This window comes from Spermophilus citellus (assembly GCF_964194105.1).
Source record: "Spermophilus citellus genome assembly, chromosome: 3".
Taxonomy (NCBI): Eukaryota; Metazoa; Chordata; class Mammalia; order Rodentia; family Sciuridae; genus Spermophilus; species Spermophilus citellus.
In genome coordinates this window covers 98891472-99035337 of record NC_138184.1, presented here as the reverse complement: position 1 = coordinate 99035337, position 143866 = coordinate 98891472, and the positions used below count along the sequence as shown (strand labels likewise).

The 143866-nt window shown below is 47.9% G+C and overlaps 1 pseudogene across 1 annotated transcript; it reads left to right on the top strand.

The window, feature by feature from the left end:
- Positions 1 to 38244: 38244 nt before the first annotated feature.
- LOC308645556 (transmembrane protein 132B-like) lies at positions 38245 to 91653 on the top strand (annotated as a pseudogene). Its single transcript has 5 exons — positions 38245 to 38306; positions 82029 to 82234; positions 87347 to 87620; positions 89399 to 89590; positions 90502 to 91653. The product of its transcript is annotated as a transmembrane protein 132B-like (transcript).
- The last annotated feature ends 52213 nt before the right edge of the window (positions 91654 to 143866 follow it).

Sequence of the window (143866 nt, the reverse complement as noted above, 5' to 3'; positions counted from 1 at the left end):
CTTCCCTGTTCTCCTCGGTGAGAGTCTGGGGCCTCGCTTTCAAGAATCTGATGGAAGAGGAACAGGACTGATCCAGGGTTTCTTTCCCTCTAAAGCAAGCAACCACCGTAGCGGAGGCCCTGCCCCGTGTGGTCTCACTGTGTGTCTAGAGGACCTCTCCTCCTCAGCAACTGAGCAGGCCTCCTGTCGGAACCAGCAGGAGCCTCCCAGGGTCACCCAAACCGTCCTCTCTCTCCTCTGTCAGGCTGGGTGTGCTAAACAGGAAACAAATGGTCCCCCAATTCCAGTGCTTTTCAGCAAAAGTGACTTATTTCTTGTTCTGCAGAATCCAAAGGGGGTATGGGGAAGGTTCTGCTCCAGGTGGCAATTCAGGGGTCTATTGTCACCTCATTATGCACCCTCCATGGTACGTGCCATACCACATCCCACTCCCTGGAACAGGCAGAGGGACTGGAGCACCCGCCCAGCGCCCAGCACAACTCTCAGGGTCCTTTAGCCAGAACCCTGGACAGCGCCTACTCCCCAGGGAGGCTGGGTAACCTGGGCCTGGCCATGTGGCCAAGAGGAATGTGAAGGGACTGGCCAAGGTGTTGCTTCTGCCATACCCCAGACCACAGCTTGAGCTGGCTGCGCCTCCTCTCTAGCCAGTGGTCATGAGGCCCCTTCCCAGTTCCAGGTCTTCAGAACTCCCTCCTGGCAAAGGTCCCCAGAGACAGCAGCCCGTCTCACCTGGAGGCAGAGGGAGGTTTTGTCTGTTGGCTGCATGCTCCCCAAGACCTCCCTCCATCAGACCCTGGCACCCCTTAACAGTGGGCTGCAGCGAGCATGGGACCAGGTCCAGGAACGAATGGCAAAGGCCGATGACGGGGAGCTGGGTCCTGCCTTCAGCTTTAGGCCTCTCGAAAATCACTGTCCAAAACGCAGTAACCGTCTCAGAACAGAAAAGTCCATCTCGCCTGTGACCTCATCTGGAAGAGAACCACCTCCAGTTGACACTCCTGCTGGGCATTCATCACCCGCAGGTGACAGACACGCAGGAGAAGGTAGCTACCTCTAGGTCACAGGTGCCTGTAGCTTAGGCAGCCTCCTTTGAGCTGGACCATCCGGAGGGCTGGTGTTCTGAGTCTTTCACCATCGGCAGTAGGAAAGCTGTCCCCAAATCCCTGGGTGACAAGTGCAAATTAGACCCATGCATCTGGGAAGTGGCTGTCACCTTGCTCATCCTGTCCTAAAGCCAGGTATCAAAGAGCCCAGGTAAGGGCCTTTGGCTGGTCATGGGTAGTACATTTTAGTTATTAAAAGAAATTAAAGTTTGTTACTCTAATAACATTATCTGAACACCCTTGACCCCAGATCTCCTTGCGACTTGCTCTCTTTAAACCCAGGAACACACCCAGAAAGCTTCCTACAGCTCCTCCACTCTGCCAGTCCCCAGGGCTATCCCTCCCTGAGCTGTCCCACCCACACAGTGCGCTGGCCCCAATTTCTCAGTTCCCCGAGGGCTGACATCTTAGGGTGTCTTCCCAACAGAAAGGACTCCATGTGGTGACTTGTTTTCTATTGTTCTTTTTAATACCCCAACGTTTTAAAATAAACATTGCCCAAACTGCGTTCTTACCAATGACTTCAAGTTCAACTGAAAAATCGTAATACTCTATTCATAAATCTATTATTTTAATGCAATTTTCAGAGGAAGTTTTAATAAGTTAGTGAATTATATTCTTTTAAATATTTCAAAATATGTTCATAAATTTAACATATCCCGGTCCTTTTAAGGCAATGTATATTCCTAATTAACTTGGAAAGTGTTCTCAAATGTTTAAGGAACCCTAGTAAATCTCACAAGCGAAATTTACCATAACCCGCAAGTTCCCCTCAACATTCCAATCTTGTTGAAACTTAGGTAAATTCTCTTAAACTTTTCAACTTAAAATCGCAAGTCTAAAATGAATGTCTCACTACCCTGGTTTAGGTGAAATCACAAGGCTTATTGACAACCTAATAGGGTCGATTATCTTAAATACTATAGATACTTTACAGACATGACATTGTCCAATAAATACTATGCTTACCACACACAAAAAAAATAAGAAACGGACCTGATTTATTTTTATTATAACTGTTTCTATTTATTACTCTTTATGGATTCTAGACTCATTAAGGAAAAAAAAATTAGTCTTTCCAGAAAATGCACGTTACACTCTAGCAAATTGGGACCTTGATCATTGAGCTTCTCTCCTCAGTGGGCTGGCGGCTGGACGACCAAACACAGCACCTCAATGGCGCTCACCCTCCTCAGTCTGACAGCCTCCTTAGGGCTTGCTCAAGAGCCTCCGGTAGCAAGCTCTGCATCCTCTGAGAGTTCTCCTGAACCCTCCTGCCATGGGCCTGAGTCTCATCTCTGATATTCCAACTTGTGGCACCCTGCTTCACCCTGACCCCTTGCACTGCCCCACTCTGGACCTCCTACGTCCCCCCCTTCAGCTAGTGCCGGCCAGGCTGTGTGGACTCCTCTACCCTCTTCTCTCCAGCTTGCTCCCCAAGCATCTCAGTCAATCCCAAGGGCACCTGCTTGTAGGCCTCTCCCAAGGCCTCCAGGGCCTGAGGGCCTCTTATGGCAGTCACCCGGGCCTTCTTGTTGAAAGTCAAGGACACACATTTCAGCTGGTGGACTGGCCATAGCTCCCTGCTCAAAACCGGCCTCCAGTTGTGCCAATCTGTCTTTGCTCTCCGGACATTTCTGATCACTCCTCACTGTGGCTTTAGTTCAACTGTATTTACTCCTCTTTATGTTCAAACGGGGATTTGAGAAGACGTACTTCCACAGGGTACAGAGAGTTGTACTTGCTTAGGCCCTTAAATAATCATGTAGAGTGTCCACTAATGTCCTAAAACACTGAAAGTTAATTTTTAAAATTTATTATGGCTGGTTGTTTTTTTAATCCTACTAGATATTAAATAATATAATTATTTTAAAAATAATTATATTGATGGACACGGTGGTGTAGACCTGCAATCCCAGATACTCCAGAGGCTGAGGCAAGAGGATCCTAGGTTTGAGGCCAGGCCAATTTAGCAAGTCCCTCTCTCAAAATAAAGGGGGTGTGGTGTTTGGGGATGTTACTGAGTGCTAGAGTACCCCAGGGTCTTAAAAAAGACGGTCTTATTTCTCCCTATGGTGAGCAGTCATCCCAATTTTCCAGAAACCAGGGGAAGCAAGCAATTCAGGAAAGAGGACTTTGAGTGCTGAATCCAGAAGCATCCCAGACAGAGTCCCCTGCTTCTCCACAAGCCCAGGCTTACTGCAGAGCCTCAATCCAGTGAATGGACTCATCTCATCAGACATCCAGAGTACTTTCCATAAAGTATGTATTGATAGAAGAAATAAAATATCCATATAGAAACACTCACTGTTTTGAAAAATATCACCATTGTTATTCAAGATTGTCACTGGAGCAATCACTGGTGCCCTGAGCTGCCCAGTAGAAGGACCAGTTTGTCTGAGACAGCCATATTGTGAGGAATTCCAAGCTGCAAGGGCAGGCCTAGCTGAGGTCCCAGCAGGAGGTTAATTTCAATCACCTGACCTGGGAGTGATTCTGTATCTTCAATTCCAGTCTCCTGCTATTGACTCTCACCAGTAAAGTCCCTCCTGGGGCCTTTGCCTGCTGAACTACTGACCTGTACAAACCATGGGTCCAGTAAAATGATTGTTTGCACCACTAAATTTGGGGGCAGCTTTACCCCAAGACTTAGAATCAGTCACCCCCCAGGACCCTCTAGGCTCCTGGAGCTGAGTGTTAGGATCAGCACACAGGCACTAGGGTGTGTTTCCTCAGTGTCTGGCAGAGGGGCAGCTGCTAATCTGGGGGCATTTTTGGAGGTGAAGCATGTTCACTTTTCGTATTTCACATTTAAAACCTAAGCTGCAGGTCCCACACCACACAGCCAGGGCCTCCTGAACCATGTGACCCCAGTTCCCCTCCCAGCCCACCCTGTTTCTCTGGCAGGTCCCCTCAGCCCACCATGTATGTGTTGGGTTTTCTTGACATTTCCCCCTCCATTTACTTTTCTCTACAGTTTCTTTACTGTCTTTGGGCAATCTCACTCATTCCTAAGATTTTAGCCATGGCTGTTGCTAAAATGTGCTGTAATTATATGATTTTTTTTTCAGTTTTGGAGTGATTACGATTTACAGGATTGTCTGCCATGGCAGAGAAGTCACTTGTGGCCTCTGCCAGTGGCTCCCCATGGTCCGTCCTGCATGTCTATAATACTATCTCAAAGCAGGAGGTTGACAAGCACCACAGACTGTACTTGTTCAGTGTTGTGTTAAATCTCACATCCTTGGAATACAGTTCATAGTCCTCCCTCTGGGGAAGTGTCAATCTTTGTGACTTGTTCTGTCCCCTCTCCCTGGAATTCCCACCGGCCCCATTGTCAGTCCCTGGCACCATCTCCTTACTGCACCTGGCTCTGCAGGCTCCTAGATGAGGCTCTGCCAACCCTTGTGAGACTGGGTCTTCCCCAGGCTTCTGTGACACCCTGACCACTTCACCCCCCTGTTCCATCTTCACCTATCTTGTGTCCCTGTGACATGGGGGCTTTGCAAGGGACAGCTGCTTGAGTCCTACCCTGATTCCCAGTCTCCTTCCAATCCAATGCCTGCCATGGAATCAGCTTCTGTTTCTAATTTGTTTTGAACAAATACATCTAGGGTCTTAGAGGAAACCATGCAAATCACAATGTTCTCCTTAACAGAGACAGAGAGTTCTCATTATCCAGAGGGGGAACGTGGGAGGGAAAGAACAGAACACCCCACAACAACCAGACTGTAGTCAGCTAATGTGATGGTGTCAAGGAAGACACCCCAAACACAAAGCAATGCTATGTCTACCAGAGAGGAAAGAGGGGGTGGGGAGGGAGGAAGGAGAGAGGGAGGAAGGAGGGAGGGAGGGAGGAAGGAGGGAGGGAGAAAGGAGGGAAGGGAGGAAGAAGGGAGGAGGGAGGGAGGAAGGAGGGAGGAGGGAGGGAGGAAGGAGGGAGGGAGGCAAGGGAGGAAGGAGGAGGGAGGGAGGGAGGGAAGGGAGGAAGGAGGAGGGAGGGAGGGAGGAGGGAGGGAGGGAGGAAGGAGGGAGAGAGGGAGAAAGGAGGGAGGGAGGAAGAGGAGGGAGGGAAGAAGGAGGGAGGGAGGAAGAGGAGGTAAGGAGGAAGGGGAGCGAGGGAGGGAGGGAGGAGGGAGGGAGGAAGAGGAGGGAGGGAGGGAGGGAGGAGGGAGGGAGGAAAGAGGGAGGAAGGAGGGAGGGAGGAAGAGGAGGGAGGGAGGAGGGAGGGAGGAAGGAGGGAAGGAGGAAGAGGAGGGAGGGAAGAAGGAGGGAGGGAGGGAAGAAGGAGGGAGGAAGGAAGAGGAGGGAGGGAGGAAGGGGAGCGATCCAGGGAGGGAAGGGAGGGAAGGAAGGAAGGGAGGGAGTGAGGGGGGAGGAGGGAGGGAGGGGAAATGAGTCCAAGCAGAGCCTTTCCGAATTCGAGATTGATTCTGCAAACCAGAAGGCCTCTCTTTCAAGAGGTGATTAGTTATTCACAGCAAGCGACATTTATTTTCTAGCCACCTGGATATTTAACATAAGATTTGACAACTAGGAAAAATATGTTCTGTGCTTTACTTGAAATGCCTACTTTCAAGTAAAGCACAGAACGTATTTTTCCTAGTTGTCAAATCTTATGTTAAATGTAAATCAATGGAAGTGTAACTGATGTGATTCTGCAATCTGTATACGGGGTAAAAATGGGAGTTCATAACCCACTTGAATCAAACTGTGAAATATGATATATCAAGAACTATGTAATGTTTTGAACGACCAACAATAAAAAAAATAAAATAAAATAAAAAAAAGAAAGTAGGCAAAACAGCTCCTCAAGGACTGTTTGTTTGCAGAACTCCAAGGGGCGGGCAAGAGGAGAGGTGGGAAGCAGGGACCTCAGCTGGCCCCGGGAGCCCCTGTTCCTTGGCTGCGGGAGCAAAGTGATGAGGAAAGTGCCTTTAGAGAAGAGGGAGGAGGAGGAGGGCAGGGAGGAGAAGGGAAAGCTCTGTGGATGAGGTGTCAAGGGAACATTGAGTGCCTTTGACAGGGAACAAAGGAGAAACCCAAGGATGATTTTCCCCTGAGTATAATATTTATATGAAACCCATTGTCTTTAAAGCCTGTGCCACTAAAATTAGAAGTAGACTCAGAAGGAGTTTAGATGGACAATTGTCAGGGAATTTAAATTACTTTAAATTAAATTACTCCAGAGGTGTTTCATAAAAGCTCATTTAGCACTCGGTGTCAAGGGGATGGTGCTGGAAACTCTGTGGTCGCCTCCCTTGGGGTGGCTGCTCGGCTCTGCCCCCCACACTCCCTGGGACACCCGGAACCTCAGAAAGGACCCTGGTTGGAGATCAGGACGCCCTTGTTGCTGGTGGTTAACAGGAGGTCATTCTGGGAGGGGGTGACCCCTAATCCACTGTGACTGGTGTCCTCATAAGAAGAGAGACACACAGAGACCCCAACCACAGGGAAGAGGCAAGTGAAGATGGAGGTGGCACTGGGTGCCACAGCCATGGCCCAGGGAGGCAGGGGAGGAAGAGGCCAGGGAGCACGTCTCCGAAGTCTTCAGAGGGAGGCCCTGCTGACCCTTGGATTCCCAGCTCCACAGCTGGTGTTTGTTTTAAGCCACTGCTGAGGATGGGATTATGTCCCTCCCAAAAATTTAAGTCATGTCCTGACCCCAGCGTGGTGTGTGGGAGATGGGGCCTCCTGGAGGTGACTGAGGGTTGAGGAGGCCCAGGATTGGGGCCTTACAGGAGGAGCAGGGCCTCTCTCCACCTCTCACCCAAGCGAGGACACACACACGGTGGGAAGGTGCCACATGAAGTCAGGAGGGGCCTCTGATCTTGGACGCCAGGCCTTTCTGTTGTTTAAGCCCTGGGGCCTGCGGCGCCTTGTTATAACAGCCCCAGGTGACTGACAACCAGCCCGGCTGTGGCCACTGGTCACCGCAGCCATGGGAAGCTGGTATAATCAGGTAGCAGAAGGTTCTGGAGAGCCGAAGTCATGACCTGGACGTCCACCGTCCAGATGTTACATTCCAGTGTCTACGGGCCCCGATATTCATCCATGGACATAGGTCAGGAGAAGAAGCCCTCTCTCCAAGCCCTCCAGCAGCCTTGGAGTGCTGCCTGCCCTGGGTCCCCCTGTCCCCACAGGGTCTGCCTCAGACAGGCCACAGTGTCTTCCAGGCTGCCCTTTCTGGGGCTGTGCTTCCCTGGGCACTGGACCCCATGCTTTCTTCTTCTTTCCAGGCTTTGACAGAAGGTGACCCCCAGCCCAGAGCAACCCCATCCTCCCCACTCAACCTCGCCAAGGAGACCTACCAGATGTGGTCCTCTCTAGAGGAGGGCAGTAAAACAAGCCAGTCAGTTTGTCCTGCATTTTTAGTTATTCCTTAGCCTTTCCAGCAGGGTCTGCTTGTCCTCTGAACAGCAATGATAGGGAGAAGAGGAGGAAGAGGCTTAGTAGCCAAGCCCCCAGGGCCCGGGCAGGGCAATGGCCAGCAGATGCAGGCTCTGTGCACAGCACACTCATTTTGGCCACCTGGGTGTTTCTGTGTATCCACTAACACCTTTGAAGTGTAAGAGTATGGGACAACACAGACCCTGGATTTTAGAGCTGTAACAGTTAATCGGTTGCTGGGGTGTAGCTTGGTGGCAAGTGCTTACCTAGCATGCAGGAGACCCTGAGTTTAGTCCCCCAAACAACAACAACAACAACCAAAAAAAAAAAAAAACAAGACTTCTTCTGCAGAGGCTTGAAGATGCCCCAGGAGAAAAGATGGGCTTCATCGTGTCCACCCAGGAGAGGGGCGCATCCCTGCTTGTCCTTTTGGCTAGGTCAGTTTGGGTGGGAGGATCAAGATACCCCTGTGTCTCTGTGTGCTGGATGCACATGGGACGTGTTGCCAGTACCAAGCACAGCCCAGAAGCTGGCCAGTGGCTGATGTCTGGGCACGTGGTCCTGAGACAACTTCTCAGAACTTTCCAGAACATGGTGGGGCATCAGCTGGCCCAGGCAGGCACCTGAGTGGCTTGGACAGTCCCATGGAGCTTTCCTAATGATGCTAACTTCCAAGCATTCAAGAACAAAACCAAAGGTACAAGAGAGTCACTCAACCTGAGGTGTCACTCACCAGTGACACAGCAACCAAAGGCATGAAGGGACAGACTCTCAGAGCAGGTTGTGATAGACAGGCGGAGACAGAGGACATGCACACACCTCCTACCACTATGTGAATATCTGAGAACTAAGATGCAACCTCATGTTTATAGAAAGTATAGTCCAGCCTACATTGACCAAGGTTTAGTTTTCCTGCCCCCCTAGAGAAGAGGAGCTTAAAACACCTGCTGAATGGCCTGAAAATAAGGAAGGCTGCCTGCCTCTGTGGGTGGAGTTAACGAAGATTCAGGACCCCAGGGGCAGCCTCCTGCTGGCAGAGTGGGCAGCTCCACCTCCTCCTGCTGGTGGGAAAAGACGGTTTTAAACTGTGTCACCTCCCTATTCTATACCGTAACAGCATGATGACATTCGTTAACACCGTGTCAATGAAGCTCACCCAGCGGCCATGGGCTCCACACGCAGCCACCACCTCAGCTGACCCTGGGAGGCTATGGAATGGCCACCTTGCTCTGTTCATGGAAATGTCATTTAATATTTTTTCTGCTCCAAGATTCAAGCTCTGGGCAAAGCATCAAAGCTGTGGTTGTGTTTATACAAGGAATGTAAATATTAATAAGCCCGAGAGAGAAGGTGGCCAGTGGCAGGTGGGAGGGAGCCCTGGTGCACAGGAAAGAGCAGGGATGTCGGCACCTTGTGGTCACCAGCGGGCGAGAGTGTTGTAGGACAAGAGGTGGCTGGAAGCCTGGCATTTTAGGAGGACAGGAAAGGCCCAGTAGAAGGGTCAGTGGAGGTGATCTTGCCCCCAGCGCCCTTGTAGAGCTGGGTGGAAATTGGAGATACCCCAGAGAGGGACAACCTTATCTTTCACAGGAGAGTGGGTGGACATCTTAGGACGTCCACAAACGTGGAAGTGGCATCCTTAGCTCATCATTCCACCCGGAGGAGAGCCCCGGGAAACTGAGAGCTTCTGAGTTTCAACAGCCATGCTCCAGAAGCAGGAGGTGGATCCGCAGAAGCACGGACTGGAGCCTGATTTCCCCTGGGCCTCAAGGAGTTACCGTGAGCACTGGACCAACTCAGATGTGTTCGTCCTAAGTGGGGGGGGGGGGGGGCGGGGGGGCAGTCCTGCTCAGCTTGACAGGGATCGGCATTCTTGGAAGCCAAATATGCGTTATTTTTAAAAATACAAAATATTTTAACATTTCTAAACCATGAAATACCATAAACATTACAAGACTGTTGCCAGCTCTCTGTTTCTACCTCTCCTGTCTGTCGTGCGTGTATTTATTTTGGGTGCTATGGACCCGCACCCCAAATGTACTCACTTTCCATGGAGGAAAAGCTAATCTTCCATGGTATTTTTCTTTCTTATACTACAGTGTAAAGTTTAGAGTCTGATTTGAAATGATCGTCTCCTTCCTGGATGGTGACATTTGGTGCTCTGAGCAGGCCCCCCCCAGCACGTATCCCTCAGGTCTGTGCTCAGGGCAACCTGGAGTGACAAGACAGACTTCCAGGCCCCGAGTGTAACTTAGGTCTCTGCTGGTTCCTAGTTTTGCTATGAACGTTGGGCGAGATTCCTCCCTAAGCACTGTGCACTCTTAGATCCCATGAAGAGAGGTGTTTTGATGCACACAGTCTTCCATGCTCATTGCTGGGGCGTAGGAGCTCCTGGTTTAACCTGTCCCCTGGCACACTGTGCCCTGGGGTTGGCATTTGTGTGTTGTGTATGGGGCAAGTACCACCATGGTCTCGCCTGTGTCTCCCTGGCCTGGTGAGTGAGCACCGCTCCTCTTCCTGCTTGTCCACCCGCCATCTTCTTGGTGAAGTGTCTGCTCAAGCTTTTTCTCATCATTTTCTTTTGCTTCTGCATGATGAGTGTTTTCAATCTATTTGATTTTTTCGTGTCAGTGTGTTTGAAAACAATTATATATTATGATTAATGTAAGTAATAGTTTTTGTGATACACACGGCCACTTGACTGCGTCCTCTGTCTCTGGGCCTATAGAGGTGGACAGGGCAGATGCAGTGGACACAGTGGTACAGGGCTACAGGTGGCATGTGGCTTCATTTTGTAATATCCTTGCACCCTCTTCCTAAAGAACTCGGTAAGGTGCCAGCAGCCCCAACTCAGTGCAAAGCACTTTGATGATTTTCTCATGTACCATCCCTTCACCTGTTGTGACACTGGACTTCTCCTCATTGATTTACAAGTGTGTGCTGTGTACAAGGAACATCAGCCCTTTGTCTCGTCATTCTGGGGAGTGTCCCCTGGGGACTCAGGACTGGGCTCTGTCTTTGGGGTCTGCTTGCCTGGATGTTCCTTAACGAACACAGTGCACCTCAGGTGGGGCCTGAAGCCCACATCGAATCCGAGATGTCAACCTGGCCGCTCCTACACTGGTGGGTCCCCGATAGCTGTGTTTCCCTGGTGACAATAATAACCTCATCCAACAGCAGAAATGGAAATGCAAGTGAACAGAACTTCATGGGGCTCTTTACATAATAGAAAACACCAGAGACCCAAATGAAGAAAGTACAGATCCCCTGGGTCTAGGCTGCTGTCCCTCATTGAAGTGTGTGCATAAATATCAGAGAAGGAAGCGCAAAGTTCGACATGGAAATAGATATCGAGCATAAAGTAGTCCTCTATCCAGGCTGCTGAACAATCTAAACATTTCTGCATAATATTATCAAACGTTGGCAGGAGGGAGCAAGAGGGTCTCGCCACCTCTTCCTGCCAGCCCAGGCCTCTGTGCCCGCCACCTGCATCCAAGAGCTCCAAGTACAGGAGTGGCTGTCTGAGGGGGCCTGCAGACCCCGAGGTCGGGGGGCCAGCCCGGGCCGAAGATAATCCTGGCACATGTGGCTGAAGGGGCGGGCCCAGGATGTGTCCTTCACACATATGGGCCCAGGCAATCCTACTGCAGTGGGCTCCAGGCCGGCCGGGCCTTCTCTGAACCTGACTGTGAAGCTGGGGAGGATGCCGGCAGAGGTAGAGCGTCCCTCGTCTGAAATGCTTGGGACCAGAAGTGTTTCTCTTTGGATCTTGGAGGATTTGGGGATTGTTGGGATAGTTACAAAGACTTTACGGCTGAGCATCCCTAATCCACAGATCCACAATTAGAAATGCTCATGGCATCTACCCCAGAAGGGTAACCAGAGGATGATGGAAGGGGATCCCAGGATGGGGAAGAATGAGGGAGAGACAGGAAAAGCCTGTGTCACCTGGATGTAATTGACAACAGGTCCTTGCTGGTCCTTGCAATGATGAATGCTTTGCACCAATGGGTGACATTAACAATGGTTCAACTAAATGGGGGTGCATGGAACTTTCTAGTGTTCTCACAACTTTTCTATAAATAACGTTATAAAATTATTATGAAATAAAGTTTATTTAAATTTTAAGTCATGTAAGTAACCCCAGGAGGCTTTTTTTATGTTGTTTTTAAGACTTTAATCACATTATTGGCTCATGATTTTTTGTAATGGTTTTAATAATGCACAAATTTAAGCCTGGGTATTATCCTCTGAAGACCTTCTTGGAAACACACCCCACACATTTGGTAGAAGTTGTTATCATTTGTGTTATATTATAAAGAGTGCATGGTGGAAAACACTGATAGTTAAACAGGAGGTGCTCAGCTCAGGCATTCACTGAAAAAAATTAAAACCAGCACAGAAAATTAGCAACATGGAAATGTGAAACAGCAAGAAAGCTTTATCTTATCCCCACAGCTACTTGAAATTGGGAGAACCAGTCTTTCTGCAATCTTTGACACCTCTGCTTCCAGCACACAGGATGCATGTCCCTAAATGTAAATGTCACCTGCTGCCTGGCTGGGTGATGTGGAGGCCCTAGGGGGAGGGGAGGAGGCCAGCTCCTCCCTGCAGGGGGCAGGCGTAGAGACAGTCCAGGTGCCTGTAGATCCCTGGACCACACTGCAAACGCTAAGTAGGCACCTGCCACCTCTAGGCACCAGGTGAGAGGCTGAGAGAAAGCAAAAGTGAGCGGCCAACACCCTGCTCTCCTTGCACAATAACAGGGACAGATCATAGAAAATTGGTACTTCTAGCAAACATAAAGGTGCAGAAGAGACGCTGTGCCCGGGCACCGCTGTTTCTGCCCAGCACCTGGTTCCTGGATGTTCATTCTCCTGCTCTTTGGGGACCCACACCTCCCCACACTTCATTCTTGTGGCCTTAGCAGGCTTGTGACAGAGGTTTTCTAACCCTGTGGCCACAGTGATTGGATTCAGAGACGGGACTGTGACTCCAGATGGCCAGGAAGCTCCATTTCTGGATTTTGTCTGCAGTTATGCAGAAATAGGATGTTCTTTCTGCTTGGTTTGCAAAGTCAGCGGGAGATAACCCTGACCAGCCTGGAATTGTCAGAAGCCAGAATTTGGAGAGAAATTGGAAATAAACCAACAGAGAGACAAGCAGGTCCCAGAGATGGAGCAGGTGAGAGAGACAGAGAGAGGGAGAGAGAGAGAGAGAGAGAGAGAGAGCGTAACCTGTTTTCATTTGAGCTTCTGGACCCAGCCATTCCTGCAACCAACTAGGACTTTATAAAGCCAGCAGCATCAGCTTGCAAATGCTGGTGTGACCGGCAAGCACAATCTCACAGCTTAAAACCACACGGAGGTGGCTTGAGATTCTGGAGGCCAGAAGTCAGGTTAGTTTGGGGCTCAAGTCTGGACAGCGCAGGCTGCTTCCCCTCAGAAGCCAAAGGGGAGCATCCGTGTCCTGGCCCTTCTCCTGCTACCAAAGGCCACCTGTCCTTGGCTGTGGCCCCTCCCCCAACTTCAGAGCACTTCAATCTGGCCTCAGCTTGCACCCTGGCCTCTCCTTTCCTTTGTATTTTGAGTGGACACTCCTGTCTCCTCCCATCAGGACCCTGTGGTTGCACTGGGTCCACCCAGATCTTCCAAGCCAGCTTCCCCTGCCGAGTGATTTAACTTGATCCTATCTGCACAGTCTTCCTGGCATCCTCTCAGATCCCAGGAAGTGGGCTGTGGACATGTTTGGGCAGCCTTGACTCTGAGTGTCCCACTATTCATGCCCCCCCTTTTTTCCTTCTGGTATGAAGCTGGTTGAGTTTAGTTTCCTTGTGCACAACCAAAAAAATAGTGACACATGTTTTAGAGAAAGAAATCACTGAAACTGCACTGAGCCAGGGAGGTCCTTATAGAAGAGCTGACCCTGAGCTGAATGAAGATGTGGCAAAGGAGGAGAGTGGACACGTGAGTGAGGATGTGGCAGTGGAAGCTCCACTTAGGTAGGACCTACACCTACCCCTGGGTTCACCTGGCTTCACGCCTCCTTGAAGCCTATGTGTGGATGGTGCTCATCTTCCTCTCACGTCTACCCTGCTCCAAACACTAATTTAAGCCAGCACTCTTTGCTTGGGGGCGTCTGAAAGAGCCCTATTCCTTACTCCCTCATTCCCAGGCGTTCTGACTACACAGCTTGGCTTCCGGCTATCGGTCCTTCAAAGCCTCTGACTCCTCCGTGCTGGAATCCTCCAGAGCCATCCTCCAGGTGGCCAGGAGTGAGCAGGGTGATGCACAGCTGAACCTGTCTTGCTGTCAACACCAGCATGAGGGAGAAGGTTGAGGATGGAGGGGAGGACTCGGGCCTCTGGGGACAAATAGCTATCAATAAATGTCAGGGATCTAAACTCAATCCCAGGGCACACATCAGAATGGGCTGCTTAACATTCCGAAAGAGCCGCCCATTCAGGAGGTTCTGGGAAAAACCTTCTCTTACAAATGCATAATCATCACAGGCCCCCTCAAAGCAAGGATGGAAGAGACTCATCCACTGATGGACAGTATTGTACCAGACAGCAATGAGCCCCAAACAGAGCGCATCACAGAGACCAGGGTCAGCATTGGGGGGCATCTGGTGCTCTAAACTAGGTCTTTGCTCACCTTGAGTTTGTGCGTGTGTGCATGCGTGTGTGCACGCATGTGTAGACTCATGCTCACTCATTTGACACCACCTGTGTGTGCCTGTCATTCCATGCTGATGTCATTTTCTTCTGCAGGAAATACAGGATAAATTGACAAGGAACACTTCCTACTTGAAAGACAGAGCTTGTCTCAGGCTTTAGTGTCTCCTGGGTATTTCCAGAAAGTGTGTTCTTAACACAAAATGCTCTTGAAGAGACACAGTCTGTCACTTGCTGAAGTTACATTCTTCTTGCCTTGGGTCCCTTCCAGGGGTTCAGAAACAAAGCTGGATTTCCCACAGGAATCTGCTCCTACCTTACCTAAAATTCCAATGCCTCCCTTGGAGGGGGGTTCACAAGATGTGTACCTGGCCAATCAGCAGGAGCCATGCCGTTGGCCACAGTGACTGGCTGGAACGCTCATGCAACCTGGTCACGTGCCCCAGTGCTAAGTTCTTCCAAGGGGGCTTTATGCACAGGAGATGCCGTGTGTCCCTTGCTGCAGCCTGCGCAGGCTTGTTGACGAGCTTGCCCCCTCCCACACAGGACTTCCCAGAGCCTCCAGGTGCACAGAGGAGGCACCCAAAGTGACCATGTGCACATCTGAAGTGGGTATGCTGGGCTCCTGGGATGGTGGGAGCTGGACTGGGCCAGATGGGCAGGGAGCACCAACGCGATGGCATTTCTGCCACATCCTCTAAGGATCCTGTGCACTCCACTCCTGCCTCAGGCCTTGAGTGTCCCATCGAGTTACAGCTCTGACTTGGCCATTTCCCACAAGCAGACCTGGCCTGCGAGGCATGCTCACAAGGTAGTGTCACTGTGTGGGCAGTCACCCACTGGCAGTGCTGGCCCAGACACACAGCCACCTGAGCTACTCAATCTGCTGGAGATTGGGAGTCATAAAGGCTCACAGACTAAATTAAGATGCTCAGATTGTGTGTCTTGTTAAAAACCTGTAGCAGGAGGTGAGGAGAGCATCACAGGGTCACTCGAATGTCCCCACAGCCATGCTCAACTCAGGAGCAGACACCCAGGTGCCCATCACCTCAAGAACCAGGACTCAAGGATGATTGTGTCCATGTGACAGAGTGACGTTCAGCAGTCCAGGAAGGCAGCACTGGCAAGCTCCCGCAGGGGTGAGCTACATGTCTCCAAGGTGTGACAGAAGCCACGCAGAGTGACCAACTGAGAGGAGATGCTCAGAGCAGCCAGATCCATAAATATAGAAGATAGAACAGAAGTGTCCAGGCCAGAAGGATTGTGGGACATGAGAGTGACTCACGCAGGGAGTGACCAATGTACCTTAGTCACATGATGGTGCTGCTCGCTGTTCTGTGAACGTGCCAAATCCCTGGATCCTGCACGGCCAGCGGCCACTACTGTGGAACCAGAGGGTATATCCACAAGGATGCCCTTATAAGAAAGCAAGAAAGAGAGAAGGTTGACATGCTGGTGACAGGATGCAAGGGAGGGCCTGCCTGCCTTGGTGTTGAGCAAGGGGCACAGCAGAGGAAAGGGTTCAGGTGAGGGGACACGTGAGCTGGTGCATGGCCGTGTCCTCCCGTGTCCTAGGAGTTTCATAGATGGACATGTTTTTTCTCGGGTATTCGGCAGTGTGCATTTTGGTTGTGTATTCAGAGTGTCACAAATGCCGGCATCCGTTGTATCCTTGAGGGTTCAGCCTCTGCTCTCCACCACCGTCCATCCTATGTAAGTGGTGGTCACCCATGCTGCCTGTGGGACACGCCTACCCCACTTCCCTCCCTCCTCCTCATCTGTTCCCCTCTCATTTTCCACATCAGAGTTGAAAAGTCTCACACAGCACAGCCAACACAAGATGCCACTGCTCCTTCCTGAGCCGCAGGTGGGTCTTCAGTGTCTCTCTGATGGAGGGACATTCTGTCATCTGGAAGAGAAGGTGACCCTTGCCCCTGTCCCTTCTGTTGAAGAAGCCTCAATATCCTTCATCCCTCTCTGTTGATTCTCCCTAAAACTGGAGAGTGGCCAGTGGCCTGAGGGAAACCATGTCCTTCAAATGACACCTGCCAAATGTGACTTCTTCACTGAAGGAAGCCCCACAGATTTCAAAGAGCTTCCTACGAGATCAGGGTCCGGCCACGTGGGCATCTTCTGGCTGGTTCTCTGACCTTGCTGGGTGTCCCTTAGCTTCCGACATGAGACACCAGGCTCTGAGGTGACTGAGGGTCCAATTCACAGGGTAGGCTTTAATGGAGCTGGGTTAGCTGAAAAGTGTTGAGCCCGCCCTGGGTCCAAGAGGGCCATCGTGACACTCAGAGGAATGGCCTTCTGAAGTCCTGACCAGGGAAGAGGCCTGGGACTCCCACCTCTGCTCACTTCCCTGGGAACCAGCACAGACCAGGAAGACTCACAATGGAAAGGAGCCCACCACGGATGCCTCACGGTGACACCAGTTAAGGAGGTGGCATAAGTGACAACTAAACTTGGTCACCATGGGGTGGCCATGGAAGGCAGGGTTGTCCAGTGAGCCAAGAACTGCATTGTCCAACCACAGGCCACTCAGCAACCTCTGCTGAGGGTCGCTTTCCTACACTGTGGAGGGCATCTGGGATGTTGGCTTGTCCATAAGAACTAGAAATAAGGCTCAGTCTGTGGTCTTCCCGTGGTGGAGACTGTGGAGGAGCGTGGAGGACAGGCACAGTGTGGCCCTCTAGGGCCATGGAGTGTGTGGACAGACCATCTGTGACCCCTCCCCACTATCCTGCTGACCTACCCTCATCCCCTGGTCTCACCTGGGTCCATGCAGGGAGGGGCTCCAGCAGGAAACAGAGAGCAGGAGGCTCATCCCTCTGGAGCCACCCCAAAGGCGTTCCTATCCCCTGGGCATGAGTGATGGGGACTTCCTGACCACGCCAAGTCTGGGTGCAGTAATGTTCCTGCTCCCAACATCTTGACACTCAGATTCCTTTGAGAAAGAATCGCACACTCCCCTCTGTTCCTACAAGGACCCTGCCTGACAGAGACCAGAGGAGAGGGGGGTAACCAGGACTGCAGCCTCATGAGGCATCTAGATCATTGCTAAGAAGATTTCTTTTCTTGAATTTCCTTGCTGATCCATTTTATTTTTTATTGCAGTGAAATTCATATGACATAAAATTACCCAACATAAAAATCGACCACTCGATGGCATTTAGTGTCAGCATGACGTCCTAAAAACCACCCCTGGTCTCTAGTTGCAGAACACTTTCATCCCCCTGAGTAACTCTGTACCCAGGAAGCCATGACTGCCCAAGCCTTGACAGCCACCTGCTTGATTCCTGTCCCTGGGGCTGTCCCTCTCCTGGAGGCTTCCTCTGAATGGCACCCATGGCATTTGACCTCTGTGCGTGCCTTCTCTCCCTGAGCATGACATTCCAGGGTGCACCCTGTCCTTCCTTTCAGTGGCTGAATGGATATCCCACGGTGCTTGTCCACTCGCCCACTGGTGGAGGTCTGGGCACCTGGGACTCGCACTACCATGAGCAGCCTACCCAGGTCTCCAGGGCGACACTGTTGCCCCGGAGTGGAGTTCTCAAACCCCAGGGCGCCTCTTTTCCCTGGTGGGCAGGAGCCTTTCTGAACGGGAGGGGGTCTAACAGAAGAATCTCCCTGTGGGAGGGGTGCTCCCTTGAGCTGGACACCCCTCCCCTGTCACCAGTGATTAGTGTTACCCTGCCTAGAGGTTGCCTGTTTCTCATGGCTGGTCTTTGTGGTCACTATGTGACCTCAAGTCCTGGGGCAGCTGCTTCCCAAGGGTCATAGAGGGGAGACTGGGTTGGCTTGAATGTCTCGGGCCTCCAGAGCTCTGCTCCACACGTGAACACACATTCACGCACACGCAGGTGGGCACACTGTAGGCACGGCCTCAACACCCTGCCAAGGTCAGGCTGAAGCTGAAATTTAGGTGACCCTGGCTTCTTTACCACACCGTGGAAGAAGCCCCCTGCCTTTCCGCCAAATATCTGCAAGTGCCTAGAGAGAGAAATTCAGTCTTAATATTTAACAGCTCATTCATTCATCTGTCCATCAGATAGCTACAAGTTCAGCTTCTCTGAGCCACACTGCTCTGAAGGCTGGGGACAGGGAGAGGGAGACAGCAGGTCAGACCTCCTGGGACTGCACCTTCCAGCAGCTGTCCCTGCGGGCCCCATGCAGCCCTTGCTCCTGGACACCCAGATGACAGCACAATTAGCGGTGAGCTCAGGTGTTGACTGAACGGTCCAGATTCAAATTTCTTGGCGCCACACCCTCAGTTCAAAGAGAAATGGAAGTGCTATTAATTCTCAAATCCTGCTCACTTGGGTTAGAATTTTTTTTTTCAAGCTGCTTATCATTCTACAGGTAGTCAGAGAAATAATAGTTTTTACTGCATGCATGAGTGCAACTGGGATTCTTTATTTCTGCCCTGTATGTTTTTATTGATTTTTACTGAAATACTGATCTGACTGCACATACTTGGCAAGTTGGGTGGGAATTCAGTCAAGTGCGGGGGGATTTTTGTTGTTATTATTGTTGCCTGATTTGCTTTGCCTGTAAATTGAGTAAAGGAACTGATTCTAACTTCATTTATTTCCTACTGCAGCCGGCTCTTTAGTCCCCAATACTATCTGCACTACAGAAAGGGCACTCGCTCTGACAATAAAACATCAAGTCCCAGATCCATTTACCAGACCATCTGTGATATTTCTTCTCCGGGTGCCACAGTTTGTGGTTGCTAACGTATTTCTTTGGCTATATAATTTTATAATTTACTTCCAAGGTTGAAGGGCTATTATTTTATATCCCAAACTGTTCCCGATAACATCCCAATACAGAGTATGTTTGATTTACGGGACTAAAAATCTATATGTTTCCTTGCGACTCACTTTAAAATCACTTCCAATGACTGTATGATGAAAAATATTTAGATTTTTCAATTTCTCTGTGAAAGTGAACATGCTTCATGCTCAGGCATATTTTCTACGTTAGCAAAAAGGGCCTCGGGCCTCATCAGCATGGAACTGAGGCTCTGAGACCGATTACTGGTCATCTTTGTTTTGGTTTTATGTGGACGCATTGGTGACATCCTGCAGAGCAGGTGTGTAGTCGCTCTCCTTGGATATGGCTGACCTGAACCCTCTGGACCGAGGCTCACTGCCTTCTGAGCATTCACGGGCTTCTCCACACACATGAACTTGTACTGGAAAACCTAGACCTTCCCATCATTCCCCACGTTCAGGATGGAATTCCCTCCAGGTCAGTCCCACCAAGGGACATCAGCCCAGGTCTCAGCCGGTCACCTCAGTCTGTTCCCCAGCCATTACCAGGGTTCTTCTGAGATTTTGACTTTCAGTCTTGACTCCAAGATTCGAACCTCAGTCGGCTGGAGCTGCAGCCATGCCGGCAGCCCTTGCAGGGCTGGGGAGTCAAGTGGACGTTTCTTTCCTTAGTCTTTCTTTATTGCCCTCAATCCCAGTGATATTGGGGGGAGAAAGTCCATTTTACAGAATAGTGGGGTGAGGGCTTAAAATTCCAAAATGGAGATTTAGGGGCTTAAATTGTAAAATTAGGCCATCATTTTTTTTTTTCTGATTACACCTGAGAACTATAACAGAGTATAGAGTTAGCTTCGCTTCATAGGCGCTAAAATGCTTGGCTTAGAAGTTGGATTCACGGGGAGTTTTTGGTGGCCACTGTGTGTGATCTTGGCCCTCAGCTCTTAACTGTCTCCATCCGTGAGGTGGACTTTAAAGTGTGGATTATGCAGGGTGTAGACAGGGCTGGAGGCTTTGCAGGACTCGAGGTTTTGCAGGGCTTGGTCACAGAACCAGAGTGGGAAGAGCTGAGCTTACAGGGCGGAGGTGGTCCCGGTCCAAGAGCTCTTGGAGGCCTGGTCATGTCTTCCCTGGGGCAGGCCTGTATTTATACCTGACGTCCTTCCAAAAAGAAGCCCAATTTATGTCACCAGTAAATCTTTGTTCCATTAACATATATTTGTCAGAACAGTTTTCTTTCCTCTTCTAACCACCAAGGCTAAATTGTAACTCTACCTTTCTCATGTCTGCCCAGCACTGCCTTTTAAATGCAACCAACCTAAATGTAATGAATAAACCTTGGGCCAGACTTTCAGAGCTCCTGACCTATAAGCAACAATACAGCTGTTCATTAGAAGAGATGACATTTAAAGAAAGGGAAAAATCTTGCTCAAATGCGACCGGCCAGCACAGAATGTATTAATTTTCCAAGTGCAGGACTCGTAATCTTCTGACACCCAGGTTTGGCTGATATGTGATTCTTTGCCTGGCAGACAGACTGGCCTTAAGCTGGACCCATGTCCAAGGCCCCAGGTAATTACTGTTGGAAGCTGGATGCTGAGTGGCTTGCCAAGAGGTGCTGAATCCAATGTGGGAAGGCACACCCAGTGCCTTTCTCAGTTGACAACAGGAGTTTCCTGAAAAAATAAAAATAAAAAAATAATAATAATAAAATAAAACTGGTGGTGACGTGGAATCTGAGTCTCGCACTTGTGAGAAACGTCTGAAGATTTCCAGCCAGGCTGCTCTCCCCTCTCCTGCTGGTTCCATTATTAGAGGTGTCTCTCTAATTGATCGTGGCTGAAGGACCACAATCCCCTAGGGACACACACAGCCAATTTTCAGTGATCTTATTAAATCTCCTTCCCATTTAAAGATCTGAAGATAAAAAACGTTTTATGGCCAAGCAGTGGTTTGTCACAGTCTCCTGAGTTAGTGTCTGTTTTCTAAAACCCCAGGTGGCTCCTCTGGAAAAAACAGCAGGTGGAGGCGGAGGCTGAGGCTGCTGTAGCTAAGACAGGCTTTACTCCACCAGGAATCAAACCCTCTAGCTCATGGGGCTCCAGTAAGAGCAGGGAGGGAACACCTCTGTTTCGGAAACCCTTACGGTGTTTCTGAGCATCTGTCAAAGGATACTTTCAAATGCTCTGGATAAACACTCTCTTGTAAAAGATGGAGCTGAAAACGTGGAAGCGCTTGTGGCTGCTCCCCAGCCTCATTCTACCTGGTGGACTCGTGAGGAATTTGATTCTCAGGTGCTCATGGGGGCCACCAGCCATCCGCCAGCTGCAGATGCTCCTGGTGCCTGAACCTGAGCCTAGGGAGCCCCCAAATCCTAACAGCAAAGGAGGGGCTGGTCGTGGGGATGACCTCCAAACACCTGCCCTGCACCCACTCTTTCAAACGTCTCGTTCCCACATGTGGCAGAGGATGCTGACCACCCAAAAGGTCCACCCCAGCCCTAAGAGCAAAGGAGCCCATCCTTCCCCAACTCCCAGGAAATCCAGATTAGCTCAACCCAACCAGTCCCTTTCTCTGTTGTGATTGGCTTAGGGCTAAGCACGTGACCCACTGCCAACCAATAAGATGTGAGAGAAAATGAGCTGAGCGGTCCCTGAAATAGGCGACCCTAGTGCTGGAAAGGAGACCCGCAGTGCTGTTGGACCTAGGGACCCCCTGGAGCCAAAGCAGCCATCCTCCTAGGGCCAGGGACCCAGCTGATGGGCTGAGGCTGAAGAAGCAGAAAGGGGGAGGGGAAACTTATTTACAGCTGCACAGTAACCTTTGCCGAGGTCCCCACACCTGAAGACATTCGGGTACGTGAGATGCTGAGGTTTCCTTCTCATTGGGCTGTTTGGGTGGGTTCTTCTGTTATCTGCCACTTGAAGGACATTTAGTAAGGCTCTGCATTCTCTTTAATTAGAAAGACTCCTGGGTGACCACAAGAGGCCCTTCTTTGTCCCCCAGTGCTAAGCTCTTTCTGAGTCAATGCAGAGGGAGGAAGTCTATCAGTTGACAAACCACCAGCCCCATCCTTCTCTGAGCAGACACTTTCCCGAGGAATCTGCCCTCTTAGGATCCCGCTGAGCAGTTGTCCATGCTACGGTCAGCCACCAGGCATGGTCCAACAGCTGCAGGAATCTTCTGTGGCACTGGAGTTGAGGAGCCAGAGTATGGGGCATTGCCAGGGGATGAAAGTGGAAGGCTGATCCTACTTCAGGAACCCACAGAAAGGCATGGAAGTTTCTGGGATGTGAGAACCTCAGAATATCCATGCACTCTTCCTGCCTGCAGGAACTCTGCAGGATCTGCAAGGGATGCTTGAGGGACACTGCATCCTGGCCAGAACTCCATGCCCCACCATCCCTGCTGGCCCTTTCTGGGATTCCAAGACTGCCTCCCCATCAAACCTTGACTCTGACTTTGCAGAGACCCTCATGGGAAGAATCAGCATTCTTCTTTCCTTTGGAAGCCCAGGCACGACTCTCCCAGTTGGAACGCTTGCTGGTCCCTCCCAGTGAACAGGGCTGGGGGACATTTAGGCTGATGGTAACTTTCCAGTAGATTCTAAAGACTGGGATTTTCCCAGTGGGTCCTGGGGTAAGGGTGATAGCAGGTTGACATTTAGGTCTGGCCTTCTGATTTGGACTTCTGAGCTCAGAGAATTTAGTTCATACACCAAGGAAAAGCCACAAAGTCTTAGGAATTGTAAGGAAAGGGAAGGCGACAGGAGACAAAGGGAGGAAGAGGAGGAAGAGGAGAATAAGGAAGGAAAAGAGGAAGGGAAGGCCTTTGATGGGACTGCAGTGTTTTCCTCCTGGATTCCTTGTCCTCTGCTCCTGTCAGCCTCTTTCCCTTCTCTCCCTTCTCAGAACCTCGTGGACTGTGAGCAGGACACTCTGGGCCCAGCTAGCAGACTGTGTCAGCTGTGACACAGGGTCCATGGCTCTGTCTGTGGATGGTGGAAAAGCTGATTCTGGGACTATAAATAATTTTTTTTTTTTTTTGTACCTGGGATTGAACCCAGGAGGACTTCACCATTGAGCCCCATGGGTAGCACCTTTTATTTTTTACTTGGAGACAGGGTGTCACTAAGTTGCCTAGGGCCTCAGTAAATTTCTGAGGCTAGCTTTGAACTTGAGATCCTCCTGCCTCAGGACCCATTTTGGTTTGGTCCTTTGTAGGTCCAGCCTCTCCCCTTCAAAGGAAGCTTGTGAGAGCCCTGAGCTTGTACGGCTTTTGTCCTTACATGAAAGGACTCCTGACCTCCAGAACCAAAAGATAATTAAGTTGTGTTGGTTTAAGACACCAGGAGCGTGGCAGTCTGCTACAAATAATAACAGGAGTTGAGCCGCACAGCACCTCAATGACTTGCCTAAAGCCACTCCATGGAGCAACCCCAGGACCGGGTGGAAAGCCCTACTCCAGAGGCCTCCCTCTGCACCCCGCCCTCTCTGTTCCCACTTGCTACCTGCAGACTTCCCGTGCTAGAGCCAAGCACCCGGTATAAGGAGCCCCTGGCTGGCTGGCATCCACCTATCCTGCCTTTGCACTCCCTGACAGGACCACCTACACTTGCCAGTTGTGAACTGACCTTCCCATGCCCACCAGCTGCCCCAGTGCTGAAACCTTCAGCGCTTGCTTCGCCTCTGCTTAGGGGGGAATCTCGATCACCAGGCTGTAGCTATGTCGAGCACCCAGAGATTTTCTCAATCCAAGTTTGACGTCTTAAGCTGATAGTGGTCAACATGAAGTGCCTCGTAGCTTCATTTTAAGTCTAAAGCATGGCGTCTCTAACATCCAAGTAGGACATTAGCCAAGTTCCTGATGCAGTTGTTCAAATATGTGGGATTGGTTAAATTTACAGTGGCCTTGAAGGAGCTCTGGTGGTTGAGGGGTAAGGGAGTGGCCATCTCAGGATGGACAGATCACAGCAGGGCTTGACATACATTGTTCAATAAATGCCTGCAGACACACATCTGCAGACATTTATTGAACAATGTCATGGCAAAACTTCACGACAGCTTGCACGTTCTGGGTTTCTTTGGGGTGAGTAGGGGAGGGTGAAGGGGCTTCCCATCACCCACCTATGTTTTTGGTGGACAATGAATTAAATTGACATAAGGCAGGGTTGAAGCTTTATGATATCCTGAGCTACAGAAAGGAATAGGGATCTGGGCTTCTGGAGGGGGTGAAGACAAGTTCTCGAGGGTGAGAGAAGTGTATGGTGAATACAGTTTGCCCTGTTGTGCAGATAAGACCTCTCAGGTGACAAGCTTTCTCAGGGAAGCCCCTGCCTGACACAGATACTTGGGCTAATATAGATTTCCTTCCTAGAAATAATTTTTTTCTTTACCAAAAGGCAAAATTCTCAGTTACTCCTATGTCTTTAGTTTCTCAAACGAATTATCTCAAAATAAGCAAAGACGCTCCTATGTGGCAGCATGTCCTGTCTGCAGCTATGTCAGGCGGTGCGTCCTGCCTTCCACCTTGAGTAAGGAGGAAGCTCTGGAACCAGGCAGTGGTCATGGTCACACCACACTGACCCTGTCCTTTATGCCTTTGATTTGCTCACTTTAAAATGGTTAAATCAGGAAATTTTACATCATGTGTATTTTACCACGATCAAAATAAACCCAAGAAACCTCAGGTTCTAAACAGAGCGGCAGCCTCTTTTGACCAAGACGATAGGTCTTTCTCCCATCCTGGGTCCCTCACTGTGCTCCTGCTACAGGCCAGCCAGTTAGAGACATCTGGGGTACAGAGCAGGGCAGGTCTCTGTTGGGGAGTCCTTCACACCCCAGTGGAGGAGAGAGACCATGTCTAGTGGCCACAGAAATGGAGACTTGAGAGAGCCAGTGTTGGAATGACCATAAAACCAGGTGCATGAGGTAAGTGTGAGACGGACAGCGAGGCTTTAAGGCAAAAGGAGAGTGATGGTCCTCCTGGAGACACAGGCATATGGCCCCTCCCAGCCACTGCCCCAGCCTGGGGAAGCTGCAGGTGGGGAGCTGAATTCTCCCTGGAGCCCTAAGAAAGAAGGACTTCAGGTCCGGAAGTAGGGAGAAGGCCAGGGTGGCGGGGTGATGTGGAACGGAGCTGGAGAGTGGCTGGTTAGGGGAGTCCTGTCCAGGGGTGTTCCCTCTTTCCCTCTGAACGAGGTCTGTCTGCTTGAGCCCCTTTGGATAATGCACTTAACCCCAATGAGTGAGTCTCCTCCAGGGAACTTGAGGCTCAGTAACACCCAGTAAAGGGGAGGCTGGGAGGGGAGTGCAGATGTCCCCAAACAAGAGTCATTCATTGGTGACACCAGCAACTATGGAAAGAAGGGCTCCTTGTCCTGGGTTGATGTAGGTCCAGGTGTCAAGAAGTGGCAGTCCGAACTGGCTTGTGGGTCAGCCATTCCCCGGTTGCAGGCCTTGAGAGGGAGCAGAATCCAGCAGCGCTCTCTGGGTGCGTGTGTGTGGGAGCTCATGACTTTGCCCCGCCCTGCCTTCTGAGGCACCAGATGTCTGTCCGCAGTGCTCCCTGCAGTGTGCATCAGGCTCTAGGGGACCCCATCAGGCCTCAGAAGCTCTCATCCTCTCCACTTCACTGCGGGCGACACAGGCTCAGGGAAACCCAGTCGCTTGCAAAGTCCAGGCAGCAGCCCAGGCCTTGAGGCCTTGTTCCCAGGCAGGGTGGCCGAGGAGCCCATAGTCTGGGTCTCTGGGTGGTGCAACACCCTCCTGGCCACTCCCCGGACTCTCTGGAACGCAGGCCGGATGCCAGGGACAGGGTGGTGTCTCCATCTGAGCTGCTTCGACAAAGTTCCATGGACTGGGCAGTGCATGAACCACAGAAAGTCAGTGCTTCGGGTTCTGGAGGCTGGAAGTCCAAAGCAGTGGCATCTCCAGATTCAGGGACCAGAGAGGCCCGATTCCCAGTTCACAGGCCCGCCCTCTCGCTGTGTCCTCGTTGGTGGAGGGCCAGGGAGCTCCAGGGGCCCCTTTTATAAGGACACTAATTCCATCATGAGTGCTCTGCCCTTATGACCCCGTCACCCCATGAAGGCCTCACCTCCACATGTCCTCATGCTGGGAGCTGGGCCTCCACAGGTGGACTTCAGGGGGCACAGACCTTCAGGGCTCAGCAGGTGGGCCCCTAGATCCCCAGACTTAGGTGCTTCCCAGTGGGATTGAGGGGACCTAACAAAAGTCACATTTCTTGCTCGCTGACTAGGAATGAGACACCTTCATGTTTCCAAATGCGAATCACTGGGAAGCCGGGAAGAGGATCAGCGGCCAAGAACCTGGCCAGGACACCTTCCTGCTGGACTCCTCCTCCTACTGTCCTTCCTCTCCACTCCTCCCTCCACCCAGTGGTGGCCATTGGTCTAATGACCACTCAGGGACTCTCCCAGAGTCTGTGAATCCTCTGCACAGGGATGAGGGCAGAATTCTCACCTCCTCCATTCCAGAGGCGATCACTGAGGGCGAGAGTCGAGCGGAACCTGCCCACCTCTTCCAAGGTCAGTCAATGGCCACGGAGGCCCTCAGCCCCCACTGGTCTCCCTTTTCCCCCACTCTGAACAATTCTGGATATTCTTGTTTTATCATAAGGAGAGATGAGGATTGGTTAGGGAAAGAAAAGGCGGCTATAAGGAGAAGGAAGGCGAAAATCACTCCTCGTTAGCTGATTACAGTCCTTCTGGATGTCCTGCAGCTGTGCTTCTGTACACAGGCCGCTCCAGATTGCACAAGGTGAGAGGAAAGTTTAACAATCATCATAGAAAATCTATTTATTCCTGGCTGTCAGAGCGGACACCACCCGCCCTCCTCATATCTGCTTAACGGCAGGTACTGGGAGGATAGAGCTGCTCTCGACAGAGGCTCGGAGGCTGTGACCCAGCTGTCCTGCTCCAGGGGTTGCCTGGTGTCTCTCAGGGTCCCCATCCCACTTTGGAGAAGCTGACGCTGGGATGGGAAATGCACTGTTGGAGATGACTCTTGCCTCTCAGGATGTGGCAGACACCTGCTGGTTTTGTCCCTCTGCCATTTTCCTTGAGAACGACCCCCTCTGCTATGGTCAGTCCACAAGGGCCAGGAGGCTGACCCAGCATAGCTCCAGGGAAGGAGAAGATCCAGGACCCACAGCCCCAGCAGGGAAATGGATTCAGCAGCAGCAAACACTCAAAGGAGGCCCTTTGTCCTCCAGCTGCCCGGCTGCCAGGCCATCGGGCTGTGAGCCCATGGGTGAGATTTGTATCCTTCACTGAGAGTCTGCTCCCACAGGCCCAGCAGCTAAGCAGGCGTGGGCAGGTTGTGGCTAAGGCCATCGTTTCTCCATGGTGGGCCATCGTTTCTCCATGGTGGCACCTACAATTCGTCCTTTTGCCTTCTGTGTAAAAGCCAAGCCTCCTGCAAAGTCCTGTCCTCTTGGACAGCTGTCCCTCAAACCCCTTCTCTTTCTTTTTTTTTAAGAGAGAGAGAGAGAGAGAAAATTTTTTAATATTTATTTTTTTAGTTTTTGTCGGATACAACATCTTTGTTTGTATGTGGTGCTGAGGATGGAACCCGGGCCGCACGCATGACAGGCGAGCATGCTATCACTTGAGCTACATCCCCAGCCCCTCTTTCTTTTTTTTTTTTTTTTTTATTAATCTGTTTTCCCCTCCCTGAGAGCAGCCGGGGGTGCGGTGAACCCAGCAGTGCACAGGTGGAAGTGAGGTGCTCTTCAGGCAGCTCACCCCCGACTCTCACCCCACTCAGTGAGCGTCTGGTGCCAATGCCCAGGTGAGCTTGGGTCTACATGTGCAAATGGCAGAGGCTCCATCAGCCTGGGTCCCTGAGTAACTGCCTGGAGTGGAGTCCCTGTCCTCCACCCCACACCCCTACACCAACCAGACTTGACCAAAAAAAATATAGATGTTGGGGAGACAACTGAAAGGACATTTCAAATGCTACACCCCAGGGGTTGTAAAGAGCCAGGGAGTGTGTTCAGCTCTGTCATGACCGTCTGTGATAACTGCTGAACTCTGCCATTACAGGAAAACCACACAGGCAAAGCACAAACAAACGGGCATGGCTGTGTTCCATAAAACTTTATTTACAGAGTCAGGCCAAGGGCCGCATTTTGCCCAGGAGAGCTGCTTGCCCATCCTTGCACATGATCCTCTGCTTTTGCCTCAACAGGGAGGTGCTCACTCTTCCCAGGTCCTGTTCCTGCATGGGGATGGGGGCTTCCCTCTCAGCCCACACAGCCAGTGAACAGGGCAGGCAGCTGCCTCCTGACCTCTGTGCCTCCTGCCTGGGGAGGAGGAATCTATCTGGTAGGTGCAATTGCCATTCAGAGCACCACCTCATCCCACCTCCTGCCTCCCCTCTGCTCTCCTCTGAGCCCTGTAAGGAGAGCTGATATCTGAACAGGGGTTTCTTCCAGAGGGGATGAGAGTCCCTAATTTGCCCACAGATAGGGCCATGCCCTCTGGTCCAGCTTATCTCATGAGAAAGCAAATGGCCTTTCGTCGCACTGATGGGCTCCTGTATCCATCTCTCACTTGGTGCCCACGTGGGAGGCAGGGCAGGGGGCTTCTGCTCTCCTTGCTCCAGCTGGGTTTGGCTAACCAGAGGCACCAGTGGGAACAGGGTGTGAGAAGAGGGTAGGCTGGGCTTTATGCCTTGTGCCAGCGTTTGCCCACCAAAGGACACAACCCCTCCCTGATGGCTCTGTCCTAGTGACCACTTGTCCCTGTTCCAAGAGCTCCCATTGTCCTCCGCACTGTTGCTTTATTTCCTTAAACCCTGACCCCACCTGTGTAAGTGTCCCTTTATAACTGCCTCTAGGGTACCCAGCCACTGTGCATTTCTTGTCTACCGAGAGGGGAAAGGGGACAGAGCATCCTCTCTAATGCCTGCCTTAGTACTGCCTCTGGATCCTGTGGTGGGTTGAACGGTGGTCTCCAAAGGGTGTGTCCACCAGAACTTCAGAGTGTTGCTTTATATGGAAAGAGGGTCTTTTTTGCAAGTGCGATTCAGGGAGGAATGGAGATGAGGTGTCCTGGGTTAGGAGAGGCCCTTCAGCCAGCGAGTGTCTATGTGAGGAACTAAAAGGCACACAGATCCGGGGACAGGCTGTGTGAAGACAGATACCGAGGTGGAAGCGTGCAGTCACAGGCCAGGCACACATGGGGCCACCAGCAGCTAGAAGGGGCAGGACAGGCCCCTTCTTGAGACTTTGGAGGGAGCTCAGCCCTTCAGGACCCTGGCTACAGAGCTGTGAGGGGGTGCATTGTGTTTTAAGCCACCTGATTTGTGGAAGCTTGTTGTAGGAGTCCCCAAAACAGCACAGCTCCCAGCCGACTGGGGTCACCCGGTATCTCTGGGCCGAGTCTGGGTTTCTCACCTAAGGATGGCAGTGTCTTATCCATAGGTGACACTGATGAAGAGGGTTCCTTTTCTTCAGGATACTTGAGTGTTGTGCTCCTAGGAAAGACTTCTGTCCCCCTGCGTAGTTCTGAAGAGCACCTCAGCGGGAGGACTTAGAAATGGACATTCATCACCTGTGAATGCACTTTCCTCTCTTTTTCAGTGTGATCTTCAAGACAATCGTGGGAAATAGCCACCTCTGCAGCTTTTGGGCAGGTAACATCTTGCCCAGGAGTTAGAGTGACAGTGAGGCGTGCCCCCCTCCCCGCCCCCCACCCCCCGGCCAGTGTCAGGCAGAATCCCCACCATGGCCAGGAGGTGTGGTTTCCTCTTCTCATCCCCAAACCTCCAGAGCTGTGCCAGCTCTTTTCCTCTCCTCCTGGCCCTTGTCTGTTCGGAGACCACAGGGTGGGAGACACCTACGGGTGCCCGAGCCTTGGCACAGAGAGGCCACCCAAGCTGGATTCTGCAGTGAGTCTTTCCACACCCTCAGCTGGCTGGAGGACGTGTCCTGGAGCCCTGCCCAGCACTCCCCTTGTCCTTTCGGTTCTTGTCCAGTCTCTGGGCTCACAAAGGCACTCCCCAGCAGACTTCGGGAATGTTCTCTCACACTCTGGGCTATGTCTTCTCTGAGCTTTTACATCCGCTTTGAAATTGACTAGAAGACGTTCCCCTGGAGAACACAATTTTGAGAGCCCACAGGAAAGGAAATACTCTTAAGATACACTTTAAAACTCAGAGGTCTAACCTGCTGCACGCACAGAACCCCGAGGGGTACAGTAGGTGTGCTTCTCAGAGGTGGGGACTCCATCAGGTGGCCCAATGCTGGGAGACCAGGGCTGAGGATAACAGAGACCAAGGAAGCTCCCTAAGGTGAGGGAGGAGGAAACAGGAAATGAGGAAGATTCCCTCTGGGTTGTGACCAGGGAGACCACCCAACCTCCTCTGCCATTTATCTCTGTGCCAAAAAAATGACCACCAAGTGACCTCCTGGCTGCAAGTCACTCACTCAGGAGTCAAAGTCCCTCATAGCAGCCAAAAATGGCCCTACTGTCCACAACTGGTGGATCAACAAGACACGGTCACCTGTAGCAGGGCGTTCCTCAGCCATGAAGAGAAAGAAGTGGGGCACGGAGGGTCACATGCCAGATGATTCTTTTCATGTGAAAGTCCAGAAGAGGACAGTCCTTACAGATGCAAAGTAAATTAGTCCCCACCAGGGCCCAGGGCACTGGGGAGAATCGAGGAGTGACTGGGGGTGGATATCCCTGGATTTCCTTGGAGACATTAGGAATTTTCTGAAATCAGGTGGTGGCGAGGGTACACACAGCTTTGAGAATCAACCCATAACCACAGAATCAAGCACTTAGAAAGGGTGAGTTTGGTGGGTATGCAAATTATATCTCAACTTAAGAACAAATTCCAAGCCCCAGGGTTGTGGGTTTGGGGTCCAACCCAGGTCACCTGCTGACCTGTGGCTCAGGGAGGAGTAGAGAGGGGATGCCTCCTCCCTCACAGGCTTCCTGGAGATGCATTCTGGGAGCTGGAGTCTGGGGTTGCACTCACCCCAGGAACCACATACCTCCAGGCAAGGCCCCTTCCCCAGGTGCCATGAGGGAGGAGGGTAGTGGTTGCAGACAGAGACCTGGAGGACAGGAGGGAAGGGTGTTCACGGCCTTCTCTGTGTGTTTCCGGAGACTTTGATTTTTAAAGTAACAAACAGGCAATGCTTAAAAAAAATAAACTTAAAAAAATAAAAATAAAACTATGTAGCCAGCCAGAGAAGGGTTCCACTTCCAAAGGGCTCGTGTGGTCACCCTGGACCACCCCGTACCCTGCTTCTGGATAAGCACGAAGCCACCGACTGGCAACCTAAGTCCATCTGCAATGCTTCATCGGCCAGGGACCTGGTGGAGTCGTGGGCAGATGTCTCAGCACACTGAGGACACCTGAGGTGAGGACAGGAGCCCTGGGCAGACTATGGAAGAGTTTTTGAGGAGAGTTAAAAGCAATGTGGGCCTGACTGTGAAGCTCCTGTAGTCACCTGGCTTCTCTGCACCTGAGAAATGTGGTTGACCACTGCTAGTCCTGGGTAAGTTACAAGTGTCCCCTCCTCTGGGAATCTGCAGGATCTCTGATGAATCCTAAGTGACTCCACTGGTTTTGGATGCTGGTCACTGTTCAGAGCAACATGGACAAGTTACATTGTAACAGTGCTATGTTGCGTCTTAGTGGTGGGTGAGTTTGAATTGAATTATTTCCTATTAAATATTCAAAATTTAGGTCTTATGAGCAATGACTGTAAAATTAAGAAAAAATGAAATCAAAGTCTTGGGGTAGAGAGGGCCAGCTTTGTAGGATGGCTGAATCTCCTGAAGCTCAAGACAAAGATGTTGAAGTTGGTCTCAGAGGACCGTTTCTTTGGCTGGTGGCCATGAGGACCAACTGGGAGTAACTGTTACTACTCCCATTAGACACTGCCTTGTGGCTATCTGTCTTTTCTGCCACAGAGACCCATCTCTCTTAGCTCTCCCATGTTTTCACTGTGGATCTCACTCCCCAGAAGCCTGTGGTCAGACACCACTTCTTCAAAGGGATCACGGAGAATTTATCCAGCCTTGCTTTTCTGGATGCAGGAAAATTATTTTGTAGGGAGCAATAAATGTGGATGCTTGGGCATTTCTGTGAGGATGGGTTACACCGTGGTACAGTAACAAGCAAGTCTGAAATCCCATTGGCTTAAAACGTGTGCTCATTGACTCGCTCGAGAACCCCAGGTGACAAAGGAGCCACCACCTTGACTAAGGCCAGCCACCGCCCACCCTCTCCAAATATGGGGTTCACTGAGAGGCACATCTTAAATAGCCAGTGTTAACTATCTGCATGAGACACCCTGGTCTCATGTTCTGAAAGGATGGAGCTGAGTGCTCACAACTGCTTCCTCCTGAGAAGCAGGGAATGGCCTTGGGTAAGATGTTCAGATAATGGTAGTTTGGAGAATATGATGATGTATAAGTAGCAGAACAGGGCAGTGGGTTAGGGGGCCATTACTCCAGGAATGATCACTGACCACAGCAGCAAAGTGCTCTTGGAAGCTTCTGGAAAGTGCAGGCAAAGGCCCCACCCCATCTATGAGTCAGAATCAGTGTTTTATCAAGCTCCCTAGGGAGTAGGTACACACTGTAAGGTCTGAGGATTGTGCAGCCAGAGTATGTGAGCGTGAACCCCAGCTCTGCTGATTTCCAGCTCTGTGACCTTGGGCCACTGAGCTAAATTCTGAATCAATTATATGATCTTAAATGGGCTTAATGACAGCAGCAGTGCCACAGGATTGTGGTGAGGGTGAAATGAGTCATCACCTGGCCTTCTAAACAGTGTCACAGGGTAGGGTTCTGCAAGTGTGAGATAGTGGTGGTGAGGAGGAGAAGGAGGAGGGGGTGGTGGTGGTAGTGATGGCGCTACTGCTGCTGCTGATGATGACAATGGTGGTGATGATGAGGGTGATGGGCAGAGCACTCCTCTGCTCCCTACCCAGGCCCATCACAGTGATGGTGTTGATGATGGTGAAGCTGGGGGAGATGATGTTGGTGAGATTATGACAATGGTGGCAGTGGTGTTGGTGGAGAGGATGGTGGTGTGACTATGATCATGGCGATGATATGACAATGGTGATGGCTGTGGTTATGGTGATGATGGTGATGATGATGGTGTTGGTGGTGATGGTGTGATTATGATGATGGCGGTGATAGGACAATGGTGGTGGCGATGATGGTGCTGATGCAGCAAATACAGTTAAGGCACTGTGAGTCGCAAGGCATAGGAAGGTGCCCTCTGCCAACCTTGAACCCTAATGGAAGAATGAAATCTATTTTGTGGGTCTTAACCATAACGATGAGAGGAGTTGGGCATCCACCATTATTGCACAGGAAGTGGAATAAGGGCCAACGGTGCAAGGTGGTCAGTGCAGGCCCACGCAGAGCCCGGGAATCTCTTCTGCTGCAGCAGCGGGCAATGCTGGGCCTGGCCTTGGGGCAGTGCTCTGGACACTGTCCCCAACACCCCTCCCCTGGGCTCCCAGAGCCATCCCAACACCAGGGCAGCTCTGAGTCTCTCAGGGTAGCTCTCTTTGTCCAGTTCTGCATCTTTCTTGCATCTTTCTTGCTCAGCTGGTCGCTGTGGCTTCACTGTGGTTTGTTTCCTGCTGCTCCCCCACCGTCCCAGACGCTGTAGAAATGTGGATGCTACCCCACCCACTTGGGCACATGGAGAATCACTAGCAAATGTTTGAGGCACCAGGGATTCTTGCATTCACAAAATAAAGGGACTTTAAGGACGCTTTACCCCCTTCAAGACATGCACACGCGCACACACGCCCATACACAAAGCTAACAGCTTCTGGTTTTATCATAAAGTTGCTGCTTAGTGATGATTTCAAGAACAAATAAACAAAATAGCAAAAACAAAAACCTCACAATGTAACAAAGAAACAAAACCCAGAAGTCTCATGCCCTGTAAACTGTGATCAGCACTGCCAATGGGGTTTTGTTTCCACTGGAAACAGTGAGGTTGTGTTTGAGGCACTGTGAACAGCTTTCCCCCTCCTTGCGTGATAGAAATGTTCTTGGAAGGTACACCAAATTTAGTCTTTTAGTCCTGAGTCCTTTAGTTGAAAATGCCAAAAGAACCTACCTTAAGCAAACCATATCAAAGCCAAAATGAAAAACAAAATGTTTTAGCATGGCGTAACTGAGACATCCATGTGGGCTTCAGGCATAGTTGGATCCAGGAATCATGCAGTGTCACTGGATGATGTTCCTCTCTTCTCTCAGCTTCTCTGTCCTCTGTGCTGGCTTTATTTTGAGGTCTTCATCAGTATTACCAGCAGCTGGCCCACTCTTACATTCTTTCCATGCTCCCCTCCTGGAGTCCCCGCCCTGGGCGAGGGCAGTGCCCAGAGTGATGGGAGCCTGTCGGGCAGCTCGCTGCCTATGTCACTCAGGACACACTCGAGGGAAGCTCCATGGTTTGCAGTGCAGACTCTCTGATGCCTCCTGCAGTGAACAGGGCTTGAAGAGGGCAGCGAGTCAGGAGGGACAGCTTGCCCGCATCCCACCAGGAACACACCAGGGTGGCCCTCCTTGGGCATGGCCTGCTCAGCAGGGATTCTCTTCCTTGGCCTGGCTGTCCTTTGGGAAGCACCTGTCCTGAGACATCAACAGGAGGTGTCTTGGTGCCTGTGACATCCTGAGGAGCACCTGGAGCCAGATGCGTGGTGATGACCAGGTTGCGGAATGTGCTGGAAGTCTAGATGGTGCGTCAGCTTTTGTCTTTGCTACTGTGAAGTGAAGCCCTCTCCAGGGAAGCCAACCGTGATGACACCAGAAATCCACTATGTTAAAACGACGCTCAGGAGATGGCTCAGGTTGTTTTCTGACCACTGAGAGGCCACGACATGTGGAGTCACCTCACCCTGAGAGAGCCCGCGCTGCTCTCAAGGCGCTGAGGCCTCCTAGGCTCACTGTACTGACCACGTTCCTATCCTGCCAGGTCCTTTCCCACTGGCACGACTGTCACAGTGGCCACGTCTGCTTGGTACATAGCCCTGCGCTCCTCCCAACCCCGGGGCGAGGCATGAGCCTGTTCCCAGAGCAGTATTGCCTCAGTGTTCAGAACATGCAGTGGGTTCTAGTGTGTGTACAAGGTTCTGCAACTATCAGTGCTAATTCTCGAACGTTCACATCACTCCCACCACACAGACTGTACCGCCCAGCAACCTCCATGCCCTTCATCCTCTGCTCCCTTCACAGCCACTGATCCACGTCCCATCTGTTCCAGACATTTCACACACATGGAATCGTCAGATGTGTGTCCAGGCTTCTTTCTCTAAACATAATGTTTTTAAGGCTCGTCCTTATTGTGGTCTGTCAGTTCATCCTTCTCATGACTCAATGGCGTTCCATTGGACAGGCCAGCTTGCGGGCAGCCCATGATGGGATCTCCTTAGGCATCTGGCACTTGCCTTTACTCTGGGCACATTCACAGCTCTTGGACGAACATGGCCATTCTTATGCATTTCCAGGAACATGTCGCAGTCTTCCAAAGCCCTGTGGTCATCTCCTTGCCCATCTCTCCCCTTTAAGCTATTTGATGAGGTGCTCTCCAGGCCTCAGAGAGCTGTGCAGGTGAACAGTCGCCTGTAATTGCTTTTGACAAACATCTCCAGGGAGAAGATGAGCCCAGAGCCAGGCCACATACAGTCTTGCCAGTGGGGTGCTCCAGGGAACCCACAGACAAGGTGTGTACTGTGGGTGGTTTGGGAATGCGGGTGGGAAAGGTCTCTGGTGGGGTTCTCCTCCCTGTGGTGCCCACACTGCTGGTTTTTACTGGGAAGGTGGCATCATGCTTCAAAGCCATGGCAGAGCTGGAGAGTGGGGGAGTGGCCTCAAGTTAAAGTGCCACCAAGGCCTCTGTGTTTGACCAGGACCTGGCCCTCTATTTCTTGTATAAATGCTCTCCCAGTCATACAAGTGTTTGGGGCATCTCCAGAGCCCAAGAAACATTATTTTGACAGTGTTTGCCAGTTTCCTTGTGACTTTTATGGAGAAGAGAGTTTTCTGATGGCCTTACTGTAACTTTGCCCTTGGTGTTGCCTTCATGGGATGGAAGGGCCTTCTACAGAGGAGTGTAGAGATGCTCTCTAGGCATCGGACCTGGGGCTTCTACAGATGGAGCAGAAAAGACTTGTTCTGTGGTCGATGGTGGATGTTTAGCAGTTTCCGCAACCAGATCATTGTTTTAATGTAATATTGGACGTGGTAATTGCTCTCTCGGTGTGCCGATGGTACATAGGTACCTGCTTTAGGATTTTAGAGAGGCTTAACTTATTTACATTATTTTGAAATTATCTTTTCAAGACCCCATCCCAAGCTGGGTGTGGTGGCACACACCTGCAATCCCTGTGGCTCAGGAGGCTGAGGCAGGAGGATCACAAGTTCAAAGCCAGCCTCAGCAATTTAATGAGATTGGAGGCAACCTTGTGAAACTCTCTGTCTCAAAATAAAAAAAAATAAAAAGAAAGAGTTAGGGATGTGACTCAGTGGTTAAGCACCTCTGGGTGGAATCCCTTGCACCAAAAAAAAAAAAAAAAAAAAAATCCCACTCCGAGGAAAGAGCAGATGTCAAAACAAGAAGGTTGACTTTCCACCCTGTTAGATTGGGCTGCCACCTTTACCACATATTCCTTATAAATTTGATATTTTCTCTTGAAAAGTAGCTATTATTTGCAGGTTTGATATCACTGCAAAGCAAATCATGTATAAAATGGTACTAAAACTCATACTATCTTGGGAGGGTTGTTGGGGAAGCACAGAGGATGATTATTTGCATGCCAGTCATTTAGAACACCGCCCGTCTCCTAGTAGCTCAGTCTCAGTGGCCGCTGTGTTTGTCATTCAAGGCCCGCCCCCTCTCTTGCCCCTCTCCTGGTTTGGAATGGAGAGTGGGGGGGCAACTGAGGACACGGAGTGTGGGACCTGCCTAGTGCATGGCCTGAAGCAGGGACTGAGGAGAGGAGTGATGGACGATGGCCTGTTGGACCCTCCTGGGGAGCTGAGCCGATGCGGTGAACTTCCACTGCTGAGCTGAGTTGTGCATCCGTGGCCAGCTGTCTGCTTGGCCTTCCTCTCCAGCCTGGTGTGGAAGTAGCTTCTCCACCGTGGTCCTTGCATGAGCCTTGAGGTGGCTCTTTGGCCCATTCATTGAGTGAACATTCTGAGCTCCACTGTAGCAGCTGCATGGAGGGCTGTGCTCATTGCACCTTCCGCCCCGAGGTGGGCACAGATGGCCTGTTCAATGTCCATAAGCTCCCTGTGGAGTAGGGGCTTGTTTGTCCCTGTTTGCAGACCAGGGAACCTCTTCATGGGAGCTAACGTGGGGCAGAGGCTTCCCAGACTGTGAGAAGGCTGGACTGTGCAGGGGACAGAGAGAAGGGGACAGGAGAAGGACCAGGAGGTGGGCAAGGCCCAGGTGACCCTCCTCAGTGAGTGGAACCCTACCTTAAGAACAGTAGGGCACTTTCCAGGAGTTTTGATCTGGCAGAGAGATAGTCTGGGTTGGAGATCTTGAGCCCTGTGAAGAGAGACCCAGGGAGAACCCCGGGGCCAGCGTAGCTGTCCAGGCCAGAGGCGCTGGGAGGGCAGGGGAGCTGGGAGAGGCAGGAAGTTGACAGATGGAGATGAATTAGGAAGACAGAACCCACGAGCCCCCAGGGGTCATCAGGGTTTGCAGGGGAATCTCTGAGGTCGCGAGAGGTGAGGGAGGGGCCACGGTGCCCAGCCCAGGTGTGCAGAGGTTTATGATGTGACGAGTTCTCCTTTGCTCTTTGTGCTGTTGTCTTTCTTCATTTGAAACAAAAATGAAGCATGTGCTCCCTGTGTACTAAGCGTGTACTAAGCCCAGAACAGGCAGTCACTGCCCAAAGGACCCTCAGACCGAGCCCTGGAGAATGCTGGGGAGAAATCCTGTGCCAGTGTGAGCAAGACAGATGCAGGAGGTACAGGGTGTGGGAGGAGGTGGAAGAGGGAGCAGCTCAGTGCTCCTGGAGAGGCTGGGTGCCAGGAGAGGGTCTGGCTGCCAGATGTGGCTCTCAGTCTGGCTGGACCCCACTCTCACATGGCTGCATCCCTGCAGGCTCTTAGGGCAGAGGTGGTGCTGGCCGACCTCACCTGCTCCCTGGGATCCAAGCTCGCTCACCGGCTCCTCTTCTCTCCTTCAGGACACGGAGGTTTTGAACACCACCATTCTCACAGGAAAGCCCGACTCGGTCCCTGTCAAAGTCACGGGGATTCAAGAGGACAGTTCCGTGGTGGACGTGTCAGAGGCTGTGGAGTGCAGGTCGGCCGATGAGGACATCGTGAAGGTACGTGAAGGCTTCACCTGTCTCCCACGTGCATGTGGCTATCATGGCTCACTGTGCCCAGCCTCCAGATCTGGTGAGCACCCTGTGCTCCGAGGGTTGTGGGCCAGAGTAACCTCACTAAGCAGCAAATGGCTGAATCAGAGACACCTGGGTCAGACAGCTTCTGTGAATGGCCGAGCTGCTCCCCTCTGCCAAGCCTGAATCTCAAGGGCAAATCTGTGCCCACACTCAGTTCTATCTCCCTCCCCCTCCTCCCTCTCTTTCTTCGTAGGGTGCTGTTGTCTTAGCATCAACAGTCCCCATACCATCTCGATTGGTCCAACTCTCTGTGCCCAATCATTTTATTTACTAAACATATTTTCTTTAACTACCTCGCTGTTTTGGAGTGGCTGGTTGGCCCCGCTGGTTGGCATGTGGTGTTAATAAATGCCTCCCTGTTTCAAACTTAAAAACAGATTTGGTCTCATTACAGGATAATAAAACTCATGAGCCTGATGTACTAAATTTTTGTTAGTAACATTTTGTTAGTAACATTTTGTTATGCTCGAATTTGGGACCCCCAAAGACCACCAGAGACCCAAGATCGATGTAAGCAGCAAAGAGGTGTTTATTGCAAGCTAACTCGATCCTCCGCATGCACACACAGCAACTGGTGATGCTAAGAGGCCCTGAGCCCAGGGTTTGCAGCATTTTTATGCATTTTTTTGGAGAGGGCAGGGACTTCACATACATCATAGCAAATCATCACACACCGCAGGAAAATCAAATAACAACTCTAAAACATGATTAGCATATTCACTGGGGGGAACAAGTTGGGTAAGGGTGATTGGTCAGTACAAAAGGGGTATTCATTTTAACTGATTGGTTTAAGCCAAGAGAGGTGTACATGCTGAACTACATGGTTTCCCAACATGTTATCAACCACCATAAACTGGGAGGGTCATCTGGCATCCCAGGTATTTCCCTGTCTCATGCTGATTGGTGGCTGCTAGGGGGTTGCTATGGATCTCCACCTAGCCTGACTGAGTCAGGCACACCTGGGGCAGCAGATCTCTCCTGTTATTTGTAGATAAACAACTTAGCAGGGTGGGAATGTGCTTAGGAGTGCTCTGTGGGTTTTTCCAAGGACAAAGGTCATGTCCCTTTCTTGGACAGGCTTTGCTCTGAGATAGAGGCTGGCTTTTCACTGTCCCTCCTGATAGATACAGTTTTGGAAGAGGACAGGTTTTGCCTATTACAGCCTCATGAAAAAGCAAGTTCTTTAGCAAATGATTGTTTACTATTCTAGGTGTGAAATGGAGCCCACAGATCACCAAACTCAGCCCTGCAGTGGGACAGGTCCTCTGGCCGACCCTGCTGCCTGTGTCAGTTGGCCAGACTTAATTAGACAGCTGTGATACACAGGCTGTGGCTTCACTCTTAATGTACGTAGTCATTTTGCCGTGACTCCAAGATGGAAGGAGGTGTACACAGAGCCCTGTGCTTGCCTCAGCCTCAAACCAGGGTCAGCCCTGGACGTTGGCACAGTTGTTAATACTCTCAGGAGAGCCCTTCAATCTGTGGGGCTGCTGCTCATCTGCTCCTTCACAGCACAGGGAACACCATGGGGCCCGAAGGATGAGTTTGCTGGGTCCCCAAAAATCTTCATGCACTGGAGGTTCAGTGGCCTGAGTCTGGGATTGAGATGGCAAGGAAGTGGGAATCCAGGAAGATGCAAATTATGGCAGTACATAAATTAGCTTCTTCACCCTGGGATGGAATGACTTTCAAAGGACAGAATCTGAAGGCATAAATATTTTAAAAACCTGGGACCTGACCCTAATTGGGCAAAATTGGAGGGGATGAATGTCAAGTTTTAAGTCAGCAATTACTCTGAAGTTAAAAATTTAAAAAAGTAGGGAATGCGTCTTGAGAGTGTGTGTGTGTGTGCATGTGCATGCGCACCTGTGTGTACGTGCATTGTGTACGTACATGTGGCTGGCTGGCTTTTATTCTTTAATCATTATGGTAATGTAAAAGTGGACAAATTGGCACAGAAATTTGGATTTCTAGTTTCTAATGAAACTAGAGATCATGTGGTCCTGGGCCTTGGGTCCACGTAGGCTGCACCTAGAGTTGAGTAGAGGAGACCCTTTGTGTAAGGCCTGCATCGCCCCCCTCCCCCAGCTCACCACAGTCCCCACTACTCCCTCTTGTCTCCCCCAAGGAGGTGGAGGGACATTTGCCACCTTAAGTCATACTTAGGAGGCTGGCTTTCTGAACTTAGATTTTAGATGAAAGTGAGTTTTTTCTCATACTGTAGTCTCAAAAAAAGAGAGAGGAGCAACAAATGATCTACTTCATTCTGTCATCCTTCAGGCCCTAGAGGGCACCGGAAAATTGGATTGTGTTCTGCCAAAGAATGTCTGGGTCTCCAAGGGTTCTTGAAATCAAATCACAGGAGGAAAGACTACAGCAAGGGCTAGTGTTTAGCCTGGTGATGAGAAGAAGAGGCCCCAGGGTGAGGTGCTGACAGCGGCTTTTATGTCTTTCAAGGGCCATTATGTGAAAGAGGGAGATTTGTGCTTTTTGTATTCCTAAAGTGGAAGTTAAAAAAGACCATTTTCAGTTCAGTGTAAAGGAAGAACTGCAGAGGTGGTGAGTTCTTTGGTTAGAAGCATTCAGACAGACAATAGGGTTCACATCTTAACTCCACCTTCCTTACCAGACGTTGGGCAAATCTCTTAACTCCTGTGAACTCAGATCCTTATCTACAAATGGGGATAATAACGATATGGTTGAAAGTTACCTTCTATAGAGATTTGTTTTAACATCATTGTGTAAGGTAGAATGAACCACAATCAAAATAGTCCTGGAAAGCCCATTAGAGGAGACCTGGGCTTTTGGAAGTTCAAAAGACAGTTGATTAAAAAAATGTTTTCCTTGCTTTAAGCCACAGGCAAAGGGCAAGGGTTAGTCTAAAGGAAATGCTGGGGCGGGGGTGGGCCCAGGTAAGCTGGCCTTGGGCAGCCGCCTTTTACTCTTTGTGTCTTCTGGTGGAGGTTTCATCTGGTGGCAGTCTAGCTGTTCTGAGCATGTCTAATTGGATTGCTGTTTGTTAGACCTGTGTGATGAAGTCCCAGTGTGAATTTGGGGAATAATTGAATGAGAATGTATGTCTACAGGAAGTCACAAAGTATTTGAGCCATCATATGTCAATGTTGCACTGATAGATGTGCAAATTTAGATCCACGCGCATATGCATGTCCATGATCACATCTACAAATCTTAACCTCTACTTGGTTGTAGGGCCGCAGTATCTATGGCTGTGTCTATGCTGTTCCCAGCCCTGAGCACAGTGTCTGGAACAAGTAAATGTTGGTTGAATATTCAAACAAATGAATGCTAGGGATTCCTGGAGGTGGGAAGAGATACCATGCATGAGTGGCTTTCTCATCTTTTGGGGGCATCTCCATCGAATTTCCTGTTAAGTGCATATAGAGCCCCAGGAACTATCAAGGTGAAGTGCATGTAACGTGTTCCCTTAGCAGTTTTCAACAGCTCATGAGTATTAAGAGGCACCATTGGTTGAGAATTTATTAAGTGCCAGGTACTACCACGATAAGGACATTTGTGCTGTTGACCCACTTCATTTTCATACGGACTTTTAAGCTAGGAACTATCAGGGCCTGGAGTTTGCACACCAGGAAACAGCAAGTAGAAGGGCAATTCCACTCCTTGTGCTCTAGTGGATGTGGGGGTTGGATCCCTTCCAGGGCCTTCAGACCCGTGCATCCTGAGTGTAACTCTAATGTCATGTACCACACTGTGTGGGTGAGGTGGCAGGGACAGTCAGGGAGTCACTTGATGATGGCTTACTCTGGATCTATGAAGGACCTGTTTCCACCCACAGCACTTGTAAGATGTGTGTGTTAGTCCCTGTGGTTGCTGTAGCAGGTCACCATGAACTTGGTGGCTACCCATGGTTCTGGAGGTGGGAAGCCTGCGAGAGGCTGGTGGAGCCACCTCCTCCTCCAGCTTCAGAGGCAGGCTGCCTTCCCAGCTCGTGTCCTCCTCCATCTCAAAGTCAGCACTGTGACGCCTTCACCTCTCCCCATGGCCCCTGATCCCATCACCACGTCCTCTTCTCTGACTGCAGCCCTCCTCTGCCCCTCACGAAGACCTGCCCAACAACCACCCCAGTCTAGGTCCTTAAAGGCATCTGTGACATTCCTTTGCTACACATGTTGCATTCCTAGGGCTGGTGTCACAGGTTATACAAATGCGGTGACTTAACACATGGAAATTTTTCTCCTGGAGGCTGGGAGCCTGAATGAGGGCATTGGCAGCCCTGCTTCCTCCAGCGACTCTGAAGAGGGTCCGCCCTTGCCTTGCACAGCTTCTGGGGGCTCTGGGCATTCCTGGGATTATGGCCTCCTCACTTTAATCTCTGCTTCCCTTGTCACCTCTTACCTGTGTCTCTGAATGACCTTCCTTTCTCATACTGGAGCTTGTCATTGAATTTGGGGTTACCTTAATTCAGGATGATTTCTTCTTGAGATCCTTAAAGTTTACCTCTGCAAACCCCTTTTTCAAAACAAGGTTGTGTTTCTCTACACTTGCAGTTGTCTTGTGTCAGTGGATTGTGGCTTCCAGAGTCACCGAGGCCAGTCAAGTTTCTCAGCAGGAGATGAACTTGTACATGCTCCCAGAGAAATAAATATAAGTTCATGCAGATCTCGAAATAGTGCCTCCATCCTGTGGCTGCTATGAATAAGTGTCTGGCCTTCAGGTATCAGCTGGACTCATAATATGGAGATGTTAAAGGGCCAATAACAGAGCACTAACACGTGAGAGCCTTACCTGCCCAGGAAGGGTCTCATCTCCACAGGTGACCTGGGAGGGGTCAGGTCAGGCAGAAGAAACAAAGTCTGCTGCTCAGCAGCCTGTGGGCTGCTGATCACCAGAAAGCCTGGAAGACCTGGTCAGCACCTTGGAGAGCAGCCTCACTCTGGGGATAACTGTATCCCTATGAGGGCTGCGAGGAGTTTCTCCAAGAGGCTAGACTTTCCAACAGGATGGGCTGGATGATGGTGTGTTCTCAGGGGGGCCCTTACAGAGATGACATCACTGACAGGCACCTCACCCTTCAGGTGTGAGGGGTGCTAGTCAGGGCGGCAGGTCTTGGGCTCAGGCAGAGCTAAATTGTAGGCTTGGGTTGATGTGGATTGTTTCTGTTGTTGTTGCAGATAAAAGAAATCCTGATCCAATGGCCCCGGCTAATGCTAATTCTACTTGGAAGAACACAGAGAAAAATTCCAAAAGAGGTTGCAGGCCATCCTTTCTCCTTTAGCAATGCTTCACAAAAATTCCCCCCAGATCCATGGTTACTCTATTTCTGGCATGAATTTCCCTCCTTCACACGCTGCCAGGAGCCATGCAGCTCAGAAGAAGTTGTCAGGCAGTTTGGATGTTATTGCCTAATTTTGTCCTTCTTTATGCTGGTAATTTGGACTTTCATTGTTCCATTCTAATTGGAGATGTGTCATATATTTCCTGTTGGCCAGGGATGGGCACTGCTGCCTTCTCAACCTTTTGTTCCTGTCAGCTTCATTATGATTTCAATATTAATTAGATCATTTGTTCTTCTCTGTCTTTGGCATCTCTAATTAAGAACTAACATCCTGGAATTGTTTCTGCATAATTCAGGGAGATCTTGGACAATCCCGCATGAACCTGCACACCTCTGCATTCACTTGCCAAGGACGCATGCCCGCACCCCCCCCCCTCCTGGATACTCTCATTTGCTCTTCCCTGGCCAGGCCCTGCTTGCTACAGGGTTGGGGTTTGCTGGAGATGTGGGGCTGTGACTGTGCTACAGATTTCAGGCCTGGTCAGGTATAATCCCTAGTGTCCGGTGTCTCCTGAGGACATATTTATTCTGTGTTCAGTAGGAGGGAAGGGAGCCCTCCATTGTGCTTTGGTTCTTGATTCACAATCTAAACCCCCATCATGCAGCTTTGGTGGTAGGGAGGGTGTGTCGGCTTCACTGAGCTTCCAGAAGAAACTCAGAGGAGCTAAACAAAGTTCGTAAATTAACTGGATCACAGAGCCGTGAGACCCAGACACAGACAGGCATGGTCCAGGCACAGAGGCCATGTGTTGAGGCTGCGGCCTCCCTCTGCCATTTTCCTGTCTAACAGCTTCATGACCACACAGCTGACACTCAATGAGCTGCCCATGTTTAAATGGAGGGTTTGGTATATTTTGATAGTTTTGTGGGTGTAAAATCACCACCCAAATTGGGGCAGTGATATCTTTAGCCTTTGATCTTTCTTCTTGCTTCTTTATGATCCCTTCTCTCTTGCTCTTCTCCATTTGTCCCATGTAATCACTCCCTGACAGTTAATTTTTATTTTCTGGAGTTTCATATAAATGAAACAGTAAAGTATGTTTGTTATCTCCGTCTTCATTGCCCCTCTTCTCTCTCTCTCTCTTCTTTCCCTCAGTATATTTACTTGAGATGTATCCTTGCTGGTATGTGTCTCCATAATTCTTCTTTAACTGCTGAGCTGTATTCCACTGTGTGAATATATCACAGTTTGTCCCCGTGGATGGACATTTGGGTTGCTCCTGGTTGGGCTAATGCTGCTGGGAGCATTCATGCAAGCTTTTGTTTGTCATTTCTGTCACTTCAAGCAGTCATTTCTCTAGGAAAAGAAGAGTCGCACAATACACCGAAGCACATGTTGAACTCCTTAGGAGTTGCCAAATTGTTTCCTGAAGTAGTCATGGAATTTGCTTTCCTGCCATGGGTGTCTGAGAGTCCTGTTACCTCCACAGTTATGCCAGCACTTGTTGTCATCGTCCTGTTAATTTTTGCTATTCTGATGGGTTCAGAGAGGTGGGACATATTGGTTTTAGTTTGCATTTCCAGAATGATTAGTGCTGTGGAATGTCTTCCCACATGCTATTTGACACCTACAGATATTTGGTAGAGTGCTGCTCAAATTTTTTGCCCATTACAAATTTTTAAAAATGCTTGTGATTGATGTTATCAGGTATGATTTGAGAGACTTCATCCCAGACTTTGACCTGTCTTTCATGATCTTTCATCTTTTGAAGAGCATAAAATTTTCACTTGGTGAGATCCAATGTATAATTTTTTTCTTTTATGAATTAAGCTTTTGCTGTAGAACCTAAGCAATAATTGCCTCATCCACATTCACAAGATTTTTCTCACATTTTTTTCTAAATTTTCTAAATAGTTCAGCTGGTACATTTAGGTCTGTGATCCATTTTTTGAGTTATTTTTCATGAATGTGAAGTAAGGGTCTAAATTCTTCTGTTTAGCATGGATTTTCTGGTTGTCTCAGCACAATTTGTTCTCTGTCATTGAAGACATTCTTTCCGTGTTGAATTATCCTGGAGTCCTTGTTCTCTGTAAAGAGAGCTTTATTTCTGCCTTTCTTGTCTTGTTGGCTTATTGTCTTGCTTAATCACCCTGCTAGGCTTGCCTGTGAAGAATCCCTCACAAAGCCTTGACCAAGTGGCATGAGTGGGTGTCCTCCCTCAGCCCTGATCCTGGGGAGAGGACGCTCTCCTGGCTCCAGTAAGTTTAACTCTAGCAGTTTCTGTTGCTCTGCACATGACTTTCATCGAGTGGAGGAATTTTCCTTCCAATCCTGTTTGTTTGTGTTTGTTTCTGTGTCTGTTGAGATGACTGCATGGGTTTTGTCCTTTGTTCTATGTGGGGTTATAAGGCTCTTTCTTAGAGAAAAAGAGCTTTGAAGTATTTCAAAATTCTTTTTTCTTGATAAAGTGGGAGATGACAGCACCATGGGCCAGCTCTTTTTGGTTGTTTTAATTTTTATAACTAATTCTTCCTTGTTTGTTCTCTAATTCCATAGGAGAGTGGGAATGTTGCACCAGTACTGTCTTTGGTTATTTAACAACACTGAGAAGGAAACGTTCTGGGAGCCGGTTCTTTGGTGAGCTGATGATCTCCAAGTTCCCAGGACAGCATACTTGTCCAGCTGTCACCCACAGCTCCAGCTCCTCCCCTGTCACCTAAGGAGTAAGTGCGGCTGGGGGAGTGTTCAGATGGCACCATGGATGTACCAGAGGGAAGGCGCAGCAGGAACTTGGTGTGGCCCTCTCCTGAGATGCAGGGCTCCCTGCTCAGCTCTCTCCTGTGGTCGGCATCCAGTGGCCCTGCTGCTGGTGGACTGGCTGTGCCCTCCTCCCCTCAGCCCTCCAATGGGGCAGGACACTATCCATCTGGCTCCTCAGTGCATCCTGGTCACCTGCCACTGAGCCTGGCACCAAGCAGCTGCTCCACAAACAGATGCTGAATACAGCCTCTGGCCACTCCATGGGGCCCGAAGAGGACAGCACTGCTGTGGAAGGGTGGGGCTGTGCAGTCAGGGACGCCGGTCTAGACCTAGTCAGCCTTCACTCTCAGAGGATCGTGGGAAGGCTGCTCTTTTAAAAAAAAATTGGTTCTTTTTAGTTAAATACAACAGCAGAATCCATTTTGCATAATTGTACAAGCACGGAATGTATTTTATTCTAGTTAGGACCCCCTTCTTGTGGATGTGCATGACAGTGGGGTCCACGGTGGTGATTTCATACATGAACACAGGAGAATCATGTCACATCTATCCCACTGCTTTTCATTTTCCCATGCCCCTCCCTTACCTCCATTCCCCTTTGTCTAATCTACAGACTTCCAGTTTCCCTGCCCTTTATTGTGGTTTACCTTCCACATACCAGAAAAAAACTTTCAACCTGTTATTTTGGGAATTGGCTTATTTCACTTAGCATGATATTCTCCAGCTCCATCCACTTACTGGCAAATGCCATCATTTCATTCTTCTTTGTGGATAAGTAATACTCCATTGTGTATATGTACCACACTTTGTTTATCCATTCATCCATTGATGGACACCTAGGTTGGTTCCATAGCTTAGCTATTGTGAATTGAGCTGCTCGAATCATTGATGTGACTGCATCACTGTAGTATGGTGATTTTAGGTCCTTTGAGTATAAACCGAGGAGTGGGTCAAATTGTGGTTCCATTCCAAGTTTTATAACGAACCTACATACTGCTTTCCAGAGTGGTTGCACCACTTTGCAGTCCCACCAGCAGTGTATGAGTGTGCCTTTTCCCCACATCCTTACCAAAATTTATTGCTTGTGTTCTTGATAATCTCCATTCTGACTGGAGTGAGATGAAATCTCAGTGTGGTTTTAATTTGTGTTTCTCTACTTGCTAGAGATGTTGAACATTTTAAGTGAGCCTCAGAGCCTGACTCCATAAAGCCTTGTAGGTACTGGGTACCCACACATCTCTTGTTCATGAGTTCATGCAATATCATGCTCATAGTACCTGAACCCCACAGTCATTCAACTCCACCCGAAATAAGCACAGGGCGCCATCTTGCCTCTGAGCAGGGCTCTCAGGCTGCTTTCTTTGGTGCTCCTTGACTTCACCCTGAGCACACCCTGCTGATCTCTGGGGTGGACTCTTCTCTCCCCCCTCTTAGACTGCACATTGGCCATTTTAAACATACCAATGAGATTGTATGATTATTACCTTCTGCAGATAAAGATGTGTCCTCTTTTTCTCTTAAATATATCAAAGGTCTATAGAGAAATTCACTCATGTGAGGAACTAATGAACATAAAAAGAACGAAAGACTGGAACTCCTTTTGCAGCCAAGATCCTGGCACCAAGGAGATATGATGAACATAGAGGAGAGATTCTGAGACTCTCGAATGCTTTCCCCAAATACTCTGGGAGTTTAGCTTGAGCAATTTATTAGTCTTTATTGATGTTTATCACTAGACTGTTATAGACTCTTGGAAGTGATTGCTGCCCATTCAGCTGGTGAAATATGACTTCTATCTCAGTGGGAATCAAGGGTATGTGCTTCCTCCAGGAGCAGGAGGAGTGGATTATGTGATCTCCTGTTCATAGACCCAGGCTTCTTGCTTACATCCCGTTGTTGAGAGGAATGGGCTCTCAGTAAGAGACCACTTCTCACACACACAATCTTCTCATCCTTCTCTTATTATATTGTCTCTCCCCTGCTCTTGGTTTGTCTTCTAGTTACAATAATGAAAGATCTGAGGCCAGGTAGCTTTATAAAGAGAAGAGGTTTAATTTTGCCTCATGGTTCTGGAGGTCCAAGGTCAAGGGGCTGTATCTGGTGATGACCTTCTTTTCAGCAGAGTTATGAGGTCATGTGGCCAGAGACAAAAAGCAACATAGAAAACTTGCTATTTCAAGTAGAGGTCACAGTAACCCCTTTGGATAACAGGAATTGTACCTCTATGAGAAACATGCTCTCCTGTCCAAACCCAAAGAACCGACCAAGAGACACAAAGTATTACAAACAGTGAGGCTTTACTGTCAGTCCTGCAAGCCTGGGTGTCTGGAGGCACAGGCACACCCCCGACTGTAACAACCAGCATTTTGTCTCCTCCAGGTGCAAGGTCCCTCCCTGGCTCCTCAGTGTCTGAGAACTGTGGGGTGCACAGTCTTCCTGAATGTCACCTAGGTTTTACTGTCCCCTATTGGTTATTTTAAGGGATGTACCTGGAGTTTCCACACCTCCCTTTGCTTTCCTGGGCAGGAAGGCCTTTCCGGGATTGATCTGTCCTGTATGGGGTTTATCCCTGTTGGTCAGCCGGGCCTCCCCCCACCTCCTGAGAGTCGATGTGTCTTTTCTCCTCACTCAGGCATCAACCGCTGGTTTAATCATTTGCTCTGTTTCCTCTTTGGCTAGTTTTCTTGTATCCTCAGTAATTTTGCATTGAAGGCTAAATCCTGCATTCTGATAATGGACCACGGGACTCTCTGTTTCTACCTCCACTGCAGAGATGAGGAGACCAGTGCTCACAGAGGTCAAGTGTCCAGGCCCTGCAGGTTGAAGGAAGGCACAGGAAGCTGGAGCCCAGGTTCGCCTCACTCCAGAATCCGCACTTCACCTGTGTGCTGCCCACACAGACGTGATCTGTAGAAATTAGGGAAGATTTAGTGAATCCGGAGGATGCTGAATTGGGAGGGGGGTGTTTGGGGTACAGGGCGTGGGAGGGCACAGGTGAGGCTGGAGGACATCGTGGTGAAGGGTGGTGAAGGGTACTGAGTGAGTCAGAGCCCTAGAGAGAGATGTCAGCAGCACGGAGTGAGCAGACTGCAGTCCTCATGAAGCCCGGACCACTGGTCTGCTGAAGGTGGAGAGAGCGTGTGGCTGCACAGCTGGGTGGCATCGGGAGGGCCACTGCTATTGAGGTGGAATACCTTGAGGCTGGACTCAGAGGTGACACCTGGTCATTGAAATCCAGAACATAAATATAAATCGATGACCGTCACCAACCCATGACAGTTCAGGGCCCAGGCCCATCGACAGCAGAGCACGGCTGTAGTGTCCTGGCAGGAGGAAGCCCTTCCGAGGCTGGCAACAGGTGCCACCCACAGCCTGCCTGAGCAGGATTCTGTACCGAATCTTCTCAGTGAGTCTGGGCAGATGGGCGCGGAGCTCGCCAAGAGTCACATCTATAAGAATAGAAACAAAACAGTGCAGTTGAAGCACCCATGAAAAGCTTCCTTTGAGATGCATGCTCTGCCTTGGTAGGCATGCCATGGGGCGGCCTGGTCCACTGTCCCCTGAGAAGAAGCTGAGCTCTGCGTCTCAGGAGGCAAAGGCAAAGGTGTGTTAATCAGGACTGTGGCTCCGACTGGCTCTTAGTGGCTAGGTCCAACTTAATTCCCCCAGTAGAGGAGTGTGTTGGTGTCCCAGCAGACAGTGGGAGGCCTGGGTCTTGGTGATGGCAGCAACCAAAGAACGGAGCTGCTCACTATGCTTTCCGTCCTTGTTACCATGCACGGACTTTCTCCTCCCAGAGCAGCTTGTCCACAGCCCTTGTAGCCTCAGGTCACATCTGTATAGCCTTGTAAGGAGGGAGAAGAAGAATCTTTTACCCTCCCCATTCAAAAACTTTTGAGGCAGTGTCCTGGCCAGTTGAGAATGATCCAACTCCTCAGCTTTGTGCTGGGGCCAGTGGTGGGAACCGGGCTGGGGTGGGATTGGGGGCCAAGTGGTGCGGGCATCCTCAGGGGCAGGATGGACATGCCTGGGTCACCTGCTCATCTTGCAGACAGGATCTTAGGACAAAGGAAGGGGCTAGGGTTGCTGGGTACATCAACAAGACAAGAGCCCCTCTGCAAACATTTTTGTTTTAGAAATTAGAAATTCAAATGTGTTTCCAGACCTATCTGTAGGGTCTGGGAAATCTGGAAATACAGGCAATATTCTAAGTTACCAGTGACTGCCCTCAGCACTCATGTGTGGGGGACAAGCAAGCTCAGACAGGGGCTTGAGCCTCCTTGTGAGCAGGGGGAAGTTTACCTTTTTTTCTCGATGGTGACGGAGGGCTTTACCAGGTAGACTGAGAACAGCCAGGTCCCCTTGGAAGGAGAAGGCAGCAAAGGCAGAGATGCAAGGGAGTAGGAGACCACATGGCCATGAGCCTGGGAGGCAGGTGGGGGCTGGGTCGGGGTGGCCACTCCAGCCACGGCAAGGAGCTGGGGGCTCTATCCTGTCATCGATGGAGGACGTTATTTTATTAAGTGAGAATATTAGAAATTAACTGAAAATGAGGTGATTTTGGCAACAGAGACAGGGATGAGTGAAAGGGAGGAAGGGTCCTTGAAGAATCCCCTTCATTTCTCCGATAAGAACCCTGGAATGGTTCAGACCAGCGAGAGACAAGGCAACGAGGCTGAGCGGATTCAGGGTGAAGAGGACCTTGCCATCCTCGTGGTCCACACTTTCCTTCACCCCTGCCCAGTCCTGCCCAGTCCCTCTCTGCCATCTCCTTATTGTCACCCATACCTTTAGCTCTGGTTGACATTGTGATGTTTATGTGCTGACTTATTTATTGTTGGTGTTTGGGTATTTGCTGTCCCATGTCCCACATTATTCTGTGAAAGGACAAAGTATCAAACATCTGATCAGGTGCTTATGGGGCAGGGTTTTCATCTTGCCAGGAACTGGTGATGTGAGGGGACATCTCCCAGGAGCACCCTCCTGTTAGAGTCTGTAAATAAGTTTGGATGGCACCTGGCAAAATGCCAGACAGAGTGGTTTATGAAGTAACGCCAGTGAGCCATTAAGTGTGGAGATTTCTTATTGGTTGACTGCTGTATCTAGTTTATGTTAATTAAGATAAGCTATATGAAATATATAAATACCTCTGTTGTCCTACAATAAACTGCTCCCACTCCTGCTGTATCAACGTACACAAGTTGTTCATCACCCCCCGGTTATTTTGCTGCAGCCGGACTGCGACACCCTCCCCCAGAGGAGGCAAGGTCCACCTCTATGAAGTGGGTGCCGTGAACAGGACAGAGCACTGTGGAATGTCATGCCTGGCCCTTCAGGGGCAAGCTTTGCTTCCTAATCATGACTGTGGTCTCATGAGCTCATAACCAGGTCACAGGAGAGAGGCTCTGTGACAGATGCTCCTGAGCCTGTCATGCCTTCTGACCCCCTTGGACCATAAGGACAAAGGCACGAGTGCAGATCTGTTTGAGGGGCGGGGAGAGGTGGTCAGCCATGCGAGGGAGAGTGCAGTTTGGCCTACAGACCACACAGTGGGAAACGCTGCTTGGGTGGTCTTTGGCTCCCTTGAACAAGGTGTCAATCACCGTGATGAGGAAGTGGCCAGTGTGCTAACCGAGTTCACTTAATTAGACCAACACAGGAGACACCTGTGGGCATCTGCCCAGGGTGATATTATCTTTCCCCCTTTCTTTCTGGTAATTGCTTCTCTCATTTCTCCTTGCACTTGTGGGCTGGCTGCTGGCCCTTCCCTGAGGAGCCAGCCTAAGGGCCGCTCGCCCCCTGAGCAGGACCCAGCGCACTCTCCCTCCCAGGACTTGAAGTAGTCAGCCTGGGCTTCGCTCTAACAGGTGAGGTCCCCATAAAGTGTCTGCCAGTGCCTGGAAGGACAGGGCCAGTCCCGCCACAGAGTGAGAAGGAGCAGCTAAGAAGCTGAGAGGCAGAGAGCCCGGCCAGGATGGTTACTGGTTGCAGCTGAGGCTCTGCCACTTTCCCGTCTTAGTATGACCCACACCCGCCCTTCTCTTCTCAGTGGAGTCTGTGCCTTGTAACTTGTGTGTCCTCACTCATGTGGTCAGAATGCCTAGTTGTCACTGAGCCCTCCACTGCCCAAGCACTTTCCAGGCAAGACAAGCTTTGAGGTCAGTGCTGATTCCCTTCAGATGTGCAAACTGGGGACAAAGGCAGAGGAATTGATGGCCTCACACCCCTCCACCTCCGCCCTCAGGAAGAGGCTTCTCTGTGGCTCTTTCCCCTGCCCAGGTGGCTTCCCAACACTTGGTCAAAAGCCCGCTGCAGCTCGTCCTGCCCCAGGTCCCAGGACCACAGACAGAGCAGCAGGAACTCTTAGAGGTCACAGGAGGGAAGGGGGAGTTCATTTCCCAGAAGCCCTCGGCAAACGGTTTCGCATGCCATTGTCTAGCACTGAACCAATCACGAGGCAGGAGGGTGCCCGCAGGAAACCAGCATCCTGTGTTGTGTGTTATTGTGGCCAAGGTCACCACAAAGTTTAATGTTAGCTGTGGGTTTTGGCAGGTGTCCTCATCTGGGCCAGGAAGCCCCTTCTGTCCCTAGCTTGTCATCCCTGACACAGTTGCTTTTAGGTGTTGTCAAGTGCCTTTTTTTTTTTTTTTTTTTTTTTTTTTTTTTGACTGAGATGCTGGTGCGCTTCTGTTCCTTATTGGTATGGGGCACTCCCTCAGTCAGTTTTCTGATGTCACTCCAGTCCTGCGTTTCTGACAAATCTGACCTGGCCATGGTGCACAGTCTTCATATAGGTTGCTATATATTCCTGGATCCGGTTGATTATTTTCTTGAATACTTTTACTTTTCTTTGGTTTTGGTATCCAGCTAAAAGTGGCCCCATGAAATGAATCGGGAAAGATTTTCTCTTGTATTATTTGAAAGAGTTTGTCAAAGGTTGGTGTCGGTTCTTTAAACATTTGGTGACTTCTCTGTGATGCCATCTGGGCGTGGGCTTTTCTTCCTGTGATCACCAGTACCACCTGTGCTTGTCGCAGGACTGTTCAGGTTTTAGGTTCCTCCCTGAGTCAGCTGGAGGAACTTGTACATTTTCTCTAGGTTTTCTGATTTGTTAACACACAACCATTCATAGTGTTCATCTGTAGCCCTTTTTCTTTCTTTAAATGTCATAATAATGTTCTCTCTTTCACTCCTGGTTTTAGTTATTTAGGTCTTCTTTCCCTTTTCCTTTGTCAGTCTAACTAAATGTCTATTTTTTTTTTTATTTTTAGTTGTCAATGGACCTTTATTTTTATTTATTTATATGTGGTGCTGAGAATTGAACCCAGGGCCTCATGCATGCTAGGCAAGCATTCTACCACTGAGCCACCACCCCAGCCCACCTAATGTCTATTTTGTTATTTTTAATGTACCAATTCTTTTCTGTGTGTATTTTCTCTATGTTTTTCTATGATCAGTTTCACTAATTCAGATCTAATGTTTATAATTGCTATTTCTTCCTAATATCTTGACAGTTTTACTAATAACAATGTCCTTTCTTATCAGAATCAACTTGTCTCCCATTGATAGCTGCTGCAGGCTTCGTTGAGTGGTGTGTACAGAGCTCCTCCCTTTTCCCCTCCACCTGGTTCATCTCTGGACATAGGAGCCTCTGCTGCAGGCATCACATAGTGGGACCTCCTGTTTCCGTCATGTCTGATGATCTCTCCCTGTTGGGATTTCAAACCAACTCACAGGAACATTCTATTGATATATTTGATCACCTCTTCTGTACACTTTTTGCATATTATTTTTCTATTTTTTTTTCTCTCTTCCACTTTTACCAATTTCTTTTGCACTAGCTGAACACTTTCTAGTGTGATATTTTAATTCTTTTAATGATTTTTAAAACTACTTTAGGGTTAATTTCTTAGTAGTTGCTGCAGGATTTCCATACACATCTTACCAGATCAACTTGAGAATTTTGAAGTAATAATTCCTTTGAGATACAGAAGGATTACTTCCGTATAACTCCTATCCCTCTTTGTAATATTATTATTGTGTATATTAAATATGTCATAAGCACACCAGTGCATTGTTACTACCATGTAATTTATGACTCATATAGAAGCTTAGAGCAGGAGAGCAGGTCCATAATTAGATAATTTTAAAATTAACCTCCTTATTTACCATCTTGGCTTGCTCCTTTGGTTTGTTTCTGTGGCTCCAGCCTTTGGTGTCAGACTCCCACTCTGCGCAGCTTTGCTCCTGCCTACCTCCTTTTTCCTGTTATTGTTCACCATATTACATTTCTACATGGTTTGAGCCCAACAGAACAATTATATACATACTGCTTGAGATAACTGCTTTTAAAATCAGTTTAAAGTAGGAAAACAAATATGCATTTATACTGTCTTTTATAATTAGGCAATTACTTTCAATATTATTTTTAATGTGGATTCAAAGTACCATATAGCTAACTTGCTCTCAGCTTGAAGAACTTTCAGGAATGTGTTTATTTTGATTCATTTTGAAATAATCTTGCTGCCTATAGGATTCTTGATTGACAGTCCCTTTTGAACCTTTTGGATGGTGTTCCTCAGCCTCCGGTTCCATTATGTCTGATAAGTCAGGTGTTAATTTGAGTTTCCTTTGTGCATAATGAATAACTTTTCTTTTGATGTTTGTATTATTTTCTCTTTGTCTTTCAAAATTTTTACTGAGATGTGTCTGAATGTGACTGTCTCAGTGTTTACCCTGCTTGTTGTCAAGTTCTTGTATGTGTTGTGTGTTTATCAGGTTTGGATGGTTTTAATCATTATTTCCTCAACACTTCCTGCTCCTTCCCTTCCCCTCATCTAGCATCCCGGTCCACGTCTGTGGGTGAGCTCAGTGTTTCTCTTATGCTGTGTTCACTTTCCTCATTGTCTTTTCCTTTTTTCTTTGGGGTATAATCTCTATCAATCTCTCAGCTTGGCCACTTCTTTCTGTCCACCTCATCCTAATTTTGATCTTCTCTAAAAGATTTTTTGTTTCAATTTTTGTGCTTTCTTTAATCTCTGGAAGTTTTTTTTCCAAAAAATAATTTTGCTTTCTGATATTTTCTACTTGTTATGACATTGTCATATTACTATCCTTTTATTATTTTAAAAATATATGATATTTTACATGTATTATTTATAATATGCAATATATATGTTTATATATTGTATGATATATGTTTTCCGTATTTTTAAATCTTAGCTAAGATCGACATCTGAGCTCTCATTGGAAGTTTCTGGCACCTGTCTTTCCCCCTGTGGGTGGGTAACGGTTTTCTGTTTACTGTGGACTGTATGTTTGAGTCCTTCCATCAAATCCACGTGGTGATGCCCTAACCTCTGGGGCATAATTAGGTTTAGATGAAGTCATAGGGGTGGGACCTTCATGATGGGGCTCATTCCCTCCAGCAGAGGAGGAGGACAGACCCTCCTCTCCTCTCTGCATGCCCCAAGGCCCTGCCTTGGGAGGAAGGTGTGCGCACAGTGGAAGGCAGGGCTGGGCAGGCTAGGAACACTCTTTCCACCCCTGCAGTCCCCACATGTGCCAGCACTGTGGTCTCAAGCTTCTCACCCTCCAGAATGGTTAGAAAACAATGAGGCTGAAGTTTCCCAGTGGGTCGCATTTCCTTGTGGCAGTCTCAGCTAAGACATGCTTCTTTTCATGTCTTGTGGTTTTTCTTGTTGTTACTGAAAACCTGCTGTTTGGGGTGATACCCTTGATGGAGCCCTAATCCAGGCTTTGTTGTTGTTTGCTTGTTTGTTTATTTAGGACCTGTAATTAGAGCCTCTCTTCCCTCCTGTGTGGGGCTCCTGCTGCTCCTCAGAGGGCACAGCCCTGGTCATGCTCAGAGCCTTCTGGTAGGACAGTGGGCTCAGTGTGCTCTTTGCTGTCTAGTACTTGAAGTCTCTGCTAAGCTGTCTGAAATTCAAATTGTGGCCTTGCAAATCCATCTATAGATGTTGCTTCAATGTTTCTTCAAGCTTGGCACATGTGCCACTTCTGGTACGGAACATGAGACTTGGTAGGACGTAAAATAAATAGCTATCGGATTGTTTCTAAAGTACCTCAGGAAATGATGCATTTAGTGCAAGGAGACCACCCCTCACAGACACCTGCCTGCTGGGGGCCAAACTGGGTGGGCAGAACTGAACTATTACTGGTCGTTCCCAAACTGAGTGAGCTGGGGAGACAGGAGCAAGCTGTGTCTCTGAAAGTTATGAACCTACAGCAAGTGACTTCCTTCTGGGATCCTTGGAGGGACGGGGAGGTTGAGGGTATGGGTCACCAGCAGACTTCCTCCTGCTCTCACTTCAAAGCCTCGCTGGCTGTCTTTCCCAGGGGGAAATCAAGTTGTTTATGATGTGGAGACGTGGCCGAGTGGGTGACCCCACCACACAGACAACCGAACTTTGGGAGACATGGCCTGAGAAGCCATTGGCTCAAACCTCACAGGAACTTAAGTTTCCCTTAATCTTGTTACTTTACAAACACACACTCTGCTGCCAGGTGCTACAGCTGCATAGATGGTTTGGGCCTGATCCTTAGCCTCAATGGTCATGATTTAGAAATGTTCCTTTAAACGTGTGTGCAAAGTGAAATGGGGACAGGAGAGTGAGGGCTGACAGGCCATAGTGACTTCCTGGAGCAGGTGGTGTTGGAGCTGTGTCTCGAGGGATGTGTAGGAGGCTTGCAAGTCACTTACAGTAAGAATCCCTGTAGTTTCACCCCAGGGGCTTCTTCTCAGACCAGCCAGAACCAGGATTATATCCAGGATTCAACCAGCACTTCCCATGCCAGAAAGGACTCAGAGTCAATTAAGGGGTAGATTCTGATGACTGACTGGGCCATCTGGCCTCCCCGAACACCAGGCTTTCCTCTCTGACCCTGGTTGGGGTCTGTTTTCCTGGACCTCCCCAGAAATCTTCACTGTGAGTGTGAACGTGGGTGTCCAGACTTCTCTTGGCCCTTCCAGGTGTCTAGTGTGGGCCTTCCTATGACCTGGAGTAGGGGATATGAAGCTACGTTTCCCCTTTTCCTAAAATATCAGAGATAAAAATTCTTAGCTTCACAGTTCACACTATGCTTTTTGCAAGTTTCTTTTCTTAAAAAAAAAACAAAAAAAAAAAAAAAAAACATTCAGTTAGTTGTCGTGGCACACACCTGTAATCCCAGTGGCTTGGGAGGCAGAAGCAGGAGGACCACAAATTCAAGGGTAGCCTTGGCAACTTGGCAAGACCCATCTCAAAAAAAAAAAAAAATGAGCTAGGGAGGTGGCTCAGTGGTTGAGCACTCCTGGGTTAAATCTTCAATCCCCCCCCCACAAAAGTAGTTTCAAAACAAGTTTGAAAAACACAAATAATTCTCTCCTTCAATATTCCTCTTTTTCTGAGACTATGATTCAGAATCCTACAAAATATTTGTCTTTTATGTGGCTGATCTATATACCCACCCTGAAGACTTAAGCTCATGGTCCCTGCACCTGTGCATGTGGCATGTGGCATTTATGCTGCAGAGACGCTCCCCAGAAGCCCAGGGCCCTGGTCACAACTGTGCAGGATGCTAGCAGCACCATGTGCTGCTGGGCTTAGCAGGTGGACACTGTCTTTCCAGGCATGGTGGAATGCATGTGAAGTACGGGGCTCTCATATAAACCTATATTGGCAGTGCATTTTAACTATTCCCTGTGAAGGGATAAAGTGCTTAAATGAAGACATCCCATAGACAAGTACATGCTAAGCTTTGCACCAAATCCTAACCTCGGGCCTTGGTTGTTGGCATAGTCTTGATAAGGGGCACCATTTTGGTAGTGCTTGTTTAAAAAGGTAGAATTAAGCTTTGCTGAATGCAATTTGGGTAGCTTTTTTGTGTCTTCCTTTTTTTTTTTTTTCCTCTATAGAGGTGGTCCAGTGGTGGGGGATGAGGGACAGAGAGTCTCTTTGGGCAGGAGATGTCATGGGCACCTCAAATTAAGGTGAGCAGCAGCCCCTTCTTGTTGTTTGGATGGACCGAATGTAGCCAGCAAGACCTGGGCATCTCGTAAGCACAGAGTCTTGATGTGATTCTACCGTGCAGAAAGCTCATCAGCAGTTACACAGAGCCAGGAACTCAGGGAGTGATGGATGGAAAAAAGGCATTCAGGGTGACAGGAATATTCTGAGTGGAGGGTGGGTTCATAGGTATATACAGCATCAAATTCATAGGACTGTACCCTTTAAACATATGCACCATATTAATTATAAATTATATCTTAGCAAGGTTGGTTAAAGGTCCCCATGTGTGCATTTAGGTCTTGCCTTTTCCCATCAGCCTATGGTCCTCTGGAGGCAAGGCCACATTTTCCTTGTGTGGGGTGCAGCAAGGCAGCAACACACTGTACCTAGGAGGCCTCTGATACAGACCCCAGTGTGAACCCACACTCTGCATCTGCCCGTTGTGATCACTGGAGAAGCAGCCTAACCTGGGCCTCAGTTTTCCCATCTGTAACATAGGGACAAAACACCTCATATACAGAATATTTGGAGAGTCTAATTGGTATGATTCTAAGTAAATCTTTGAAAATAATTGTTATGTAATAAAAAATTCATGATAGCTATTATTATTCCTTTTTTATTTTTTGGCAAAAATTCAAGGTAAATTAAATAGTTTGAGATCTATTGTACCTTAGATTATACTTTGCTAAACAGTAGTATATACAAAGTGTTTGGTTCAAATTTCAATTGACTAGGCTTTTCTTTTTGTCTGTTTTGGTATAAAATTTCAATATATTCTGTGAATTTTGTGAGCAACATACTACCTGATTCTGTAGTATTCTTTCCTTCTAACTTAGTGGCACAGTTCTTGGGTTGGGGGAGGTGTTGTAAGGAAGAGGTTTAATGCACAGTCTCCCATCTCTAACCAATGGGTTGACAATTTATCAAACACAGAGGACTGGTAATGCAGATGAAATTCCTGCTGCTTTCCTAAACAGAAAATGAAGGAAATTATGTCTTACAAGATCCCCAAGGAGATATCTTTACATCTGGAAAGTCCCCTTTGGTCTCTTTTATTCATGACTAATGTAGTTGCAAAAGTGTAATTTGACAGTAAAAATATTAACCTCTAAAGGCAAGTTTCGTAAGATGACATTTACAAGCCATTTTACACATGCTTATAGATTAATGTGACACAAGTTGTCTGTTTCCAATCCTGTCCTCAGTTCTTCTTATATTAGGAATGATAGCATTTGGTTTTCAATGTTCCTCTTGGGGCTCAGACAGCCTTGAAGGTATCATTTAGAAAAATGATGGAAATCTGACTCTGATTTTTATCTCATCATAAATATCTCATCATTTACCTCCTAAAATTCGTCTGCCCCAATACACGTGTACTCTGTGTAATTTCATATATAGGGATCTCAGTTCCTAGTAAAAAGGCCAAATTGACCCCTGGGACTCCAAGGTCATACACGTAACAGCTTTGTGTTTTCTTACCTACTTTGTGTCTTCCCACTGTGTTTTCTCTAATGACCTTTGAAATTACTTTCATTTTTCTTTATGCCATCAGCATGAGACCTCGTTTAAGTTCCCCTGTTTCCCTTTCACCAAGACACACACTGCTTTTGGTGATGCCTGGGAGGAACAGGTCCCAGAAGAACTGGTTGTGACCTGGTCACAAATTCAGCATCTACTTATTGAATGCTTCCCAAGCGCCCTGCACTGTGCCAGAGGAGTGAAGAGGTGACAGGTCCACGTCCACAGGCAGATTACCTTCAGGTGGAGTCCAGGGATAAGAATCAACCAGGAGCATTCCAAGAATAGCTACTGAGAAGGAAATGATGTAGCATAACAGAGCAATCTGGTGCAGTCTACATAATGTAAATCATGCAACAATACCAAGCTTAAAGAAATCGTGTAGTGTGTACTCAGGGGCACGCACAGCAAATTAGAGGAATGTGGAGTAACATAGATGGAGAGGGACACCAGAAGGGTACAGGAAGTTTGGAGTGGACAAGCCTAAAGGGAGGCCCTCTGAGCAGTGGTCCTTGAGCTGGGGTCTTTGGCATGATCTTAGTGGTGACCATGAACATGGTCTTCACAACGGTGAAGGTCTCCAAGTCTGCCCTTCCAGCAGAGCCGGTCCAGCAGCCTCTCCAGGTCAGGGCCCAGGCAGCACCTGGGTTCCTTCCATCCTTCCCAGCTCACAGCGCCAGGCCCTGGCCAGCTCCCTGGAGGTTCTTGGAGCCTGGGGCAATCCTCCTGCAATTCCATGAGACAATATCCTGTGGAAGGATGCGACACTTCTGGAGTGTCTGGTGAAGGAACCCTTTCCCAGAATCCCTAGCGGGCTTCTCACTTGGCATTGGCCAGGGTCGTACCACGTGCCTCTTCCTAGCCAATCAGTGGAGGGGCAGCGAGGCCGAGGTGGGCGGAGCGCCGTCGTCTCCTGAAGAGAAAGGAAGCCATAGTGGTGTTAGAACCCGGGAGGTGCTGGCCGAGGGCTGCTGTGTGGTGAGTGGCGGTGGGGTCCTGCCTGTGTGACCCCCAGGTCTGCGGACACGGTCCATACCGGGAAAAGCGGTGGAAGGACGCGGGCGAGATCGCTGCCTGTGAGGAAGCGGCCCTACGCCTCAGGGGATCAGCTGCCTCTCTGCGGCCTCAGCCCTGGGCAGCGCTGGGCGTGGTCCGCCCCAACTCCTCAGGAAACTGAGCATATGGCAGCCTTTTGGTGCCTGGATTCTGGACAGGTGAAGTGAGCATCCGGACCCCTCAAGGAGTAATGGTGGAGCTTGTTGTGTGGAGCGGCAGGAAGGGCCGGCAGTGATCCCTGGGCAAAGGCGAGCTGCCCCCGCAGGCCATGGTCCTGTTGGAAGTGGTGGTAAAGTGACAGGGAGCACTCAGCTGGGGGTGTGTGCGTGGGACAGGTGACTCAAGGGTTTTCAGTGCAGTCTATGTTTCCACCAGTCACCACAAAAGTCCTCTGAATGTTGCTTTTGGGGTTACAAATAATTTTTAGAAAGCGTGAATTTACAGATACAGAACCCATAAGTAACAGGGCCAACTGTAAATTGGTGAATCCGTGGAGTGGGGAACTCTGTTTTTTTGTATATCTGATATGGCCCCTGTATGTTTTCACTTATTCAGATGTTAGTGAAAGAATTCCCCACGCAAAGACACTTCGCCGGAGAATTCCAATTTTATTGCAAAAAGCTGTGTGCTTATATAGAACTAAAGGGGAGATGGTAGGGCTTAGATAAATGGCAGGCCACCCGTTTATTGGCAAGTTCTTCCAGATATCAGCTCCCGCGCCCAAAAATTAGTTCTCTTTGGGCCTAAGATTCCCCGCCAGCGAGATTTGAAATTGGCGCCGTCGGGAGAGTTCACAAGGGCGGGAACTTTTCGCGCCACTGCAGAGAAGAAGAAGGTAGGAAGAAGAAGTCCTTAGGCACCATGTTGGGGTTTTTTCTCTGGGGTAAGGCTGCCGTTTATACTTTTCCCAACATTCCTCCCTTTTTGTTTTCTTAGGAATTGGGGTGTCGTTAGTCAGATCCGGCTGCTTCCTGCTGTATGGGGGCACCGTAGGGCCTAGAAAGGGAAGTGGAGGAATGTTCGGGGGGCAGGTCTGGGGACATCATGGTAGCCAGAAATAAAACCCAGTGGCTATAGGCAGCTACTTCCGTAGGGGTGAAGTCTATGAAAGTTCCCTGAAGCCACAAGTCGTCGATGGCATCAAACCAGTCCTGGATGGAGGAGATTGTTGGTATCAGCCACTGGTCCTGTAACAGAGACTCTAGGAAATACTGGAAGCGTTGCCTGGACATGGCGTCACCAGCACCTGAAGAAGATCAGAGCGAATAAAAACAGAATGAAGATAAAAATTAAAGCAAAGGTCAATTTTTGGCAGAAGTACCATGTTGGGGGACTGACAGAGAAGAGGCCAAGGGCCATGAGGAGGCTTAAAAGGACATAAAGACTCATGAATCCAGGATGGCAGATTAAGGGGTTCTCCAAGCTCGTTGTCTCCCGCTGTCTGATGTCCATTGCATTCCATCGTGCTTGGTAGTGAGCTTCAGCACTGAGTAAACTGTTCTCTTGGAGATGTTGGGGGTTCATCGGTCATCAGAGGCTGGTAGTGCCTAAGCAGAAGCTGGTTGAAAGTTTGATTAGAAATTTTCTGCAATTGGGTTTGAAGGAACTTCATTATGCAGGGCAAGAGAATACAAAAAAGGAGCATCCCAATAAGGGGCCCCAAGATAGGTAGTAAGTACGTGGCAAGAGAGGATTGGAAGAACCCCGTTATGGGATTAGAGGAGGTGGGTTTGAGCAATTGGGTCGATAATTCCTGAAATTTAACAACATGTTTTTTCTATTAGCCCAGATGCATTAACATAGTAGCAACATTCCTCTCTGAGGAACAGGCATGTACCCCCTTTTTCTGCAGTGAGAAGATCAATCGCTCTTCGGTTCTGTAAAGCCACTTGTGCCAATGAAGTAACCTGCAGCTGCAAGGAGCCCAGAGACTCAGCAGTGGTATCGAGTGCTTCCTGCAGTTTTTGTTGCAGGTCATTGGATGCCCATAGAGCATGACCTATAGCTCCACCGGAGAGTCCGAGACTCGCCACTGAGGTTGTTAAAGTGAGGCCTACCAGAACCGGCAGAAAGACTGCCCTACGGTTGCGGGAAGGTAGGGCCAACTGTCGGAATTCTGTGGGAGTATATAAAGACAGCTGAGGAACTACAGTAACCAAGAAACAGGTGCTAGAGACATTAATTGTTGAGGTACTTAAAGACCAGTTACACCAGAGGAAATGTCCAGGTTGCATAAACGCAGGGCTCAATGGGGTGCTATAGCTCAAGGAACAAATGGGTAAAGGATTCATTGTTGGCAGGTGGAAATAGATGAAAGGAAATGAAGTATTGGTGGAATAACTTTCCGGTAGTGGGATATGTGTCACGTGTAGGGGTTGTCCTTTCTTAGAGAAATTGTAGGTTTTTGCTGAAATATTTCCTGCTGCTAATGGGACCGCTGCTAGAAGTGGATGACTAAGTGAAGCACAGAGAAAGCACTGAGAAGTAGGCATAGAAAGAGAGGTGGAGTTTAATAATCAAAGAGTTTGGTGTAGCAAATTGAGCCATGTGGGAGGGAGGCCTGAGGGAGTTGAAGGCTCTGAATCCTCTTTGGATGAGCTATGGATAAGATCTTGAAGTTTTGATTCTGACTCCTTGATGTGCTCGACTACCTGGATGGTTGCCTTAGGTGGCGTAATCAGGGTGCGGCCAAGAGTCATCCACCCTGTGGGTCTAGCTGAGGTTGTCTGAGCATAGACAGCAAACTCAACATAGTCCCAACGTTTGGCCTTGGGGTCAGGTATATCTAAAGTATACCATCCATGGTTATCAGATGAAGAGCCTATGCCATTTTAGGTAACTAGAAGTCCATCCTACAGGGTAACCAAGTGAGTGGTAAGAATAGCTACCACGTTCATCATGGAACCTGCATGACCAATAGGGGCACCCATTAGATATCTCAGGCCACCAATGGCAATAGCCTTTGGTTTGATCAAAAAGGAAGCAAATGAAAGGCCAGTTCCAGCTACCAGGGACGAAGGTCCTGGAAGGTGACAATTTTAGGGAAATAGAGGTGCAGTTGTGGATGAAGCAAGTAGTTGCATCCACTTCGTGGACCTTCAGCATGCCATGTTCTGAGTATCGTTCCTGAAGAGTGAATAGATACATGGTAGGAGAGGAGGGTAAAGACCGGTCCCGACAGAGCACAGAAAAGAAGCAGAGCACAAAAAACAAGCAGAGAGAGAAGACTGAGGTGTTGGGAAAGCTCATTGTGCCTTCTTTAAGAGGAATTGGGCTGCGGGGAACACCGTGTGAGCCGCAACTTAAAGGGGTGAGATGGGTGTGGAGAGCAGGAGTAAAGGGGAGGTTCAGGAGGTGATTCTTAGAGTTCCTCTGGGGTGGTCCTGTCGTCAGCAGGTGGGGCCTCCTGGTGATATGGCTTCAACCTAGAAATGTGAATCCAGGGAGTGAGACGGTTGTCTGGTAAGGAGAGTTTGGCGACGGTGGGGGTACAGAGAATGACAGGATAGGGGCCTTCCCATTTTGGGGTAAGAGGCCCTTTCTCCTCTGGGGTATTATAGTAGACTAGACTTCCAGGTGTTAAGGGGGGAGTGTTTGGAGAGGAGACTGGGTCCGGAAGAAGCCAGTCTTGATATTTCCAGAGTTCCAAGCGGAGATGAAACAAGAGAGGCAAAGACAAATCTCGGGTGAGAGGTCCTTGTGAAACGACCAACCCAGGGGGTATAAGAGGTCTTCCATACATTATCTCAAAGGGAGACAGTAAAGATGGTTTCTTAGGGAGAGCTCTGATTCGAAGCAAAGCCAAGGGAAGGATTTTGACCCAGTCTAAGTTTAATTCCATTGTCAGTTTGGTAAGGACTTCCTTTAGAGTCCGATTTACCCTTTCCACTTTCCCTGAAGCCTGGGGGGCGATATGGACAGTGGAAATGCCACTTGAAGGAGAGGGCTTGAGAGACCTTTTGTGTGATCTTAGAAATAAACTCAGGACCATTGTCAGATTGTAAGGAAGTGGGCATACCAAACCTAGGGATGATGTCTGTCAGTAAGATTGAAGCTACAGTGGAAGCCTTTTTATTGGAAGTGGGAAATGCCTCAACCCAACCGGAGAAGTTGTCCACAAAGACAAGGAGGTATTTAGTGCGCCATACTGTGGGCATGTTGGTGAAGTCTACCTGCCAGTCAGCAGCAGGAGTGTGTCCCCGAGCTTGGTGGGAGGGGAAAGGTTTAGGCCTTAAAGGAGTATGAGGGTTGGTCCGCTGACAGATCTGACAATTAGAGGCTATATTCTGTAGCATGGCTTTGTCAGAGGGGGTGAGGGAAAAGAATCTCTGTAAAAAGAGGGTCAAAGACTGAGAGTTGGAATGGAATAGAGTATGAAGGAACTCGAAAAGATCCTTGTTCTTACTGGAAGAAGTAGGGGCTTCAGATGAGCAGTCTAAGGTGGCCATTATATGTCCCCCAGGGGGGCCATAATTGGAAGTGGTAGCAGCCATTCGTGCCGCCTGGTCAGCCTTGGCATTGCCCTCAGTGATAAGAGAGCCGTCCTTCTGATGGGACCTACAATGGACAACTCCCAACTGGGTGGGTAAGTGGGAGGCCTCTATCAGATTGGTTATAAGAGCCGAATTAGTGATTGCATTACCTTTGGTGGTAAGTAGGCCTCGCTCCTTCCATATTGCAGCATGGGATAATAGAATATGGAAGACATTTTGAGTCAGTATAAAGGGTGAGGGATTTGCCTTGAGCTAGAAGGCAGGCACGAGTGGCTGCTGAGTTCAGCCTGCTGGTTGGTAGTTCCTGAAGGCAGAGCTTTGGCCTCTATAATCTCAGTGGCTGAAACTACAGCGTATCCAGAGTAATGAGTGCCATTCTGTCTAAAGGAACTGCCGTCAGTGAACCAGATAAGGTCAGGCTTGGTGAGTGGTCCCTCAGAAATGGAAGGATGACAGGGGAGGAAATCATCTAAGGTTTCCAAACAATTATGAGTTGGTGTGTCAGATGTGGGAGTCATTGGGAGCAGTGAGGCAGGGTTCAGTGCAGAGCAGGGGAGGAACGTAATATTAGGGTTTTCCAGAAAGGAAGTGAGGAGTGACAGAACTCTGGATGGAGGAAGGGTTTGAAGGCCCTTATAAGCTAAAAGAGCCTTCAAGTGATGTGGGGAGTGGATAGTTAAAGGGGCCCCAAAAGTCAGCTTAGAGGCTTCTTTGTGTAAAATTTGTCCAGCAGCCAGAGCTCTTAAGCAAGGGGCCCACCCACGGATGGTAGGGTCTAGTTGCTTGGACAAATATGCCACAGGTGCAAATGTAGGCCCATAGTTTTGACCTAAGACCCCAAGTGCTTCCCCCGTTTTTTCATGGACATATAGATGAAATGGTCTTGAAATATCAGGAAGGTGAAGGGCAGGTGCCTTTAAGAGGAGTTGCTGAAGCCTGCAGAAGTGGTAGTTGGGGGAGAAGGCAAGAGATTCACTAGGGGGGTCCCTTTGCTAGGTCATACAGGGGTTTGGCTAGAAGAGAATAATTTGGGATCCAGGCTCTAAAATAACCTGCTAGTCCTAGGAATGATAGTATTTCGGCTTTCGTATGGGGCACTGGAATATTAGAGAGGAGTTGCCTCCTATCCAGTGTTATTTCCTTTTTCCCGGGTGTAAGGCAAAAACCAAGATAGGTGACAGAAGACTGGGAAACCTGGGCCTTGTGGGGAGACACCCTATATCCCTTGTCTGCTAGGAAATTAGAAGCTGGGGGGTGTGGGATTGAGAGTGTTCCCAAGAGGGACTACATAGAAGAAGGTCATCGACATATTGAAGGAGAGTAGAGTCAGGACAGGTGGGGTGAAAGGATGTGAGGTCCTGGGCAAGAACTTGGCCAAAGAGATGGGGGCTATCCTTGAATCCCTGTGGGAGGACAGTCCAGGTAAGCTGACGAGAATGGCGGGTGTGAGGGTCAGTCCACGTAAAAGCAAAGATATCCTGAGATTCTGAGGACAAGGGAATAGAAAAGAATGCATCTTTCAAATCTAGGACCGAGAAGTGGGTAGTAGTGGCAGGGATCTGAGAGAGGAGGGTGTAAGGGTTGGGCACTAGTGGGTGGATGGGGACCACAGAGGAGTTGACAAGGCAAAGGTCTTGAACCAGCCTGTAGGACCCGTTAGGTTTTTTAACTGCCAGAATGGGGGTGTTGAAAGGAGAGTGTGTAGGCCTAAGATATCCCTTTCATAATAAAACTTGGGTGATGGGTTCTAATCCGAGGAGGGCTGTGGTTGTGAGTGGATATTGTGGTTGACTAATATATCTTGAAGGGTCCCGTAAGACAATATGAATAGGACTGCATTTAGCCATAGAGGGTGTAGTTGTGTCCCAAACCTCAGGGTTAACTGGTTTAGATAGTTGTGGAAGAGTGTGGGAAGGAGGTGTATCTGCCCCTAGGAACATCATGAGGAAATGAGAGGTAGGAGAGATGTGGGGTGATATGTGAATGGTGACTTTCAATAGTGAGAGTATGTCCCTTCCCAGAAGGGGAGTGGGGCAATGGCTTATAACGAGAAAGGAGTGTGTGAAGGACAAAAGGGATCCCTGCATATAACATGATAAGGGGGGGTTTCGAGGGAAAATCTGTTTACCTCCTACCCCGACAATAGGAGTTTTTGAGGGTGTGGTAGGACCCCAATACTCCCTCAAGACCGAAAAAGCGGCACCAGTATCTAAGAGGAAGGTAATGAAGCATCCATCCACCAGGAAGGTGACCCTAGGCTCTTGCTTCTTGATGGTAATAGTTGGGAGGGAAGGCCCAGGGCTCCGTCAATCCTCCTCTGCAAAGCCCAGGAGAGGCTGGGGTTGCCGGGTGGCTGACCAACCTCCCTTCCGGGTTGTTGGGCAGTCCACCCCCCAGTGACCCCTTTGGTGGCATTTTGGGCAGGGGATGGAGGGTGTCCTCGGCGAAGGACAATCCTTGGCCCAATGTCCCTCCTTACCACATTAGAAGCAAGCTCCAGGGGGTGTCTTATTAGGATGGCGTGGTGATGACCTTCTCTGAATGACCTGGGCCAACATTTGGAACTTGGCATTTTCAGCCCTCTGCCTATGGCGTTCACTTTCATCCGCTCTACCCTGAAAATCCTTGAAAGCGGCAGTGAGGATTTCAGTCTGAGGAGTAGCAGGGCCCTATTCAAGCTTTTTAAGCTTGGCTTTAATGTCAGGGTAGCTTTGGGCCAGAAAATATGTCATTAAGACATGACAGCCATCAGGGGTTTCTGGGTCGAGGTTTGTGTACTGTTGAAGGGCCTTGGTTAGTCTATCCAAGAATTCTGAAGGTGTTTCTTCCTTTCTTTGAATGACCTCCTGCACCTTTTGAAAGTTAACAGCCTTGAGGGTGGCCTTTTTCAGGCCCGCCAAGAGGCAGGATGTAAAAAGGTCACGAGACTGCAAGCCTTCAGGAGTGTTGTAATCCCATAGGGGATCCTGTTCTGGGACAGCATGAGGGCCCGTGGGGTGGTTGGGATTGGTCCTATGATTTTCATCAGCATGGGCTTGGGCTAGCTCCCAAACCCATCACCTTTCCTCAGGGAGAAGTGTATTGGCCAAGAGCATGTAGATGTCATGATGAGTGAGGCTATATGCTTGCAGGACCCATTGAAACTCCCGAATGTAAGTGGTAGGGTCAGTGGTGAATGAGCCTAGCTTCCTCTCTAGCTGAGTAATGTCTGACATGGAGAATGGCAGGTGGACTCTGATGACACCCTCGGGACCAGCTACCTCACGAAGGGGTGCGATTGTCTTGGGGGTGGGAAGGAGTCCCTTAGACCTGGTAACAGGAGGACTGAAAGAGGCAGGCGGTGGACAGGAAGGAGAGGGAGGGGAAGGGGGTGTCTCTGCGGAGGAGGAGGTGGAGCAGGCAGAAGAGGGCGGAGGGGAGGGGGATGAAATGGAAGGCTGAGGATCCATGGAACCAGGCAGAGGAAGAGGAGGGTATAGCGGGAGAGAAGGAGCAGATGGGGCTGGGGGATAAGGTGGGGGTTCATCTGCTGGGTTGAATGAGGAAGAATCTGCGAAGTCAGGAGTAGAAGTAGGGGAAGGGAGGGGTTTGCAAGCAAGGAGGACTTGAGAAGGAGAGCAGGAGGAGCAGAGAGAAGGGTGCTGTGCGAGAAGGCTAAAACCTTCAACGCAGGGAATCTTCCTCCACTTTTTCAGACGCTGGCAGTAGTTAAAAAGGTCTCGAAGGAGGTTTGGATCTAAGGAGCCTTCTGGAGGCCAATGATTGCCATTATCCAGTGGATATGTAGGCCAATCTTGGGTACAGAATTTGATTAAAAGTTTGGGCTTGATGTCTGGTGTGAGGGAGAGTGTGGCCAGATTTTTTATTAAACATTTGAGAGGTGAGGCTTCAGGTACAAATGAAGAGGTGCCCATAGTAACAGGGAGAGATGGAAGAGAGAAAGAGAGAAAGAGAGAATAAGTGTAAGCGAGAGAGACAAAGGGAAAACCCGGGCTGGAACGGCTTCCAGGAAGCCCAGGGCAAACAGGGGTCAGGTGGGCATCCCCAAAATGACCAGCCGTCACCAGGAACTACAGAGGGCACTACCCAGTCGTCACCAGTGAAGTGCGATCTGTGAGACCCAATGGGGTCGGAGCCACGGGCAACCTGACGTCAGGAAAGTTTTCGACTGCAGCGGAAAAAGTCAGTAATGAAAACAGAACTCCGGCTCCGGCAGAACGCAGTTCCAGGCCGGGAGTTCAGTTTTCCCTGAGTAGAAAGGCAGCTTTAGCCAGACACAGGAGCCCTGCAGGAAACAGCAACTCTAGCTGGCAGCAGCGGCAGCACTCTAGCTGGCAGCAGCGGCAGCGGCAGCAGAGGAGGAAAAAAAACCATAGAATCTCTCATGTAAACTCAGAAGCCTCACGCCCCAAAGGGAAACGGATCACCAGAGGGTCCACTGCAACCAGTAAAGGTCTTAGTGGTGTGAATTCCCTCCTCCCACCGGGCATCTGGAGTGTGCTGGATGATCAATGGTCACAGCTCCAGCTTTAGCCCGAAGGGAGTTGGTGAGCCGGGGTCAAGGTCATGGTGAGGATCGAACCCGGGCCGCACGCATAGCCAGGCTAGCGTGCTACCGGTTGAGCCACATCTCTGGGAGAGCCGGGGTCAAGGGAACCTTACCTACAGTCGGATCAATGGTGAGTGCAGAAAAGCTGGCATCTGAAAAGAGCAGACCAGGGCGGAGTGTCTTCGGCAGAGCAGGGGACGGGGCTCTTGTTGGAAAGAGCTCACCCGTTTCCTCACACGGGGCACCAGAATGAAAGAATTCCCCACGCAAAGAAACTTCGCGGGGAGAATTCCAATTTTATTGCAAAAAGCTGTGTGCTTATATAGAACTAAAGGGGAGATGGTAGGGCTTAGATAAATGGCAGGCCACCCGTTTATTGGCAAGTTCTTCCAGATATCAGCTCCTGCGCCCAAGAATTAGTTCTCTTTGGGGCTAAGGTTCCCCGCCAGCGAGATTTGAAATTGGCGCCAGCGGGAGAATTCACAAGGTTGGGAACTTTTCGCGCCACTGCAGAGAAGAAGAAGGTAGGAAGAAGAAGTCCTTAGGCGCCATGTTGGGGTATTTTCTCTGGGGTACGGCTGCTGTTTATACTTTTCCCAACAGTTAGCACTCAATATGATAAGCCATATTAAATGAGATGTTTTAATTGAATCACACAAGGATGGAGAACATACATTTTTAAAGGGTATTCATATCCTTGGAGAGAAAAATGATAATAACATACAGAACTGCTAAATTCTTTCCCTCTTTTACATTTTTATTTTTATTTATTTATTTATTTATTTTCTCTTTTTTATTGTTGGTCGTTCAAAACATTACATAATTCTTGATATATCATATTTCACAGTTTGATTCAAGTGGGTTATGAACTCCCATTTTTACCCAGTATACAGATTGCTGAATCATATCCTTTACACTTCCATTGATTTACACATTGCCATTCTAGTCTCTGTTGTATTCTGCTTCCTTTCCTATCTTCTACTATCCCCCCTCCCCTCCCCTCCCCTCCCCTCTTCTCTCTCTACCGCCTCTACTGTAAATCATTTCTTCCAGTTGTATTATTCTTCCCTTACCCCTCACTTCCTCTTGTATGTAATTTTGTATAACCCTGAGGATCACCTTCCATTTCCATGCAGTTTCCCTTCTCTCTCCCTTTCCCTCCCACCTCTCATCCCTGTTTAATGTTAATCTTCTTCTCATGCTCTTCGTCCCTACTCTGTCCTTAGTTACTCCCCTTATATCAAAGAAGACATTTGGCATTTGTTTTTTAGGGATTGGCTAGCTTCACTTAGCATACTGCTCTAATGCCATCCATTTCCCTCCAAATTCTATGATTTTGTCATTTTTTAATGCAGAGTAATACTCCATTGTGTATAAATGCCACATTTTTTTTTTATCCATTCATCTATTGAAGGGCATCTAGGTTGGTTCCACAATCTTGCTATCGTGAATTGTGCTGCTATGAACATTGATGTAGCAGTGTCCCTGTAGCATGCTCTTATTAGGTCTTTAGGGAATAGACCGAGAAGGGGAATAGCTGGGTCAAATGGTGGTTCCATTCCCAGCTTTCCAAGAAATCTCCATACTGCTTTCCAAATTGGCTGCACCAATTTGCAGTCCCACCAACAATGAACAAGTGTACCCTTTTCCCCACATCCTCGCCAGCACTTGTTGTTGTTTGACTTCGTAATGGCTGCCAATCTTACTGGAGTGAGATGGTATCTTAGGGTGGTTTTGATTTGCATTTCTCTGACTGCTAGAGATGGTGAGCATTTTTTCATGTACATGTTGATTGATTGTTTGTCCTCCTTTGAGAAGTGTCTGTTCAGGTTCTTGGCCCATTTGTTGATTGGGTTATTTGTTATCTTATTGTCTAATTTTTTGAGTTCTTTGTATATTCTGGATATTAGGGCTCTATCTGAAGTGTGGGGAGTAAAGATTTGTTCCCAGGATGTAGGCTCCCTATTTACTTCTCTTATTGTTTCTTTTGCTGAGATAAAAACTTTTTAGTTTGAGTAAGTCCCATTTGTTGATTCTAGTTATTAACTCTTGCGCTATGGGTGTCCTATTGAGGAATTTGGAGCCCAACCCCACAATATGTAGATCAGAGCCAACTTTTTCTTCTATCAGATGCCGTGTCTCTGATTTGATATCAAGCTCCTTGATCCATTTTCAGTTAACTTTTGTGCATGGCAAGAAAAAGGGATTCAGTTTCATTTTGTTGCATATGGATTTCCAGTTTTCCCAACACCATTTGTTGAAGATGCTATCCTTCCTCCATTGCATGCTTTTAGCCCCTTTATCAAATATAAGATAGTTATAAACTTGTGGATTGGTTTCTGTGTCCTCTATTCTATACCATTGATCCACCCGCCTGTTTTGTTACCAGTACCATGCTGTTTTTATTACTATTGCTCTGTAGTATTGTTTGAAGTCTGGTATTGCTATACCGCCTGATTCACACTTCCTGCTTAGCATTGTTTTTGCTATTCTGGGTCTTTTATTTTTCCATATGAATTTAACGATTGCTTTATCTATTTCTACAAGAAATGCCGTTGGGATTTTCATTGGCATTGCATTGAACCTATAGAGAACTTTTGGTAATATCGCCATTTTGATGATGTTAGTTCTGCCTATCCATGAACAGGGTATATTTTTCCATCTTCTAAGATCTTCTTCTATATCTCTCTTTAGGGTTCTGTAGTTTTCATTGTATAAGTCTTTCACCTCTTTTGTTAGGTTGATTCCCAAGTATTTTATTTTTTTTGAGGATATTGTGAATGGAGTAGTTGTCCTCATTTCCATTTCAGAGGATTTGTCACTGATATACAGGAATGCCTTTGATTTATGCATGTTGATTTTATATCCTGCCACTTTGCTGAATTCATTTATTAGCTCTAATAGTTTCGTTGTAGACCCTTTTGGGTCTGCTATGTATAGAATCATGTCATCTGCAAATAGTGATAATTTAAGTTCTTCTTTTCCTATTTTTATGCCTTTAATTTCTTTCGTCTGTGTAATTGCTCTGGCCAGTGTTTCGAGGACTATGTTGAACAGAAGTGGTGAGAGAGGGCATCCCTGTCTTGTTCCAGATTTTAGAGGGAATGCCTTCAATTTTTCTCCATTCAGAATGATGCTAGCCTGTGGCTTAGCATAGACTGCTTTTACAATGTTGAGGTATGATCCTGTTATCCCTAATTTTTCTAGAGTTTTGAACATAAAGCGTTGCTGTACTTTGTTGAATGCTTTTTCTGCATCTATCGAGATGATCATATGGTTCTTATTTTTAAGTCTATTGATGTGCTGAATAACATTTATTGATTTCCCTATATTGAACCAGCCTTGCATCCCAGGGATGAATCCTACTTGATCATGGTGTACAATGTTTTTGATATGTTTTTGAATCTGATTCGCCAGAATTTTATTGAGGATTTTTGCATCTAGGTTCATTAGAGATATTGGTCTGTAGTTTTCTTTCTTTGAAGTGTCTTTGTCTGGTTTAGGCAACAGGGTGATGTTGGCCTCATAGAATGAATTTGGAAGTTCTCCCTCTTTTTCTATTTCCTGAAATAGCTTGAAAAGTATTGGTATTAGTTCCTCTTTAAAGGTTTTGTAAAACTCTGCTGTATACCCATCCGGTCCTGGGCTTTTCTTAGTTGGTAGTCTTTTGATGGTTTCTTCTGTTTCCTCAATTTTTATTGGTCTGTTTAGGTTATCTATATCCTCCTGACTCAATCTGGGCAGATCATATGACTTAAGAAATTTATCTATGCCTTCACTATCTTCTATTTTATTGGAGTATAAGGATTCAAAATAATTTCTGATTATCTTCTGTATTTCTGAACTGTCTGTTGTGATATTGCCTTTTTCATCCCATATGCTAGTAATTTGAGTTCTCTCTCTTCTTCTCTTCATTAGCATGGCTAAGGGCCTGTCTATCTTATTTATTTTTTCAAAGAACCAACTTTTAGTTTTGTCAATTTTTTCAATTGTTTCTTTTGTTTTGATTTCATTAATTTCAGCTCTGATTTTAATTATTTCTTGCCTTCTACTTCTTTTGCTGTTGTTTTGCTCTTCTTTTTCTAGGATTTTGAGATGAAGTATGAGATCATTTATTTGTTGGTTTTTTCCTTTTTTAAGGAATGAACTCCAAGCAATGAATTTTTCTCTTAGAACTGCTTTCAATGTGTCCCATAGATTCCAATATGTTGTGTCTGTGTTTTCATTTAACTCTAAGAATTTTTAAATTTCCTCCTTGATGTCTTCAAAAACCCATTGATCATTCAGTAACCTATTGTTCATTCTCCAAGTGATGCATAATTTTCCTTCCTTCTTTTATCATTGATTTTCAGTTTCATTCCATTATGATCAGATAAGATGCATGGTATTATCTCCTTTATATTGTCTAAGAGCTGCCCTGTGACATAATATATGATCTATTTTTGAGAAGGATCCATGTGCTGCTGAGAAAAAAGTGTAACTGCTTGATGTTGGGTGGTATATTCTATATATGTCAATTAAGTCTAGGTTGTTAATTGTGTTATTGAGTTCTATAGTTTCCTTATTCAACTTTTGTTTGGAAGATCTGTCCAGTGGTGAGAGAGGTGTGTTGAAGTCTCCCATGATTATTGTATGGTGGTCTATTAGACTCTTGAACTTGAGAAGAGTTTGCTTGATGAACATAGCTGCTCCATTGTTTGGGGCATATATATTTATGATTGTTATGTCTTGTTGGTGTATGGTTCCCTTGAGCAGTATGCAGTGTCCCTCTTTATCCCTTTTGATTAACTTTGGCTTGAAATCTATTTTATTTGATATGAGTATGGACACTCCTGCTTGTTTCCGCAGTCCATATGAGTGATATGATTTTTCCCAACCTTTCACCTTCAGTCTATGTATATCTTTTCTTATCAAATGCGTCTCCTGTAGGCAGCATATTGTTGGGTCTTGTTTTGTGATCCATTCAACTAGCCTGTGTCTCTTAATTGGTGAGTTTAAGCCATTAACATTTAGGGTTATTATTGAGATATTGTTTGTTCTTCCAGCCATATTTGTTTATTAATGTTACTAAACCTGATTTGTTTTCTTCTTTGATTATTTTCCCCCCTTTACTGTCCTACCTCCCACTGTTGGTTTTCATTGTTATTTTCCATTTCCTCTTCCTGTAATGTTTTGCCAAGGATTTTTTGAAGAGATGGTTTTCTAGCTGCAAATTCTTTTAACTTTTGTTTATCGTGGAAGGTTTTAATTTCATCTTCCATCCTGAAGCTTAATTTCGCCGGATACACGATTCTTGGTTGGAACCCATTTTCTTTCAGTGTTTGAAATATGTTATTCCAGGATCTTCTAGCTTTCAGAGTCTGTGTTGAGATATCAGCTGTTATCCTGATTGGTTTACCCCTAAATGTAATCTGCTTCCTTTCTCTTGTAGCTTTTAAAATTCTCTCCTTATTCTGTATGTTGGGCATCTTCATTATAATGTGTCTAGGTGTGGATCTCTTATGATTTTGCACATTTGGCGTCCTGTAGGCTTCTAGGATTTGGGATTCTGTCTCATTCTTGAAGTCTGGGAAGTTTTCTCGTATTATTTCATTGAATAGATTTTTTATTCCTTTGGTTTGGACCTCTATGCCTTCCTGTATCCCAATGACTCTTAAGTTTGGTGTCTTTATGTTATCCCATATCTCTTGGATGTTCTGCTCATGGTTTCTTAACAGTCTTGCTGATCTGTCTATGTTCTTTTCAAGTTGAAATACTTTGTCTTCATTGTCTGATATTCTATCTTCTAAGTGTTCTACTCTGCTGGTAGTATTCTCAATTGAGTTTTTAAGTTGGTTTATTGCTTCCTGCACTTCTAGGATCTCTATTTGTTTTTTATTACCTCTATTTCCCTGTATAATTGATCCTTTGCTTCTTGGATTTGTTTATGTAATTCCTTGTCAAAGTGATCTCTCATTGTCTGATTTTGCTGTCTCATGTCTTCCTTGAGACTCCAGATCATCTGAAGCATGTATATCCTGAATTCTTTATCTGACATTCCATCTGTTGCAGCTATTACCTCTTCTAAAGTTGAGTTGACCTGCATTTCTTGTGGTACTTTCTTGCCTTGTCTTTTCATACTGCTCGTGTTTCTTTCTGCTTGGTAAAACTGTTGTGTTTTTGAAATTTTCCCCCTATTTATTTATATTGCTCTTGTATAGTTGAAAAATCTCCCTTGCAGGGCGGGTAGTGGCTGTGCTCCTCCTCCAATTGGGGTGATTTGTCTACCACGCTGGCGGGCCGCTAGGCCTGCTCTGCCGGTCGGTCGCAGGTCTGCCCACCCTGCAGGTGTGGGTGGCGGCTCTGCTCTGCCCCCACTCCAATTGTGGTGATGTGACTACCATGCCCTCGGGTCATTGGGCCTGATCCGGATGCGGGCAGTGGCTCTGCTTGGCCCCTACTCGAATTGGTGTGACGTGTCTACCATGCTGGCAGGCCTCTGGGCCTGTTCCGCCGGTGGGTTGCAGGTCTGCTTACCTTGTGGGCTCGGGTGGCAGCTCTGCTCGACCCCCACTCCAAATGAGGCTACCTGACTGCCACTCCAGCGGGTCGCTGGGCCTTTTCTGGACCTGGGCGGCAGCTCTGCTCCGCCCCCACTCTAACCAGTATGACGTGTCTGCCTCGCCGGCTGGCCGCTGGGCCCATTCCACCGGTGGGCCGCCGGTCTGCCTACCTTGTGAGCTTGTGCGGCGGCTCTGCTTGGCCCCCACTCCAAATGGGGTGACTTGACTGCCACGCCGGTGGGTCGCTGGGCCTTTTCCGGGCACAGGCAGCGGCCCCTCTCAACCCCCACTCCAATCGGTGCGATGTGTCCACCACGCTGGCAGGCCACTGGGCCTGTCCCGCCGGTGGGTCAGAGGTCTGCCTACCTTGCAGGCTCGGGCAGCGGCTCTGCTCGGCCCCTACTCCAAATGGGGTGACTTGACTACCATGCCATCGGGTCGCTGGTCCTGATCCAGGCGTGGGCGGCTGCTGTCTTCGGCCCCAGCTGCAGTTGGGGTGACTTGATACCACGCCGGCGGGTTGCTTGGCCTGTTCTGGGTGCAGGCGGCAGCTCCACTCTGCCCCTCTGGCCCCCACAGCACCCAGCAGGACCCGGACTGAGAAGCAGTTTCCACGGGTTCCCTAGCCCTGGTCCAAAGCATCTCTGGGAGCCTGAACCCGGCCGCTCCGAGCTCGGTGTGCGCTCTGCTAGGAGCAGGCTCCAAGAAGCAGTCTCCGCGGGTTCCCCAGTCTTGGGCCAAAGCAGCTCCGGGAGCCAGAACCCGGCCGCTCCGAGCTCGGTGCACACTCTGCTAGGAGCAGGCTCCAAGAAGCAGTCTCCGTGGGATCCCCAGCCCTGGGCCAAAGCAGCACTGGGAGCCAGAACCTGGCCACTTTGAACTCGGTGCACACTCTGGTAGGAGCAGGCTCCAAGAATCAGTCTCCACAGGTTCCCCAGCCCTGAGCCAAAGCAGCTCCGGGAGCCAGAACCCGGCCGCCCCGCGCTCAGTGCACGCTCTTCTAGGAGCAGGCTCCAAGAAGCCGTCTCCGCAGGTTCCCCAGCCCTGGGCCAAAGCAGCTCTGGGAGCCAGAACCCGGCCGCTCCGAGCTCGGTGCACGCTCTGCTGGGAGCAGGCTCCAAGAAGCAGTCTCCGTGGGATCCCCAGCCCTGGGCCAAAACAGTTCCGGGAGTCAGCACCTGGCCGCTCCGAGCTCGGTGCACGGTCCGCTAGGAGCAGGCTCCAAGAAGCAGTCTCCACGGGTTCCCCAGCCCTGGGCCAAAGCAGCTCCAGGAGCCAGAATCCGGCCGCTCAGAGCTCGATGCACGCTCTGCTAGGAGCAAGCTCCAAGAAGCACTCCCCGCGGGTTCTCTAGCCCTGAGCCTGAGCTCTCTGCCTGCGAGACGCAGGCAAAAAACAGCCTGAAATCACCTGTTCCGTAGCTGAATGAGCTGAGATCAGTAGAAAACAGGGATGATTACGTCAGCTCTCCAAGATGGCGGCCGCTGGCCGCCTCCATGGTCTGACCGGTGTGGAGAACCGAACTGGACCGCTTCCCTCCTCCGTCTCAAACCCAGAACTAAGCACTGAGCACAGCCATTGCACCGCTGGCAGGAGCCCACAGAATCCGCAGCGCTGCACCTCCTCGCCGCCACCTTGCCGCTTCCCAGCACGCCGCAGACTCCAGCCGCAGGGCGATCCGCCGAACAAGCAGTGCAACCCTCTGTGAGGAGAAATCGCCCACGACTGAGCCTCCGCAGCCGATCCTCGTGTGATGAAAATCCCTCCACTAGATTCTGGAGCACCTTAATTTCGCTGGAAATTCCCAACAAGACAGCCTTCAGCTGTTTTAACTTGTCATTCTCCCGCACAGTGACGCGGCACACGGGGGTGATGCACTCCCTTCGCCGCCATCTTCCACCATCTCTACATTTTTAAATAATTAACTATTTTGTCCATTTCAGTTGTACATCGATTCCTGAAATACAAGGCAGGGTTAAATCTGCACATGCTCCGAAAGGGTACAGAATCACTGCATTATGATTTCAATTGTAATGACAGAAAAAATCTCTCATGGTTTCCAAAGATGAAGTGTTCCTGGCAGTGAGATGTGGTTCAGAGTGATCCAAAGTGGAATTAGTTGTGGGTGGGAAGCAGTTGACAAAGAAGAACCAGAATGTTTTAATAAGTGTAGGAGAGTTGAGGTCTGTACTCTAAAAGGTAGGATTGGGAAAGTCCCAGCAATTGGTGACAACTACTTGCATCAGGGAGAAGGTGAGGGCAGAAGGGAACCTCCTAATATGTGCACTGCAGCCTTCTGACTGGCAGGGAACCAATGGATTCCTCTGCAAGGCATGGGCAGATTACATTCTTTTGCTCCAGAGGAACTGTTCTTCTTGAACCTCCACTTGCCCCAGTGTAGTGCTCCCATGGGAAGAGGGTTTGCTTTGTAATAAGACTTCTGTTACCATTCCTAAGTATCTAAATAGATGGCAGCCAGGTTTAACTTTGAGTCAGCATCATGGGATTTTAAAGTAAGAGCATGACCCTCCATTTCATTTTTCTGCTCTAAATAGAAATCATATTCTGATTTTTCCCTTTCCTGGGCACAATAATGCAGATTTAAATTCTTCATTCATGCCCCCCAAAATAGCTGATTTTTTTTGCTCTTAATTTTCTCACCTTTAAAAAAGTAAAGCAGAGAAAATGGGAAAGTATTCTTTTTTCCTAAAATTTGAAGAATCAAAGAAATGCCCTTTTCAGCTCAAACTATAATTATGGGGCCGAGAGACTTGTTAGCTCCACTGTCTACTATCATCTTTTAAAGAAATTTTTAAAATTTGTTCTAATTAGTTATACATGATAGTAGAACACATCATACATAAATGGTTTATATCTTCTCATTCTTCTGGTTGAACATGAGGTAGAGTTATATAGTCATGCTGGAAAAACTGGATATTCATGGGGCTGGGGATGTGGCTCATGTGGTAGCGCGCTCGCCTGTTATGCGTGCAGCCCGGGTTCGATCCTCAGCACCACATACCAACAAATATATTGTGTCCGCCGAGAACTAAAAAATAAATATTAAAAATTCTCTCTCTCTCCTCTCTCCTCTCTCACTCTCTCATTAAAAAAAAAAAAAAAACTGGATATTCACTAGGAGGAGATTTAAATTTGACCTCTATTTCTTAGTATGAAAATAAACTTGAGGACTGGGGTTGTAGCTCAGTGGTAAAGCACTTGCCTGGCATGTGGGAGGACCCAGTTTCATCCCCCAAAACACAAACAACAACAAAAAATGACAGTGAGAACAGAATGGGTAAGAAACTCAAATGTAAGTTCTGAAACTGTGAAACCACAAGAAGGAACCAAAGTAAACATCTTGTGATATTGGTATAGGCAATGACATTTTTCATAAGACCCCCAAAATACAGGGAATAAAAGTAAAAATAGACAAATAGGATTAGTCAAACTGAGAAGCTTCTATGCAGCAAACTTGCCATACAGGGAAGAGACAGCCTGCAGAATGGGGGAAAATTTTTGCAAACAATGAATGTGACAGAAAGTTACTATGTGAAATATACAGGAACTTAAAATACTCAATAAGAATAGCCACGTGAGCAACAACAACATCAACATAAAGTACTCCACAAATAACCCACTGTGATTCCAGGGCATATTTGTTGCTCAGAAGAGCAGATTCTACAGAGAAGGGGACTTTGGACTACTCTGACAGGGCAGAAGGGGACTCCAAAATGACCCAATTGCTCTCTGGCTGCCTCTGCATTGGTTTGTGGACCAGGGTTACTCAGTCAGGGTCACTGTGATTTCAGCTGATCTTCTAGTTAGGGACCTAAGTGAAATACACTTATATATTCCCTACGATGATGCTGATGTTGTGAGGTGGAAATGACAAGGTTCTTTCTCTGTGACTGGGATAAAGGGTGAGGATTTGGTTTGAATTTACGGTGAACTACTACATCCAGAAACGTGATTGGTGGGTGGTTGGAGGCCTCCTCTTCCTCCTCAGGGAGCACATTTATATTAGTACCATTTTGCAGGGGAGGGTGGTAATTTGTCTCACATAACTTGGAGGTTTTCCCTAGGTGTGGAAATTGGTATTTCTGATGTCACTCTTGAGACAATCACCTGATAATGCTTAGCAGGCAATTGGGCTCCTGGATCTGAGGCCTGGAGCAGAGGTCTGAGCTGCAGCTCCAGATCGAGGTGAAGAGAGGAGGAAGGGAAGTGTCAGGTTCTAGTTGGTGGCTTGTCAGACTGGCTGTGTGATCCATCACTGGTTGAGTTGTGAGCCTTGCCAGCACCAGTCTGATACAGACAGCTCTGCTAATTTTTTTTTTTAGTTTTTTTTTTTTTTTAGGTGGACACAATATCTTTATTTATTTATTTTTTTATGTGGTACTGAGAATCAAAACCAGTGGCTCATGCAGCTAGGCAAGTGCGCTACCACTTGAGCCACATCCCCAGACCCAGCTCTGCTAATTTTAACCAAGATTGATTTTTGGACTTTTGACTTCTGGAACTTCAACATAATAAGCTTATTTTGTTAAGTTAAAAAAAGTTGTCAGACCTCTGGCCAGTTATGTTGTAGCCTCAGTTTCTTCATCTGTAAAATGAGATTCTGGCCCCTTTGCAGTTTTGTGATTCTGTTGTGAATTGATGGTTTATTTTCTGTCTCCTCTTCATGACATGATGCCTACTCCTTCCCCTTCCCTCATCTATATGTTTTCCTGATGGGCCAGGAGAGCAAGGCAGTAACATTTTATTTGCTTATCCTGAAGATGTGAATTGAAATGGAGCCTTAAATTGTCTAATTCTGAATCTGTGAGTGGATCAATTAAAGGGGGAGCCTCCAAACACTGAGTCAAAAGACCATGCTAAAATGCTACATCCTTACCACTATTCTGCAAAATTATAGTTTAATGGGGCAAAAATAATTGCATCTATGTTTCTAGCACATTTCATGAGTGCTTTGCCTCATGGATTTACCAGGATTTTAATCTAGTACAAAGCTCTCTTGGTTTTTCAGAAGATCCTCTTCATGACTTGAGTTAAGTATGTTTTTATGTAACAAAAACCTTTTGTGCATCTTCTAATATGGTGCCAGAGTGAAACAAATTGCACCTGGGGTTTTATTGGTGGTGGTTTGAGTTCATGAAAAAAGGTAAGATAAAGAAAAAACACATCGCAAAAGTAAAAGAGGTTGTGTAACTCCATTAAATTACGTTTATGGGTTTACTTGTCAGAGTTTTGTAACAAAATGGTTTTTCTGGAGTCTGTTTATCAGTATTTGTCACTAATTAGTGCCTACAAATTACCCTTTTATGGGAGTCATGTTCTTGCGGTCATCCTGGTGTCTTAATAAATCAGAGCTGTCACTGCTCACGTGCTTTGCTGTTGTTAGGTTTTGCTTGTGCTTTTCTTTCTGGTGCATCTCATGGTTCTCTCTCTTCCCCAAAGGTTTCCAACAACTGTGACTCCATTTTCATGAATGGGAAGTAAATGAAGAGTAAAGTGGACACGATAGTGAACTTCACCCACCAGCACTTCACCTCCCAGGTGGAAGTCACTGTCTGGGCGCCCTGACTCCCCTTGCAGATTGAGATCTCAGACACAGAGCTGAGCCAGATCAAGGGTTGGAGGATCCCGGTGGCCTCCAACAGGAGGTGAGGACCATACCACAGTGGGTTACAGTGGTCTGTGCTTGGGGTTCAGATGAGTCTGACTTGGGACTCATCACATTTTAGTATTAACACCTTCTAGAGTAGTTGTGAGGATTCAGTGAGATGATAGGTGTGCCTAGCATGGGGCCCGGCATTGGCTCAGCTGTTTTCCATCCCCATCTCACTCCTGTTCATTCTTGTGTTCCTCTTCCTTAGTCTCCTTGCTCACGGATGTTGGTCATTTCTCATGGACACAATGCAGGGATTAAGACTGTAAGCTCTGGAGTGAGGCTGTCTGAGTTTTAAACCCTGGTTTTCCCACTTAAAGCTCTGTGAACTTGTGGCTTCACCTGTCCATTCCTCAGTTTCTTTATATGAATTGAGAATAATATTACTGAAAAGTTGTCCCAAGAATTTAGTGATGTGATGCGTACTCCAGTAGACAGAATTCTAAAGATGAACTGCTTGCTCTCCAAGATTCCCATCACCAAACACTGATATGATAGGGTAGTGAGGGGACTTCACAGAAATAGTTACAAACAACTGATCAATGGAGAGTACCCTGGTGGGCCAGACCCATCAGATAAGCCATTTGAGAGCAGAACATTCTCCGTAGCCAATACATAGTGGAAGTGGGAGGGATTTGAAGGTGTGAACATTTGGCTTTGAAGATGGACTGAGCCACATTTCAAGGAGAGAGGGTGACAGTATTTAGGAGCTGGGAGTAGCCTGAGGATGTGCACCAGTCAGAAAATGGGGGCCCCAGTCCTTCAATAAAAGGATCCAAATAACCTGCAACAACCAGACAGATCCTAGAGGTGGGCTCTTCCCTCACATCTGCTCATCAGAGTCAAGGCCAGAAACTGGAGAGGAAAGGCCAAGGTTGGCCTGAGTGGCAACAGGAAAGGTGGTGATGGCACTCAGAATGTGAGAGGAGCATCCTGGGGAAATCACTCACTGCACAGACAACTGCAGGGCTGGTAGAAATCTAGACTTCAGAATGCTGCCACTGAGGGCCTGGAGGGAATTGAGGAAGGCCGATCCTTGCTAGGAGGCTGCAGAGTGCTCAGCAGAGCTGAGTACTGCCAGTATGTGGAAAGCAAGTGAGGCTGGCTGTAGCTGAGGAGGTGATGGGTATGCACCTTGGAGTCTTCTTGCTACGTATGGTAAAATGCAAGAGGAGAGGTAAATGGAGGCAGGGCTGATAAAAAGGAATAGGACCTGAGGATGTGAAGTTTTTAGTATCACTAGATGGCCAGCTATGGGAAAAGCAAGAGACTCCCTGTTGGAAAAGTGGGCCCTTCAGCAGAGGCCGAGGATGGGACTCAAGACTTCCCTGAAACCCGAAGGACAGGCTCAGAGCTGACTGCCTGTGTGGCTTCTTGATTTTGGCCCACCCTCCACCTCTTCTAGGGCTGTGCATTCTGCCTTTTGGGCAAAACTAGCAGGGAAGGAGTGGGCACCCCATGGTGTCTGAAACAGATCACCTGGGCTCCAAGCCCAAGTTGTAGTTAGAGCCAAAGCTCAGAAAAGCCCATCAGCACTTGTGCACTAAAACAGAACAAAGTTACTAAAACAGGTGTTAGTGGGATCCAGGGTTTTCTGTCATAATATTCAGAATGTGCAGAAGCAATTGAATATCACTTGTTATACCAAGCAGGGAGAAAAAAACAAAGCTCTCAGTGAGGAATTATAAATAGCCCCCAAACAAAACAAAACAAAAAAATTAGAAAATCTCAGCAAGCACATGTACTCATCATAAAGAAGATGATGTAAATCATAGGACTAAAAAAGAGAGTAACTGTCAGTGGGGCTGTTAGAGGATCAAGTCAGTGGAAGACAGACAAAAGAATTTACTCAACATGAGTAAGAGAGAAGTAGGTTGGGAACAAGCGAACAGAGCTTCAGGGACTTGTGAACAATGACAAAAGATCTAAAGTTCTGTAATTAGAATCTGAGGAGACAGGAAAGGGTATAGGGCTGAAACAGTATTTGAAGAAATAGTGGCTGAAAACTTCCCAAATTTGACAAAAGACACAGCTTATGGATTTGAAAAGTTGGGAAATCACAAAAGTGACAAATCCAAAGAAATCCATGCCAAGGCAAATCATAATTAAGCTTGTGAAACTTAGAAGACAAAGGAAGAATCTTAAAAACATCCAGATATTACACTAATTTGAATGAGGATGAATTTCTCACCTGAGACCAAGGAGACCAGAAAGACGTGGCACATTTTTCCAATGGTGAAAGAAAAGAACTGTCAGTCCTGAATCTATATCTGAAAAAAGTATTCTTCAAGAATGAAGGGGAAATAAAGACATTCTTACATGAAGAGAGACAGAATTTATTTCCAGGAGACCTACCCTCAAAGAAAGGCTGGCGGAGCTTCTCCAAAGAAAAAGAAAATGATAACTGAAAAAGATTTGGAACTTTGAAAAGGAAAAAAGAATGACAGAATCAGTGAAAATTAAATAGGATAGAAGTCTTCCTGAATTCATGAATTTCTTAAATTATATTTGACAATCATATTTGGTTGAAACAAAAACTTAGGACCTCATCAGTGTGGTGCTTAAAGCACATAGAGGAAGTCTTTAAAACAATTGTTTGTGAAAGCAGGGAGGCCAAGGAACCTAAATGGAATTAAGGTGCCTGCCTTCCAAGTGGTCAAATGAGTGTATGGGATCTCTCCATACATTTTTTTCTTTCAGTGAATTTGTGATTATTTCAAAATTAAAAGTTAAAAGAATTAATAGAATACAGTTTATCTTAACCTAACAGAACTGTTTTGTTTCAATAATTCAGAACTTCTGAAAGTTCACGTATTTACTGACAACTTTTATCATACTGCCACCTTTTAATGAAGTGTGAAATATACTCTATGATGCACTTTTTTCAGTTTTATCCACTTAATTAAGGGGAACTTCTCATCACTAGCACAAAAAAGACAGCTGGTATCATTTATTATAAAATAAATTGTATCAAAAATTAATACAAAAAAAACAATGTTTTAAATTTCTGAGTAGATGCTGTCTCTCTGTGTGTCTTTGTTAAGTATCAGGACAGCATTTAAAGACTTTGTAGCACTGAACAGAAACAGTGCTGGTGATATATTCTGAGGGACTCAAAAATAGAATGGGAATGACTTATCAGTATGTCACAATGTTTTTAATGCTGTGTCCCTTTCCTTCTGAAGGCATCTCTCTTACCCATAAAGATCTTTACTTCTCGCTTCAGGAAACTGGAATTGCTGGTCACAGTGCTGGTTCAAGGAGGCAAATTGACCTATTGTGAATAACACATATTTCAGAAATCAAATGGAACTGGATGCAAGCCTGCTAGTTAGCAGTTGTCACATGTTTTAGTCAGTCTGCGTCACTGAGATCAGAAGACTTGACAAGAACAACATAGAGAACGACAAGTGTATTTCAGCTCGTGGTATCAGAGGTTCAGTCCATGGTCAGCTGACTCCATAGCTCTGGGCCATAGGTGAGGCAGACCATCATGTCAGAAGGGCAGGGAGGAAGAAAGCAGCTCAGGACGTGGTAACTAGGAAGCAGAGAGAGCACCACACTCAGTAGGGACAAAATATAAACCCCTAAAGCCTACTCCCAGTGACCTGCTTCTTACAACTACACCCCACTGCCTACAGTTACCACCAGTTAATACATATCAGTGGATTAATAGGTCACAGTTCTCATAATCTGATTTTTTCACCTCTGAACATTCTTTCATCGTTCCGTACATTAGCTTTTGGGAATGCCTCAGATCTAAACTGTAACACACATGTTAACCACCATGAGCCTTTTGTCACAGCCACAGTAAAGATGAGGTTAGTTGTAGAGCCAGTGAGGATGCACACAGGGACAGCCAGATTGGGCTTGGCCCTGCCTCTCTACATGATCAGTTTTGTGGCCCCTTTCTTATCCACATGATCAGGATAGCAGTCCAACTTCAGTCTTCAGGTTTTGTGAGGAATGAATGAGTTAAACGTGTGGCTGTTGTAAAGTCAGCTGTCACTGTGGGGAGACTAGGCCCATAGTAGGTGTAACAACAATACATAGGAATTGCTGTCGTTTCATCCCCTGATGTATTCCTCCTCGCTGGTGGTCGCAGACTAGGCAACAACCATGAATCAAAGTCCTCTGCTATGAGGCCACAGGAGAGGTTCTTCTTTAGGGGAAGGTTCTGGAATTGCAGAACCAGATGATTTCTCAGGGTGGGCTGTGGACAGATGGAGAGCATGTGCCAGGATTGGAGGAAGGGCCAGAGCCTTGGGGAAGGAAAGCAAAAACCAGGATGGGTGAAAGGAAAGATCCACTCACAAGTTTTACCAGTAACAAATGAGCAGCTTTGCTCCCAGAGCAGTTCTTGTGGGTGAGGGCATTATGTGCCAGGGGAGAGCGCTCTGGCACCCCAAGGGCCTAAGCAGGAGGAAGCTGCTTCTGTGGAGTCCACTGGCCCAGGCCAGTGAGGAGTGTGATATGAGAGCAGGCCAAGCCCACTGGCTCCTGGTTTATCTTTGCAGTTCCTAAGGGGCTTTCCCAGTGTCTTCACACCTTGATGTCCTTGGTCCTTGATCTTTATACTCCCAAAGGGGAGGAACAGGCAGCCATTCTTATTTTCATTTCCAGCATGAGGTACCTGAGTCCATGGGAGAGCAGAGCACCTGGCTCAAGGCCCAACAGGGAGTGCAAGCAGGAATCCAGACAACTCCTCTGTCTCAGGACCTTGCATTTCTGCTTCAGAAGCCACGGTCTTGCTTCATTCCCACACGGTGAATCGTATTTTGATGCCCAGTTTCCAGAAGGCAAAGAGCAGAGGCTCCATTTCTGCCTGTCTGGTCTGGAGTCTCCTGTGGCAGTGGACCAGGGAAGCCAGGGTGCACTTGTTGTCCACCTTCTAAGTGTGAAGCAGCCTGTGTGGCTCACGGTGACTGCTGAAAAGCTATTGAATGAATTAACTGCTGAAAGTTGAGTGAATCAATGGATGAACAGATTTGGCCTGAGAAAAGCCACATTATTTCACTCTGCACCGTCTCCTGGACTCTAAACCAGGGGCACATGACACTCCTTCACAACAAGGACGCTTACTCTGTTGTGGTCTGTTTGTGTTCAGGCCCACCCGGGAAAGCGAAGATGAGGAGGACGAGGAGAAGAAGGGGCGAGGCTGCTCCCTGCAGTACCAGCATGCCCTGGTGCACGTCCTCACCCAGTTTGTAACCGAGTCATCTGACTTGGGTCAGCTGACCTACATGTTGGGCCCAGACTGGCAGTTTGACATCATTGACCTTGTGACAAGAGTTCATGAAGGTGGAGGAGCCCAGAGTTGCCCAGTTACAGTATGGCACAGGACCCTGGTTGGTCGGGAGCCAGGAATCACCACAGTTCAGGTACAGGGGGTTCATGTTTTGCCACCTCTCCAACACCAGTACCTGCTGATGATACAGGCAAATGCTGCCATGGAGGGGTGTGCACATGTGTGAGGGTGATTGTGCAAATGTGCAGATACCGAGTCTTCCTATAACAGAATCATGAGAAGCAATAGAGTATTCACCAATTTTAATAATCTAAACACATTTTGTATTTTAGAGAGGGTTGAGAAAAATGCCTGATCTGTTTTTACCAGAGAAAGCTAAATGAAACACACAGTGTAAGTCACCCTTTTCCCGATATGACACTATTTTTTTTTTAATCTGTACTAGGAGGTGGTAGAACCTCTGAAAGCAAATTTCTCCTCAACCTTGACATTTAACCATTTAGCTATATTATACCTTTAACAGTAGGCAAATATTTTTTAAAGCATGTATTTGGGTATAAATCACAAAGAATCCATAGTTAAAAGCTCTCTATTTTCATCATACTAATAGTAAAATAATTTCTAACTGATTTTGGCAAGATTAAAAAGGAAAAAGTCACAGCTTGTTTTATTTTTGCAAATTTAAAATGTTACTGCTCATAGTTAATTATGTCTTATTTTAGGTGTTGCCAAAGTTAATTTTTGACAAAGTTGAATTAAATATGTAACATTCTATATTCGTGTCTATTACTGTGTAATATATTATCACCAATTTAACATTTCAAGACAACAGTAGTTTATTAAATTATATTCTGTGGGTACACAGCCCTGGTGGGTGGGCTGGTTCTATGCTTAGGGTTCCTAAGGCTGAGATCCAGGTGCTGGCTGGGCTTGGCCCTTAATCTTGGAGTTTTGGGAACTCATTGGCTTTTAATCTCATTCAGTTTCTTGGAAGAACTTAGCTCTCTTATAGTTATAGCACTGAGGTCACAGTTTCCTTAATTGTCAGCCAGGTGTTGCCCTGTCCTCTAAGAGGACACCTCCATTCTTTCTCACATGGTCCCTCTCTCATCAGTAATGGCTGGATTCAGTCCTTCTCACACTTAGAGTCTGAATTCTCCTGCTACCAGCTGGGGAAACGCACTCTGCTCTTAAGGGTTCCTGTATAATTCGGGAGACCCTTGTTTTAGAGCCAGCTATGCCATATAACAGTGTGATTGTAGAGTGCTTTCTCATTGTGTTTGAAGGTTAAGGTCAACATTTAGGGGGATTGTTCTAGAAATTGTGCCTTTGACATATTCCCGTCCCGGTTTCAGTCTCCCATGGTTGCACATTAGATGGTAAAGTGGTAGGAACGGCTCCTTAGGACATGACTATTCCCTGCCCCACTTTAACTGTTGATCCAGTTATCCCACAGTGGTCCACACAGTGATCATATTGTCCCATGATAGGCATCTAACCTGCCCATTGGAAGGGATGTGAGCAGAAGAGGGCTGAGCACCATTTCCTTCAAAAGAGTTGACCACAGGCCACTGCTTTCAAAGCCTGAATGTCGGTTGTTGGGAAAGCGCTACTCTTTGAGTGCTGAGTACCAAGGCAATTTGAGTTATTGCCTCTAACTTAAAAAAAGCTTATCTCAGAAAATACACTGTTGTTATCATGGCATGAATCCCAAGAATGGAAGTGGATTAAGGTGACATTTATAAAACTCCTTCAAGGGCTAAGTTTAATTGGACAATGGCAGGATACCTACGTAAGCAGTCTTCCTGTGTGCGCTCTGTAGAGCACTGCAGAGTCTCTCGAGGCCCCACCAGCTCCAGGACTTGAAATTGTCACGTGGGCAGAGACCGCGCTTGCTCACTTACTCCCCAGGTCCTCTCACCTCTCTCTGACTCCATCCTGGCTGAGAAGACAGTGATTGTCCTGGATGACCGCATCACCATCGTGGAGCTAGGCGTGCAGCTGGTGGCTGGCTTGTCCCTCTCCCTGCAGCCTCACAGGGTGGACTGAAGGGTCATCGTCTCCACAGTGGCTGCCCAGGATGTCCTCCAGGCCCCACAGCAGGTGAGAGCCTGGAGGCCTGTGCCCTGGTCCATGGTCAGCTCCTCTCCAGGTCGTTTTGTCCTACACAGAGGGTCAGCAGGGTCTCGTAGCCCCTTGCTGTTCTTGGAGCTGCTCCCTGCATCTCCCCCAGCACATTGGGTCTAGGAAAGCGTGTAGAGACGGAGGCTCATTTCCTCTGCCATTTGTTCTCCAGCAGGATAACCTGTGATAGGCACAGTCTGCTGTTGGACTGTGAGCTGGGGGCCATGTTTTTTTTTTTTTTTTTTTTTTTTTTTTTTTTTTTTTTTTTTTTTTTACCTTGGCCAAACCAAATGGGTAATTTTTGATACTGCATCTTGCTAAGTTGCTGAGACTGGCCCTGAACTCATGATCCTCCTTCCTCAACCTCCTGGTTGGCTAGGATTACAGGTGTGCATCACTGTGCCTGGCTGTTGCAAATCATTTATAAAGATAACCGAGGCACTAGGCCGTTCAAGTAGTCCAACTTCATAATCCATCGTTTACTAAGAAATTTACCAGAGTGCGTTTTGCTTCATCAGCATTGGCTTCCTAATAAAGAAGGTTCAAAGCGATATTATCTTTAGCAGTAGCCTGATTAGTTGCACCTAAAATTGATTCAGATAAATTGCCTGATCTTTCAAAGTGTTTTTAGAAAGGTCAAAGTCAAATTCTTTGATATGGCATGCAGTAAATTAATTTACACTTTAGTGCTTTCATGAAAGCTTATTATTTATTTCTCATACCAGTGGAGCTCCTGCAGATTATTGATGCCAGTTCAAGACATGACAAGAACTGGTAAAGATTATAAAATGGAAGATTTTTTTCTACATATACTTAAAAGCATTTATATAGGAAATCTTATGTTGTAAATTTGAAGGGAGCTGATCATGCTTTGATTTCGTTTCCCTCAGGAAGCCATAGTCAGTTCTTGGATTTTGTTCAGTGATGGCTCCGTGACACCTTTAGACATTTATGATCCCAAGGATTTTTCCATAATTGTCTCATCATTGGATGAAATGGTGGTGTCTGTCCAGCCAAATTTGTAGTCCCAGTGGCCGGTTGTGGTTGCAGAGGGCGAAGGACAAGGGCCCCTGATAAAGTTGGAGATGATGATCAGCGAGCCTTGCCAGAAGACCAAGAGGAAGAGTGTTCTTGCTGTGGGTAAAGGAAGCATCAAGTTCAGGTTTGCACCAGGCATCGAGGAGGAGCACCGAGGAGGCAGCAATGACATTGAGGGCGTGAACCGGGAATACAAAGATCACCTGAGCAACTCCATAGAGCGGGAAGGGAGCCAGGAGTGAGCAGTCCAGGAGTGGCTCCAGCATGGGGGCCCTGCTGGCCCAGAGGACAGGACCAACAGGAGCACAACCCTGCCGCTGCCTGGGGAGGGGAAGGACAGGAAGCTGCTCAAGAGTGGTGGTGCAGACGCCTTCACCAGCTTCCCCACCCAGGGGAAGTTTCCAGAATCCAGTAACCCTAGTGACCTTACAGTGGCCTCAAGGGGCTTGACGGACTTGGAGATCGGCATGTATGCCCTGCTCTGCATCTTCTGCCTGGCCATCCTGGTCTTCCTGATCAACTGCGTGGTGTTTGCTTGGAAGTACAGACACAAAAGGCTTGCGGTGAGCGAGCAGGGCAACATCCCCCACTCCCACGACTGGGTCTGGCTTGGGAATGAGGTGAAGCTTTTGGAGAACCCAGTGGACATCACGCTCCCCTCGGAGGAGTGCACGACCATGATAGACAGGGGGCTGCAGTTCGAGGAGAGGAACTTCCTGCTGAACGGAGGTTCCCAGAAGCCCTTCCACAGTCAGGTGCTCAGACCTTCTGACTATGTCTATGAGAAAGAGATGAAAAACGAACCTGTAAACTCTTCTGGCCCGAAGAGGAAGAAGGTCAAGTTTACTTCCTACACCACTGTCCTCCCCGAGGATGGGGGCCCTTACACCAACTCCATCCTGTTTGACAGTGATGACAACATCAAGTGGATCTGCCAGGACATGGGGCTGGGGGACTCACAGGACTTCAGAGACTATATGGAAAGACTGCAGGACCAGATGTAAACTCCTTTCTTATATTGTATTCACTTTTATGCCTTCTGTTTTCTGAACGGTGGAGCAGTGAGTCTGATCAGCAATAGGGTGACTTCACAAAGCTGAGTTCGTGGAGGTCTGGAGGGAGCCCTTTTTAAGCATGTTTCAGAGGCCTGGAGAGTTACGTCAGCTGGGTTTTAAGCTGGGAAATGCCTCTAAACAGCTACATGTAGGGACTGGAGGAATTCTAAGACAACAGTTTTGCCTACAGCCTGGTACCAGCTCAGTGCAAGTAAAGTAAACCTGACCCCACAGACATTGTTAGTCATCTCATGACGAATGGCTGTGTGTAGTGAGGAGAGATTTGGATGGTGATTTTCCTGTTCCTAGACCTTTTAAAGCACAGTGGGCAGGTACAGTCAGTGGCCTGGGTTTGGACACACATGAGAGGTGACTGAATGTATCTTTCCTTATTTGTTAGGAGTGCTGCTCAGTATTTTTATATACATTTCCACCTGCACCTGTTCCTTTGACCTCTGGAATTTTTTTTGAAACACGAAGAGAAGAAATTTCAGTCTTTGAGATCTGTGTGATTTATAAATGAGTTTTATTCCCTGGGATTTGCCTCGTCATTTCCTGGGTCTCCATACAGGATGTCAAGTTTTTCAAGTTTTGAGCACTTTTTTCTTTAGTGACAGCATCTAAGAAGCTTATTCTCACTTTCTTTTTCCTACCTTTTGCTGTTGAACTTTCTTGTGTATGACTGGGACAGGGGTTTTGCTTAAAATGTTGATATCCAGTGAGGGAGGGTCATCTCTTTACATTTTTCTATGTGAAGTTTAAAACAACTTGGAGGAAAGTTGTGAACACACACATTTATTTTTGTCCTCTGTTTGCTAAGAATCCTGGGGAGCTCCTGGAGTACACTGCTGAGGGCAGAAAGCCCCTAGGGTGCAGTGATTATGCAGGTTCTTTGTAGTCAACACAATGTACCATCCAAACTCAATCTAAAGGTAGAATCCATCTACATTTGCGCTGAAGGGAAATTGCCCAGGAAATAGCTTCCAATTAAACTTTCCATTTTGCCAGAAAAAAAGAAAATTAAATGATGTTTCAAGTTAGCAATACATATAAATCATCCATACAATAACTATCTTCACAGGTGTGCATTTGTGGGAAAAGCAATGGGTTCCCCCCAGAATTCACAAAAATAAATGACTGTTCCAAAGCCCAAGAAGCAGCTATTATGAACAAACTATAGCTATTGAAAAATCAAAGTGCTAAGAGAAAAAAAGTGATTCTTGTATAATTTTTAAATAAAAATATTTAGAATCATCATGAGTCATCATCTCAAAGCAAGAATTTCAGATTAGCAAAATGTGACATTTTTATTTATTAAGATGCTATAGGTGGAAAAGCAGACACTGGACTAATCTGTCTCATTCTGAGTTAACTGAGCCATTTGCATCCCTAAGAAATGGAATTTGAAAGGCCCAAAGTAGGAGGCACATGCAGCAAGTCACCCTTACTCCCAGTGGCTGACAACTGAGCTATTCAAAAGAGAATTATTTTCATTCAGTTGCTCTCTTATTTTAGATTCTCATGGGTGGGAACTTGACAACTCAGCCTCTTCTAGCCATGAAGCAGCAGCCAGAAATTTCTCCTATATCTCTTGCATGCCACAGACAGGGCTGAAATTGCAGGTGGTATAGTGGTGACCTCAGAGGCTGGTATTGGATTGGTTTTATAAGTATTTAAAATGGCGCTTAGGAGCTGAAGCCAGGGACTGCAGAGAGCTTCAACTTAACTGGAGATTGAAGCAGAATACCTAGGCCTTAACTGCAAAAGGAGTTTGCAGGACAGCTGGCGCCTTTTAGGAAGAGCTCCTTGGTTAGCCAGTGGCCTTTCCGAGGGCTTCATGGGAAGGTAGCACAGAACAACTGTGAGGACAGAAGAGAGTTCATGCCTGATGGACGCACAGCCAAGCTATCCAGGAAGTCTAGCTCCTTCTAGGAGACATTTTCAGTTCCATCTTCTTTTGGAGCTTCAATATCAAAGAAATAATGGAGGTTCTTTCTGAAAGTGAGGAGTGTGAATTGAAGGGGAGGAGTTTACTCAGCAGGCTGCCTCCCAACCACTGGCACATCAAGACTTTGGTGGGGGTATAGTTTGGGAGGAATTGCTATTGTCGTGGGGAGCATCACTAAGGAACATACAATTTGGAGCCTTTCCTGAGGTGGGAATATGGGGCAGGGGCAGAGAGCAAACAGGGAGTATTGGGTTGTGCCAGATCAGCCTAAATGGAGCTGGAAGCTGACCATGATCCTGAAGAAGCTTCTGGTGGACAAAACAGACTCACCCAGCATGAATCAGCGCCCATATAGTCACCTGTGCTCCTTCACATTAGAGTTCAGTTAGTTCAACATGGAGGAAGTCCAATGGAAGGTCATGGGAAAGGGTCCCTTTTACCATATAATATCCACTCACAAAAACATATGTACACGTGTGTGTGCTTAAAGCTGAACCATTTAGTGGGACTCAAGAGTGACAGTTGTTTTCAGATGTGGCATGAACATCTTTCATTGAAGTATTTTATGCTCCTATTTACTGCAGAGTATAAACCATGGGTTAGATCACCTTGTTTTCCAGCTAGTCAGCCACAGCTATTAAGCTCTACACCTCAAGATACTCAAACCCAAACGGGAACAACATAAACTATTAAGCTTTGAACTCCAGATTCCAGTCACCATGCTTTCACCTGTCTTCATTCTCTGGGTTTTCAAGGTTGATATATTCAGATCCTGGGGCTCGATGAATAACCTAGCCCCAGGTTGTCAAGGGCTGCCAAGTCCCCTTTTTCCCCATAGAGTGGCATGCTCAGACTCCTCCTGAGGGAGGAACCAGCAGGTGTTTGGAGAGGGCTACAGGCTGTGGACATTGGTCGCAGGCAGGGAGCTTGAGATGTGAGCTGAGGACTGCGTGACTTGGAGTAGTTGAAGATGTGCAGCCACTGTCTCCAGGTCCCGGCATTCCTCTTTCAAGTCCAGAGTACAGGGACCAAGAAGCAGCTGCCAGACCAAAAAGCCTGCTTTTAAACATAGGTGTGCTGCATTTGAGAGAGCAAGAAGAGGAAGAAAAAGATCCAGCAAACCCCAGAATACTCTGTGTACCAAGAGAAGGAACATCACCTTCCTAGCTGGTGCACACACTTGCCAGGGTAAATTCCCAGCCTACAATAATCCTCCATATCTACACAGAAAGTTTCGATTTATGCACATGAATGCAGTGAAAACATGGATTGGTGATTCTGTTCCATTGCCATATCTGGAGATATGTACTTGCTGATTTTTAAGTTTTAAGAAGTCCACCTTTGTGTAAATTGATCAGCTTTTTAGAAAGGGATCTTTCTAATATTGGCAAATTGAGACCATAGTAAAAGTTTTGTCAGCAAAGATCCATTCAGTCCACTGAGGGTGGCTTCATCTGAATCCTTCATGCCACTGGCACCATTGGGCTTTCTACTCTAATCATCTTAAAAACTATCTTAATTCTCCATTCTGGTCTCTGTAAATGACACCTCAGATGGTTTATAAACTTAGTAACCTTCATCTCAATTAAAATTACATATGTGTTCTGTGACGTACATCACCTGTATGTAAAGGGACAGGTTGGATGGTGGAAAAGCTATGCTGAATTGTGGATATCAGATATTTTTATATGTAATATAGACATTACACTAAAACTCTGAGAGGTATATCAGAATAAACACATTTTAAAATAAAAGCATGCAAAACTGTAGCATTTAAATGTACAGACCTCCAACTCAAAAATATCTCAACTGATGATGGGAAAAACATTAGGACCTGACATCGTGAAATGCATTGAGTTAGGAATTCTGGCCTGGAAAGGATGTGGCTCATATTGGCAATGTTGATGAAACTTACTGGAATATTTTGATTTTACTCTTCATTACTTTTGGATCTTTCCTTTTTTCCTGGAAATATTTCAGAAATAAAGTGACTTCACTTTTCCAGCATAATGGTATATTCTAACCGCAGGGTAATTCATCGTTTTTAACATGAAAATAAACATTTAAACATTCTTCAATTTTTTCATTATTTTACCTACATGTTCCTTTTCTAATTTCAACTTCTATACGACTGGCTATATTTATAGATACATATATTTTTCTTTTCAGCCAGAGATTGTAACATCCTTGATGACATAATAAATGGACACCAAAATGAAATATTCCCTAAAAGTCAAAGATGACTTTGAGATTTAAATTTTTTCCCATTTGTTTTCCTAACAGGCTGGGGGAAACTTTCCAGATATCTTACAAAGAGGACTCATTTCTCATGTCTCTGTTGAGGGTCAGACCACCTTGAAATCAGGGCTAAAGTGCAAGGTGCAGTGGGTGTTTGGTAGTGTGATAACTGGCTACCCTCTGGCTTTCCCTGGTCAGTGACTTGGTTTTGTGGATGTATTTGGACAGTAGCTTTGCATGGGCTTGAGCCTGGGTGCTGAGGATCCAGACAGAAGCTCTAGAGATGCAAATGAGACATAGGACAGCGGGGGCCTCTGCTTCTAAGATGAGGTAGCTGGTTCATTTGAGGGACTGGTGGGTGTGTTGGCCAAGTACCTAAGGCTGCAAGTGCATTTCTTGAAACTGCCAGTGTTATCTTTGGCACTTTGGCAAATACTACCCATTGTTCTCAGGGTGCATATGAGTGTCTCAGGCAGTAACTTGGCATGTCATAAATGTTTCATGCCACACCTGGTCTCTCATCAGACCCTTCAGACCCCTGTAAATGCAGGCTTGGGAAATGTAGGCTATGAGGTAGCTGGCTTGTGAAATCTAGGCTGTGAGGTAGCAGGCTTTCTTGCTTATTTATAAAATGTTTGGCTCATTTGGCAGCAAATGAGCCAAAAAACTTTGCTAGGTGTACAAACCCACCTCCATCAGGATTACTTTTCAGCACTTGGGTAATTGTTACCCACTAACAGCTTTAAAAGCCTCTTTCTCCTTGAAACATGGGAAGACTGAACCACAGAACCCAGATATCTTGTCCTAGATCTCAGTGTCTCTGTTCACAGTTTATATCTCAAAAAGAGAAGGAACAAAAAAGAAAGTTTGAAATGAGATATGTAATACAGGGATCACTTTGTATTTATTTTTTTTTTGTGCATATGAGCACAAAATGCAAAAACTGTATTTCAGTTTTTTTAAAATATTAAAGTCCTTAATATTTGTTAGTTTCATTATGACTTTATACAATTTGAATAGATAATGGAGTGTTTTTGTTGTTTGCTTTTAGAAATTTCTAAAAGTATAAAAGTAGAGACATCTAACCTGGGTTACAGTGTTTACAGACTGTTCCATGGTTCAAACAAGTAGGACACCAACACTTTCCAGGTGGAAATTCAAGTTCATTCAGGGACATTATCTTCCCAGTTTAAGGAAGCAATAATGTTGTCAACTCAATGCTGAACAATCTTCGTGTTCTATGAAAGGTCTTCAAAATTTCTTTGGCTTTAATTGCTCCTCTTGGTCAGTTGTTCAGATGAAATATTGTCATTGTATGTTAAAGATTGAATCTCGTTAAGATGCTGCAGAAACTGAGAAGACAATGGCTTTTTCATACATCTCCATCTGCAGTGATACACTTTAGAGTTGAATGCTGCTTTGGAATTTGGGGTCTGTGTGATGCCGAATTTTTTTACCTGTTTTAAAATATTATGGTCCCTTCTTCATATCTGTAGTACTTGATTCCAGGTCCCCCCGAAGTTACAAAAGTCTGAGGATGCTCAAGTTCTTTATTTAAAAAAGATATAGTAGGATTTGCCTAGAACCTATACAACCCTCCTGTAGAGTTGAAATGATTTCTAGATTACTTATGATTCCTAACACAATGTCAGTGCTATGTAAATAGTTGTTATACTGTACTGTTTAGGGAATAATTACCACGGATAAGTATTCATGTTTAGTACAGATGTATTTTTTTTTGAATGGGTTGATCTGGGTTGAACCAGTGGATGTAGAAGCTGTGGATATGGAGGGCCATTGCACTTCTTCAGGATGGCAGAACTCACTTTTGACTTGGCACTTCTTTTTCACTTCCTTCTACCAAAAGAGCACATAGGGTTTTCTACTTTCCATTCGAAGGTTGGAGTTGAAAGACGTACTACTTTACTGTTACCTCTCCTGTAGTAATCTGACTCACTGAATGAAATAGCTTATGTTGTATTCACTTCACTCCAAGATGCTTCCTTAGAGAATGTGTCTTTTCTCCTGATCACAATCACTTAGGGTCTCCATTTTTCCCGTGTATATTCCTAAATGGTACAAGCATTTCCATTCCATGAACATCGTGGGCTGACAGGAAGCACACCACTTCTGCACTCAGCATCCATATTGCCAATCTCCACGGTACACATCTGGAAACGTGCAGTAGACCTTCCACCATCCCAGTTCTACTGTGCAGTAAAGTGTTCCACAGCCACCAGTTCAGATACCAGAAGATTCCAGGACTGGCAGATGTCCCTCCTCTTAGCACAGATCCAGTGGCTTCCTTCCTTAGTTGTCTTCTCTGGAGCCTTGCTTTGGACTTACAGCAAGTGCGACAATTCAGAATTCAGAGTGGATTCTGAGAACAAACCTGTTGTCCAGGGCTCCATTACGAGATATTCTAGGCCTTCTCCACATATCGTTGTTGGTTTAAGCAAACATCAAAACTGAAAGGCAGGATCTGAGAGTGGAGAACTAAGGAAAGAAATGCTTGATCTCAGAGGAAAAGACGTGAGACCCAGTGAGAAGCAGCACACCCACACGCTGAGCACCACCCTGCAGGGCCACGCTCGAAGGGGGCAGCCGCATGTCTTCTGTGGCCAATCATTTTTACAGTGCTGCTTCTCTCTGATAGATGTCTAGACAGCATGATGTTACCTAGTGATTTAAACCTGTGTCCCCCTTGTCAGGCCCAGCCTCAGATGCCTCTTGTACAGGTGGACCCTTGGCTGTAGACTGTAGTGAGTGGCCAGACACACTGGGTCCAGTCAACTGTACATTCTGCGTGGTTTCCAGGCAGCAAATAGAAGAAATAATTTTTATCTGGCATTTGGAAGAAAAGGGTGTTATCCCTTACTTTTCACTTTTCTGAAATTGGATTCTTCATGCCAGATATTATGAACAGAGCACGCTGTTATCACCCTGTGCTTCTCTGACTCTTGGTTGTGTAATGTATTTATCCATTTCGATGCCCATGGCTTTCAGTACAACCTGTTGTGTATGTTCCACAGTGTACCTCACCATACCTGTAAAGGCACTTCCAAACATTTTAAAAAGAAGAAATAAAACATGTTGGATGATTTCTTGTTATAGTAAGACAATTAATTGGTAGGTTTCAGGAAAGGATCTCTTCAAAAAGACATTCCAAGGAAGATACTGAGAAATCCTCAAGTAGTACATAGAGGTGGCCATAACTACATTGTCATAGCTGTCATTGTCATGGACATCTATTGTCTGAGACCCTAAGAGTTAGAGAAAATAATGACTTATTTAAGTCTGAGAGAAAGATTCCAGGAGAAACAGGCTGCTCTTGAGCTCCAGGGAAAGTCTCAGGAACTTGTTGAGTCCAAGTCTTGCTCATCACTGACATTCCCAAGTGGCCCTGAGTGTCTATAGCTAAGACGGGCAAATTCAGTTCTTGGAGAAGGCCAAGAAAAGTCCCTATTTCCATAAAGCTTACAAAGTTGAATTTTAATGAGAGAAAAAACTTTATTCAAATGTGTCCCTGCCAGACAGGAGCTGTTAGTTCTATGTATAAAACTGGAGACGCAGGAAAACTCACGCAGGCGCCAATTGCATTTAACTTGGGAACAACTAAAATACTTCTGTACATCTTGCCTCCAGGGCTCCACACATGTAGCCAGGGAAGGCACCCTGCTGTGCCATACTCCTGCCCTGTATTGACAGTTGGTTCCAATGTCTGTTGCCTGAGCTGGAGTCTATAGAGACTGTGTGGGAATTCATTCAGCTTTAGAAATACCCTCCACGGCAGGGTAAGGTTGATGTCAGGCAGCTGTGGCATGAGCATGAGCTCTGCCTATGTTCCCCAGCTCACTGTGATGTTCGCAGGTTCTACAGCACTTGTCAACAGCAGCGTGATGAGCAGTACTCTATTGTTAGAGAGGAATTTACCGAACACCTGTGTCGTCGTGCCAAGGACAGTAACTTCCAGCACCGAGAAGGGCTGGCCAGCATACGCATGCTCTGGGCCCAGCTCTCCTTCGTAGAGGTGGAAAAACTTAAGAAGGCAATGTCTTCAAGAAGTTTGGTGCCATTTTGGAGCAAGGCTAATGTGCAGGTGAGTGTCCCTGGGGTCCTGAACTGCCCGTGAGCACTCTGCTTGGCATCGGAGGTCACACGGGTCCCTGCTGCTGACAATGTGGCATCTTTGTCAGGTCTGCTGTGTTTAAATATGTAACTGGCCCAGGTGCAGAACACTCATGTGGCTTTATACAATTGATTTTTAAAGCAGTTAAAATGGAGAAGAGATATGCATTTATACTATGTTTATAAGCACCTGATCACCTTTTCCAATGCCACCTGTCACCTGTCACCATCTGCTTTCATCCTGAAGGACTTACTTTAGTATTTCTAATAAGGAAAATCTCCAGCAACAAATGCTCTCAGCGTTAGTTTCCTGGGCTGGCTTTTTTTAGTTTTCCTTCTTGATAATTTTTCTAGATGTGGCATTTTGGGGTGATAGTTTTTCTCATTAGTTTACACGCCATTCCACTCCCTCTTGGCCTCCACAGTTTCCGATGCAATAGAGCGTGTCCTTGTTGTTGTTCCCTGGTATATGAGGAGTTATTATTATCTTGATACTTTTAACATTTTTATTATTATGTCAGAGTGTGGACCTCTTTGCATTTACCTTATCTGAAGTGTTTTGAGCTTATCAGGGATATAGATGAATGTTTTCTGTTAAATTTGGGAAGTTTTCAACTGTTGTTCTCTTAAAACTTTTCCCTTTCCTGCCTATACTCTCTTTGTATATTGGTGTATTTAATGGTTTTATACAAGCTTCAGAGGCTTTCTTTTTCTCTATTCTTTTTTTCCTCTGTGTTCCTTGTGTTTTTTGGATTACATAATCTCTATCAATATATCTTTTTCACTGAGTCTGTCTTCTGCCAATTTCAACCTGCGGTTGGGCCTGTTTCATATATGTATCTCCATGTAGAATAAGTGATATGAATAGAAGCACAAGGAGGGTTAAATGAAGGGACACTGCTAACAGTTCTGCATTATACATGAAGTGCTCTATATCTGTGCTATATGGTGATAAATAGTGATCTAGGATAAGACTGAAAATGCAGCAAGGTATATTGAATAAGGTCATAGAAGAGAAAAATTGGAACGCCAAATAATACTTGATTAATATGAAGAGTTGTTTGACAGAAGGGGAAAAAAAGAAGAGTTGACAACTAGAAATCAAATGACTGAGGCCCACTCTATCAGCAAGTCAGGATTAATAGGAAGAGAGCCATCTGAAGTTCATAAGAGACATACTTTATTTTTAACATTTGTTCTTTTTAGATATACATAACAATCAAGTGTATTTTGACATATTATACATTTATGAATATAACTTATCCTAATTAGGATCTCATTCTTGTGTGTTATACGTGATGTGGAGTTTCACTGGTCGTGTATTCATATATGAACATAAGAAAGTCATGTCTGATTCATTCTACTGTCTTTCCTAATCCCATTCCCCCTCCCTTCCCTTCATTCCCCTTTGTCTAATCCAATGAACTTCTACTTCTCCTGCCCTTATTGTGTTAGCATTTACATTTACATAGCAGAGAGAACATTTGGCCTTTGGCTTTTTTGGATTGGCTTATTTCACTTAGCATGATAATCTCTAGTTCCATTTATTTACCAGCAAATGTCATAATTTCTTCTTAATGGCTAAGTAATATTCCATTGTGTGTATATACCAATTTTATTTATCCATTCATCTGTTGAAGGGTACCTAGGATGGTTCCATAGCTCAGCTATTGTGAATTGAACTGCTAAAGCATCATCGATGTGTCTGCATCACTGTAGTGTGCTGATTTCAAATCCTTTGGGTATATACTGAGAAGTGAGATGACTGGGCACAATGATGGTTCCATTCCAAGTTTTATGAGAAATCTTCATACTGCTTTCCAAACTGGTTGCACCAATTTGCAGCCCCACCAGCTATGGATGAGAGTACCTTTTCCCTCACTTCCTCACCAACATTTATTGTTGCCTGTATTCTTGATAATTGCCATTCTGCCTGGAGTAAGATACAATCTCAGTGTAGTTTTAATTTGAATTTCTCTACTTGCTAGTGATGTTGAACACTTTTTCATATATTTGTTGACCTTTCATATTTCTTCTTTTGTAAAATGCCTGTTCAGTTCCTTTGCCCATTTATTGATTTGGTTATTTGGTTTTTGGTGTTAAGTTTTTGAGTTCTTTGTATATTTGGAGATTAATGTTCTAGTTGAGGATTAGGAGGCAAAGATATTTTTTTCCCATTCTTTAGACTCTATTTTCACATTCTTGATTGTCTCCTTTGCTGTGAAGAAGCTTTTTAGTTTGATACCATCCCATTTATTGATTTTTGATTTTACTTCTTGTGCTTTAGGAGTCATTTGAGGAAGTCAGTTCCCATGCTGACATGATGGAGAGTTGGGCCTGCTTTCTCTTCTAGTAGGTGCAGGGGCTCTGGTCTAATGCCTAGGTCCTTTATCCACTTTGAGTTGAGTTTTGTGCAGGGTGAGAGAGAGGGGTTTAATTTCATTTTGCTACATATGGATTTCCAGTTTTCCCAGCACCATTTGTTGAAGAGTCTATCTTTTCTCCAATGTATGTTTCTGGCACCTTTGTCTAGCATGAGATAGCTGTGTATATGTGAGTTTGAAGAGACATACTTTAAATGTGAAGAAACAAAAAATAAAAGTTTGAAAGAAGATATAATATTCAACACAAATAAGTTTTCCAGTGTGACTAGGCAAATATCAGATAAAATAGACTTTAAAAAAGAAGGGTCATTACCTCAAATGGATACTGTCATCATCATCATCTTTACCCTCCTCCCCTACTCCTCGTTGTCCTCCTCCTCCTCCTTCTTCACTATCACCACCACAACAACATGGTCATCTTATTGATATGAAAATTCTAAGTGGATATGCACTAAAAATAGAACTTCAAATTAAATGAAGCAAAAATAGCAGAACTGAAGGGAAATTTGAGAAATCTATCTATTTATCTGCTCGGAGATTTCAACACTCTTATCTCAGAACTGATAAGAATATGAAAAAAATAAAAATATAGTTAAGTGGAACTATGCCAGTCATTTAAATTAAAATATATAAGACTGTATCCAATAACTGAACACAGAAGCACCCATAGAACAAAATTCTCCAAGATAGAAGATACATTGGGGCATGAAATCAGTCTCAGTATAACATCAGAGGGTTAAATTCCTCTGGCATCTGTTCTCTGATCCCAATAAAATAATAGTTTTCTGTTTGTTTTTTTTTTGTTTTTTTTTTTTTAAGTTCTGGGAATGATTAGATTAGATTAGAAATTAACTGAATAAGATGGGTGCAGTGGCACATGAATGATCCAGTGGTTTGGGAGGCTGAGGTAGGAGGATCACCAGTTCAAAGCCAGCCTCAGCAATTTAGTGAGGCCCCAAGCAACTTAATGAGACCCAGTCTCAAAAGTCAAAAGGTCTGGGGATGTGGCTCAGTTGTTAAGTGACTCTGGGTTCAATCCTTGATTCAACAACAACAAAAACTGAATAAGAAAGCTATTTAGCAAATTTCCAAATATTAGAAATTAATCTGCACAATTCTATGGAACCCATGGGTCAAAGAGGAGAATCAAAAGAATCTTTAGAAAACTTTTTGAACTGAATCAAAGTGAAAAATCAGAGTATATCAAACTTTGTAAGATGGTTAAATATTCATGACATATTTTCATTAATTATAAATGAAGAGCTTATTAAAGCTGATAATCTATATAGGAAGCAGTAAACTATAGCTCACAAGACAAACCTGCCAGATGCCTGTTTTTGCCAATAAAGTTTTATTGACACAGAACCATTGTCACACATTATATAATGTCCATTTCTGTTCTTGCACACAATGGCAGAGGTGAGTCATTGCCTTAGAGATTGTGTTGTCCACAAAATCTAAAATATTTATTATTGGGCCTTTTTTAGAAACAGGGTTTGATCTTGATCTAAGCCATCACTTAAGGAGTGTGTAGAAGAAGAGCAAATTAATACTGAAGTGGGTGAAAATAAGGCATAGATAATGAGTGGGCACACATGGCGAAAGATTATTTCCCCAAAAGAAGTCATAAAATTAACAAATCCCTAGTAAGACCAATGAAATAAAATGCACATTATGAATTGCATCACAAGAAGAAATTACTACAGCTCTATAAGCATTAATAAGAAAATGTTATGAGTAGCTTTATGCAATAAAATGTGCAATTCAGATAAAATGGACAGATTATTTGAAAGATGCAACTTAGTGTCAAACTTGTCAAAACTGAGACAAGAATCAAGGTCTGCAGGGACCAAATCAATTAAATAAAATATTGCTCACAAAGAAACTTAAGGGCTTGATGATTTCACTCATGAATTCTGTCAAATATGTAAGGAAGAAATAGTCTTCTTAGGGTTGAGAGTGTTGCTAAATAGTAAAATGCTTGCCTAGCATGCAGGAGGACCTGGCATTCATTCCCAGCACTTAAAAAAAGAAAACAAAAACGGAAAACTATTATCCTTAAAGACATGCTGTGAAAATGCAGAGGAGGAGAAAACAGTCCACTACAGTTAGGAAGCCAGTCTTAATGCTAATATCTGAACCAGACCCTATAATATAAGCGATGAGATACAAGACTAATGCCTAATGAAGCAATTTCCATATTCTAGAAATTAAAAATTGGAAAAGAAATTTAATGAATATCATTTACTGTATCATTCAAAAACAACAACAAAAAAATACTCTATAATAAATATAAGAAAGTAAATATCTGCCAGTCATTAGAACAGGACAGTGTCTTGAAATAGATCCACTCTTTTATGATTGTTTGATTTTGGAATACAGGAGTCCTGGGAATTCCATGGGTGTTAAGGAAGCTTTTTTATGAAATGATGCTGAAAAAAGTTGATATGCATGTGGAGAAAAATGAAATTTCACCCTTAAGTCCCACCATACATCATGTCATAATGAATCACAGACTTAAATGTAAAATGGGATTTATAACCTTTTGAAGACAACATAGGGGAATGCATATTTTTTAATGCATATTTTTAAAAAGTTTCTTAAGACAAAGTCAATTAGCATAAAGAAAAATTAATAAATTAGACTTCACAAAATTAAAAATCTATGATTTAAAACATCCTTAAGAATATACATGGGCAATCCACAGAAGGGGAGAAACTATTCTTAATTCAATACTGTTATCTAGAATGAAAGAACTACTGCATTTCAATAAAAAGGCAAGCAGCACTTTGAAAAGTGACAGAAGAGTTGAATAGAAAGTTCCCAAACGAATAAAGAAAGAAAGAGTGTCCCACTGACTTTGTCATCTGGGAATGGAAATTAAAGCCCTGGCAAAGTCCCGACACACACCTCTTTTGTGCATAACACCCAACACTGGCGAGGGCCTGGGGGACCAGCACTGAGGTACTGTGGGAGGCTGAACAGTATTGTCGCCATCTGGGAAAGGTGCTGTCACTTCCTGGCTCAGTTAAACAGATACCATGTTACCCAGGACAACACTCTTTGGCTTTCAGCCAGGGGAGTAAAACCACGATGGAGACGTGAGCAACGTGTTCCCAGAAGCTTTATTCATAGTGGACAGAGAAGGAAGGAGCCACCCAGATGGCATTAGGAGAATGACAGACAGGAGCCGTCCTCAAGTGGCGAGAGGTGGGTGCTCTTCAGAAGGAAGCTGGCCCATGCAGCTTCGCAAACTGCAGGAGGGTGAATGTGGAAGAGTGGCCCTGGTAGTTTTCATGGCTTGACAGGCAGCTGCGGGCAAACCAGTCTCCAAGAATGGACAGTGAGCATGCCTGCCTCCACCAGGTCCTGTACTGACCAGGAAAGGTGCCTTCATCTAGACCTGGGACTCACTGTGTAGGTGAAGGCTTTTTAAAAGCCCTCAGAGCTGTTCCCTTAAGATGTGTCCATCCACTGAAAACTGCACTCAGCATAAGTCATGTCACAAGGAAAACAATCCTCTTCAAGGATGGGCTCCCACTTCCTGCCCCCAAGGACACTAAACAATCAGCAGGAAGACTCTGAGGGGAGGTTCCTGTGTCCTTGGGCCAGAGGTCTGCTGCTGGGCTATTGCAGGAAGGATCTACGTGGAGAAGCAGAGGAGCCACAGGCAGTGACAAGACACACATGCCCCCCTCCAGACACCCTGACCTTCTTGCCCTGGACCATGGGTGGAGAATGTGGGTGACTGGCTTAGCTTCCATCCTCTGGGGTCCAAATTGCCAGTTCCAGCTGGTCACCTTTGCCTTAAGCATCCTTACCCATTTGTACCTCATGCTCTTCACATAGAAGTGGTTGGACAATAGGTGACACCTCCTTATTGAACCTGGCTCCCTCTCTCAGTCTGCTGACAATGCTCCCCTGGTCCCCTTGGTCAGATTCCAAGCAGCACAATCCACAGGGTTCCATGTGGCCCCAGCAGGGGACTGGCAAGCAGAGGCAGATCCACAGGGCCCCTCAGTGCTGGCCGCCACCCCATCACTTCCAGCTCCTGGAGAGTTGGGCAAGTGCTCCTGGTGGTGCCTGAAGCTCGTGACCAGGCCAGTGTTGCTCTGCAGAGGGTGGCAGGGCCTGCTGTCATGGTCTCTACAGTAAACATTCATTTTAAGGTGGCAAAAATGGTAGCCCAGTGATTTGTGCATGAGTTAAAATATTTCATGAAATTCAAGACCAGCGTCACCTGCTTGCAGAGCTTGTAGAGACAAAGTCTCCCTCCACCGAAGTCACCACTCTCAGCCAGCCAGAGACTCTGTGTTTGATGGAAAGTAATATAAATCTGAAAAAGTCCATTTCTGAGAATAAAGCAGACCTTCTCCAAGAATAAGAGAATGCCGCACTTTTCATTTTAACTGTTGATGGCTCATTTGAGGATGGCTGTCATCCCAAGAAACAAAAGCCCCCAACCCTAAGGGGTCCAAGCCCAAAGGGACCTCAGAGCCCCGGAGGGTGTTAGGGGACACTGGCCTGCTTTCACTGGAGCTGAGGGGGAGAAGGAGAGGATCTGGGTAAATAGAAGATGGGTCTGCCCAGCTTCTACTAGGGACTCTGCTGAAGACGTCACCTGTCCTCCTCAGGGAAGGTCCCCAGAGGGTGACAACTGGGAGTTGCACAGAAAGTGAGTCAAGAAATGGAGACCACCTGGGCCACATGGAAAAGCTTCTTCATAGGAATAGAAGTGACAGCCAGGCTGAGGGGTTTCCTGTAGAAAATCCAATGAAGGAAGCACTCAGTGACCCAAACTCTCCCAGCTGGGCTTGCCTCTCTGTAGTCAGAAGATGCAGGGCAAGATAAGCATTGAAACCAGCTGAGGAAAAGGAGCAGGAAGTGCAGGGACAGCGCTTGGTGAAGCTCCCGGGGAGAGTGCACAGGGAGATGCACCATTTGGGGATAGAGGTGAACCTTGCATATACATGAAAACATCAGTTCCTGAGAAACTGATGTGACTCCATTTTTGAGAAACCAGCCTCTACCTCAGAGCAAAGCCTGTCCAAGGAAGGGGGTGTGACCCTTGTCCTTGGAAAAACCCACAGAGCACTCCTAGGCACATACCCACCCTGCTGAGTTGTTTGTCTGCAAATAACAGGAGAGATCTGCCACGCCAGGTGTCCCTGACTCAGTCCGGCTAGGTGAGGACCCATAGCAACCCCCTAGCAACCACCAATTAGCATGAGACAGGGAAAATACCTGGGATGCCAGATGACCCCCCAGTAGTTTATGGTGGTTGATAACGTGTTGGGAAACCATGTAGTTCAGCATGTACACCCCTCGTGGCCTAAACCAATCAGTTCAAATGAATCCCCCTCTTGTACTAACCAATCACTCCTACCCAACTAGTTCATGCCAGTGAATGTGCTAATCAATGTTAAGAGTTGTTGTTTGGTGTCTCTAGTTTTCCCCTAGCCTTTATGCAGGAGGGGGGATAGTAGGGGATAGGAAATGTTGCAGAATACAACAGTCACTAATATGCCATTATGCAATAATGTGAGTATGTGACAGATGTGATTCTGCAATCTGTATTTGTGGTAAAAATGGCAGTTCAAAACCCAACTGAGTCTAACGTATGAAAGATGATATATCATGAGCTCTGTAATGTATGGAATAATCAATAAAAAAAAGAAAAGAAATAATAAAAAAAAAGAGTTGTTGTTTGACTTTCCCTCGGTGTGTGATGATTTGCTGTGTGATGTTGTGACTCACAGAGTGACTCATAGAGTATCCCCCAAAACCTAAAAAATCTCACTGAACAAAGGACCAGGGCTCACTCCCTGGGACCAATGCAATAAAGGCTCTTGTGTGATTGTATCGGATTCGGCTCCTGGCGGTCTATTGGGGTCCCACAAACCTGGCATTACATCCCCACCTCCAACAGGTGCAGAGGGCTTAGGAAGGGAGCAGTCCCACTTCCCAAAGCAGATCCTCTAAGAGGAAAGAGGCGGCTGGGGTGGGTCCATGGGTCTATGCCGTCAGGAGCCGCGTGACATGGGTGAGCAAATGCACACACTGGAGGTGAGTGAGTGGCTTAAATCTGAGCTTTCATCAAAGCCACTTATGTCCCTGCTGTCTGAAAGTCCCCAATTCCTAGCTGGGAAGGCGCGTGTCCTCTGTTCTCACTGGAATGGTGTCAGTACTGCACAAATGGACTCCCCGGTTTCTTTCACTTCCTGGTGTGACGCCACCTGCCAGCCAGCTCGGCCCCAGCCTGCCAGTGAGCAAGGGGGGTTGTTCAGAGAAGCACCTGGCATCGTCCTCCCAGTCTCCTCCCTGGCCTCACGGCAGCCTGAACCGTGGCCGATGCTCCAGGAGAGCCCAAGGCAGGAACGGGCCAGGCAGCTCTTTGGCCATCATGGCTCCTAGGATGCTGCTGCCTTCTTTTTGCATTCAAAGCAGCTGCGATTAGGTGTCAGTACCTATTGGGGCAGCTGAAGCATCCCCTCCTGGGATGCACCTGCAGTACTCACTACCCATCCTGCTAGCCCCCGAGACACCCTGCCAGCCTAACCGGTGTGCTGCAGGCTCTGCAGGTGACAGGAAGCCAGGAGGGCGGCCACACCTGCTGTGGCACTCTGTGCTCCTCTGCCCCCAGACTGCGCTTCCAGAGCACACGTCCAAGGATTTCAAGATGGTGAGCACAGTACAGCGGAACAACTGGGGGACCCTCTGGGCACGGGATCTCAGGTACCTGTGAGGCTGCCACTGTCTGCCCAGAGTCAGAGGAAGGAAGGCTGCTGGGATTTCATGGACACAGTTCACAGGACTGGAGGGAGGCTGTGTGGGGACTCAGGGGGCAGAGAGCTGTTGGGAGGGTCACCAACCCAGTGCTCATCTGCACCCTCCTGGAAGAGGCGAGGGAGGCATCTTTGACATTCCGTGGACTGTGGGTAGAAGCAGGATTCTCAATCCAGACTTGGTCCTTACTGGGTGCTGCGTGTGGGGGGGAGGGGACTGACCTCTTGGACTCCTGTCTCCATCTGTATCTGGAGAGAGCAGGTCAGACTGCGCAGCTGCAGCTGAGAGCAGAATGAGGCGGGACCAGGCGGTGGCGAGATGAGTTGGTCCTTCTTGGTCCTGTGCTCAGTGTCAGCCAAGACAGGGACTTGAAGCAGGGTCCTTAGGCAGGTCAAGTTAAGTCCACCTGCCACCGGTGGCATCCTGGCTGACCACATGCTTGAGACCCAGGGCCTCAATGCTTCAGAGCCATGGACCAACTTTGTGACTTCAACTTCACCCGAGGACCTGCATCTCGCATTGCCACACCTGGGCGGGCATTTTCAGCTTTGAACATCTGAACACGCAAGATAAATTGTCCTGGAAAAGCTGCCCTGCCAGCGTCAATGGCACCATCCTGGCTGTCGGGTCCTCTTCTCCTCATTTTGAGTTTGAGTAGAGTGAGGCCTGGACACTAGAACAAAACGTAAAGGCAAGGTGGCAAGATAGTCAGGATTTGAGCCCATAAACTACATGCAGCCACTTTCCTTGCCCCGTGTCACTATGTCACCATGTTCCCCTTGGTTTCCAGAAAGTCTACTTATTGCAGAGTGTATCAGGGTGGAGTGACGTGTGGTGGTCTCACAAAGCATTTCACATGATGTCCCTTTCTGCAGATTCAGGGGTGCAAAGCCAACTTCCTGAAAACAGAGAGAGGATGCATTTCATGCTGACTTGGTAGGGGCCTCTGCCCACTGGAGGCCAAGGAGAGATGAAGGGCAGCAACTTGAAAGTCACGAGTGATCTCTCCTCAGACTATGGCCCATTTGGGGGATTCTCCGGGCTGCACCTTTGAGGAGCACCTTTGTTTTGTACAGTGAGTCTAATTCTGCTTTGGGTCCACATACATCTGATGTCCCATTATCCCTTCTCCTGACCACCCATCCCCCTGACTCACTACTGGGCATCTCCTCCAAGCCAGCTACTTGTGGGCAATAACTCATCCCCATGAGAAAATGTGAGACACCAAAAAGACCAAAGCAATAAATTAGTGAAGAAACTACAAGTATAAATAAAACAGATGGCCCTTATTGACTTTAACAAACTGATGAATTTCTTTCCCCTTGAAACAAGGGCAGTCCATATGGATTACCTGGCAAGTTTTGAAATAGAAAACACGGTCATTATTCCAGAATATCAGGTTAAAAACATTCTTAGGAAACATGCAACCTTGTTAATTATATGTTATGTTTTTCTTCAAACTGGAGTGAATAACAGAGTGACGTTCACTGCCTCACACTAGATTTGTTACTGCGCTGCTCTTAACAATCACACGTTTGTGTTTTATCTGTAATGTGCTTTGATCTGCCTCAGGCTGGTTGGTTTCTGTGTGACGAAGATACCTGCCACAGCAGGCGCAGCAGGTCACGCTCAGGCTTTATCATGAGGAGCTCACCAGGCCCTCACGTGCCCCCACCCAGGAGCTTCTCTCGGTCTTTCCTGGAGGTACAAACCACACCATCACTTCATTCTTACCATGGAAATTTCTTGTGCCACCTTTGCTTTTGAGCTTGATGGAAGGCACTGACCCTACGCATTGTAGTCTCTGCCTCAGAGGTCCTGGTGATGCCCTCTATCTGGGGATGATGATGATGATGACAGCAACGGTGATGATGACAATGATGGCGATGGTGATGGTGGTGATGGTGGACAAGGTGGAGGTGGTGATGGTGGTGATGATGATGGTGATGGTGGTGATGGTGGTGATGGTGTTGATGGTAGAAATGGTGGGTGGTGGTGCTGATGATGGTGGTGATGATGATGACAATGATGGTGATGGTGGTGGTGATGGTGGTGTTGATGATGATGGTGATGGTGGTGATGGTAGAAATGGTGGGTGTTGGTGCTGATGATGGTGGTGATGATGATGACAATGATGGTGATGGTGATGGTGGTGATGGTGGATATGATGGACATGGTGAAGGTGGTGATGGTGGTGATGATGATGATGATGATGATGGTGGTGATGGTGGTGATGATGGTGGTAGTGATGATGATGATGGTGACAATGATGATGATGGTGATGGTGGTGATGGTAGAAATGGTGGGTCGTGGTGCTGATGATGGTGGTGATGATGATGACAATGATGGTGATGGTGGTGGTGATGGTGATGGTGATGATGATGGTGAAGGTGGTGATGGTGATGATGATGGTGATGGTGGTGATGGTGGCGATGGTGGTGATGATAGTGGTGATGGTGGTGATGGTGGTGGTAGTGATGATGATGATGGTGACGATGATGGTGATGATGACAATGATGGTGATGATGGTGGTGATGATGATGACAATGATGGTGATGATGGTGGTGATGGTGATGGTGATGATGATGGTGATGGTGGTGATGGTGGTGATGGTGGTAGTGATGATGATGATGGTGATGATGATGATGGTGGTGATGATGGTGGTGATGGTGGTGATGGTAGAAATGGTGGGTGGTGGTGCTGATGATGGTGGTGATGATGATGACAATGATGGTGATGGTGGTGGTGATGGTGATAATGATGACAGTGACTATGATGGTGATGACAGTGATAGTGACATGATGGCGATTAGGATGATGGCATGATGATGATGATGACCATGTGGTGATGATGAGTGTCAGCAGCTGAGACGGAGGAGGTCATTTGCTCTCTCTCATTGGGCAGAGTCCAGCCTCGATTCTGTGGCCCTCAGCCTTGGTCATGTGACCTGTTTCACCAGTGGGAGGAGAGTGGATAGACAGAGGATTCTTTGGGAGGCACGAGGGGACTCCACTTATACCCGTGGTTTCTGTTGGAAACATACCCTCGCATCTCAGCTCTCCAGAAACAGGTTTGAGTGGAGGGAGGGTCTGTGTCACTGGATGGCGTGTGCTGAGTTCCTGTGCTAGATGTTGATTCAGGATTTGTCCCAACAAACATTTATTGAGCATCTCTGTTCTAGGCATTGGGCATAGAATGTACATGGAGCTTGTAATTTTGAGGAGGGAGAGAGTAAATATAGGGTAGGCCAGGAGGGGTAAAGGGCAATGTGTGGTCACAGGAGTGCCCGGTGGAGCCAGGGCTGGGAGGGGGAAAACCACCAGACTATTGAGCAGCTGGTCCAAGCAGGACCCAGGAGGAGTGAGTGGGCAGTCCATGGGGTAAGTGGGGAAGGGAAGGTTCTAGAGAGGGAGAAGAGGAATGGCAAGGGCCCTGAGGGACATAGCAAGCTGACCAAGGGGGACAGTCATGAGTGAGGAGGCCAGGAACTCCAGGCAGGGGCTCTTGGTCAGCCATGGCAGCCATGGTGGCTTGGGAGGGCTGCAGATGACACTGGCCATTCTGAGTATATCTGCCCACCATGGGTGTCCCTTCCTTATAGCACCTGCCACTTCTGCTCAGGGTCAGTCATCTGATTTATTAAGCTGAGCGGCTCTTCAGTTACAATCCTGTGGTATTTCTGGTGAGATGTAAACTGGAGTAATTACTTTATGGATGTGTGTGTGAGTACTTATTGATAAAAGTGTACATCAAGACTCCCTGGAGAACATTATCCTAGAGAACTAATGTAGACATTGAAGTCTGAGCACTTTGCAGCTATATAGTGACCTCCAGAGCTCCCCCCCCCAATGATGGGGGACTTTGAGGAGTGTTGAAGTGACTTTCAGTCTGTTGGCTGGCTTGGCAGCAGAAAGGAGGAGCATCACTGAACCCCTCTGAGGTGGAGCCTGCCTCCCAGGTGAGGGACATGGTGCTCCTCTTGCATGGCTGCCCTTCCATTCTTTCCTCCGCATTGGGAGGCTTCGGTGCAGAAAACATGTTGTCTCTTTCCCAGTAGCTAGATGCCAGCTCAGGTCAGAAGTCAAACCAACAGCCATTTGTGCCATGAAGAATAACAGTGATGGATTCTTTACACATGCAAATATGTGCTGAGTGATACGTTGGAGTTATAATTATAAGATGCTAGAAGAAAATGAAATTAATATTTTAAATATCATGCCCTGTTTAAATGGCAGTTAAGCTTGTGGCTGGATTGGGAATCAGCACATTGTTTCATTCTGTTGGGTAAACACTCATTAGCCTGTGATGACGTGCTGTAATTAGTGAGGACTTGAGGAAAATGAGATTTTCTTCACTACCTGTAGCTTTAGCTCATGGGATCCTTGAGGCCGATTGGGGCAAATCTTTGACTACAGGTGGCCCTTTACCACCAGGTAAGTTGTTGGAGCAGCTGGGAACAGCTCTCCCTAGCTCAGGGGTAGAGTCTAATTCTAGACCTGGATAATTAGGTCAACAGCCAGATCTAATTGCCACAAATAGCAGAATCAAGTTTAGGCTGATTAGCGGTGCAAAGCCATTATTTGGTTCAATGAAAAGTGCACCTTTTTTTTTTTTTTTTTCATGAGCAGCAACGGCACACCAGAACAGTGCGTGGGTGCTCACTGTCCAAATGCTGCGTCCTGACCCACTGTCCTCTGCCCCGAGTCTGGACGTGAGCATCACGCTCAGCACCTCTGTGAACCCTCACACCCCCGCCAAGAGGAACTGCCACAGCTAGAGCCATGCTGCTCCAGCAGGGAGTCAGATGTCTCTGAAGGAATGCTTCAGGCAGGTCGATGAGCCCTGCACAGGTGGAAGGTGTGACACAGTGACCAGTGACCATGCCTTTGGCGCTGTCCCTCACCAGTGGGGTTCTCTTGCATGCCCCAAGTCGTAGGTGAGGTGGCCTGGCAGCATCCTTTGAAAGATGGGAGCAGTGTCCCCAGGATGGAGCCTGAGCTGCAGAGGCACTCAGACCCTAGGTGGCACCCACCCCTGCCTCAGTGCACACGAGCAGCCACTTGGGGACCCCTGAGAGGCAAGAGAAAGGGCAACCTTCCAGCTTCATCTAAGGATAGACACTGGCACTCACGGCAGCGCCAAAGCCATGCAGAGACCTCTGTGCTGCGCAGAGCCCGCCCTGGAGCCACAGGACGCTGAGCTGAAGGTCACTCCTGGGGACCCCAGGCAGGACCAGCTTGCCTCTGGATTCACCCATCTGAGGGTGTGGGAGCCATGAGCAAGTAGGACGGGGTACTGGGGAGAAGCAGCCCCTTTAGTAAATTCTCCCCAACTTCTCCATCCAGGGTCTGTTGTTTGTTTTGGTGCTTGTGGTTGGACAGAGAGAGACTGATGGAGGGAAGGAAGGAAAGAAGGAGAGCGACCCAAGGAGAGGCCACCACCACAGAGACCTCTTCGCCATTGGCCACACCATCGCCTTTTGCTGATGGTGCTGTCTTTGCCCTCCTCCCGTCCCGAGAGACTGAAGAGCGTGGGCCCCTGCAGGTGGCTCCATCTATCTGCTCAGGGCAGCCCCGACTGGCCCCGGGGAGCTCTGTAGCACTGTGGGGAGACATCGGCCCCTGCCCCCATTTTCCCACGTCCCTGAGTGAGCCGAGAGGCTGAGTCTGCCATCCGGGGGCAGCTGGCACTGCAGATGGGCAAGCAGAGGGCAGCACTCTAAACAGGGGACAGTAACCCAGGGCTCCTGGGGACCCATATCAGGGAGTGAGCCCAGGAAGCCCACAGCGATGGCAGGGACAGTTGATTAAGTGACAGCTCCTTCGCCACATTGAGCTGCTGAGCTGGGTCCTGCAGCAGATGGCCAGCATGTCTGGGAGCCCAAGGTCTTCTTCAGTGTTTGCATCTGGGGACATTTTGTTTTCCTCCAGTTGCTCTTGAAAACTGTGGGCTTGGTGTGAGGAGCACGTACTCCAGTCTGCCTGTCCCGATTTCAGCTGGTGCGGCCCGACGCTGTATGGACTGGCGTTCACCTCTCTGCACCATTCGGGAATGCTCTCCTGTAATGAGGCATTTAATGATGAGCACAGTAGCAATCCCAGTGTTTGGCTCTGACTGCGGTGTCTGCCAGTAAATAGCCAGAATAATAATAAGGAACATTTTATTCAGGGGTCCCAGGGCCAGCCATGACCCTGAAGATGTGCCGAGTGTTTCTTCGGGTTTCCTAATGACCATCTTCCATCTCCACAGGGTACAGGAAGCAGAATGACCCCCCTCTCTTGAGCGCTACTGCTGCTTGCTCTGTGACATTGGGCAGGTCAAGGACCTCTCTGTGCTTTGGTTTCATAACCTCTGAAAGGAGCAGTCAGTCCAAACCAGAGGTGAATCATGATCATGAGCTGAATATCTTTTGCAATTCTCCATTTCCGCTTTCTTCTTTAGGGCAGAGAGACTGGCCCAGTGAAATCCATGTCACACAGCCTGGGTTCTGCAACCATGACCCCGCAGCCCGTTTCCTTTCTACTCGTTCTGCCCTCTCCCCACCTCTTGCTCGATTGTGTGAAGCAAAGTATAGACATTGTATGGCTTTGTTTGTAAATACTTACGTAGGCCTTGGAAATTTTCTACATATTGTCAAAGATCATTTAACTGCTCAGATGTACCTGTACTCTCAACAAGCAGTTGGTGCTGCAGTTTCCCCAAACGCATCTTAAGAATCCCCTTTCCCAGCTCTTCCTCCCATCAGGGACACCAGGGAGCCCCTGTTTCCCCACAGCCTGGTCCTGGAGCACCCTGCTAGGGAAGCCCCTGAGTGTAGTGTCAGCTGCCGGGAGGGAGCATCTTGCACATGTAGCATCCATTTATTTTTTGGTCGGTTCTTGTGCATAACTCTTGCCCATTTTTCCACGTGGGCCTTGGTGTCTTTCTCCTCTTCTTTTAGAAATTCTTTATGTGCTGGGATGAACCCTCTTCTCTGGTGAAAGTTGTGTCTTCTCTCAGTTTGCATTTCTGATTATCTTAGTTTCAGAGGAAATTTTAATTATCCTTAAATTTTGTGTAGTTGTCAGTCTTTTCATCTTACTGCCTGTGGAGTCAGATAGAGAATATTTTACCTTTTCCTAAATGGTAAAGAATTCACCCTGGTCTGGGGATTAGTTCCCTTGGAAGGGTGCCTGCCTTGCATGACAAGGCCCTGGGTTCAATCCCCAGCACCCGCCTCCTCAAAAAAAGAAACTTCACCATATTTGGTTTAAATACCTGCATCACCACCTTTCCAATCCTTATTTCCACTTTATGTTGTCTTTTTGAATTCTCTGAGCCCGGACACCACCCCAGACCCAACAGCAGAGCAGAGCAGAGTGGACAGGCCTCAGGGCTTTCCCCTTAAGGAAGCTCCCATTCCTGTCCTTGGCACAGTGTCCCTGCGGAAGGGGCTCCTGCCCTGTGCACAAAGCCCAGCAGATGATTTCAAATGCTCAGGCTGCCAGGATGCCCAACACAGGACAAAGAAGGGCCACAGGTGTGTGGACTTTGATCTCGGGTGGCTGGGACGCCTGGCGGTGGAATGTCACTGATGAGGAGGTGGGCAGGTGACCTTGGGGAAGTGCATTACTTAACAGTGCATGGGAAGGCCAGAGAATCCACTGGAGATTTCAGGCAAACAGGAGAGAGATGTCCAATTATTGAAGGCCAGAGGGACAGGAGAGTCATATGTGCTGCGTGTCACACACCTGTGGAAATGGAGAAGGTGCTCTGCTGTGCCTGAGGCACAGTCGCAGAGTTGAGGCCAGGGTTTTGTCCTCGATCACATCTGCCTCAGTGCCCAGTGCCTGTGAGGCTGCAGCCATGCTGAGCTGGGCTGTCTTCTCTGTGCCCTGGCCGTCCACTGTGGTGGCCACGGGGGTGGGTAGGAGGGTCAGGTGCCTCAGGCGCGGGTGTCTCTGAGAGCACTTCCTCCCTCCCTGCTGTGGCTCTTTGCAGGACCCTGCGCAGCAGCTGGGCAGCAGCTGGGGAGATGCCCTTGCCTTTGTTTCCCAGGTAGGGGGTCCAGCAGGTGATGGCTGTGCAGCAGCATTAGCTTGCACCCCAGGGACATGCTGCTCCTCTAGGGCTCAGGAGGACAGGGACCCCTCTGCCCTGGGTGCAGGAGCTCCAGGCTGGAGGCTGGGGGCAAGGAGGGGGGATTCAGCTGCTCCTTCTGTGTCATTCTGAGGTGCTTTAGCTGGCCTGGGGGCTGGGGGAGGGTTCGGGTATGAAAATTAAAGAAGCCCAGAGCCTCCTCTGTGTGACACCAGGGCCTCATACTGAAAGCTCTTGTAAAAGCCACCAGCACCCTCGGCTTCACCCCTAGCCACAGGGGGAGGAGGAGAGGCCCCAGGGCTGGAGGGCTGGAGCGGGAGTGGAGACCAGCCGGCTCCCAGGCAGGGCAGGGCCCAGCATGCACAGATGTCCCCCAGCAGTGCCCTTAGACAGTCCCCTTAGCAGGACGCCACAAGCTGGAGGAAGAAGGACCCCAGAGCACGATACCATGAGGCTTCTTGGGAGGTTTGGAAACGAGTTCTGAATTAATTCTAATTCCACTCAAATGGCGAGCACTTGCTATTTATTTTATCCTCGAGCTGCTGGGCCATGAGCACATGGCTCCTCCTGCAGGACACCGGGTGGCAGCGGGGTCTGTGGGGGGAAGGGGCAGCAAGAATGTTATTTTTAGCTCCCCGTTATTGGAGGGGACACTGTAATAGGAACACTGGGTAGTTGTCGGCTACTCCGGTGAAGAATGGCCGGGTGGCCTTCAGCTCTTCCTGTCCATGGTGACTCACTGTTGTGACACGAGAGCCGCTGAAACCTGGTCTGTTTAACCTCCCTGATGACTTGACCTCAGTCTGTCACGGGGCGGTGCTTTAATGCCATCTCTACTGTCAGCTATTTTAGAGAGGAGGAGGAATGAGGGGGAGGGCAAAGGTGAAGAGTAGCTGCCAGATGACTTCTCTGTTTCTGTGACCATGCTAGGACACCATGCCCAGTGGCATCTGTCCATTTCTCATCCCTGGGGACTGCAGGACATGTCTGTTCTTAACTGTTCTTAACTGCAAGAAAGACTGGGAGGGGTCTGTGCCACCAGCTTGAGCAGAACTCAGGTGTTGTCATTGGGAAGAAGGGAAGAGCTGCTATAGGGACAGTGACCGGCTGCATCTGCCAGTATCCCCATCACATAGATGAGGGGACTGAGCTGTGGGGACTTCAGCTGTTTTTCAAAGCCACGTAGGGCAACTGGATCTGAGTTTTTGTGGGCCTTAGGGATGGCCTCACCCAACTAATAGGCTGGGCCCAGTGAGCAGGTCCAGGTGGCTGGAGCAAGGTGGGGGATGGTAGGGCCCTGAGGGTAGAGGAGGGGCTGGGGACAAGTTCCTGATGGCAGCAGGACTGCAGGCTTGGGTGTCCCCCAGCAGGGGGCAGTCAACTGCTTCTCACAGATTGTCCAGCTGGGGTCAGAGGGGATGCAGGGGTGTGGTCTGAAGGCTTCTGTGGGCAACACTGAAGCGCAGTTGGGTCTTCATTAAGAGTCTGTGTGACTCCTTTCAGAGTCCCTGCTGGGAGGCCTGGGGATGGGACAGAGGAGAAGACTACTCTGCCTCTTGCCACCAGGCGGGAATCCCGGTGCCCCCGGCAGGTCTGCTCTGGAGGGCCAAGGCTGGGGGTCGGCATGTGGCTGGAGAGTGAGGGGCATCCAGCATCTCCTGGCCAGGGGTGGCCATTGTGGAGGGGCCCGGTGGTGCCACCTGTAGTGGACACGAGCCAGTGTCCAGAAGGTCCCAGCACAGCGTGGTCATGATAGCCTGTCGGCTCAACATCTCTAACACAATGAGGGACATTCTTTTCCCACAATTTCCTGTCAACACAGAATCCCACAAACCCCAGCGGTTCTCTTGTTCTGATTTTGAAAGTCATTATGGTTGAGACCGGGCAAGATGAGAGTTGATTAAGAAAATATTTGTGACCCAAGAAGGAGTGCCCAAATGAACGTCACAAATGGGACCAGTGGGCAGCTGCTGCCAGCCCTTCAGGAGGAACAGTGACTCGGCCTGACAGAGAGAGACAGTCGCTGAGTTCACAGCTGAAGCTTGGTGTTTGTCCTGTGCTTAGATGGCCTCTGTATGAGTCCGGCAGCAATGCTCTGTATGGATTTTACCACCTCTAGCGCCTCAGTCTGCTTAACAACCATGGAGGTGGACAGAAGGGAAATCGCCACCAGAAAAGGAAACTGGAGGTTGTCTCGTCAGTGGGCGCCTGTCTCATGCGGCTCTCTCAAGACCTGCCGACTCTTCTGGAAGACTCTATCCTCCTCCTTTGGCTCGAAGCCTTGGGTCTGAGATGGAGAGGACCAGGAGGTGTGCCCAGCCCGAGGGGCAGACTTGTGCTGTTGCCTGTCCTGTGCTCTTGCTGGTCCTGGGCTCAGCTTCGGATGCACTTCCTGAGTCCATTTCTCCCTGGCTACCCTTGGCCGTACCTGTGGCCTCTGTCTTAGTCCTTCAGGCTGCCATAATCCTTCAGGATTCAGAAACAACAGAAGTGTGTTTCTCAGAGCTTTGGAGGCTGGAAGTCCAAGGTCAAGGCCATGGCAGATTTGGTGTCAGGTGAGAGCCACGGACAGCTCATGGATAGTGCCCGCTCCCTGTATCCTCACTCAGTGGGAGGCTGGACAAGTGCTCTGGAGCCTCTTTCATAAGGCACGACTCCCATTTGTGAGGGCTCTACCCTCCTGATTTGGGTCACCTCCCAGAGTTCCTCCTCCTGATGCCACCATCAGAGGAATGAAGATTTCAAAATCTTAATTTTACAGGCACAAACATTCAGATCTCTGTGGCCTCCAAACACCAAGGAAGTTCTCCTCCATAGTGGAGGAATGCAGAGGGCCACTCACATAGGTCTCCTTGGCCCTGGAGGTGTGCAGACAGATGCATGGCCCTGCGGCAATGCCTGACGTGCACCAGAACTGGGCCCCGGGGCCAATCACCCAGGGCCCACAGTTTTCTAAATATACAGCGTCTTACACTGACTTTTTACAAGTTAGCATTTGTCTTTTACTCAATTTACCACTTTTCCTTAACAAACATCTCAAGATGAATCACACGTCACAGACATAAATGTATTAGCTTATGGCTTTCTCTGTCATTATAATTCTATATTTCAAGACAAAAATCAATGTGCCTTGAATCATGACCTTGCATACTTCAGCTGGCTTTCAGAACCAGCAGGGACAGTGGCAGCGATCAATGTGACATGCTGATGTTGCACTGGAGCACGGGCAGATGTGAGGTCGTCGCATCACTCACTGTCCACACGTCAGTGCACATGCCTGGGAACGTGCGGGGATTGTCTGGGGGTGAAGGCAGGCTGCAGAGGGAAACAGGCCTGATTTCCAAATATGAAATAAGCTGAGGGTGTTTCTTGGGAAACAGGATGATTTTGTGTGACTTTGCCTTACGTTGGTGCCACCATTCTCAGGCTTCACTGCTAGGATCTGGGTTGTCCTGGAGGCTTTTAAAAGTCCCAAATCTTCTCTCTTAACACTCCCCTTGAGTTTCCAAGTTCTCAGTCTTTGGCGCAACACCCCTCTGTGGCCACAGCATTTGTTGACTCTTTAATGTTTTTCTTTAAAATACACTGCTTAAATCCATGTTTAAAATGGGAACCACTTGGACACTAGGAATGCAAAACAGTATAATTTCCTATCAGTAGAAGATAACTGCTACCAGGGAGCATCACACCAGGGAAGGCCTGATGCCACCAGGTCCATCGTGAGGGATGTTGGTGTGGGTGGGGAAGGGGCTGAAGGTCTTTGCGAGCTGAGACTCCCCTTAAAGTATCAGAAAGTCTGCAAGAGATGTGCTCAGGGAAACTCCCCTCCCTGCACCATGCAATGGTATTTACAACCTAGTTAAATGACACCGAAACTATCTGGCCTGTCACCTAAAATTCTGCCTTTTGTCACCAGGTGATGTGCTGCACAATTTGTGGCTGACATTGGATCTGTGTTCAGTGGCCAATTCTGGATTTGCTCAGATATTAAGCAGCCACATTTTGCCCAACCCTCAGTCTGGGGCATGGATCACAATTGGTTTAACCCATGATTGGCCTCATTACAACTTAGCTCCAAGATGCTGCCATCAGGGGCTCTTGAGGGCTGCAATCTTCTTGAGGGAGATATAGAGTAAGCGAAGCAGGTGCCAGAGCCATCACAACATGGAGGAGGGGGATGGACCAAAAGGAGGGAAAAAAAATAAATTTTAGGTGACTTTTCCTTCCTTTTTTCTTCATTTGTCTGTTAAATATTTAATGATCACCTGCTAAGTACCAGGCACTTTGCAGTCCCAATCTGGAGGGACGGCTCCCTTGTTTTCATCTTTCGGTGGTGTATAATTCTGCTCAGTGATGCTTTGCTACCTAAGATCACTTGCTCTCTGGAAACTGAAGCCTGGGCTCTCTGGTTGATGCTTCAGGCTCTTCATATGGGAAATACCATCAGTGCCAAGTAGAGTCTTGCACAGAGTGAAATGACAGAAAGGAAGGAAATGGACGTCCCCTCCCTCCTCATCTCTGTTAGCTCAGCCCAGTCTGTTGCCCCTTTCCTAGAAATTAGACCTCACTGGCACCAAGTCCTCTTGCATCAATGATGCCTCCCGAAGATGGTACCAGGATCCGGTGGTTATGGACCTGTTATGATAGGTGGTCATGCGCAGGGGAAGGGGTAGCCTATTCTGAGAATTTTTCTTTTCTATTTCGGTGTCACTTCCCACTGCAAAGTGACCCAGCAAACAAGTTGCTATGTCTTAAATATGATGTGTTGCCCCAAATCATACAATTTAACCTCAAAAATCTTATATCAGTGGTATGGAGAGGTAGAGACTGGATCTAGCTGTGGTGTCTAGAGGTGGGAACTTTGAAAAATGACTGCATTAGATAGGTTATCAGGGTGGAGTCCCCATGATTGGATGCTAGTGGCTGTATAAGTAGGGGGTAGGCCACAGACCCAGGGATGCAAGCAAGCTCCTGCCATGACCATGTGCAGCCACAGGGCCCTTGGAAGCGCTTGAGCCATGCTGGTGGGACTTCCAGCCTCCAAACTGCAAGCTAAATAAAAAACTCTGTTTTTAAAAATAAAGTAGCTGCCTCACATATTTTGGTACAGTACTTGTTTATTTTCCATGAGCAAATGCCTTGTTTATTAGGGTTTTCATTCTGGTTTAGAGGATGAGAGTGAAGAGCTGCGTGTGCCCAGCTCTTCTCCACATGCTCATGGAGGAGGTGAGCACCATGCCAGGATCTCCATGTTTTCTAGGATGGTTATCCTGCTCAGTTTACTGACTTTGCTGCAGAGACTTGTGTTTGAATGCAGCACACACACTGTAGAGATTTTAACATCATGGGGTTGGCCTCTTAAAGTCTCTCATTTTAAAAGATTAATGATACACAGAATTAGAGAGGGAAACATACTGAAGACAAATATGTCCTGAATAAAACTGCCCAGAATTCGTGGCTGGGTCACATACTAGGCTCTCAACAGAGCCCAGTGCAAACCTGTGATGCTGGCTCTGTGCTCAGGCGTGTGGGGAGGTTCTGTGCAGGGAGGGCTCCTCTTATCCTGCTGGAGGGGATGGGGCTCTGCAGGCCTAACTGCACATCAGCCCCACATGAGCCCCGACTTCCAGTGTTGCAAGGGAAACAGGGCGAGCTCAGGATGGAGAGCGACCCTGGGACAGAGAGTGACCCCAGGATGGAGAGCGACCCTACAAGTGGAATTAGATGTTAGTTCACGGCTCCAGCGCACCATGGAGGCAGGCATGGGGGGGGGGGCTGAGAAGAGAAAGAGAGAATGGAGCTACAACTTCCTGGTTCATCTGCAGAGGTCGCAGACATAGGTGGCCCTTGATGGACTGAGGTGGGTGTGTTTCTGGCTGAGGGACAGGGAGCGTCCCAGAGACACCATGGGAATCCGTGACTGAAGCCAGTGCCCCTCAGGCCTCAGTGCCAGCCACACCATCCACAGTTCTTCCTACACACTTGATTTGAAATAGTCCTCAATTCCCTGGAATTGCAAAGAATCACGGGTCCTGTGGACACTTGGCTCAGCCTTCCAGAGCTGGCATCTGGAATGACCGTGCAGAACACCAACCAGGTGGTCAACGTCAATGTCATCTGGCAGCTCATTCCCTGTCACCAGTTGGGTGTGCACGCTGCATGTGCTTAACTTAGCTTCACAGTCCAATTGGATGTCCCCGTGGATCTTGCTGTGGCGGCCACACCAAGGTGTCTGACCTGTCTGACGTTCCATTGAGTCACCCCTCAGAGCCTCAGCTCCTCTCCACCTACCCGGATCCCTGGTAGCCGCCGGATCTGTCCCTACCCCTCCAAGCTACGTCAGTGGGTAAATATGTTACATAATGGAGCCATGTAAAGCGTGCCCTCTGAGACACCTCGCTGTCATGCGCCCTGGATGTTGAGCTTGTCTTGAGGATCAGCAGCTCCTTGGTCTGCCTGGCATGGTCCCCCAATTTACATGAATCCCGGCTTCTTAAATCCTTCTTAAATCCTCATTAGAGGAGTGCGGTGGCTGCCTGGGGTGCATTTTGAGGCTGTTTGCTGAGCCTCCAGATCTCTCCACAGCACTTGAGATCTGGCATTGGCCGCTGCAGCAGGACGGGCCCGCGGCCTGCAGAGGGATTGCAGAACTCGGCTAAATGGGAATTTTAGCAGATAAAGACATGAAGAGCCACCACGTGGTGGTCTAAAGTGAGAGAGGAGTGGACACGAGGACATGACATGTAGAATCAAGAAAAATAGGCAAGCGCCCCCGTGAGCCCCAGCTGTGCCCAGAGAGCACTTGCTTCCCCACCACCAGAACAAGCTGGAAACCACCCCAGGGTGTCCCCTGCCCACACCCTGTGGAGTCTCTCAAGTGCTAACTCATAAGCTGACATTATTTGCCTGAAGCCTTTATTCCATGGGATGTATTGATGAGCATTAAACAGGAAAATAAAATTAAAGTTGTGTGAAAGATTGAAACCATCGGGTACTAATGAGAGACATCTGCCTCTTCTGTTTGTGCATTTACCCAGTAGGCAGATTGTTGTTTTTAAATAAGTTAGTAATAAGGTTAAAAAAGTGTGGGGGGGAGGGAGCAAAACAAACCAGAGATGGTTGCCGGTGCTCTAGGAAAATGGACAGAAGAAGGCAAAATTTGGTCTTAGAAAATTTGTGTTGAGGGAGAAGATCTGCAGTTCTTTCCGTTTCCCGTGGACTTCTTTGCATTTCAGTCTTGCAGATACTCTGCTTGACTCATCTAGGCTGCCCTTCCTTCACCCGACAGGTATGAATTGAGCTTCTCCATGAGCTGATGCCATGCTGCTGCTGAGCCACCTGGGTGACCGAGCCAGACACGGCCCTGGCCCTGGAGAGGCAGTGAGAGAGGCTGAGACAGGCAGGAATTACTAAGGGCCACTGGTCCTCACCAGGCAGGGGCACCTTTCTAAGGGCTTTTTAAACCCAAACACTTTTTAAATTCCCTTGATAATTCTAAGAGTTAGTGACTGTCATTATTTTTGTCCACAGAGCATGGATGAGTGATGAGGCACTCAAGCATGTTGGCAACCTGCCTACACCACCTGGTTTTGTGCTGGGTGCTGGGGACGCAGTGATGACAAGACACTGCTGTGGGCTGAATTGTGACCCCCTCCCTTTCCTCTGCTTATTACCCTCCAAAACCTCCATGTGGCTGTGTGTGTGAGACAGTGGAATTACGTTCCGGGGACCAGTAAGCCCCTGCCTTCTCAGAAGTTCAATGGGCAGCACATGGGCAGCCCCTTAATGAACCTTTGGGAACTTGCTAGAGCTGCTTAAAGGGACACTTAGAGAGCGGTGAACTCATAAGCGTCAAGAAGCGTCCACTTAAAGAAGGAGGAAGGCGCTGGCCTGCAGCTTTGGCTGGGCATGATTTTGCCCCGTGGGTTTTATTCAGTGGGTTTTCTTTATAAAGGTGTTTTATGTATACAGGGCAGTTTCTTTGTATGGGCTGTGTTCTGTTTCAGTTAAGGACAAGCCTGCAGAGCCCCCGTGAGGACATGCCTCTGTGTCGCAGCTCCCCAGGGACATCCTGAGAGCTGAGCTTTCAACACAGGGACCCTAGGGGACAGGCAACACCCAAGCTCCTGCCTGTGACAGGATCAGGACCATTTCAGCTTCGTTGGTCTCAGCTTCATTGACTGGATGAATATGGTTTTAGGACCATGGGAAATTTATATGAAGTAGGGGTCTCTGGTTTAAAGTAACAGAAGTGACCCTGAGTCAGCTTAACTGAGCTGCATGTCTATCAACAAAACAGGCTTGTCTGCTGGGCTGCAGGGGGGAGCTGTGCCCGTGTGAGAAGTGAGGCCCTCAGCAGACATGGGGCCAGGAGGTGTCCTTCTCTGTGCCTCTCATCCCCCCCTCCAGTGGTCATGGCCAGACCACCTCGTGGCCACCTCCGCATGGCAGATGGAAGGCGATTTCCTGCAATGTCCACCTTTGCACTGACAACCTTGCCTGGAGCAGGCCCGGGCTGGAAAGCTGAGCCATGGTGGTATTTACCTGGTTGGGTGAAGATGACACTATGGATGAAATGTTGCTTCCAGTCTTGAAGTCAACAGCTGTCATCAGAGAGGGGATAGGAGCTGTCCAAGATTCAGACACCCTGACTAGTGCCCAGGGCCTCCCAGGATCATGGGTCCTATCTCAAAGCTCAGAAAAATCAGGGTCAAATGACACCTTTCAGTCACTGCCCCTGCACCTGCACATTAGTCATGTGATGCTTTTTTCTTTTCTGCCACTCCCATGCCACCCTCCACAATGGCATGGCATTCCTCATGCCATCACACCGTCCCCACCTGTGAAAGGGTGTGGGGGACAGAAGACTGTCCTGTGTCTCTGCCATGATGTCAGGTTCTTCTCCTTTGGGGGACCCACAAGCACCCCCTTATAGGCTCCAATGTGATAGAGAAGGGGTCCCTGGCTTTGCTGGTTGTGTGCACTCCAGACGCAGTGGGTGGCTTCTGGGGTGGGGAGCAAAGTGCTGATGGTCCCAGGCCTGGGCACACACTTGCACCATCTTTAAGAGACACTTTCAATAGACCTCCAATTCAGAGTTTGATACCTACCAGTGAGACAGAAAGGGAACCGAGGCTGAGCACAGGAGAGAGGGACAAACCCAGCCTGGGAGGCTGAGAAGGGACGGTGGGAGGGAGGCTGAGGGGTCTGTCTGCAGGGAGGGCTGGGTATTTCTGGCAGGTTCCCAGCACAGGTTCAGATCCTGGGAGAGCACAAAGCAGCACCTGCGTGGGGCAGTGGTTCTCGTTTACCTGGAGGCATGACACCTCTGCTTTCCACGGGACAGGGAAACCCTCTCACCTCCTCTGCCGTAGCTTCCTTCTGTCTAGTCCCCTGGCTGTGCTCCTTGGAGACATTGCTGAATGACACAGAGATAAACCTGCTCCTGCGTGAGCTAGTGGGCAGCAGTATGTGCCTGTGGGTCCTGGCACCCAGGTGGACTCGGGGACTTCTGCTGGTCACTGAACAACACTGTACTGTCATCTGTTTGGGGCGTGATCTAACACTTGCATCCAACTTTAGAAAGCTGGGGCCATTATCTTTCTGTAGTAGCCTTCGGATAATGGCTGTACAATGATTTCTGTTCCTGAATTGCTCTGGGAGAGGGAAACTTCTCAGCAGACATTATTAAAAGGCTTTTAATCCATGAAAGCTTAACCAGCCAAACTGGTTAAGAGCACCAGGGCCACCGCTCGGCCGCCGTGCCCGGCGTCTTTATCCAATAGCCGCCATCCGCTGCAATGAAGGTTGCAGATCAAAGCTGATCAATCAAAGTTTTTTCAAATCTGTTTCTGCCAAAAGCTCTGGACGTTCATAACCTCTTTATTGCCTTCTCCTCCTTTGAGAGCTGAACGAGGGGATGGATGTTCTTTTCCCTCCAGAGTCCCTGAGTCCTCGGAGTCGAATGCTTTGTGTGCTCCCTCCACACACAAGGGACCAGACCCCACAGGGCTGGTCAGGAGCTGTGGGAAACAGGAAGCTCCTTTGTGTGTTCAGAGCTTTTCACATAATAGAGTTTCTTATCCAGGTCTCCAAAAAATAATACTAAGCAGTTTTGTACCTGGTTTCTTATCGGGAAGAGGAATTTCACCCCACTTTTGGCTCTGAATTACAGAAAGGGGTTCACACACAGGTTCCCAAGATAATGACAGAATGACAATAATGGTGGGCACCTGAGAGTCTTTTCCTATCTAATTCGCACACCCCGTCATGCCACAGGCTGGACGCAGAGCCAAGTGCTGTCCTTCACTGTCTCCTCCAGGCTCAAGGGTGCTCAGGGGAGGTCACATCACTGTGATGAGGACTGGCCTTTTGGCCGTCAGAGGCAGCAGGCCCAGCTCTGGGGGTCAGTCTGCATTTCACAGGCTGCAGCGCTTCCTCTGAGAACTGGTCAGCCCCAGAGGGGCAGCCTCTCTTCAGCTGGAAGGTGGGATTTCAGGATGGTGACACCACAGTACGCAGTCCACTTATGCAGCACCTCAACAGCTGTGCACAGAAACCCTCAATAGGGAGGGTCAGTGAGCAGAGAGTTCAAGAAAGTCAGATGTAGTGGCTTCCGGATCAGCTGGGACCCATTCTTATAAGTGACAATATTAACTCCATCAGTGGTATGGCCAATTTTTCTTAAAAAAATGTTTTTTTGTGGCCAATATTTCAATCTTTCCATCTATTTCTTTCAGTTTTTGCCATTGGAGGAAGTGGTAGGAGATTAAACTCTGGATTAAAATGAGAATTAAATTAGGAATTTTATCCACAGGAAGGATCTGTTATAAAGCCATTTAACAACCTTTCCTGCAGCCGTGGGAGGGAAGCACTCTGCTGCAGGGGTAGAGGAACTCTCTAGACTCACACACATGCACATTCAATCACAAATTAGAATCAATGTCAGATAGATCTTCCTCTTGTTGGCTTAATACAAAATAAAGTAAATGGCCCATAAAGAAGAAGGAGAGGTTTTCTTCAACAAGAAAGTGTTTAAATATGCAAACATTTTGATAGTTAATAGAGAAGGTGATGAAATGGATTTGATGCATATCTTGACTGAGGGTTCACAAGACTTTTGTAAGAATTTGGGTTAGTGCTGGTGTTTAGTAGTTTCTTCTCTTGCCTCTGGGTCCTGTTTTCCTGAGGACTCTCATGAATTAGCACCAACATTCTTACAGATATTAGAGGATGTTGTGGCTGAGATGAGACACCAGAACTGTAGATACCTAATGACCTGAGGTGGGGATGGTGAGCATTTTCATGATTCCAGGGTTTTTCTTTTAAATATTTTTCCTTTTCTTTTTGCAGCCAGGAGCAGCATTTTGTATAGAGCATGTTGCTTCTGGAGGCCAGGTGCCTGGGAGTCTCAGGTAAAACCCTCTGGCTGGAGCCAAGGATGATGTCCAGGTCTCGGTGGCCGTGGCCAATGGAAGTGAGTCATAGTGCAGTTTCTCACTTAAACCAGGGGCAGCCAGTCTGCTGGGACAGGCTGGGCAGGAGGCAGCTCCTTGGGGACTGGGGCAGTCAGCTGTCTGGTAGAGGCTAGGCAGCAGGCAGCTTCGCAGGGACCAGGTTCCTTCCATTTTAAGGCCCTGCCCTTTCCCAGGGACCTGGAGCCCTCAGCTGGGCTTGCAGGGCCGGAGGTCAGTGCTAATGGGTCACCTTTGACCCTGCAGTGGGGTCTGCTAATGCTCAGCCATTATCCGTTCCCTCCTCTTCCTGGGGAACCTGCTTGGCCCCTTCCCAGCACCCACTAGGACCAGGGACTGCTTCTTGCACCTGAGGTGAGGGCAGAAGTGATGTGTGTCCCCTTCTGATGAGGTGGCCCTTCCCTTGCTCCTTCGGAGGGGGACCATAGGGGAGTGTGAGGGCTCTGAGGCTGCAGAGCTGGAAGGCGCCCAGAGCTCAGGCTGCTGTGACAGGGCCTGCAGCTCGCCAGGTGGCGTGCTGGCCAGGTGCACAGGTCACAGAAGGGAGGAGATTCACCCGAGTCCCACCCAGTGCTGGCTCAGATGAAGCTCCCAGAGCTAGAGCGAATGGGCACTCTGAGGGGGCTGGGCCCGGGTGTGGGGCTGGAAGGGACCTGCGTTCTGGGGACTGGGGTGGAGCTCTGCGATGGCCGTGTCTTTTCCCAAAGGTAAGTTAACATCCTGCCCCAAGGACAGTACATGAGCTGATTTGGAATCGGGTTTTTGCAGAGTTCGTTAGTAAAGGGAGGTCACAGTACAGCAGGGAGTGCCCTGATGCAGGGTGACCATGTCCTTACGAGGGGCTGGTGGGTGAGGAAGGACACATGGAGCCCTCTGAGTGTTACTGCTATTGACCGGTGACGAGTCCTTGCTTCCCCAATGTTGAAGAATAACACCAAAGAAGCACGCGGAGGTAAGGTCAGAGTAGAAATTAGAAGTTTATTAAAGGACAGCAGAAAAGACTTATCCAGGAGGAAGAAGGGGACCCAAGAGGTGAAATCCGTGGAAGTGCGGTGGTTGGCTCCCCTTTTTATAGTTTTGGTGATGGAATGTGGGTTGAAAGGCCTGAGGGGTGGGACACAGGTGGGCCAAACAAGTAATCTGGGCAGGAAGGACTTCATTATCACTTCTTGGGATGGGCTATATCCAAATCTGTTGGGGGCTGTTTCCTGGGTTCCATTAACATTTCTTTGGGGTGGACTTTGGCCTAGGGCTTTTCTGGGACTTCATTAACATTCCATGAGTAGTCCTTCGTTCCCAGAATCATTCTCAGCATGGCCCCCATTTTAGATTCACTTGATATGATATTAGACCCAATATGATATTAGACCCGATTTACCTAAGTACACTGACTACCTAACTTTAAATCTGGCTTCATGAGGATAGAGGAGGCTGGAGCCAGGTGGCTGGGAGGGAAAGGTTTCCGGGTCTGTGGGCACCATTGGAGCTGGGAGGGCACAGGAAGGTGCCTGGAGATGTCCCAAGAGCATGGCCAGGGCACCTGGCTTAGTCTTTTGGCCTCCAGGACACAAACAATGGGTCTTTAAGTCACCCAGGGTGTCCAGCTTTGCTTCAGCAGCCACAGGGAGCAGAGGCTGCCAGCGTGGCCATTTGCAGTGCCCAGGCTGGCCAAAGGTGGAGGTATGGCCACCCGGGGGTGGACCCCAAGGATTACCTGCAAGAAAATCACCTATGGGAACCTGGGAGCTGCTGGGATTCTGAACTGATTACCTGAGGCTTTCATGAAAACCGCCCCCAGCCAGCCCCATGAAGTGGTGCCCAGGGGTGACTGAGAAGAGCCTGGATATGGAGGCAGGAGTGGAGGGTCATATGGAGGTCCACTGGCGCTAAGCACTGTGGCCTTGTCCTTTGTCTTCCCTGCCTGTCCCTTTGGCCTGCAGGACCTCTGCCTGGATGAGTGTTTGGCTCAGCAGTTTCCAGGGCAATCTGCAGCCACATTCTCGGGGTTCCTTTGCCTGCACACCTCGGCCACACGGGTTGGCTCTTGAGGAATCCCCTGGCACACGCCACAGTGGATGTGGCACTTCCAGGTCTGCAGATCCCTGTGAGAGATGCAGGTGGAAATCAAGGAAGAGATGCTCTGCTTTGGGTTTTGCTTTGAAGTTTGAATTTTGCTTTTTAAATTTTTTCTTTATTAGTGAATCAGAGTTAAACACAATAGTTGGCTTCATTTTGCAATAATTCCACAAGCAAGGAAGATAATCTGCTCCACCTCAGGCCCCCAGCCTCCCCTCCCCTCCCCTCTCTCGCCCCGCCCCTCCCTGCTTCTCGTCCATCTGTTTATGTATAGTTTATTTATAGTTTGTTTCAACCTTTAATAGGAAGCGGCACATGCTCATATTTAGAAATCGCTTTCTTCATCTCCTTCCTACATCTGTATTTCTGAATATTGGCCTTTTCAAAAGCAAAGGATGCTCAAACATTTCAGATTTTTTTTTTTAAAGAGTTCCTGCCTCCCGTTCTGTGCGCTCTCTGCTCTCTCCTCTGTGGTCAGAAGGTCGTGGTCCTCCAGGGCCACCAGGGCATCCTCTGTGGACCTGAGGGGCCAGAGCTTTGGGTTTGTCTCTGCACCTGCAGCTGCTGTACATTTCCTGGAAGAAGCAGGATCTGGCAGGGGCCCTAAAGTGGCTTTTCTGTGTGTCCAAACCCTCGAAAATCCCAGTTCTCAGGGGTAAGTTGTGGCCATGGCCCTTGCCTTCAGGCTTGGTCTCCTCGTGGCTGGAGAGTCCCCGTGCTGGGCAGCAGCCCTCCATCCTGGACCACAGGTGGCGTGTTAGGTGTTTTAGAAAGGGGTTTCCAGCGAACCAGTTTGGAACAGCCTGGTTTATCAAAGACCACTGGTCCATGTAATTTCCCCTCTAACTAAAATGACTTAAATTACTGTCTTTCAAAATAGTAAGATTTTTAAAGGTGTTTTTTTAATTAGAGGGCCATGGGAGAGACAGATGAGCCTAATAGCCCACTGTGTTTCATGAGTGATCCCACCTGGAGCACAGGCGGCCATTCTTTGTGGCACGGTGAGACCATTGACGTCTGTCCTTCCCTTCTCAGGCTGAGTGCTCAGCTAGAACCTTCCATCAGATACTCACTCTCCCTTCTTCTTCCTCCCTTACTTCCTTCTTTTCTTCTGGGAGAGAGATGCTATTCTACATAGTAGAAAAACCAAACATTGCAATAAAAATGGTCCTAAGTTTATGAAATCTATCAGTTTGTTATCTTCCTTTTGCAAATCACAGAGAATCCAATTAAAACAGGTTTAAACAAACAAGCTGAAGTATTCAGGGGAAGAGTGGACTGTAGGTGCAGTAGCATCCAGGGGTTCATCAGGTACAGTCCATCTTATTTCATTTTTGCCTTCTGCCATGTGTGTCCCATGTTCAGACAGGCTCTTCCCTCACGGAAGTGGCTCCAGCCTCACGTCCCTCTGGGTTTAGAGCCAGAAGAACAGAACTGTCCTCAGGGAGTCCTCAAGCCCTGGATGTGTTCTAATCACAACCTGGGTGGAAGTGGAGGGGCCTGGGTCTTCTGGACTCAGTTTCTCTTATGCCTTGATCTGCCGAAATGGCAGTGCACACAGCTGCAGGCGGCCAGCAGGTCCAGTGCAGTACTCGTGGACACGGGCAGGCTGTCCCTGCCAGCCTGGGAAGCAGCGGGTGGGGGGAGGAGGCGCTGTGTCCAGCTGACGGCAGGTTTTTCAAATGTCACAGGAAACCATTTCAGGGCTTTAGACTGACAGCACTGGGGAGAACAGGAACGGGGTGAAGCCTCATTCACAGACCCTCGGGCGACGGGCAGAGCCAGCACCAGACCCCCAGCCTCACGTCTCGTCTCCCGAAGCACATGTGCTGTGTGCTCCTGCCGTGAGCCTCACCTTCCATAGGACTTGGACATGGCAGTGCCACTCTCCCAGGCCACTGAGCTTATTTTCTGTGGGCTCCAAGGTCGCACGCCCATTCCCCTAACAACTCCTCTGGTTGGAAGCGTGTGGCTGACTCACAGCCTTCCCCCTCCTGGAATCCCATGAAGCATTACTCACTGAGGATTTGCAAATGTGCAAATGTGTGCAGACACCAATGGAGAGCAGTGTGGAGGTTCCTTGGAAGAATAAAAATAGAGTGACCATATGGCCCAGCAAGCCCTCTTCTGTGTATATTCCAAAGAAATGAAATCAGCATGTGGAAGAGACATCTGTACTCATGGGTTTGCTGCAACACCCTTCACAACAGCCAAGGGACGGATGGAATCCGTTTTAATGTCCTGTGGATGGATGGATGGATGCCTAAGCAAATTGGCAGGTGTACTGTGGAATATTATTCAACCCTGAAAAGGAAGGAGATGCTGGCACTTGCAACAACTTGGATGAACCTAGAGGACGTTGTGCTGAATTCCATAAGCCAGGCACAGAAAAATCTGGCATGACCTCACTTATATGGGCAGTCTGAAAATGTGAACTTCCAGAGGCTGAGAATAAACAGTGGTCACCAGGGGTGAAGGGTGAGGAATAGGTGTTGGTCAAAGCTACATGGGCAAGTGTATGCCAGGTGAGTGAGACCTCGAGATCTGCACCCTAACTGCCTGTAGTGAGGAATGTCGTATTTTGCCCTTTAAATCGCATTAAGAGGACAGCTTTCTCTGGTTAAGTATTTTTGCAAAACAAAGCAAAGCACACAGAGGAGCCCAAGTGTTGAGAGCCACAGCCAAAGGGGCCCCAGCAAACTTCCAGATGCCAGCAAACTTTCAGACTGCCAGCTGATGATTGGCTCACAGCGGCCCCAGCAACATCTAGCTGATTGGCTCCTCTGCGGTGATGCTCATTGGGGGACTTCTTTGGCTCCACCCATGCAACCCAGCCAATCAGCCTCAAGAGCAGGAGGATTGTGGGAGGTGGTGAGGCTTGTGTTTGGGTGAGAGGCTTGTGGGAAGCCAGTGGTGGCAGTTGGGCTCTGAGGGTTTTTCCTGAGGAGCTGTTTTGTTTGGCCTGTGTGTTTCTAAAAATAAAGTTTGTTTCTTTTGACAAGTGGCTCCTGAATTGTGCCCAGCCAGACTGCGGCACCCAAGGGACTGGCAGGAGGCAGTGAGGGGGGCCAGGGTGTTCCAGGCGTGTGCACTGGCCAGCCCACTGAGCTGTGTCATAAGATAAGAGCAATTATTTGCTTCAATTGTGCCTCCCAGCTAGGGGGAAAGGCTGTGTTCCAGAGACTCTACTGCACCTGGGAGGGAGTCCAGCCATGAAGGCAGGGGTCATGAAGTGGCAGTGCAGGTGGTTTTTCCGGGGGCCAGGAGGCATGGCTTGGGCCTGAGCTCTAAAGTGAACTCAGCTGCTCAGGCCAGAGCCTTTCCACCTGCCCAGGCCCTACATGGCCTGCAGCTGTGGGAGATGTGCTGTGCATGTGCACAGAGACTGGTGAGAGCTGGGAACAAGGTCCCGCCCTGCCCCTCAGGCCCAATATAGGGTGCAAGGAGGGCTGGTGGCTCTCCTCTTTGCTCTGCTCAACTTGTTTTTATTGTAAGTAGATTAGTAACAAATCCCCTGTTTTTTGGGGGGTGGGGGGGTGGTACTAGGGATTGAGCCCAGGGGTGCTTAACCCCTGAGCCACATCCCTGGACCTTTTTACTTTTTTATTTTGAGACAGGGTCTTGCTAAGTTGCTTAGGGCCTCCCTAAATTGCTGAGGCTCACTTTGAAATTGTGATCTTGCCTCAGCCTCCTGAGTCTCTGTGACTATAGCATGACTCTCTTTCTCATGAAGAGGGCTAGAAAGTTGATAGTGGTGGGTTTCCTTTTCACTTGTATCTTCGCTATCGATATCTCTCTTTTTACCACAAACTGTTTTCTCCAAGACACCCCCACTGGGCATAGGCATGGATCAGAGCCTTAGGTACTTTGGGGATGGTGGGGACAGACCAGGGGGTGTTTCTGCAGAGCTGTGCTGTGAGCTCCATCCCCCTCCACACAAGGGGCAAGTGTAAGGAGGAGGATGTGACCTGTCAGGGCCATCCACAGAGCTCCAGGTGAATCTGCCCATTAGGTGGGCATGGCCATAGGGCGGCTGGCCTGGATTCATCCTGCAGACAGCCAGGCCTTGGTGGCTGCACACTGGGGGGGCTGCACTGGAGGGAGAGTGGAATGAGGCATCCCACCGCTGAACCCACAGGGGATGTGTTGGCCTGGATGGGGAGCTGACCGGGCAAGAAGACCTGAGTAGTTTGAGGTCCTGCTCTTCTGCAGGGACAGATGCCAAGGGAATTGGAGCAGGAAGCAGGAGAGGTGGCCTTCTCTGAGCAAAGCTGTGCTGTTTGGATGGTCACTGAAATGTCCACTAGAGAGCCTTCACATACCCGTCAGGCCCTCCGAGAGTGAACCATGAGCTGTTGAGCATCAGTGCCGATCAGGTGAGACCCACTGCTTCCCTGACTGCCCTGGGGTCAGGACACTAGGGACAGGGGAAAACTGCTCAAGGTGGGGGACAGAGGATTTAGAGTCTGACCCCTTGCAGAGCCCATGAGGACAGCCAGCCCCACCAGGTCCTCAGGCTTCGCAAGGCGGACCGCGCGTCAAATCAATGTGAATATTTAGGATGTTGGCAGTTGTTTAAATTTATTTTTAAAAGCAGCTTTACTGAGGTAAAATTGATATACAAGGAGCTGCACATGTTGAATACACACAGTTTGGGGAGTTTGGGTGTGCCAAGCACCTGTTGACGCCATCCCCACCTCCAAGCAACAGATGCATCTCCAGCACCTATGTGGGCGGCGCACCTGCGCAGGTGTGGGTGTTGAAGAGTATCCGACAGGAGAGCAGTGCTCCTGACAGTTTCTAAGTGAAAGATCCCCTGTTGTTAATTGCAGGCACGATCCTGTGGGGTGGATCTCTAGGACTTGGCCATCTAAGTTAGCTGAAACTTTGTACATTAGTAGGCTTTATTTTTACAGAAGTTTTGGATTTATGGAAAAAGAGAGCTGACTCCACCATTTTGATAGAGTCGTTTCCCCTGCAATTTCCCCCGTTATTAACATTTTGCTTGTTTGTGGTGCATTTGATACAAGTAATGGACCAATATTGACACATTATTGTTAGCTAAAGTACATGATCTATTCAGGTTTCCTTAGGTTTTACCTAATGCCCTTTTTCTATTCTGGGATCCCATCCAGGAGACTGCCTTACATTGATTTGTCATGTCTAGTCAATGTAATTTTGAATTCCAAATTGAGACTGATTATCTTGAAGATATCATAAGATTATACATTATCTCGCTGTTAAGGTTATGGTAGCTATTGTCATGAAGAAATCCCAGATCTCAAGAGTAGCACAAGGTAATTAGTGTCAGCAGACTTATTTCCTTGTGGTGCCAGGGTCTGGCTCTTTTCTGGTCCCTGGGAGCCCTTGGCATCCAGCCAATAGAGCAGGAAGCACAGGAAAGCACCTGGATCCCCAGTCACCCAGGCCAGGGCACGACAACTGTCCTCTCCTTCACTCACTCGCATGCATGAGAGAACCAGTGCATGGTGGAGCCTGGCGGTGGGGAGCCATGTGCCCCAGGGTGGGGAATGGGCCTGTGGGAAGTCCTCTCTGACACATAGTGTGGGTTAAAAATCCAAGGGGCTGGCTAAGCTTTTACGCAGAGGAAAGCGTGGGGAACAGGTTGGACTAATCTAGGCAGGATCCTGGAAATCTTGAAAGGGGTAGAGTGTGGTGCATTGTGGGCACAGTGAGGGGATGGGCCATGGGTTTGGGCAGGGTTGACATGGCACCTGGTAGGACTGGAGAATTTGCTAGATTTCAGATCATGGTGTCTTGCTTCCTTGGAGTTTCCAATTTAACTCAGGGTGATAAGGTGACATTGGAGTGTTTTAACCTGTGAGTGATGTCATTAGCTTTGTAATTAAGAAATATACTGACCAGGTATAAGATAAACACATACTGAAGGCCTCATGTCCAGCAATGTGGCTGTAGCATTGATATTGTCCCTGTTTGTCTGAAATAAACTGAGTAGTTCCCAAGTACTCTCACCACCCCTCAGAAAAGAGGAAGTGATGGGTGTGCTAATTGGTTTGCTCACAGAAATCATTCTACAGTGGAAACTTCTAGGATGTAATTTCTATTTGTCCCTCATACTCAATAAATATGGACAAAAATGCAGAATATGAGGGTCACAGGGTGGAGAATAGATAGGGCAGAAAGGGCTGGACGAGCTCAGCTAGGCACAGCAGGGCATCTGGGAAGGAAGAGGTGGCAGAGAACAGATTAGATGCCATGGCTGTGGAGGGAAGGGGGGGGGGGCGAATGTGCTCTTCTGTCTCAGCACCAGGGAGGCACTGGCCCAAGTCCCACCCCTTAAGGAACCTCTCCCTTTGTGCTCCCAGGGATCAGGATGGATTAATTCAGCTTTCCTTCCCCATCTCCATGGAAGCTAAAAGTCCCTCAATGAACAATGCACCACTGATAAAGAATGATGCCAATTGCAATTTTGAGACCCCATCGAATGCATGATGCATCCCATTCTCAGTAACATTGGAAAATGAAGGAATTCTCACTAGGTAACTTATTAGAATGGAGACTGGAATTCCCTGGTCATTGTGTCACTGGCTTTGTCTCTGTAGCCAGCCTGTGAGTTCTGCAAGGGTGCGGACCTTGCTTCATACTTCTGTAAACATCTCGAGCCAGTTTAAACCAGGAGCATGGTAGTTGTTGCATGAAGATAAACTGAGCTACAAGGAGACAGTGTGGTGGGGAGGAGCTACTGCTTCAGTGTTAGGAGGGCATTTTATATTTTGTAAATGAGGAATCTGTATATTGTGGAGAAAAAGTGGCAAAAATATCAGTACCAACTTGCGTTTAAAAATACAATTGAGAATGACTTTAGAATTCTGGAGTAGTTGCCATGTTCCCATACATCCCCCACACAGCTTGATTTGTTAGCATCTTATAAAACCAGAGAACAATCGTCAAAGAAATTCATCGAGGTGCGCTAATAGTGACTGAATGAGAGATTTATTTGGAATTGCTTTTCCCACTGTGTGCCTTTACGTTCCAGTAGGAGCCGAGTCTCCTTAGGCTCCTGTGATATAATGTGCCATACTTCTGCTATTCTCACTCTGGGAGGGACGGAGTGCAGAGCTTTCCTGGGCCTTTGATGGTTCCTGATTTTGCAGCTGGGTGGCTGGTGGTCACCCCTCTTGGTCTACTGCAACTCTGCGTCCAGAAGTTCCTGTCCTCGGTGGGTCTCCTGAGTGCTGGATGGATTTGTGCTTTGTTAGCTCTGTCTTAGGAAGGAGTCAAAGTCCCTGCTTATGAGCAACCTGTGAAATTAACAGATAAATATTCACTGAATTTTCAAATGTTCCTTTGAAAATTTCTATTTTATATAGATAATATCACAATCTTGGATGAAATCTAAACTTGGGCACTAATGGATTAAATTTAGATTTTTGCTTCACTCCTTCAGTTATTCTCTGGCTTTTGATGCCTTTCATCACTTCAGGCAAAGAAATGTGAATTGTAAAGACAAACGTCCCCCTCCCCCCATGTTATTCTAGTTTGAGGGAAAGCTAAGTACCTTGTGGAATCAGAAGGGTGGAGAAAGCAAGCAAGACAGCAAGGAACTGTCTGGTGCTTCTTCATTTGCTGCTTTTGGCTATTCAATATTTCAAATTAACAGAGCAAAACAAATAGAAGCTCAAGGCTGGTGCACACCCTGGTACCCTGGGGAGCAGGCAAAGGTGCCAACATATTTGTAAGTTTGTTTCCTTTTTAAAGGGACCTGTATTGAACCAGTGGATTTCTGAGCCACAAATATTGATGACCATTCCAGGTTTTAGATTCATGACACCATAGTTAATGACCCCGATGAGCAATAGGCATTACTTGCATTTTTATTTTCCTATAAAGTCAACCCAGGAGGGAAATAATAGAAGAAGCCTCCTGTTTAGCCTGACCAGTGAATACAAGGATCTTTTTACATTGACAACTCAAATGATTACTCTGTGCCTAAATTCTCTTTGCATTTGATCTTTATTACAATGATGATCAGATTAGCTGACAGTCACTGCATAGGAAATGATAGATTCTCTGCAACGAGGCAGGATTTGGGGTGCAATTTGCAACTCAGTGACTAAATCAATTCATCCTAAAGGATTATATCCTTTCTATTTACAAAATTGAGATGAAACTATTTTCATAAAGTAGTTCTCACTTGCCTGGTTTAGCATACACTTCCAAATCTGTGCTCTTTGATAATGAGAGAGGGGAGGAAGGAGGAGGAAGAGAACAGAGTGAAACTGAAACTCTGAAAGTGGGTCCCTCACCCTTGAGTTGCAGGTGCCCCTGGGCTACCTCCACCTCCTGTATTTTAACCCTTTCGGGTTGTGCAGAGCATTGCAGTCTCCACTTGAACCTCTTCCTACTGTTAATAACCTAAACTCCATTTTTTAAAAATTCACATTTTGTGTTTTACTGGACAGTCAAACTTTTTCCTCCTTTTACAGTGATTGTCCATAAAGACAAAGGGATGAAGGAGATCACCAGATTTCTAAGAAAAGATGAAGGATTTAGGTAATGAGATTGAGAACAGAGAGTGACTGCCAGGCTGCAGAGCTTGGGTGGCCTGTGAGACCCTCTCAGCCTCCAGAATGCAGGGGCCAGAAACAGCCCTGCTGGCCCCTGTCTCCAGGGTGTTGGTCAGCACCCTCGCTGTTTCAGGTGGTGAGGTGCAGACCCACCCCGTGGGCCTCTGGCTGAAATGTGTACTTTTTATGTGGGTGTTGAAGTGTGCTTGGAGGAGACTTCATTCCCTCTCACTTCATGATTTTTAGGAGCAGGAGATGTTGAGGAAGCTCCGTGATGATGGTGTGGTGTAAATCGCAGTGGTGGGTCTTGTCCTGCTCCATCACTGTCCGTGGGTCTTAGGCCCAGAACTCATTCATGGACTTTAAATGTTGACATTTAAGTCTAGGCTGATAGTTTTTCTTTTTTAAATAAAGATTTCATGCTGTGAAGCAATGATTCATTCTTAGAAATATAGTGATCTCAGTTCCCAAACAGATCCCTTGGCTGCAAAGGTCATGAGAGCTTCGGTACAATTTTAGGGAGAGGATGCTTCCAAATGCATCTTCCTCTGACCTCAGAGGAAGGGTGATGTGTGGGTGGGAATGGTGGATTCCATGATGTTAGGGTCTGTAAACAAGTCAAGATGGCGCCTGGCATTTTGCCAGAGGGAGTGGTTTGTGAAATAACGCCAGCGAGCCATTAAGTGTGGAGATTCCTTATTGGTTGACTGCTGTATCTAGTTTATGTTAATTAAAATAAGCTGTGTGTAATGTATATATACCCCTCCTGTCCTACAATAAATGGCTCCCACTCCTGCTGTATCAATCTACACAAGTTCCTCATCACCCTCTGGTTAGTTTGCCCAGCCAGCAGGGCTTCGGCATCATTTGTCGGGGCAAAATGCGGTGTAAACCTCCCTGTGCTGCCTCTGAGGGCATGCACAGCTCAGGGACCGAGAAGAAAGGTGGGTGGTAGCAGAGGGCTCATGCAGGTTTATTGAAACCTAGTTCCTCTGGCCCACATAGAGCTCCCATATTTAAGTATCGAAACTTAAGTCATGTTTAACAGGAACCTTTTATAAACCTGCCTCATCTGAGCAGAACACCGTGCGTACGTGTGTGTGTGTGGGAGGGCGTTCAGTGGTCACTGGTGATTTTACTGTGAAAGTACTGGACACATCCATGGCTGCCTTTCTAAGTATCTGGCCTCCTGTGAGCAAGTCTTTTGAAAGCTCCTTTTTCCATTGTTACAGATCTCCCCCTTCACGGTTTCTACTCTCTGTGCTCATGGAGGGGCTTCTGCTGGGACAGTGCCTCAGGTAGCTTCCTGGGGAAGGTAGAAGCAAACCTCTGCCTGAGAAACTATGTAAGCTGTGTGCCCGAGTAGTCACAGCCACCTGTGGCCTTTAAATCCAAATTAATGAAAATTTAAAATCTGTCCCTCATTTGCACCAGTGCCCCCCCTCCCAGTTCTGAGTGGCACAGGTGAGGAGCCGTGATTCCTGGAGGGGCCAGAAGCTCGGCCAGGGGAGAAGTCTCTGCTCACCTGGCTCTGTGACTGGCATCCGCTGCCAAGCTGGCGAATAATCAAGCAATTTGCACTTGTCAGTGTGTCCACAGAAGTAAAAATTGGTTCTAAGGCTTAAAGGATTGCTTGTTTTGTTTTATCCAAAGTGTGTGAGAGTGAGTCCTCAGGCACGGTAAGTCTGTGTTGGCTTCTAGGTTTTGAAAAAATGGCTTTTAGTCATTCTATTGCATAGAGTGGTCCATCTCTTCTCACTGAATGTCCTCCTTCTCCTCCTCCCTTTTCCTCCTCCTCATTCTCCCACCTCTTCCTCCTCATTTTCTTCCTCCTCCATCCTCCCCCTCTTCCTCTTCTCTTCTTCATCCTCTTCCTCCTCCTCCTCCATTCTTTAGTCATACATGACAGTAGAATCCATGTTGGTAGAATTCACAAGCATGGAATGTGTCGTCTTCTAATCAGGAGATTGTTTTTGGGGATGTGCAGAATGGTGGGGTTCCCGTGGTGTGTTCATGGCTGGATCTTCTGAGGAACACTGCTTCCTCCCCCGACAACCCTGTGTTCTGGGGGTTGCGGGAGGCTTCCTCCTGAGACATCCCAAGTCGGGTCCTTCCCTGAGTTCTGCTGGGTGGCCAGGCCAGGGGCCACAGGCTCTGGAGCAAGCCATAGCCGCTTCTCTCTGGGCTTCTGTTTCCTTGACCTTCTTACTTCTCCTGTCTTGGAATTCTGTGAGCACCGTCCTGACACGTGGTGGCATCATGCAAATCTCTCCAAATCTAAGCCCACTTGCGTCTCCCGGGCAGTTGGCAGATGAGGATGTTCTCACGTGGGGGATTCGCTTGAAGAACCCATGCAGCGCTGCTTTCTCTTTCATATTTTGAGGAGGAATTTGTTGGGTAAAATTTTTAATTCTGCTCATTTTGTTAAAAAAAAGAAAACAAACCAACCCACATTTTATATTCTTAACATTATGATGGAATTTTTCCTATAATCCACACCTTGACTTTAATGATACAAACTACTTTATTTCCATTGCTAATGAGAAGGCCATTTAGAAAATATTTTTGCTTAATACGTCTAATTATTTCTCTGGTTGAATGGGAATGTTGCTGTTCTAGAAACCTTTTAAGACTAACCAGAGCCTCTGTTCCTCAGAGGTTCCCTTGCCTTCTACAACCTTTGTTCTTTCCAACAGCCTAGATAGTACCGCACGTGCCTCCTCCTCAAATGCTTCCGAGTCTACGTCTCCACAAAAGGAGTCTCCCTTTTGTCTTTCTCTATCAGCATTTCATTTCTTGAGACTGGAAATATCAAACCCTGCATATGATTATTAGAGTCTTTAAAAATGTCTTACCACCTCATAAATTCTAATTTTCAAACCTGGCCTTTATTAAGGGCCAGGCCTGTGGTTTGGCCATGGCATTTGGACTGTGCACTGACTTTATTGTTTGAGGGTTTTTGTGACGTGAGGAGCTGTGATCAATGGAAAAGTGAATTATTTAACATATAGCCCTGAGACATGCTCATTGTCAGTTGAGACTCCCCGAGGTGACAAAGTGGGAACAAAGTGAGACGGGGACGGCTCTGCACACACTGTACATGCACTTCACAGAAGAAAGAGGGGAGGGGTGCTGTGGTAGGGTCATCAGATTTGCCAAATAGAAATGCAGGACCCCGGTTAAATCTGGAACTCGGGTAGATATGAAAAGGGCTAGTGCAGCGCTCTCCTCCGGGATACCTGGGGTGAACTTATAGAAACATTCCTGCTTTATCTGAAATTAAAATTCAGCCGGATGCTCGGGATGTCAGCTAGAAACCCTATTTATGGTGAAGAAAGTCTTTGGAAAAGAAAATAATAGCTTAATAAATATATTTCACATCTACAGGGTCTCGGCAGATAGTGAACATAAAATGACTCTGCAGAAGTGAGAACGAGGAGCAGCTGTGAAACAGAATAGATGAGATACAGAGCTAAGGTCCGGGGTGACGGCGACCCGTCCTTCCCAACTCCCTCCCTGAGGGTGGGAGGTTCTGGACTCTTGGATGCGCAGTGCCTCCTGTGCCATGAGGCCTGCGGGTGGGCATCGAGGGCAGTGGCGGCCTCAGCCCCGGCGCAGTGTCCTCTTAGCGCTTTGTGGACCACGTGCACTAACCTGCTGGCCCTTAGCCTTGTGCCTGGAAATGGATGGAGGGGCCCACAACCGATTCCAGGCACATCCTGGGGGTCCAACGACTTGGTGCACGTTCCCCAGAGATACAAGGGAGCGCACCGATGTGTCTTTCACACTGCAAGTTCTAGGTCAGAGCCTGTCCCGTGCTCTAGTTCATCCACAGCTCCTAGCAAGTGCCTCGCCCACACTCAGGTGGAAGAACAGAAGCGTTTGTTGGGGGAAGAGGTGGATGCCAGTATGTGCACTAGTAGACTTAACTGTTGTGTAGAATACAGGGATGTGGTGTGTGTGTCTGCGTGTGCACAGATGCATGCACATGTCACTTAGCACAATGATGGCTGTTGCAACAAACTCCTGAGCACACGCAGGTGACACCATGACTGAAGACGGGTCCTGGCTTCAACAGGTCTCATGTGCTGGTTCAGGGCGTGGGGTGGCTCTCTTCTGAGCAGTGAGTACAGGGGTTCAGGCCCTTCTGCCTGTGGCTTTCACAGGTTTACCACGTAGCCTCCAAAGTGGGCAGGATGATCAAGATGGAGAAAAGGAGTGAGCAAGTGTGGGAAGCTGAGTGGGCCCCGTCATGGGTGCTCACCACATCACGGGCAAGATCTGCTGTGTGGCCCCCAAGGAGAGTCTGGGGTATAGAGTCTTGGGCAGGCGCTGCCTTCCAGCCCCTAGGAATAGGAAGCAGCATCTTTGGGTGGATGGCCACCCCGCCCTACTGTGCCTGTCCACTTACCAAGCCAGGGAGGTGGATGGCTCTTGACAGGAATGCTCATGACCCTGCCTCTTGACATTCATGCTGTTGGGGCTCAGAAGATGGCACCC